Source organism: Pocillopora verrucosa, chromosome 4 (genome assembly GCF_036669915.1).
Source record: "Pocillopora verrucosa isolate sample1 chromosome 4, ASM3666991v2, whole genome shotgun sequence".
NCBI lineage: Eukaryota > Metazoa > Cnidaria > Anthozoa > Scleractinia > Pocilloporidae > Pocillopora > Pocillopora verrucosa.
The window spans coordinates 6359672-6489468 of NC_089315.1; the positions used below are offsets into that span (position 1 = coordinate 6359672).

The window sequence follows — 129797 nt, forward strand, 5'->3', positions numbered from 1 at the left end:
GTCACCAAGCTTTGAGTATAGCCACTGCACCAAAGGGTCTCCGATTCCAAATGGAAAAAGTGCCAGCGATTTAGAATTAAGACCGTTAATCTAGTTTCCTTGTGAAAAAAAGCGTATCGAGGATAGAGAAAAGTTGGTTTATCACTGGTTTTCAAATACATTTTATTGGAACAATTTTATTGAATTTTAATTTGAGTTAATTTTGTTGAACTTCAAAGAGATTGAAATCTCATAAAAATTAGTGCACCAGCAAAATATGCGAGAGGTCCTTATTTCAACCTCAGATGAGACAATCTTGACGTCTTGGACAATTTGTAACAAAGAAAGCGCCCATTTCACATGCATAATTTTTAAACCTAAAAGTTGCATGATACATTCTTTCAGCAGATGCCGTCTTCGTTCATCCTCTAACTCTTCAGTACCCTCCTTCGTCGAATATCCCACTCATTATCTCTGTTCCCTTCCCAGTGGCGCCCACCCCACCCATGGAGCCTCCCCTCCTTCATAATTAGAAAAAAAGAATGAGAAAGCTTAAATTTTTTAGATAATGGTTGTAAACAGCCAAGGCGCTTACAGAAAACAAGGATGAAACTCCACTTGGCCATTGAAGATACCATCACAATGTTGTGTGCTCTAGAAGTAAATTTCATATGCTTAATTTTTCCTTATTCACTGTAAGCTTACATCAAGCCAACAGATATTTGTAAACAAAATACATGTAGACACAATGAAATGCAATAATTGTATTCAAATAGAAAATTATGTTTATGTATGCTTTTATCTTCGACGAAATTGATTGAAATTTTCTTTTCTATAGACCATTACTTCACCTGAGTTTTGGAAATCATTGCTAGTGTGAGAGCCAACTCTAGAAAAAAGTGTATTAAAAAGAAGCCGAATCTCTTGATCGGTTCATTACGTAGTTTGGGACCAAGATTGAAAACAACAAGATCATTTATTATACAGTTTATTCTGGATAGTCCATAAATGATGAATTTTGTTTTTCTCGACACCTATTTCCTGAAAAAAACATGTTGATATGTTGAGAGAGTTAACTCTTTTTTAAATCTGAAATTGGGATAATGTACTTTGGTTACTGAGGCTGATGTCATCTAATATCAGCATAAAAAAAATATTAATTCTTGGAACCCTTATGACTGATGGATGACTTTTCTGCATTCAGAATCTAAATAGAAATTGAATTCGATTTTTTAAGCTTTCAATATTTCATGGTAAAGGAGAAAAAAGTCCCTGCCTATGGTCAGCAAAAGCCAACAAGAAAGATTAATAAACCGGTTGTAAAATCTTTTGTTGGACTAAGAATTCCAAAATAGGGACACGAAATAAAAAGAAAAAATAATTGAAAGAGCAGCTTTGTGAATATAAGTTTTTGTCTTGTTTAACGCGTGGAGTGATATATGTATCTAAGGAAGCTGTAGGATTAGGCTTTGCATTGCATGCTGGGTTAAAGGTCGGCCATCATGAATAAACCTCGTGCTAGCTTGTATTTACTCGAAGTCTCTTTTCTTCTTCGTCTGATACTACAGAAGCCATATGTGAAATAATTTAAGCGCTTGTATTCACCTTATAAGAAAGACATTTTTATATTAACTTCATCTATATAGAGTCGGCAATTTTCGAATAAAAATCGCTGTTTCCCTTTTATTTTGATCATAGACAGGTAGTAATAATAATCCTTTATTCACTGTAATTACTAAAAATATTTACAAAATAATGATAAAATCCATAAAAATCGAAAAAAACATGAAAATGTCAAATAAAAATCTAAGAACAACTAACAGATACACGCTTCGTTTACGTTTACTTCTTGAACTTTGAATAAGAAGATAATTGGAAAAAAAGTAATAATAATAATGTGAAGAATATTAAAAGTTTTAATCCTAAAAAATCTTGGTAGTTTGCTACCGATTCCAAAGCCCCTACTAATCCTAAATGTGAGGAATAGTAAAAGGTTGTAAAAGCTAGTTCCACTTTGATTCCCTATCACTATTCTTGTCTTTTTTAAAAAAATGACCTCAAATACACGTACGAAATTTTGTAGAGCGGGTAATTATTCTTCTTTTCCTTCCTTAGCCAAAATATCATGGAAGAGAGGCCATTCAAAGTATCTCGATAAGTTCATATTATCAGGTTTAAATTACGCAGTCCATCAACATGCACCCGAAATGAATCAGTCTCTCAATTCTCGCTTACAGACTACTAAACAATCCAATAAAATAGGAGGTGGAGCTACGCCATTGGTGGGAATATTGTGACGAGAAAACAGGAATAAATTAGTTGAATGAAAAGCGCTCGTTGATTCCGTGGGGATTAAGGGTGCCGACTACATAAACGACGAAGTCTGAGAAACTGTGAAAAAGGTATGGAGTTCTTGACGTGTGATGGATGTGAGGATGAATACAACAAGTAACTATGTGAATCTGTAGGTTTGTAGTAAACACTAGTACATAAGCCGTTGCCTTCAATTGAAATTTTGATGTCTAGAAAAGCCAAAGAATTGTCGGAAATTTCCCAGGTATATTTAAGAGCCGGATGAAAGGAATTGACGGCGGTTATAAATTGAGTGAGCTCCTCTTTGGTAGAGGAGGTAGCGCCAATGCAATCGTCAATGTAGCGGCCGTAGAGTTGAGGTTTTGGGCCGTGGTATTGGCTAAAAAATTGATGTTCGATAAAACCAACAAAAAGATTGGCGTAGCTGGGTCCCATTATAGTACCCATGGCCACGCCATTAGTTTGTTTGTAGTAGTTACCACCGAATGAAAAGCAATTGAGTGTGAGCACTAGTTCGGCCAGACGGAGTAGTGTTTCAGAGCTAGGTTCCTTAACAGTGCGTTGATCGAAAAAATGTTTGAGGGCCCGGAGACCTTCGTCATTGGGAATGTTGTATTCATCCTCACATCCATCACACGTCAAGAACTCCATACCTTTTTCACAGTTTCTCAGACTTCGTCGTTTATGTAGTGACGACTCTGATTTTTCCGAAAAGTCAGAGGCAATGTGCCAGTTTTTCGATAAACGCGGCTATCCTGTTTCTATCGTTCAAGCGGGCTACCACCGTGCCCAACAAATCGATCGACAGGCAGCACTACAAACGGCCGAGAAGGAGAACACGGATCGCATTCCATTTACTCTTACATTTCACCCTCACAACCACGCAGTTAAATCTATCATTCTTAAAAATTTTAAATTACTCCAAAACGATTCAGAGACTGGCACTATCTTTTCGCAACCCCCACTTATTTCATTCAAACGTGACAAAAACATAGGCAACTTTTTAGTCAGGAGTTCATTTCATACCAATGACCAATCTGGAACTTTTAAATGCGCTCGCTCACGATGCAAAACTTGTCCTTTCATTCATAACGTAGAGAAAATATCGGGACCCAAAAGATCCATTAAGATCATTGATCACTTTACGTGTACCTCCGCCAATGTTATTTACTGCATAACTTGCACTTATTGCAATAAGTTATACATCGGCGAGACAGGAAGACGACTGGGTGACCGATTCCGAGAACACCTTCGCGATGTGGAAATAAATGACAAGGACGCATCCAAGCCAGTCGCTAGACACTTTAATCTTCCTTATCATTCTAAACAGCATATGGCAGTTTGCGGCCTTTCCTTACATCTAGGCAGTTCGGAAAGCCGTAAAACACTAGAACAAAAATTTATATTTCAAATCGGCACCCTTAATCCCCACGGAATCAACGAGCGCTTTTCATTCAAGTAATTTATTCCTGTTTTCTCGTCACAATATTCCCACCAATGGCGTAGCTCCACCTTCTACATATAAATCCACACACAACCCACAATTCCTCTAATCGCTCTGACGAAGGGCTAACGCTCGAAACGTCAGCTTTTTTATTCTTTACGGTGGCTAATTTACGTTTTCAACCCAGTTGTTAACACTAAATTACCTGCTATACTCTCCCACCGACGCAGCACCACAGTTTCTTTAGAAACTTACCCCTTTATTCAATAAAATAGGAAATAGGAATTCCAATGTGATCACGGAGCTTAGTTAGAATTCAGTTAGGAGATGAATCATTGATAAACTTATTTCTAATTCATGGCGACCGATAAAAATATTCCATACTATATTTGGCGCTTTTCATCCTCTAAACATGAAATATAAAGGTGATTTTTATTCCTTTGGAAAAGCTGAACAAAATCCCGACCGTTGCCCAAAGTAAATATTATGTTCATGCATTTTTAATGTAAGGAAGAAAGAATGTACAAATTTTTTGGAATTTTCCTTCCTACAAAGAAAGTGCTTCTCTTTTCCCTTGTGGTGTTCTCCAACCACTTTGGCGAATATATTGATGACACATTTACAGTTTTGGAGGAAATAAATTGAAATTCCTCGCGCTGGGAATAGTTATCCTTTCATCCATCACTCAGCTGATAATTTTACAAGTTGCATGCTTTTTGTTTGTGCTCTGATGTCATTTGAATTTTTCATTTGATCGAGTTGATCGTTTTCCAAAATTCTCAATACTAATTTTCTTGACAATATAACGATGTTGGTAGAGGGAAATGAGATTTCGATGAATTGAATGAAGTGTTATCATGAATTGATTAAAGTTTTACTCATTTTGTCGTGTACTGGTTTTGACAGGGCGTCAAATGCACATCTAGAGCATAACTCACAGATACTATGGTTATAAAGTGAAAGGAATCGAGTTGATTTTGCAGTGGAAAAATATTTTAGACATATTAGAAACTATATTGTGGTAAAGCACGTGGCATATTCATCAACAGGATCGACATCTGTACTGACTGTGTACATGTAGTTATCTCGCAATAAAAAGGAAGGTTCGCCATCTTTAGATAAAAAGAATAAAAGAATAACTAGGCTCTTCATTGTTCTAAAACTTACCTTAAATTCTAAAACCGTTACTATTCGTTCTTTTTGGTAAGAGAACGGCTATTGCCCTTTAAACAACAGATGTTTCAATATCTATATATATATACTAGTTATATTTTGCATAATTTATGGTGCGAATGTCGCGAGAAACTATTCAAAAGTGTTTTTTAATCTTTAGATGAAGAAAAGCCACAGAAATGTTAGGTTTGCGATTTTGTGGTTTAACCGGTCTCGTTCTTATCAAAGTAAATCTGCTTAATATCATCATATATTGAAAATAGAAGGAGAAATTGCGCTTTTATCACTCTACTGCAAAAATTGCAGCACATCATCAAAGAACTGACAGGAAAAAAGATCTGTATGCGTTGCGCGCTTTCTATATCACGTAAAAGAATAATTAATTGAGCAATTTTTTCAATCTCTCATCAGGACAGATTTTTGAAAAAGTCTTCTGGAAAGACTCCACAAAATCGAAGAGTTGTAAATTTTTTTTCTAAAGATTATGTCCGATACTCTGTGAATATAACTGTTTATCGTTCACAAACTGACTTCTTCGTGTCTTTTTCCTCAGGTGCCATTTGACTTTCAAATTAACGTTTGAACAACTTACAAGGAATATGTTTCCCTTTCAGTAAAATTCGAATCTCCATTGTAAAATACCACTACAAAACATACTCTTGTTTATTATTTCGAGGATAATACTACTATTTGTGTTTTTCGAAGAATTTAGACTCTTTTCTATGTCGATCAATTAGTCGATTAATTTGTTTACCTTTTTTCATGTCCTTTGTTTCTCAAAAAAGGCGGAAACGATAACATAAAAATCACAAAATAGAGAAAACAAACTAAAATGATCGAATTACAGAACTTCAGAAGCTAGAATAGTTTAGGATAAATATTGTGGTAACAAACATAACAAAAATGATGTCATCGAAAGGATCGCCATCTGTCAACATCTAGGAAGCTTATTTCCTATCAACAAAAAAATTCTCTCTACTTTCAAATCTAACTTTTGTACCGTATAGTGAGCGAGAGAGATGAATTAAACTATTATGAAACAAGAACAGAAAGAAACGAAGCTCTTATGTTTAGTACCTGAATGTTGATTGTCCCTTTACTCTGAAAGAATCTGTTCGCGTTTATCCGCATAAGCAGAAGATAATTAATTCACACAAGGGTAAAGGGTTTTACAGCTGTTTTAACTGTTGTTTTTAATAAATTAAGTTTTAAATAGACAAAAATTTCCATCACGTAATTTTCTAAGTCCACGTCTACCTCAAAAGGGAACTGAAATAAGGTATATTTGTTTTTTTTTTCTTTTCCCTTTTCTCTTTGAGCAGTTTTAATAACTAATTTATATAATGTTACAATGAACTGAATAAACTGACTAAATTATATGATTAACGTGACTATTCATCGGTAACCAACGCTTTTATTATTTCATAACAGTATTTGACTTTCAAATCCAAATTATGCCAAATTTTTTACCCTAAATACATTTTTTTTCTTTATTTTCATGAACACTGACTTACTTTTTTGAACCGAGAATCCAAAACTACGGATCTAATCTCAAAAGCATTTTCATTTTCTTCTTTTATCAACTTCTCGAAAACGAAACTTATTTCCGCGATATAATGTCCCTGGATTGAAAATGACCCGTCAGTGGAAAGATAAATATGTTATTTACCGACTGGGAGGTTCTTAGAGTTTAAATCTCCGTTAGAGGGCAGGGTTTTCAAGTTTACCCAACAAGGACCTTCCTCAGCCGGTTGATAGTTTACTATCACTTTCTCTTTTTTTCTCAGTTCGTGAAGGGGGGGGGGGGGGGGGTATTTTACAATTTTGTTATCTGATCGGTTCTAGGAGCGAGCATTCCCGCTTTTTCCTTTCCCCCCCACCCCCCCCCCCCCCCTCCTCTCACACGCCCACACACCCACACACGCTCACAGCGGGTGATATCCGTCAGGTGATGAGTTGTGTTGTATGTAGATATCCATTTTTTGCCAGCGGGGGACAGCGTGTTTAAGGCCTTTCTCATAGATCACTACTACTAGGGTTGACCTTACAAATAACTTATGTAAAGTTTTACTCCTCAAATCATTTTCTTTGTTTGCGTAAAATTGGTTTCGAAACAAATTTGTTATCGCAAATATATCATTGATTGGGTTATAACTCTTGACACGCGGTCTAAACACCATAGGTATTTTTCACTCCTTTGCAAAATGACTTGGAAAGGTATTTATTGGCATTTTAATTAATAATCCTCACGTTCAGTCATTTAATGCCTGGATTCTCCTAATTTTTTCGGTGAACAAAATTTAAGCATAGTTATGAGTTCTTCTAAACTAAACTTTCGGTAAGTTCTTTCAATTGGGGCTTCCACATGAGAAACCGAAAGAATTCAGGGAGCGAAAGCTGAATTAAATCCCCTCGTTTCTTGTAAAGTTATCTCTTCAGTTAACCATGGGAAGAGAGATAAGATGTAGAAGCACCATTACGAGCAAACGAACAAATTCTACTAACCGTGACTTTCCATGTCATTTCGTGAATAGCATTACCTTTGAATAATCGTAAATAGAGGCGGACAATACTTTTCGATAGATCATTTGACTGGTTTTTAAGAAAATGTAGAGCAATCTTCACTGTCTAAAGTAAGTGTGAAGTGTCAAAAGCAAGCTAAGTTCGCTTTGGGTTTGCTTTACTGCGCTCTGTGATTGGTCAAGAAAACTTGCACCATCCTTTAACTCCCTGAAGTGATTACCAAGTAACTTCTCCCTCTAGTATCCATATATTATACAGCAAACAGGTAATGAGAACACTCAGACTCATCAGGTACAATTTATTTCCTTGATTGAACACCTAATTCTCGTAATCAATTAACAAGGAAATGTGTAGTAGCTAGAGGGGAGAATTGACAATCAGATCTTGGGAGTTAAAGGGTTAATTGTCACTTTTCTCAATCACTAACCGAGTTCTGGTTTCTACGCTGATTGCTCCAGAGTGGTCAACGAACTTCAAGCGTTGCGCATGGAAAGTTTCCAAAATTAGGGTATAAAATCGTGTCATAGTCAACTGATGCCGAATAAAAGGCATACTCTGATATCATTTACGAATAACCTCATTACTAAAAAGGTTCACAGTTTTATCACTTCCTTTTATTTTTCTTGCTCGACTTTGTTTCAGGCTTGCCAGATTTCTTAGATGCCTTTCTATACAGATAGTACAAAATCACTCCAGCCAGGAGCGGCCAAAATCCTATTTGCAGCAGTAACTTTGGATCGAAAAGCGACTTCCTCTTAATGGACATGAGCTCAGTGGTAAAAATAAGTACAGAGTCGGCTATGTGTGAATAAAGCAAAAATAAGAAAATGTTAGGATTTGCTTTTTATTCAGTAACGTAGAATGATATTAATATCATGATTAGCAGAAAGATTTCTTCATAACCCAATACTATTCTAAAAGAAATAAAAGTTGTAGTCCTAAAGGCAAAATATTGTTTCTGCCATTATTTTTTTTTTATCCATAAACTATCTGCATAGTGAACAATGGGGCTGCACAGAAATCTTGCTAGGAGAGCAAAAAGGAAAGGCTTCTTAACCATTCCCATTCTGTGTTATAACAAGAATTTTAAAAGAAAATTTTTCCCTATTTGGCTATTACCACATATCCAATAGATATCTTGTTCATGATTGGTTAATGACTCATGCTCAATAAAATAAGTTATAGATTGCAACACAGGATTTACATATTGCATGTGCTCAGAATTAAAGACAAACAAAAAATGCTAAGTTCTAAACATTTCAAAAAACTTTAAACTTGGTTGAAATGTCATAATTATTGTATCAAATTGCCATTACAAAGAAAATATGAGCATTTTCCAACTCGTTGGAAATTTCTTATTCTAAGTACTGTAATGTGTGACTGAGGACATACAAAGGGATTTGAAAAATGACTTAAAAATCAAAAATCATACAAACTGCTTTTGCATTTAATGATTAATGGCTGCTTGTGACGCTTTGAAATGTTTTGGTCGTCCAAGTTCAATTAACCCTTTACCTCCCAGGGGAAGGGATCAACACAAAACTTCTCCCTACAATATCCATACATTCTTCAGCAAACAGGTAATGAGAATATTCAAACTTATCAGGTGGAAGCTGCTATCTTGATCTAGCATCAAGTTCTCATAACTAATTTATAAGGAAATGTGTAGCAGCTACAGGGGAGAATTAACGATCAGATCTTGGGAGTTAAAGGGTTAAGTAAATTTCCCAAATATCACTTGTGTCATAAATCAGGACTTGCACTTCCGCTCGCGCCATTTTCTGTATTTACAGGCCCCCTTAGTTCCTCCATGGTCATTTTTACAATCAACATTTACATACAAGGAATAACATTCTGAATTCCACGAGCTCCATACCCTAGGTGAGGAGGGATGATCAATTTTCTTTTTTCACTGAAAAGAGAAAAAATAGAATCGAGGACTGTTGAAAAATATCAGCCTGAGCACTGCTTTTTTAAACTCATTTGAGGGAGCTACAAAAATGATCAACCAAAAGGGGTTTTTGAATTTACTTGTAGAGAATAAACAATGTGAAAAGAAGAATAAGAAAGGCAGTTAAGACAGTAAGGGGCTATGAAGCCCAAAGGGAGTTTTACTTAAAAGTTGCCATGTCAGTCTTGTTGTCAGTTATGTTTGCAATTAGCTTATTTCAAATTAATAGAACTTGGAAAATAGTATCAATCCATGGGCACAATTTTTTGCACCCCAACTTGTCGCTTAGAAGTAAAATTTTAAGCAGGTATTTTTTTTTCACTTGAGGAAATCCTGCTAAGCTAAGCCCCACTTTAGAAGAAGTCCCCTCCTCAATGGCACTAATTGCTAATTATGAAAATCTGCTCATGATGAAAATATTTGACCTTATTGTTGTTTTTTATCACATACTGTAGTATGTATAGCACTTGGATGGTATATTTGGACCCAACATATTGACCAGCTCTCAGTTGGTAGAGCACTGCACCGGTATCACTGAGGTCACGGGTTCAAATCCAGTACAAGCCTGAAATTTTTTTCAGGTCCTATTTTCAACTACTCATTTCAGTAGAGTTCTTAGCTGCGAGGATCCTTTAATTTCATCTCTTCGCTGGAGTGCAAATATATGAATTTCATATATCTAAAATCATTATACGCATACTGTAATATTTCTAAATCTTACCCTATGCACATTCCTTTTATACCCATCTCCCAACCTGTAAAAAAAAAATTACAGAAATAAGTGGAAAAGTTAAGGTGGCAATTACTTGTAAAGTGGTGAACTTTCTGTCACTGCAGTTCACATAAAATCACAATTTGGGAGATCTTAACATCTCTAAAAGGGCTTTAACTGAGAGCTTTTAAAAAAAGTATTACCAGCCAGGCAAAAGAAGAACTCAAAATATTGGAAGTCATTATTATTCATCACCTGGATGGTTTATTTGGACCCAACATATTGACCTGCTCCCAGATGGCTTGTTAGCTCAGTTGGTAGTGCTGCACTGGTATCGCAGGGGTCATGGGTTCAAATCCCATACAGGCCTGAATTTTTCTCAGGTCCCATTTTCAGCTACTAGTTCAGTAGTGTTCTTAGCTGCAAGGATCTCTTAAATTCGTTTCTTCACCGCAGTGCAAACATATGAATTTCATATGTCTAAAATCACTATACAGTAATTACACTTTGGTTTTTATTTTCAATGATGCTCACTACATTAGATATCACAAAAGGTAACCTCATATCATCAAATTAGCATCTCTAAAATTGTTTTAACTAGGAACTTTTAGAAAAGAGTCAGAAACCAGATAGTAAAAGAAGTCAAAATCTTGCAATTAGAACAATTTTTATTTGACTTTGTATAAGTATTGACAGTAACCATGTTTGATTTTATGGTTCAATACTTCATGTTTCTATGTGATTGGCCAAGAACACTTGCTCCATATTCTCAACATATCAGATTAAAAAATAAAACCAATTGCCAGTCAAGTGCTCACTTGAGTTTTCTCATGCTTTATGCAATTTAATTGTTGCCAAACTGTGTTCTCGTCAGCTCATGATTTTAAAATGTTTTACCTTTTTTGCTCTAGAGAGCAGTTGACTGATAACTTTGGCTTAATGGCTTTATGAATCCGAAATTAAATCATCCTGATAGTATAGCAAAATAATCAGAGGTCCTGATGCAAGTTACCTTTGATAACCTTCCCTTTGCCCAACTGGAACTCAAGTGGCTCCCTTCCTTTTGCCACGGATGAGTCGAACATTTGTCCATTCACTAGTGTACCCTATAAGACTTCATTGAAAAATTAAGGAAATTCAAACATTTGCAATAGCTACATTTTTAATAAGAATTGAGAACAGGTTTTTACTTTTTGTTGTTGTTTACTTTGTGCTATTGTTAGTTTTTTTTTTATTTTTTATTTTGACGGTTTATTTTTGTCTTTTTGTTTAGGCAGTCTAATTTAAAATGATAACAGGAAGCTAAAGGGAGAGGATGCCAAATTCTATTTACTTATAACAGCTTGGCACCCAAGTGGTTAAAACAATTTTGGTTCAAATTTCTGGCTTGAAAAATGTAAGGATGTGAGCACATCCTTTCCTTAGGAATTCACTGTAATGCTTTCAAGTAAGAAGCTGACAACATGAAAGTCATATATGTACATACTGTATAGTGAACAGACACAATGTCGCCATTATCTGCTTTGTCCTCACAGGTAGCAGGCATGTACTGAAATAGAAAGATCATATGATTTTATATAGAATACTTCATGGAAAGTCTGTCCATATGGTAATTACGCACAAGTCAGCAGTTAAAATATTCAAGGACTGAGATTTCTGATATAAAACCAACAAGTGTAGACAGATAATGATAACATATTTACTAGCTCTACTAGAAGCTTCTAAACTAGAAAAAGAATTGAAAACTCAAAATTTCATCTAGACTAATAAGTCTTCGTTTTTGCATTCTTTCCTGATTAGTGTGAAAATTTCTATAATTTAAGAAATTAAATAACTGCATTCTGTGCAAACCCTAGAGGGAATTTAAGTAATGTCCTTGGATTTGATTTTGCCCCCTCACTTAATTATATTTACAATACTCATCTAATTTAACACAATCTACTTGATTATGTCCATTGCCCACCAGTTTCCAAATTTGGCAATAAAATAGTTCATTGAAAAGAACACCAAAAGCCATCACAGATCAGAGGATATTCAGATTACTGTGCAGACCATCTCTTCTAATGCTAAAATTATAGTGGCCCAAGCTTTTTTTTGTTTACAACTATTTTGAGAATATTCTTAACAAAATTGTTGTGTCACTCATATTCTACTGAGTTTCAACACCATACTTTGAATGAAAAATCTAGTGAATGTTTTAATGAGACTGTAGGAATTTCCCCTCTCAACTCCATTTTGTTTGTCTTAATTCAACAATATATACACAGTCAGGTATTTGAACTACTCTTCAGAAATGCACAAATCATACTATTTCTCTAATACATATTACAATTAAAATCTTGTGCTTATTAGATTGGTATATGTAAGAATACAATTCATTGTTACATTGTATGAGTTACGTTGTATGAATCACATGTGAACCAGTTGAGATCTATGCTTTTAAGTCCTTACCAATTATATTTCATGTAAACTAGAAGATCAAAGCCATGATATTAACCTAATCACTGCTGCCAGGAGACGAGATTTCTAATAAATTATTAATTTCTAGCATCACTTTAGACCACCTGTCGTGACACTCCTTCTCAAATAGCCCAGAGTATTATGTCGTGTGCATGTATTTGAACAAAAAAAGCAAAAATGTTCTTAGTTATTTAATATTCCACTTTTTCTCCATGTGGAGCGCTTGAAAAAATATTATTTTAAATATCGATGAAACAAATACCGCGATAAAAGGACAAAATAAAAATATCGCGTGATATTTTAGTATCTTTCGCCTGCGAAGGACTAATCCTCTCGTTCACATTTACCACAGAAGTGTTATCAACTGGCATACACAATACATATCAACAGTTTAATCGATATTTCAACAACAACCTTTAGCTTACCCACTTTTGGCTGACCAACGAATATCGATTTTTTTTCAGTATAACATATTTTGCCATAAAGTTCACCCAAACTCCTCCCCGCGTACGTACCGTACGTATGCAAAATTAAAAACATAAGCTTCTAATTTTCTCGACAGCATAACAAAATCCGCGCGGGTAGGTTATCGCGACAAATTTCGTGAATTTTCCCTCAAATAATATCGATTTCACAGACTTAATAAATGCTCGCTTCTTTTTTCGAAGAAAGATAAAATCCAAATTCAAAATTGCAGAAATTAGCACCCGATCGATCACAAAGAAACTAATTTAAGCGCAAGAAGCTTGTCTGAGATTTCAACCTCTTCACATACCTCAACATTAGTTTATAGATCCTTCTTCTTTTTAGCTCCAGCAGCATACCCACATGAAAAAAAAAAAGTACCACAGAACAACAATCTTAAGTTGTTCTTCATTGGAGATCATCATCCAATTTACGCGATCTTTGAGTGTACTGAAATGTCGGCTGTAATCTAATCGTGGCAAGCGGAGGCAGGCGCAACTCTTCTTGCACTTCGAGAAAGCCTGGGAATGAACCTCAACTCAATATGGCGGACGAAGAGAGCCCAGAAGAATCGGAGAAAGAGATCGACTCTCTATCGCATCCAGAAGTGATGGTTCTCTTTAGTGAAAAAATTTGGGGAACATAGTGGAAGATCCACTCCATATATATATATAATTTTATATGCCTTTTAATAAACTTTCAGCTGTAGTTGTCATCCAAAATGCGACATTGCATCACTTAAAGAAGGCAATACAAAGACAAATCTCACTTAAACTCTTCAGGGAAGGAGGTCTGTATATTGTCTCTTGGTAAGTGGATAAGGAATAAAATGATGTCAAGTTTACATAGTATGGTTTTACATAGTTTTATATTTCTGATTGATGTAATCATATGGCCTCTATACACTGTACTTGCAAAATCAACATATCAGTCCACTGCATTGTGTGATTGATACATATTTATGTTTTCAGCCATGAAAATTTGATACTGAATCAAACAATATAACCAAATATTCATTTATTCGACCATTAGCCGACCATTAAGGACCTGTCTTCTTATTAGCTTTCTGCTTGAAAACTTGTCAAAATTATTCATAGTACAACACTCAAGGTGGTAGAGGGTTAGATATTAACTTTAACTGTTCAACTTATACACAAATCTAATACGTCAATAGAGATGATGGAATTGAAATGCTTACTATCAAATAGCATAACAGCTGATCAGTAACAAAGTAGACCTTTAAGGGAATAATTAATGAGTATCGAAAAACTCCAATGAATAACCCACCAATAATTACAAACCAAGGTGTTACAAATAGTGACATATCAACTTTTGACCTCAACACCTGATGAAGGTGTTGATGGATTAAATAGATGTTGATCGATCAATTAGCCTGACTCTGACATCATGAGACAAACAGTTTAATGTTTGTTTACCAATACACAAATCATAATGTAATATAATTTTGTAAATAAAAACTAATAGGAAGTACATTTGGAAAACTTATTGGTTTTCATTTGAAGGACAGAAGCTAACAGAGAATCATCAACCTCTCACATAGTAAGTCAACAGTAGATGTAGTTAATATGTAGTATTAAACAGTAATAATAGTTTGACCCTTTTACCCCTTAGACTGACCAACATCTAATTTCTCCTTACAGTATCACCCCTGAATCAAACATTAAGGTCATGAGAATTAAATAATGATCAACAAATAACAGAGCTCTTGATTGTTAAGCAAAATCTCCATGTCAGCACCATAGGAAATGTATAGAAAAGAGCACGGGGAATATGCACACTGATCTTTGGGTGTAAAGGGTTAATTATCTGGGTGAGGGGCTCCTCTGCCTTTTTACCTTCCACTTTTCTTATTTTTAAGTTACAGCCATTGAATATATGGTGGTAAGGTGGTGACAACTTTGCTTTCCATAGTTTCATGTCTTTGCACCCATTTTCTTATTAACTACCTTTGATAACTGCAAGGTGATTTTTAATGATAAATAATAGATCTTATATTCATTTGAAGGTGTTAGACTCCTTATAAAAATTAATGTACTTCTTTTCTTTGCAGAAGTCTCTAAGGAAAATGAAACTCACAAGATTCTACCTGAGGCAAAACATAGAACCCTTGGGCAGTTTATCCATATGCATTGGTATTCTCCCAGTTGGCCTTGACACAAGCAAATACAAAATTTTGATTGGCAACATTCTAGGAGAAAGTAAGTTCGGTTTTGTTTGTCTTTTAGATGCTTCTAAACAAGTATCTTTGTTTTACGAGGGGCTAATGTACGTTTCCTGAGTCCTCATTCCCCTGACCATCTGCCATGTCCATTCAGCTATTTAAGAGTGACAGTGACCCTGGTAACAAGATTGACGACACCTTGGCGACCTAATATTTTACGCATTAAAATACTCAAAGGGAGGCTTTTGGCTGTTCTCATATTTTTTCTTGTAATTGTTTTGTAGCCATGGAATTTTGTGAGGTGAAAAGTGTGTTTTCAAGTTGTGGTGAGTTACTAGTAATCCTAGAGCTCAGTTTATGTATCTAATAATTAAGACACATTATTATATCACTGGCAGTGCCCATGGGAAGTATAAAGCGAATTCTGTGTTCTTTCTGTAGAGCATTTCCTAGAAGTACTTTAAAAAACAGATGAACTGAAAAAGACTGACTGGAATCAAGATTTCTGTTTCTTGCATATCGGTATTCTCTTCCTACAGTTAAGGAGTTATGCCTATTTTGATTTTTTTGTTATTCCCTATAGCCTGGACTGTTCCCCCCTGGAAGCCAACCCCTTCTAGTACTGGTAAACTCCAAAAGTGGTGGCGGTCAGGGGGCAGACATGTTCACAGCTTTCCAGAGACTGCTCAACCCTAATCAAGTGTACAGCCTCGTAGAGGGAGGCCCATTATCAGGGTATGTTAAACTCGCTCCCCCTCCATATAGAGACGAATTCCCACCCGAATTTGTTGAGGTTACACGGAAGTTGTTTACTTAGTAAGAACTATCTCCTTAGACTCTTGTGTCCACGAGAATTGAACGAGGCCGAGCTAATCAAGCCATAGTGCAGATATGGGTGGGTGCAGAATCTTTCCAGTGCAGATTGCACCCTTTAAAGGGCGATACACATATTTACATGAGATAACCTAATGTCTCCCGCCAAGCCTCACTTTCAAGATGGAACAAGCAAGGAAGTGGTAAAGATTGATGTAAAATTTTTAGTCCAAAAAAGACATGGCGGTTAGTTTTCCTTATATGACGTCGTTCTGCAGAAGAGCGATATATAATTTGTTGTATAGGTTGCTTACCAAAGTAATCATTTACAGCTATTCTAAACTCAAAACTATAAGCCTTGTCTTCTTCTGTCAGCTTTGTCCCATCGTCTTTAAATCTCTGAATATCTAAAATATGAATCGATTTTTATCTTTGTTTCAGAGTTTATGCTTTCAGATCTATTTCTGATTTTCGTGTCTTGATCTGTGGTGGTGATGGCACAGTTGGCTGGGTGCTGTCATGTTTGGATGATGTTGTTCAAGAGATAAAGTGTAAGCTACCTGCATCAGCAGTTCTTCCTCTTGGCATTGGTAAGTGGATTTTTTCCAAAGTATTCGTGTTCCCCACGATTTAAAGAAAATTTATTTCCAGAGTCAAAAGTATCTTTGTACGTTTTGTTTTTCTGCGATATGTCATAGATTTCAAGACTCGTTCGACAAACTTGGTCAATGAGATGGAAATCTGAAACTAATCATGACTTAGTCATTCGTGTTTTCTAAGCGATAGAGACCCTGGAAAGTCATGCAGATTTTCCCTTTTTAGGCCTGAAAAGTTCGTAGTATTTGAAAATAAATCAAGTAGTATTGATTACTGAAAGTCTAGAACTCTATACGGTAATTATATGCATTTTCAAGTTACGATTAATAGCAGAGGTTTAAATTAGTAGAAATACCGTTATAGCGTATTTTGAAAAGCTGCCATTCGGGTGTTGTAGCAAAGTGAAAAGAGAACGGGTGGGAAATTGAACGAGACTCTCGTATGAATGAATCTCTCTCGTGATTTCTATAGTAACAAGAGAGTTAGTGGGAAATTGAATGAGATTCCCAGCTTATTATGTATTCATCTCTCTCGTGATTTCCATAGTAGCTAGAAAATGAGTGGGAGATGAACGAGATTCTCAACTTACAGGTAATGATCTCTCTTGTGTTCTCCATTGGAGAGGTGGTTACTCTGGTGGCGAGAGTCCTGTATCGCTTCTCATGGCCGTTGATCAGGCACACGAAGTGTTTCTTGATAGATGGTGTGTCACGTTTGATTCAGCGGACACTAACGACAGTGCGCTTGGCTCGATAGGAGGAAGAGAAGACGATCCTAGTATTTTTACTGTGAATAATTACTTTGGCATCGGAATTGGAGCTGAGCTTTGTTTAGATTTTCATCTTTAGAGGGGGGAAGAACCAGATAAATTCCATAGCAGGTGAGGATACAAAGGATTCAATTTACAGGTTACAAAATTAGTCGTAGTGCCTTTGATTGAAGAAAAAGAGTGTTGATTGCGAAAGCCATTGGATGGTAACAAAGGTTCCATAGTTTTCTGAGATGTACTGTTGTTTCATCTTTACTGCGTTTAATGTACTCAAACTCCGGATAAATTTTAACCTCCGTTGAAAGCTCTTTTGAAAAGGAATAGGTTGAGAAAACCCCGACTTTGTGTTTTGCAATTTATTGTTAGTGCGACTCTGTTGAATCTCTAATTCCCCCTTTTTTTTTGGTTTCTTTTTGTTTCAGGCTTTATAATAAAGGAGTTTACTTTAGAGCAGGTATAAAGAAAATAGTCAAAGGCTACTCGCGGACATTTACACAAGAGGTCGAAATAGAGGTGATTAATCTGTAGAACGATGGTATTGAATGGCTGATCACAATAAAAGGGGTGTACCGCTGACTATAAGACCTCTTATTGCCTTTTGTTTACCCTGCAAGCGGGCTCATGTTTGGGTTTCACCATACTGCCCCTTTTCAGCCACAGCCGCCTATTTTACCATCGACAGCTGCTTATGGAAAAAGGTTATTGAAACCCCTGTATCAGAATTAACTTTCTTAGCATCGAGTGTTGGTCCAAATCATCATCGTCTGTCAGTTGTATTCAACTCTTAATGATTGCATGCGTATCAGTTGCACAATTTTTTATTTCATGTTCCAATCACACCTGAGCGTTTTGTTTTGGCGTTTTGCGGTGCTTGTTTGCCTTTCGTCCTCTTTAACTTTCTAGGGACCAGTATCTTATTTACTTACTTTTCGCTGCAGATTGATGGCAAAAAACTTGACTTACCAACACTAGAAGGAATTGTAATTCTGAACATAGGCAGGTAAGTAAAAGCTTGAAATTGAGGTCAATCAAATTAATTCGAATTAACTTTGCAGTGGTTAGATTTTCAATTTAATTGCAAGAAAATCGCTGCACATCGGCTTCAACAAGTAATTTTAAGCTGCACAGTTTTTATGCCTGGTGAAAGTATGATTCGTGTAGGTCAACATTATTTGTTTCATATAATTATGATCTGATTCCTTTACGGGAACGAACAACCTTTTAAAATTTGTCTCACTCACATCACGTGGCTTCGCAGCAGTCCCCAAGTATTATGTGGGAGGCCCGGGTTCGATTCTAGTCAAAGTCTGAATTTTTAAGGCTTCTTTTCTGAGATTACTTTGATAGCAGCTGACCTGCGATTATCAATTCATTACTTGTAAAGTCTTTTATTCTTTTGTATAAATTTTGCGCTTTAACTTTTTTTTTTAATTTGTTTTCCGGCCACTTGGGGAGCAGGCACAGATGCATGGGGACCAGACAAAGAAGATGTATGTAGTACTTCATGAATTTAGTGGTGATATCTGCTTATATTCTTAGCACCAAACAACTGATAAAATAACCATGACATGTTGTCCCTAGAAGATGAGGTCTGGAAAAGACTCGAAGATTCAGCGCATTAGCTATAAAGAAGTCAATAAGTACGAAGAGTAGAATTGTCCAAACCGCCAATAGCGCGGGAAGTAGCAAATGACCAAACCACTGTTGGTTTTAGTTATGCACGTAATTGGTTCGGAGAGTGGCTTAAATTATTTGGACCAATCGCAAAGCGAAGTTAAACGAAATAAATGCAATCCCGGATTCCTTTTCCACACACAATTGAAATTGCTTGAATCTTTTTGCAGGGTCATTCCCCAGCTTGTCACTGTGACGGTCTTGTCGAGGTGGTTGGACTACAGGGAGTAATGCACCTAGTGAGTCAGAATCACCACCATCTTTACCCTTCACGCCCTAACATCAGTAGGCATATGCACCATACTGTTCTCTCCAATCTGCTCCGCGTATTTTTTTCTACAACTGCCACAATTTTTGTATCCTGCCTTTTCCGTTCTTCTTAAATATTTGCGTAAGAAACGTTTTTATTTAGCGATAAAAATGGTGCCTTAGTTCTTAATTGAAATGAATTCTTTATTAAAAGGGTCAGATTCAAAGTGGAATCAGGACTGGTATTCGGCTAGCACAGGGAGCCCAGGTATGGATGTTTGGTTGTAATCCAGTAAATAACATAATGAAGCCATAAGTTGATTATCCTCGTACTATTCTCTTGTAATTTCTGTTTTTCACGTTACTATGTTCCCACCAGTGGCGTAGCGTCATTTTTTTCTGCATATTTACTTTATAAAATCAGTTGATAAAAAAACTATCATGTAATACCACCCCTTCCCTTCCCCCCTCCCCCCCCCCCCCCACACACACACCGACGCAGAACCACAGTTTCTTTAGAAATTTACCCTCTTCATTCATCCGCTTCAATGTTTTTTTCCTAATTGATGAAAATTATTATTACTTCATTACAGATCAACATCAAATTAAAATCAGAGATGCCCGTACAAATAGATGGTGAACCTTGGATGCAGCCTCCTGGAAATGTGATTGTACGGCCCATACTAACACAGGTATTTACTGTGTAACGACGCTGTAAAAGATTACCGTTTGGGGAAAATGAAAGGCTTGTGATTGGACTCGCATATCTCAGTGTTAAAAATGCACCTAGAACATTTCGAAAAATCAATTTAGTTTTATCTTTTTACCTGATTATTTTTGCCAACATTAACATCCAAGAATTCAATAAAACGTTTATAACCGGACGACTTTGGTTCAGAATTAAGAATATTTTGCTAGAACCCAAACGGCCATCGAACACTTCTAGAAATTTCATCGTAAGTTCACTTATTTTTTTCTTTAGGCGCTGATGCTATCGAAGAGGAAGGTTAAAATAAAAAACAAAAGAAGACCCACAAGTTCGTCTCGCCCTCCTGCAAGCCCCAGCGCAACAAGAACTATTTTTTATGACGATTAAACACTTAACCCGGGCTTATGGCAGCTTAATTAGAAACCATACTGGATATTTTTTCCAGCTCTGATTTATACTTAACTTGGTAATCTTGTAAAGTTTCATCTAGTTAAGTATTGCTTTAGCCGAGAAAATGTAATTCGAAATTGTAAAGGAAATTACTGTCATTTGTATCGCTTTGGGTATACGCTGTATTGTAAACAGTGCAGACTAAAATTCCATCTTTATAGTGCGTTAAATTGAACCAATTGTGAAACTCTACCAGCACGAAATGCATGCTGGTTGAAACAAGGAGAGCGGCTCAGTCCTCACCATTCGAACCTCTTCAGTGTACATTACCATTCGTTCTATTGGAGTCAATTTCTAACACCGGCCATGATTTGTTTATCGAAGTGGTATATAATGATTCTGAACTAGTCTCGGCCACATTCTGTCTTTCCCCGTTCCGCCCGTAAATGCGCAAAGGCGTTGTAGTAGACGCTACGCGCTAACGAACCAAACTCGTAACCTGGTATTCCATAGTCGTATGTAGGAAAAAAAGGGTGGCGCGAGATTTCTAGACGAATCGCAGTTTATTAAAGATTTCATGCTTAAGAAAAAAGTGAGAAGAATACGATTTACTAACGCAATTTCAGATAGGAATGAAAACACTTGAGAGTCGACGATACGCGTACCCTGGTGTTCCACAATCGTATATCAAAGGTGCGAACTAAAATGTTGAAATCTCTGTCTCGAGGTGGAGTTGAAAGCTTAGCTTGTCCCGTCAATGGAGTTTTTACAGAAGACACCGGTGAATTTGAAGATAATATAAGTTCGAGTATATTTCAAAAGAATGTTGTTGTATTTGTAATTATATGTAAAAAGTGGTTTAACTGCAGAAATATTCATTAACAAGCTAATATGCATGAACGCCTTCTATTGATTTACCTTTTCTCCATTTGTTTCATTTTATAAAATGATCAGTTCATGTAGATGTGATCCGCGTGAATTAAATTTGTGAGAAAACCTCTTTTTTTCGTCGTTAAAGGCATAGCTGGTGATAGGCTCGCGGTAAGAGGAGAGAAGAGTAAAAGAGAGCGAGCAAAAATCGGCGAGGTTCTGGGAAGGTATGACACCTTCCTTCATTCTAATTAGATTTTTCTCTCACTTACCCCAAGTTTATGCTCGTCCTCACTGTGTCAGACTTCCAGAGGCAAGGTTAGCTGTGTAGCACGAGGAAGAGTGTAGAATGGAGGGGAAAATTTTCCGGTTTGCTTCTAGTGGGTTGTACAGACGTTAAGTTATTTAAGTTAAGTTAGTTTCACTCAGGTTTGTGGCTCGATTTACTCAGGTTTAACTGAAGGTCTTTGTCAAGTGTGGTCATAATTAGCTGTGTATCTCTACATGTTACACCTTCGAGTCCTTCACTGGAAATATAACTTTGGAGCGTAAATTCTAGTCCCCTAGTAAATTTAACCGCAATGGCAAATTATTGAATTTCTTAAGTTCGCTCAGCGGTTGACAAGAAGGAAATATCACAAGCAGTCACTAAGGACTATAATTCATAACGAGTCAACACCCTAAAAGGCAGAACAAAGGGTGGTGCCAGACTTCTAAACCAATCACAGTGCAGAAAAGATTTCATATCTGAGGGTTTTTTAAATGCTAACCGTCACTCCCACCCACCTTTGGTGGAAGTCTTAGGATAGAAATGTAAAGCTTAAAAATGTTTCCTAACCTCCCGGAAATATATATTTGTTACCCCTTTTTTTACATCGGGTATAACCAAAAACCTCTAAGAGAGTCGCGTCAAGAAGATACATTATGGTTTTAAAAGAAAACAGCTCAGTTTCTGGGAAAAATTCAGACTGAATAATTCATTAAAACGAAAAATTCAACATTATGAGAGATACAGAAAGCAATTTTGTATCAGTTTACTTGTCACAGGTCATTGTGGCACATAATCCACACTGTGGATGAACCCGAAGCGTGACTTAGAAACCTTGATAGGGTAAACTGAGAACGGACTCATGTGCAAGGTCATAAAGATGTTTTATTGAAGTCTTCGTTAACGATTTACAGTAGATCTGGAACCCTTCTTCGTAACTCGGTGTTACTTCCCTCAAAAAGCCACTCACACATTCAAGTTATTCTTACTGTAGAAGCCATGTTAATGATCACTTTGAACAAAGTTAAAAAAAAATACCACATACTACAATGAACTAGAATTCTCGTTGTGAGTTAAAAAAATCTAGAAATGGGCTACAAAATTAGATTTAAAAACACTACTAAATATCTAAGTTTGTGGTATTCTTAGACCTTTTTTCTTTTTTTGTCGATTTTCAGGTTAATGTTAATAATAATGTGAATTATGTAAAGAGGCAGGCTTAAGCCATGACAGAGGTCACTATTGACTATAATTCTCGCAAACGAGTTATAAAAACTCTAAGACAGGACCTATTTAAATTATTTTCATTCTATAAAAACCTCTAACAAACGAACTCTGACCTTGTCTATTTCCTCTAACAATTCTAAACGTAGTTTGCATGCAAAGTACTCGCAAGCTTGTTGTGGAAGTGAACTATCAGATTGTTGTTATACCAATTAATATCCTATATCTGACTTGTTACTTGTTACCACAACATCTTTCTAATTTCTTTTTTAAGGAATTTGCGTTCATAAAGAAAGTAGTTATATAACGAAAATAGACGTCACTCTACCTTTTAGCTATCATTATGCTCTCATACGAGTTATAAAAATTCTAGAAATGAGCTAGTTAGGTCATTCAATATATTGTTAAATCTCTAATGCATGACGTCTTATCCAGTAATTGTTTCTCTTTTTTTGGGTGACATTTTTACCTTTTTTTTTTCAGCTAGAGATACTAACGAAATTAAACAACTCGACACGTACTCTGAATACTCGCCGGACGAGTTGTAGTAATGTTCGAACTATTCAGATTGTTACTGTACCGCCTAATGTCTACTAGCTGCGGAAATCTTAACCGCAAGTCTAAGTTCTTTAATTTAATATACAACCCAAAATTAACGTCACTTTAACTCCTTATGACTTTAATGCTCGCGGATGAGAAATGAACTATTTAGATTACCAGCGTACCATCAAATATCTAGTAAGTGGACGTCCTCAACCCGTGCATTTGTCTAAGTTTTTCTTGTCAAATTTTAGATGATTTTTCGTGTTTAAACAAAACCTAGAAATGAATTATCTAAATAGTTGTTGTGCAGATTAATATCTGATAATTCTTTTTAAAGCTCGTTAGTTTTCTATTTTTATCACATTATTAACCTTCTATGCTCTTTTCTATATTAGGAACTCTACAAGAAAGTTCTTCTGGGACATCGAATCCCCTCTAAACTATGAGTAAACTCCGAATAAACTTAACATTTTCCATGGAAATGAGCTTAAACATTACTTTTAAAACCAGTGAGGCATTCCTAATCAAAACAGTTACTCAGCTATATTTTATTTAATGATGGAAAGATCAGCATGCAGAATAGAATATCTTATCACATCAGGACTATAGCCAGCTTTTCGACTTGTCGTGGGCTTATACCCTGAGAAAGTTCAATTTTTGTTTCAAAATTTGCAAGAGCGATATGATAAAATTTAATGGTACAGGACTCTAGGCTGGCTACACCCCTGATATTGTTGTACTCCGTTTTGAGCCATCCGACTTAACTGCGGTGTAGCAATCATGGTCTTTAGAAATACGCTAAAACTAACAGACTTAAAGTGTCAGGTAGATGTACATGTTACAAAAACAAACCAAAAACGGGAAAAAAAAAAACAAAAGTAAGATGAACTACCACTACACGCCTACGCTAAAACTAACAGACTTAAAGTGTCAGGTAGATGTACATGTTACAAAAACAAACCAAAAACGGGAAAAAAAAAACAAAAGAAAGATGAACTACCACTACACGCCTACTCAGATAGAGCACAATATGTTCCACTCCAACTATACTTAATTACCATAATATACCATAATTACCATAACTATACTTAATTACTAATTATTGTTAAAATTAAATTTAAAAAAAAGGGATTAAAAAGCAGATTTTTTTTTAATAAGATGTTACCACACGACCATACGTATTGATTACTAGAATTATTTTTTCCCTTTTCTTTGAACTTTTTCTAGTTTTTCTCCAGTACTCGCAGTCTCCATACTGATGGCAATGTTTTTGGCTCTTGTAGACTGTCAGACGCAAAAGAAAAAAGCATGCTAGTCAATGAATGCAAAAGTTAGTAATCGATTAGTTGTTTGTTTGATCTACTGACCCGACAATCAGTCAGTCAAGCATTTAATTTTTTACATGTCAGCATTGAAGTGTATTGCAGCCATAATTTAATCCAGTTAGTAATAACCATGCCCACTGGCCAGGTGGAGAGTCCGGAAAACAGTCAGGCAGATAATCAGCCTTTCTGTCAGTCAGCCAGTAATCATAGCTCAGGTAGTCAATTCAATTTGACGGCTTACCGGCCAGTTAGTCAGAAAGTCAAGTGACCAGACTGTCAGTGAGTAAGCTGGTCAGTGCTTTAAGGACAGAAGGCAGATATGAATATACAAGCATATACAGAGAGAGCACTCACCAGTGCGGCGTACTTGCCACCCAGAAGTTTTTTTTTTATTATAATTTTTCAAATCATACATCAACAAAAGCAGAGAAAAAAATTGATCAATTTGAAAATGTTTTGGTACCCTTACTGCCAACAATGAAGGGGATAGCTGAAAAAAATTCGCAAGTGACTTTGAAAAAAGACAAACAGCATATTATAGCAATAAAAAAAAAACAGACTTCCTTCTTCATCTCCAATAACTTCAATCAATACAATTGCGTTGAAAGCTCAAATTTGAAATTGGTTTGAATAAGCCAAGGATTTTAAAAATTTAGCATAGAGTTCACCCTACATCTCAAATATTACACGTATTCTATAAGATTAGAAAGATGCATGCAACAAAAAAAAAACAATTTCTTTAGAGGGATTTGTTTTCCACAACCCTTTAGTCCGCGGTATTCAGTATTAAAGCAGACGTAATAAGCATTTACCTTGGTTCGAAAACAAAGAACTAAAGTCTGGTATCAAACACCTCTTCTTCCCCTGGATGGAATACGAAAAGAGATTGAAATACAATGCACTCATTTTCTTTTAAGCTATAGAATACTAATTTTCACAAACACAGAAAAGAGGGCTGCCACTTATCAAAGCTCATTAAATTTTTGCATGTCTGTGTTGAGGCGTTTTGAAAACTGAGGTACACAACATCAAAGTAACCATGTCCATTCAATGAGCTGGGGTAAGAGGCGGCTATGTTTTCTGTATCTGGGAAAATTATTTCTGTATCCATAAAAAACCCAAACAAACAAAGTAGTAAAACGGCTTCATAAATTCATAAATGTTTGATTTTAGCATTGTATAAAAAGGAATGGCTCTTCGTTACGAGGAGGTATAATAATGCCCAAGTGGTGTCGTTTTTTTGTTTTTTCTCAATGAAGTCGCCTCCCGATATGAACCACGACCTTTGGACTAAGCACTTCAAGTGATCTTTAGCCAATTGAGTGGACTGATTATGCATCACCTAATAAGGCATGTGTGGACCAATTTGAATTTATCTCTTCTGATTTATAAAAATGTTACCTTCCTTTGCGACATCCATGTCAGGCTCAGGCGCCTTCTCTTCTTCTTCAGCTATTTTAGCTCCTTTAGAAGATGATTTTTTTGGTACGAAAAAATTTAGTATACAGTCATTAAATTTTGTCTTTGTACTTAGGAGTTAAAATCATTAATGGTTCACCAATTTCCACACTACAATTGTTCCAGTGACTACCAAGGTAAAAGAGATGTTTTCATTACTCATAAAATGCCTTAATCCCTTTAGTGACCAATCAAAAACCATTATCTCCTTTACCTTTGTTACTGGGCACTGAAATCTCTTCAACCTCCACCTGCTCCTCAGATTTACCAGCTGTGTGAAATCAGATTTATTATTAAAAATTACGTTAGTTACATTTAAGTGTTAAGTATTTGACGACAACAAACTTTCCAATAAGGCTTTTTTAAATTCATCTACCCATTAGGTTTAGTAACTGAGAAAGGGTTTTGTACCTTACCGGAAATAGAGACCGACAAGCTGCTCTCGTAAATTTTTTCATGTGACAGACTTAGAATCGTGATTTGATTGGTGATTAAACGTTGACATCATAACCCCAATCTTATTGGTGTGACATAGAAAACCATGCAATCAAGTATACCAAGTGCGCCAGCTTGATAGCACCAGCCACCATTCGCTGTTTTTTTTTAGAGTTACGAAATTTCCGAAAAAAAAATGAAATGAAAATGGAAAAGGTGTTTACCTTCCACAGTCTTTGTAGTGGGTGGTCTGATGTCAAAATCCTCCTGATAATCTGTTTTAAGGAACAAGTAGAGTAAAATGTTTCATGATACTTATGGTTCATGTTTTATTCTGCAATAAATATCTCTACAAATTTTATTTTAGGTACGTCAGAATTTCAGATGTATTCAATTATTTATTTATTTATGAAATAACACTGAGTTACAAAGCTCACATTTAAATCTGCAAGTTAATTTGGGCGAATGAAAATAGTTGCTGAAATAATACCTCTGCCAAATACAGCTGTTAAGACGCATTACCTTTTTTCATTTTGGCGATTCCTATGACCGTTTGTAAAAAGTAATTTGCAGTTGAAGTCACATTGGGCAACTGTGACTTTTGCAGTACTAGTACTTCTCTTAAACGCCTTCTTTTTATATTTCTTTCATAAATGAATTTTTACCTGAGGAAGATGGATTCGCATCCCCTCCACAGGCTTGTTCAATTGCTGTCAACAGAGCAAAGAATTATCTTTAAGTTATTCTTCATACAATATAACTGAAAACTGGAAACAATGAAAGATCATTGTCAATATATATGTATCATTTATTAACTACAACCGTGTCATATGGGAGACGATGGTATCTTCCGTCCATAATACACTGTACAGGTTACCAATGTAAAGGAATGGGGATCTCTTGAGTGGAGGTCTTAAAAAGTGCATATGGAAATTTATCACCAGAATGTCTGGAGGTAACTTATCAACCAAAAGTAATATAACCTAATTTCGTCCCATTATTGTCACATGGGAAACCATTCCTTAATCTATCCTTTCTCAAAATGCACCTACAGAAATTATCAGATCAGAAAAGGAATGCTACAGTTTCTATAGGTATTTCAATTTGAGAGAACTAATATTTGTTAGGTTAATTGATTAAACTATACATACCTGCCAAGAGAGTTGGATTGTAAAGTCAAATACAGCTTTATCGTTAGCATCAAAACTCTTATATTTATTAACTGACCTGGTTGCGGTGCAGGCAATTCAGGGACTTCCACTTCTGGGATTTCGTTGTGTTCCAATACCTGCATTTCAATTTGCTCTCCTACGGGAAAGAAAATGAAAAAAAGGAATTAAGTATCTATCCTTTCTTAAAATGCACCTACAGAAATTATCAGAGCAGAAAAGGAATGCTATGGTTTCTATAGGTATTTCAATTTGAGAGAGCTAATATTTGCTAGCCTAATTGATTAAACTATAGATAATTGCCAAGAGTTTTGGATGGAAAAATCAATTAAAGCTTTATTGTTTGCATCAAAACTCGTATATTTGTTAACTGACCTGGTTGTGGTGCAGGCAATTCAGGGGCCTCCACTCCTGGGGTTTCGTTGTGTTCCAATACCCGCATTTCAATTTTCTCTCCTACGGGAAAAAAAATGAAAAACAGAAATTAAGTATCTATACTTTCTTAAAATGCACAAACAGAAATTATCAGAGCAGAAAAGGAATGTTATGGTTTCTATAGGTATTTCAATTTGAGAGAACTTATATTTGCTAGGTTAATTGATTAAACTATACATACCTCCCAAGAGAGTTGGATTGCAAAGTCAATTACAGCTTTATCGTTAGCGTCAAAACTCGTATATTTATTAACTGACCTGGTTGCGGTGCAGGCAATTCAGGGGCTTCCACTCCTGGGATTTCGTTGTGTTCCAATACCTGCATTTCAATTTGCTCTCCTACGAGAAAGAAAATTAAAAAAAGGAATTAAGTATAGAAAAGAGAAAGGAAAGAAAAGTATCATACAGAGAACCCTACAAAGGCGTGGAGAAGATATTTCGTATGTGACTACACTAAGAAGCATTCTATTTTTACCCTCTTGGACGTTAGCATGCTCATCTCCATTTCCAATCTGTCCCTGCTGATCATTATCTGCTTCTTTTAGATAAAAAAAGTAACACCAGTAAAAAATTAATGACCATCGTCAGGTTTATATATATATAAAAAAAGCATTCTACAATTCAGAATCTCGACTTTATGATTTAGAACAGAAGTATAGCAATTCATACTTTGAATTTGTCATACCATTTGTCTCAATGTTCTCTAATATATAATTTTAGAGAGACTAACCCTCAAAAATCAAACTGAAAGCATGATTTCAATCATTAAAATTGATGATTTAATACATTGATCCCCTCTCTATTTAGAATCACTCCTGTTTCCTCTTTTACGTCTGCTACAACTTTACCTATTATCAGTTGTACCTTTGTGGTTTCAATAATTTGCTCAGTTTCTTATTCGAAAAAATTAAAAAATACGTGTGTTTTCCACGATTTCATACCAGTTCTACTCTCTTCCCCCCCCCCCCCCCCCACCTCCCTTGAAAGCCTTGGGATTAAAAATTACATATTAATTAATTAAAGAAAACTGGGTTGCTCATACTCAATTCGATGAAAGTTAAAGTTTGTTTATTTCAAGGTTTGGAATATAGTTATTGTTATCATGGTACTTTTCAATGGAGCTTAAAACTGTACCTTCTTGATTTTGTGCTCTGCTGAAAATAGATCGAAAATTGGACCACAGCTTACTCAGTTTTGCTTTCAACACAGGCTGAACCTAGACATTCAAAATATATTGAATAGCTTACGTATAAAAGACTTTCAAGTAACGTATTTAGAAGTCACGCTGGTCTCTATGGTTAAAGTCGACGGTGGAGATGCTAAAAAATCTGTCCGATCATTTACTTTTCATGCTTGTTTTGTATGTCAATCGTTACAATTACAAAATTAGGTTGCCAGCTTCCTCTGACACGAAACCAAATTTGAACATAACGGTAGGTGCTATTCCAAAGAAACAAAAAAAAACATGTTACCTGCGGAGTAGAAAGCGTATACAGCAATGGGTTGATAGCTGAATTGATCGGCAGAGCAAACACTGCAATCCACACTGCCAGATCACCAGGAGGATCAAATGTTTTCTCGACGTGGGACCGGATGCCGATAGCAATGATTGGCATCCAACACAAGAAATCGGTCAGAATAATGAAGAAGACTCTTTTGGCAAGTGCTCTTTCTCTTTTAGCTTGTGCACTTTGTGCTCTTGCTCGTATTTCACGAACAGTTCCATGTGCACCAAGCCGTCTGCTTGACGACCATGATTTCCACAAGATGGCAACATAGGCAACCATGATGAAGATGAATAGGGAAAAATTCAAAGCGATAAAGATGGAAGTGGAGTATTCCCAGCCTTCTTGTAATTCAGGGGAAAGCTGCAGGGGCAGGCACACTACATTATTGCCATAATACCTCTCACTGAAATAGTGCATTCCGGACAAGGGAAGGAATGCCATAACGCCTCCCACCAGCCAGATAACCACACACATTATACGGGTCTGCCATGGGGTAATTTTTGCAAAGGTGTAAGGAAACACGATGTTCTTGAGTCTGTCCAATGCGATCAGAGAAATCATCATCACTGACACTTCACTTGAAAAGACAGACATGGCACCATTGAAATGGCAAAACCAACCGGTGCGCCACTCATAGTCATGCAGGTAGTATTCCCCTGACCATTGCAGGTCTTTTATACCTATAATGATAAGGTATATACCCATGATGCCGTCAGATACACCCAGATTCACCAACATGATAGACTGGACCACATTGTTATCAGGGTAGAAATACTGCCACCCAACTACGAATAAAGACCCTAGCAACGAGAGAAGACAGACAATCCAAAGAGTTCTCCTTGGAGCATGGTGGCGGAACATGGAGTGGCAGCTTGCGAAATTGTCATTGAAGGAGTATTCGCAATCAGCATCCTGCCTGAAAAGATCGAGATGGCAGCACATCAGGTTGGTGTCCAAAGTTCTGGAATTCGAAAAAAGAAGAAAAAAAAAGAAGAAATAACACTATCATTGCATCATTGAAATCCCTTAATAATCATTAATTGATTAATAACATAGACTATTATTAAAATAATTGTTTGAAGGGCTGAGTGAAGGAAAGGATCGTCATGGAATCTTACACTCTGATGATGTGCGTCAAATGCTTGAAAAAGCCTTTGGGGAGCTCGGCCATCAGGTTGTAATGCATGAACCTGTGATTTAAAATAATCATAATGTGAATTTTAAGTTGGTTTATAACATAAATAACCTAAAAAATTGAATTTCAATAATAAGATTCATTAAGTTAATGTTAATGTTCAAATTGACTGTCCAAAAAGACAAAATCAGGAACCTAGCTAAGGATCTTAGTTTGATGTTTTCTCAAAGATTCTTTCAAAAGTAGTCATTTAGCCTAAGATAAGTCTCGTCTTGCTTTTTTGGAAATTTTTGATGGCTACTGATTTTATGGACGTGGCAGCCCATTCGGTTGAGGTCGTTCGCTGTACAAAAGCCTCTTTCCGGACTCTTCCAGGGAAAAATTCCTTTAGTATATATTTGTTATTTTCCAAAATTACTTTGCACGAGTCTTTTCCTTGACAAAACGAAATCAAAAGAATGTCATCTGATTTCAATATATGCAACTAAGTTTAGTTGCCTAGATAAACATCTGTCATTTGCAGTAAACTTACAACATTCGCAATTCGTGGGCATAGTTGAAAGTCGTGCTGGTAACGTTTTGTATCCTATTGCCGAAGATATTCCTGAAACGAAGAACGTAACTATTTACAACTAACACCAAAACGGGGACTTGCAGCAGTCACATTCCTCATTCTAATAAATTCTCATGGAATTTCAGTTAAGACTACATAGATCTCCACAATAATTGTTTCCGCTTTTTCATAATATCCACCTAGGTGCACCAAAAGTATGTTATATAAAGGCACATTTTTAGTGCAATATAAATTAAAAAAACATTGCTTTGTTGAGGAAGATAACTGGCACCACCCCTGTTCTACATCGTGGTAAATTTTAGGCAAAAATCTCAGATTTTGAACGCTGATATCATATTCATTCTATCACTTCAAATATTCTGGAATGTTTTGTATGTGATTAACTGTACTTACAGAGATCTGAGCTTTTTAACGCCCTTGAAAATTTTATCAGGCAGAGCCTCGATTTTGTTCTCCGAGAGATATCTTAAACAAAGGAAACGGATAAGGAGATATTAAAGTGCAGTAACATAATATGATTGGGTAAGGCAAATTTTATTTGAGCAATGACGGAGGTAACAGTAAAAAATACGGTTTGAGATTCAGGTCATTATGGAAAATGGTTTAAACTCTAAATGCACTTACAAATCTAATAGCTCCACCAAGCCCTGGAACTGATCTTCATGAAGCTTCTTAATTTTGTTGTACTCCATTTTCCTGAAGAAAGCATTATGTGCACTTTAGAATGAAATGTGTAGTGATATCTTTAGCTCTACTTTTTTTTTGTAAGATTTGCGGTTAAGGCAGGGAATGGCAACGTTTTCCAGTAAAATAGCTCCCAGTCTTTATATCTTAATCTTCAAAGAACACATTAGAGTTATCTATAATGATCTCAAGATTAAGCTCGAAAACTCTCAAGTTCACTCTCTGTTACAAATTACAAAATTAGTGCCAGGGATGTGGCAATACAACAAATTCTTAGATATTGTCAACTCGGATAAAAAGGAAACAAAACAACCTTTGCCTTCCAGAAGTTATTACAATGTAAGTTGTCATTCACTGAGAAGCTTTTATAGTCACCAAGTGCTGTTATTTTCAAGAAAATCTTTTAAAACAATTCTTAATATTTTGGGACGATATCAATCTTACTTACAGAAATTTTACCGCTCTTATGTTTTTGAAAGCATACGCTGGCAGATTTTCAAGTTCATTGTTTGATAAATCCCTGAAAACAATTATTACACAGTTACTAAAATTTCGCTTATGTTAGAGCTACCAACTGAAATCTGGGAATTGTTAAGGTTGCTATTTAATCAGAAGCTATTAAATTCTTACACCACAAAGTGACTTAACATTACTAACCGAAGCACAAGAAATACATAAGATAGCATCGTCTACTTCAATTAAGATTTGCAGATACGAGCTGGAAAACGTCATGATGTTTCAACTATGATGGCTGCGCTTTTAAAAAAATATTTTAAGAATGATCATTTGTTTCTGTCCAATTATCTCTTTGGTTAAATAACTAACTCACTTACAAATATGTCAGCTTGGAAAGGCTGTTAAAAAGTCCGTCTGGTAGACTCTTCAACTTGTTATTTGACAGATAGCTGATAGGAATGACGAAACAAGAAAATGCATTTTCATTAAGTCTGCAAACTGAAATTTACAGGTAAAAATACATAAAGATTCTGGTCATCAGAAACAACCAAAGAACAAAGAGAAGTACGTAGTGATACACATGCAATGTTTTGTCTTACAGTAGAGAGAATATTCAAGAGTCACTTCATTCATTTAGTTTGGTCAATATTTATGAAAAAAAGCAATTGAAGGCCGCTGAAAACTTGAAATCTGCGTGCATACTGAACTCTTTTCCCCAACACTGGCAATAGCTTCCTCTTGGATCAATAATGAAATCATTAAGCTCGTGATCTAAGAAAATATGCCAACATGGTTCAAAACAGAGAAAGATAACCCATAAAAACAACTCTGATATTCATAACATGCGTGAATTTCATTGTTGTATGTATGTTCGTTGTCACTGAAATGTTAGTTCAGCAACAAACACAAAATTCTAGATGGTTCAATTTTAAAACGTGTTATAAGTGCAGATGGAAAGATTTTATAATCTGCAACTGGAAAAGATTTTCTTTCTATATGCTCTAATTAGAGAAAGGGACGAAAAGTATGATACTACCAGAATCTGTGTTAAAATACACTAGCAGTGATTTAACAAAAGAAAGGAAAATTTTACTAAGTGTTGGAACACTTTATGTAGTCATTGAGTTAAAACAAGGTAAAGCTTGGAATGAAATAACTTACAGTTCTTTCAAGCTTTTTAGATCTTGGAATAAATTAGGAGGCAATTCAGTGAAGTTGTTGTCTTGCAACCATCTGTGTTGAAATTAAAAAAAAAAATATGTGACCTGTATGTAAAATATGTTTATTTTCATTAAAACAGTTATTTACCGAATCGTCTTTTGATCACTGAGTGGAAGGGAAGAAAAGAGAAAGGAAAAAAGTTAATTTGAAAAACAAGTATAGACAAGGCGGTAAGAGAGGGGGATGCTGCTGCGTTACAAAAACAGTTTTCCCTCCCTCCCTTGATATATTAACTTACAGTTCCTCTAGCATTGTCAAGTTTTTGAAGGCACTTCCATTCAACCCTTTCATGTCGTTGTCATTCAGGCGTCTGCGTTATTTACCATATAAAACTGACAATTAGTTTAAAGATCCACCAGAAGTTTATCTGCTTAGATAGGGGTACTACTGAAACCTTTCAGGGCTGTTGTCGAAGACAGTTACGGTTGTTTTGACTTGTAAGCAAAAGTTGGCTTCACTGTCATTGAGCGAAGAGTTGTTTGTGCTAACTTCACCGTTTACTCATTTTACAACATAACATTATAATTAAATTTGACATAGATATGGAAATTTGTAAATGATGCCAATTGGAATGATCTTTTTATTTAATGAAGGCACTTCTTGATGCCTTTTATACAGAGAACAGAATCTCATAAACGGTTAGTCCTAGGCAAAGATCCAGAATGGAACAGTCGATATGTGATCTTCATGATATTTGATATTAATTCTTGATTTACAAAGCGAAACGAATAATCTGATAAATTTAATAAAACAACGACAACAACAAAAAGCAGTTGGAGGGCTGTAGAACTGTTGTGCAGCTGGTATGAGATTAGAGTTCTTATTCTGCAGGTGCGAAAGTTTACTAGTAGTGTTAATTAAAGATGAATTTATTTTGTACTTAAATAGCTACATATTATGAATGAAATATTTGCAAATTTTGTCAATCTTATTAACACTAACATTGCATCACTAAGAATCTAGGAGCGCGGATCAGACAGAAAAAAATGAGGTTACTTACAGAAACCTTAACCGTGTATTCTTGTCAAAGATTCCTGGAGGTAGGGTGTGCAATTGTATTTCAGACAAGTACCTATGAATTTGACGAAAATTTAGCACACTAAATAAAGGCCAGAGCTGGGATGCATATAAAGTAATAAACCAGATGACTAGTGGAATAAACTCAGTTTTGAAATGCAGCTTGAGGATTGTGTAGACAACTCAAAATGATTATTATTGAGATTTTACCGTGAAATCAAAATGGTGCAGCCATGTACATGTCAAGACGAGCAACGTTTTGTCTGTCGTGCTTATCCTAACTCAGTTATATACCCTTTGACGGAGAAACAAGCTACTCATAAGGCCTCGAAACAATCCTCCAGCTACATCAGTCTCTGGCCACCTTTCGGGCCTTTTCCCACGATAGATGAACTGGAGCAGGCTTTCTTTTTTTTTTGGCGGTTCATACGATAATTTGTGGTTCCCCGTTTCCTTTCCGAATCTGTTGCTCCGAAAACATATAGAAAGGTTATCTTTCTGATTCTCGAATACACCATCGTATTTTCCTCCTCACATGATTCCGAAAGTTCTTGCGATATCTTGTCTTGTATTTTGATCCTATTTTCTTAAGAAATAAGTTTCACTTTGACCTGCAGATGAAAATCAAGTACAAAACTAATCTTTGCAGACGCGGTTGTGCAATTGCACCTTACCTACAGGGATCATTGCTTTGCTTGATTTTCATCCACAAAATTTATTTCATCAAAAAATATGATAACATTCCTCTACGGGAAAGAAGAACCCTCCAAAATGTGCCCTGATCTCAACGAATGGCGTCTTAGCTCAGTTGGTTGAGGCACCCCACTTGGTTTGGGGAGGCACGGGTTTGAATCTTGTTGAAGCCTGAATTTTTCTTCGGGCTTCTCAGTTTTTGCAGTTGTATGAAATACAGGTCAACTACGAGGGTCATTGTCCAATTTATTTTATTTTATACTCTTTTCTTAAAGCCTTTCTAATGTCGTCATATGATCTGTAAGTCTCAGCGTATAATCATAATATCAGAGTGAAACTTTTCTTGTTTTTCAAACTAAAAGTGGTACCCAAACATTTATAAACACGTAATAGTGGGTTAATGTGTTTTAAAATACAAAGACAAACATTGTTTGATGTCCCTTAATAGAGGAAAAATTAACTTACAGCCAAGTAAATTTAGTATTTGTAGCGAAAATCTCAGATGGCAAACTCTTCAACGGGTTATCAGACAAGATTCTGAAAGATAAGAAACAAAAAAAATTAGAAATGCAATTTGAAATTGTTAATAGTGGCCTTCTTTAAGCTGTCAGTTTGGCATTGTCAAGTAAAACATCGATATGCATAAGAAATTTGTTATACTGATATAAAGAATAAAGAAAATAAATGGTTATCCGATAAAACGCTCTTAACATAAATCGCCTCCTTTACATGTCAGAATGTGTTACTTAATTTACGTGAAAGACCTTTACGTTAACTCACGGTCAATCCTCGTGGAATTACAAGATTATGATTATAAATATAGACACTGACACGGAGTCTACCAAGTAAAAACGTCATACTTCTACCTTCTGTACTTCTAAAAGATTAAAATATAGAAGGTCATAATACAGATTTGCATGGATGCCGTGCTACAGATATAATGAAAGGAGAACTGACTAAAAAATTGGGACGGTTTATTAAAGTTTAAATTCTGTCAGCGATGACGCTTGACGCAAGTGGCGACCTAAGCTATTTCACAACACTGCATTGCCGTAACTAGAGCTTCACTTCAAATATTCTGAGAGGAGAAGTGCAATTATGATCCCAGTATTTCTCAGATTATAAGAAGTAAGTCGTTTCTTTCAATGAAATTGGACTTTAAATATTCTAAAGGCTTGCTTTTTCCTTTTTTCAGTTGTTTTTAAGTGGCTTTGTAATATGTCAATTTGCTTTCCATCTCCACCAGTTTAAGTTCGAGAACCCCTCGATTATGTCCATCTAAATGAATTGGTTGGTTCATGATCAGTTGATTCTCGATGAGATTGGTTTCCGACCGGAAATTTTGGACCTCAGAAATAATTCCACTTTTCGACGAAGCTTTCGGTTGCCCGGTGCCACGCACAAATTTCTCGTGGTCCTTGTTCGCACTTTTAGATCCCATCTGAGCGTTTTCAACTGTCGTCGTATTTCTTAAAGTCCAGTAGACTTATTGCGTACAGAATCTATGGGCGATTTCTTGAAAATTGTCAGGTGTTACAGAGAGAGACTGGGCCTTACTTGGTATTGCCACATGTGGGTTTGTCTAGCTGTTTAGTCTAACTTTTGCAACAAGGAAGCCTTCCGAGATTGTGTTTTTCAAGCTCTGAAGCGCTGAGGGACAAGTCGTCTCTCTCTCTGTCTGGATGTCCTTGAATTAGTTGTCTGGAAGGTAGTGATAGGTATGTGGGCGTTCGACCTCTACTTCTGGGGGGGGGACGCTCACAGTCCTTTATGTAACCTCTTGACAAAGTGTTGACTGTCAGCATACCTTTCCTAGGCTTGTAGCGTATCTTGTAGTCATACTGCTGAAGTCGCGACAAAAGCAGTCCGCAGGATGAATTTCTTACCGAACACATATTGGTGGTTACGCTGTATACCAAGGACCGGGGCAAAAAAATTCCTTCTCGATCTTTGAGCACTTCCTCACTGCCAACGGGAGTGCCCCACTTCTAGATGTCACTGGTTGACCATGCTCCATCAGTAAAAAGCTAAGCTTATCCTTGGACGCATCTCCTTAGTGCTCTTTTGGGTCACTCTCGCTGAAGTACTTGACTATTGGTGCTTTGAATCTCTTGAGTTCAGATCCACTCGCATTCTTGTGTGTCAGGCGGCGTAATGGTCTCACATTTCTGAAAGGTTTTGAAGGAATTTAGGAAGGTGCCTCACTAGCCCTATAAATCTCTGCACTGCTGATACATGTGCTGTTCGCTCCATCTTAACTGTTGCATCCGATTTCCTATGCTCTGCCTTCGAATTCAATCCATTCTTTGTCATCACATGTCCAATGAATGGCACTTTGCTTTATTTGAATTCGAACTTCTCCTTTTTCAGCTTGATGAATTTTGCTCAGCAATGGTCTTACCCTATTATGACTGAAATTTGTTTAGCGCTCGTAACTTGTGTTCGTCTTGCCTACGCGGTAATTAGTCCACGACTCTAAGACTTTATCGATCCTACCTTTCTCTTCCCTGGAGGCAAATGGTGAACCAGAGTTAATATTGACGGCTTCTGACCTGATGCATGTGATGAAAGACGCTACTCGGTACTGCGAGTGTAAATTGAGGGTAAATTCCATGTTTGAAGCCAATTTTTCCAATTCTTTTCCAGATCCACAAAAAGATCTAGCCTCAGAAGAACTGGTAAACAGATGTGAAGATTTGCTGCGGTGTTTGAGGCTTAGAACTAATGCGCCGCAGCTGCTATCTGCTTGGGACGTCATATTTGTCTGGGTTCTGTCGCCGTGTCTCGGTTCAAAGTCAGCTTAAATTCGACTAAAACACAAGTTAAAAGTTGCTATATGTCTTGCTGAGAATTTGCCACGCCACCATTAGCGTTAGCAGCCCGTCATATCAGAAAAGACAGGGTAAACAGAACTTTAAAAAAGAGTTGATGGCCTACCATCTCAAAACACATGGTTCTATCAAGTCACGATAGGACTCTTAGAGAGCCTTACTGAGAGACTCGAATAAATATTATGAGTTTTCTTGTTGTTCTCGAGGCCTTGTAAATTCATAGAAAATAGACACCTTTCATGCGCTTTACTTTGTACGCGAACTAATACAGGTCTAACTGGTAAGTAGTTTTGACCTCTAGAGGCTTCAGTTAAAAACCGGTCACATTGAGAACATTTTTTACGCTATTATCAATGGTATCCAGTTACCTCGCCACCAAGCAGACTCGCCACCAGCGAACTCGCCACCAAGGAACGATCTCGCCACCAACGTACTCGCCACCAAGCGAAGTCTTCTCGCCACCAACCACCAATAAAGAGATTAGTCGAGGAGAGTAGGATGTTCGGCTGATAAGTTTGTTCGCTTGTCTGTAATCAAACTTTATAAACGTATGTTGTCGAAAGCACGTTCGAAACCGATAAGTTTGTTCGCTTGTCTGTACTCAAACTTTATAAACGTATGTTGTCGAAAGCACGTTCGAAACCGATAAGTTTGTTCGCTTGTCTGTACTCAAACTTTATAAACGTATGTTGTCGATAGCACGTTCAAAACTGCAGGTGTTGTGCAACAACATTTCGTTCGTATCTCGTAGTGTAAAGGCAAACTATTTCATCCAAACACAAGTCGAAATGTTGGAAATGTAATGATCATTTTCCTCACCATTTAATCCCAAGGCGATGTGCGATTATCAATTAGTAACCTGCGTACTTAAAATGTGACCAGACTTTGCTTTGATTTGCCACATAGCAGCCTTGAGACTTTGTCATGTTGCTGCATTGATGTTTTTTGTTTATCTTCCGGCTTAAGTAACGAACTTTTCCTTGTCAGCACATTCAAAATCAAACTCGATTGAACGAGACAACGAGGCGCCCTTCCCCTTAAGTAGCAAAAGTTGGCCTCTAGTGGCCATTCACTACCCCCTTTTCCCAACTCGACGGTCTAAAGGGAATCAGGCTGAGAAGTGCTTGAATGAATTACTATATATTAATCATTAATGATAAATCAGATTTTATTAGGGTAAATAATCACCAACTAATTAAAAACTATCTTACTCCTTCAAATAAGATACATTACAAGCTTAGCATTTTTTCTTCGGAGCTGAAGAGTCATTAAGACTGATGTATCATACATTAATATAAATCGGTGACTTTGGGGACAAAGTCTATATATTTTAATGCCTTAAACGTCACTAACTGTCTCTGAAATTATCTGTTCATGTACTCTTCTTCCTTTTAAAAAATTAGTAGGATTAAATCTGGGAAGAATGGTCTTCACTTTTGACCAAGAAATATTTTAGTTCGTTATTTGGGACGTATGAAACAGCTCTATAAAACGTTCGTCGACAAAATATGAGCGTCCAATTATTGAAGTTAAACAACACATGTCCAACTTGGAAACTCATTGCGATGGCTTAAACCTATATAACTTCGAACATCGAATTCCTATAGAAACTACATGCCAAATATGAACGAATGACTAATGACTACGTCTCGTGTTTCTCCCTACACTTCTTTCGTGCTCTAGCCGCTTCCTGCGTGCTTTATTACAGAACAGAGCACAGTCAAGGCTTCTCTATTTGTTAACTAAACGAACTAGATACTTATTAATATTTTGAAGTCTCTTCTTGTGCACGTTAAACACCATAAGTGTCACTAGCAAGTACTTATGACTCTCATATCACAAAGATAAAGAAATAGGTAAATTAAGGAATGCTCCACTGAACATTGACCTGACCCTGCTTCGATTTGTTGCATGGAGTTTAGAGATCGACGCTGTGTAATGATGCTTCATTTAATAGATTTCTTTCTCTGGTCTACTTGGTTGTCTTTAAAATGAGCTTGTAAAAGGCGAAACTTAGAATTGTAGTATTTGACAACGAGATTGTGTAAAAAAATAAAATAAAATAAAAATTTTCAAAAAAACCCAGGGATAGAAAGGAATTTTCGTTCAGAGCACTAACTTCAGAACATAATAACTTTGAAATAGACGTCATAAGTTTTCTTTGATAATTTGCAGAACGAGCAAAATTAAAAGATCCAAAAAATTTAAAGATTCGTTAAGTAGTGTTCAGCAGAAGTGAGGACAGGGATGTAACACGGGGGTAGGAGGGTGGTGTCTGAGGATGCACTTGACCCACACCCATACCCCATTTTACTTGCAGAGGAAATAAATAACATGTTTACGAAAATTAAACATTCCTACTTTGTAGCTAATATTTATTTGGAGCCAAGACAAGGCTGCTCGTATCTGCTGGTTTTTTTTTCATCAATGCGCAATGGATTTGACGCGTTCCTTAGACAAAAATAAAACAGAGTCCAAACTTACAAATAATCAAGCTCGGTGTTGCTACTGAAAATGCCTGATGGTAATTTCCTCAACTGGTTGCTGTCCAACAACCTACCAAAAGTAATAGAAAGAGGGTGTCGGGTGTTGAAAATGTCGTATTTTTCTTAATTTTCTTATCTTCTAACAAAATCACATGTCCAAGAACCGATGTCTTCTTTTCAGAAATAGATAAGGAGACCTAGGGTAGCGTTATGAATTACAATCTGGCTCAAAACCAATTGAGACTTCTTTTTTTTTTTTTTTAAGCACTAAAAACAACTGAATGCCTTACATATGCCTTTTCTCCCTCCTTTCATTGCGCAGCGATGCAATACGTAAGGCTTGTATTTCAGAATAGTCTTCATCATGAACCAGGCGACATCGATTGCAGGGAGGGGAGGGTAATATACCGCGACACAAATTATCTGAATAGTTTTGTTTTAGTTTACATACACAGTGTCTTCAGCACAAGTGATAACGCCATGTTCAAACTTATTTCAAATTGTTAAAAATTTCAAATTGTTTTCCACTGAGACTCTTACAAACTTTTCTTAGATAATAACAGTTTACAATCTTTATCCACGTGATACCACGTGAGGAAGCCCGTGAAGAGAGTGGTGTTCAAGGTTAGCAACCAACATTTTAAGCATATTAATGGAAGCGCAAAAATTATGCCTCAGAGAAAGATTGAATAATGTATGTTACGAGTGACGAAGGACTGTTGTCGGTCGCGGCGGACTGTTGCAGAAAAGAGAAATGGAGAAATCTTTGTCAGTCACCCAAAGCCAAATGTTTGTCATCTCACCTATTAATCGACCGAACGCCGACAGATCGCAGCACCGTTATTTGTATCGAAATATCTGTTTCAGTAAAAATTGTTTTGTTTTAGGTGTTGATAAAACTTTCTTAGGTACTGTCCGGTCATATCTGTTTTGATATAATCCTACGTGTCGCAAAAACATTTGAACAGCATCACATAAGAGGCTTCATGAGGTTTGAAGATACGCTCGTTTTGTACCCCAAAATTAAGCCATTTCACCATATTAGGGCACTGGAAAGCAAAAGTGTAAATAAGCACTAGAAATATTGCATTCTCCAGTGGCTCTAATAGATCCTGGATGTCGAGCAGTGTTCTTAGAAAGTAAGTCCAGCGATGTTCAAGCCGAAGGTGAAAGGCGAGGCATGCCTTTGGTTATATCTGAGGAAACTCTACGAATTGAACTATTTCACTGACCAAATCAGACACCTTCTCATTGACGAATTCCTCTCGTGAGCCGATCCCCGCTCTTTAATGGTTCTTCCCTTCCATTGTCATATTAATGTCTGTGTCCTTAGATATTTCGTTCACACTTTCTTTCTTGTCCCGCTTTGCGATAATGCAGCACTTCTTGGCGTTTAAGAAGTAGCCAAAATCTGGACCCAGGGTACTCAACATGTTCTGCCATCTCTTGATTTCTGTAGTGGAGCCTGCCCCACCCGCATCATTGGCGAACCAGCACTGCTTTGCTGTGGACCTCATCTGTAGACTTGTGGATAGAGGCTGGATGCTAAGAGCACAAAGGGCCGTAGCGATCGGATCTCCCTTTGTTTTCCCTTCTTCTCAGTGGCGGGATCTCTTAACCGCCAGCGATAAGTTAGTAATTGTCACTACGTATTAGTCTCGAACGTACTTATAATGTTTACTTATGTTTTTGTTGATTTTGTAATGGGTCCTTTGAGCATCACCATGCGTATGTAAAAGCTGAATTAGCATCCTTTTAGAGAAGTTTTCTTTTTGATTTCGAGTGGCCTTTTTTGAGTGACGTTTTTTGACTCTTAACCCTTGGCCCACCTTCGTTATTTTGTTGAGGTTACGTTTGATAGTTATGGGCAAAAAATACAAGAGAACATATATTTTCCCATGTTCTACCTGAGGTCCTGGAACCAACCCGCTGACAAAGTTTTTGTGCTAATGTTACTTTTAAAAGAGTGGGATAATTTAAAATAATAACACAAAATGTCTCAACAGTTTTATTTGAAATAATGCCCGTAAGACACAGCGACAAAATGACTGCGCATGCTTCATTACTCGTGCCTTTTGAGCGTTTAGGGCTACCATTCTTATTTCTTTGCAAACAAAGCTGATGCTGGTTTTCCACCAAAAAAACAAACTTTTTCGCCAGGGATTTAACCACCGAGGAGGCGATGACGTAAAGAAGCGCTAAAGCCGGTGACACACCTGGCGATTTTATACGCCGATCACGGTGATCGGCGAAAATCGCCAATTGTGCTCGGTGCGGCGATTGCGATATTCGCCAATCCCCGCGATCGGGGTATAAAATCGCCGATATCTGGCATGTCAGATATCGGCGATTTAATTCGCCGGGATTCGCTAAGTCTGCCCGTTCCCGCGATTTTCTCACCTTTTTACTCTGGGAGTCGGTAGTAAAATTAACCAATCAAGTTGGGCGATATTATCACATGATTTTTCAAAATGGAGAAAGGCATCGAAAATTGTTTCTGAACCGAAGAAAAAGAGGTAAATTTGACCACACTGTGTTCAGAAAAGCCATGCTTATTTGGTGTAACTTCGAGCGACTACGGTAATCGTCTCAAGAAAGACTCTACGTTTCAATAAATCCATGTCTTTGACCATACTTTTCCATTGTCCCACTTTTAAGAACGCTTCCTGGAGCGCTTTGGGTGCAAAATTATGGCGGCAGCCAACAATTTTTTCGCTTCGCTGTCGCCATTCTGTTTTTTTATATTGGTTCGCGCAATTTTTAAACGTCACCCTATGGAACCTGGGATGAAGTGCCACATTGTCGCGATCGGCAAAAAAAATCGCCAAGTATGTCCGCAGCTATCTGTGGCGATCAAATTGGCTGCAATTGGCGCATAAAATCCCAAGGTGTGTCGCCGGCTTTAGGCAAAAGGTGCTACGAACTTTGTAGCCATATTAAGGATGCTCTACTTCTGTTGATAAATCCACACCTGCTTCTGCAACATATTTTTATTTTGTGACGTAGAAGGTTTTAAGGGTTTAGAAGGTTTTGGTGACGCAGACGAAATTTTTCCTGAAAACGTTAGTCTTGTCTGTGTTGGTTTGGGTTTCTCCTCGTAAAATGAAAACAGACAATGGGAATTTAAAAAATGCCGCCATTTTGCCTTGATAGTTATACTATGTAAATATTGTCGTTCCTATTCCTTTACGCGCGTAAAATTTCTCGTGTGTTACAAGTATGTACACTCATTTATCCGCTTTGTCTACACCGCGTGTTCATTTGAGCATGCGCAAATGAAAACGCTATGCTTTGGTTTAACAGGTAATTTGGTGTTATCAACTGACTTCAAAACATAAGCCGGCCCCCGTAGAGGGTAAAGCCTTTACACTCTTTACGGTGGCCAATTTACGCGTTCAACTCAGTTGTTAACACTAAATTACCCTGTTATACTTTCCCACCAACGCAGCACCACAGTTTCTTTAGAAACTTACCCCCTTTATTTGTGTTTAGGTTTATATTGCCAGCTATTGTCATGATAATTATAAAATATGTATCCTGTTTAAAAAAAATTGTCTGAGACTTTAAAAGAGGTGATTAAAAGGGAACCGGCATGTTATCCTTCCTTTCAGGCTTTATGAAGCATAATTTGCATGCTTTATAGTCAGTGATATATACTCTATGGTTTTGAACTCTCGAGTGATGGATAGGTGAGGACTAGGCACATTATTTCCTCTTGATGACGAATAACGTCAAAGATAGTGGTCCACAGTTAAGAAACCATGTTGAATATAGCTGGTTCTATATTATTTTTCAAAATATTTGAAATGAAAATACCCGAGGTTGGTTAACCACAAAATATCCATTAAAAATTCTCTCGGTATCAATTTTTTTACACCTTTCTAATCCTGTTTATAGCCAAGAAGCCCTCGCATATTGAAGAAACTTCTCGGAAAAAAAGCTCAGTAGAAGGACGTATGGCATCTTATTTTTCATTAAGTGTGGTCGCTTCGTAGGTTTAAAGCTGCCCGTATCCCAAAGTGTACTTGATCAGAAATACAATTGGTAGTGGGCCTGAACCTTCAAAGGAAACAGGACTTTACGTGCAAACACTGTCGTGATGAGTGTATATAGGCATTATTACTACTTAGCCCTAAGCCCTCGGAAAAGAAGGCGCTTTAACCCTTTAACTCCCATGAATGACCAAGACAGAATTTCTCTTCAAAATATCCTTACAATATCAAGTGCACATGTGATGAGAATAGAGAAAAAGATTATTTAGTAGATTATCAGTCGATCCAATGCCAAATTCTCCGCACTAACATCTTAAGGATTTATGGCAGACAGTAGAGAGAGTTAATGATGAGATCTTGCGAGCGAAAGGGATAAAAACACTTGAAAGCTAGGGATTGTTGATAAGATCTTCATAATTATGATTGATTGGTTATGGGCCGCTTACATAATCTATCATTGACGGAAAAATACTATGGGCTTTCTCATATTTCAAGGAGACGTCGAATACGAGAACTTAAACATAGTTTGAATTCTGTTGAACGGTAAATAATATCAGGGTCATTATGCCATTAGTTAAAGTATGATGGTCGTTTCAATTTAAATTTCATCTCAGGAAACTAACGAATAAAAACGTTTCGCGCCTCAACCAGCACGAGAGGCTCCCAGAATCTCTGTGTGCTGATAGTATGTGCTGTGAGAGCTCTTCTAGTGCCCCTTGATGTAACGTCACGGAATCTTCGTCTCGGTGTGAAAATTTCGTAGGGAAAATAATGAAATATATTAGCAATGTAAGCAGTCCAAAATATCAGAGGGGACATGGTAAACACGGCTTTGATCAGGTTTCCTGGCCTGCCAGTTCAAACCAATTGGGTCTACTAGGCCACGTGACCTCACACCACAGGCGTACTATTACATCCACCTTCTCACAGAAAATGGTAAAAATACACAATTTTAACACTTTTGAAGAAGCTTAAATTAAAAAAAGAAAACTTACTGTGAATCTTTTTTAAGAGTAAAGTCAGGCTCTATGTGTTCAATGTTTCCCTTTTTTTAAATTTTGGGTGGTCTGCAGTCAGCCATTCGAATATCCTTATGCATAGTTCTGCAAGTAACTTGATGGCTTTTACAACCGTCGAGATCTGGTGTCTCCGGCTTCCACTACTTGGGGCTTTCCAGGTGTTGCAGCTTAGTAGAAGCCTAATTTCCCACGGTCACAGCAGGATAAAATAGTCGCAAGTAGTGTGTCATTTTATTATATTGGAACCGCAATGAATATCATTGTATCACTATTACCGATGAAGAACAACTGTAGCTGCAGTTTAAGCTGTCTCCAGCATAAGTACCGTTATCACAAACACAACTTTAGCTTACAGAGGATCTTACTGGAAGGGTTAATAATCTTTCGGAACATATCAAACAGCTCTATAAAAATATAAATAATATTCTTTGCAGTGGCCCTCTCATTTCTAAAAAGTTTTAAAGAAATATAGAAAGATACCTCCTAGCCCTATAAATCTTTGCGCTGCTGATGCATCTGCTGGTCGCTCCATTTTGACTGTTGCCTCCGATCCATTGTTCTTCATCACATGTCCAATGAATGGCACTTCGTTTCATTTTAATTCGGACCTCTCCTTTTTCAGCAAGATCAATTTTGCTCCACAACACTCCTGTTCTATTATGACTGAAATTTGTGTAGCGGTAGAAAATTGTGTTCTTCTTGCCTACGCAGTAATTATTCTACATCTCTACGACTTTCCATGGCGGAAAAGGGTAAACCAGAGTGGATGTCGATGGCTTCTGTCCCGATACATGTGATCTCCTGGAAGACCTGGCCTAGAAATGGAACAGTAGAAGTGAAGATTTGCCGCGGTGTTTGAGGCTTAGAACTGATGCGCTACTGCTGCTATCTGGTTGGCACGTCATATTTTTCACTGTCATATTTGTCACCATTTCTCTGTCCAAAGTCAGCTTAAATTCGGCTCAAACACAGTTTAAAAGGTGCTTTATGTCTTGGTGAGAACTTCCCATGCCCTCAAATGATGTCACGCCTAACTTTTCTTGTAGTCCCCCAGGTCGCATGCATCCATCGAAAATAGGCACCTTTCATGGGCTTCCCGTACGTAGGTCTCACTGATAATGACCTTTGCGTCCTTAAAAACCGGTCAGATTGAGCTAAGTACTTAAAATTTGACCTGAAGTTGCTTTGATTTGTCACATAATGGCTTGAGATTTTGTAATCTCGCTGCATTGATGGTCTTTTGTTTATCTTCCGGCGTAACTAACGAACTCATCCTTGTCAGAGTATGTAAAATCAAGCACGAATGAGCGAGACAACGAGACGCCCTTTCCTTTGGAAAGCAAAAATAGGCCTGTAGTGGCCCATCCATGCTTCAAGGCCGAGAAGTGCTCAATGGATTACTATAAAAATCATTAATGATTGATCAGATTTCATTTAGGTGAATAATCACCAAGTAATCAAAACTACAGACTTCCTGCATATGAGATAAGTTCCAAATCTTACCATTTATATTAGGGGCTGGCGGGTGTATTAAGACAATGATACAAATCTGTGACTTTGGTGGCAAAGCCTTATTATTCTGATGTCATAAATGTCGCTATCTGTCCCTAAAACTATCTGATTATGTCCTCTTCTCTTGCTTTTTAACAGTAAGTAGGATGAAAACTACAAAGAAGAGCCTCAACTCTTTGACTTACAGATATTTTAGTTAGTTATTTAGTACGTATGAAACAGCTCTATGACAAGTTATTAGAAAAACTATGCGCTTCCACTTATGGAAGTTAAACAACACATGTTCAACTTGGAAACTCGTCACGATGGTTTAAACCTTCGGACTTCGAATTCCTATAGTAAATACATGCCGAATATGAACGAATGTCTAAATCGTAATAAACAAACTAACTACTTGATAACATTTGAACGCCCCTCCCTGTGCAAATGAAACACTCTAAATGTCACTACCGGTATTTTTTACTTTCATTTCACAAAGATAAAGCAATAGGTAAATTAAGGAGTGTCCTAGTGATTATTGACCTGACTCTGTTTCGATTTGTTGCCTGGAGATCGACGCTGTATGATGTTCCTTCACTGTATAGATTTCTTTCTCTGATTTACTAGATTTTCTTTTCGACGAGCTATGCCACTGTTTGACCAAAGAAGCTTATCATGGGAAAACTATTAAAAGGCGAAACTTGGGAGTGCAGTCTTTAATTACCATATAATAAACTACGATTAGAAAGGAAATTGTTTTTGAAAACACTAACTTCAGAACACATTAACTTCGGAATACACTTGACAAGTTTTCTTTGATAATTTATAAAGCGAGCAAAATATGAAGATATATAAATGGAAATGGTATGTAGTGTTCGGCAGAAGTGAGGGGAGAGTGTAGCACAGGGGGCAGGTGGGTGGAGTCGATGGGTGCATTTGACCTACACCACTACTCCATTGTACGTGCAGGGTAAAAAAATTCCATGTTTACAAAAATAAAACATTCCTGCTTCGTAGCTGATTTCTTTTGGAGCTAAGACAACGCTACTCGTATCTGTTGTTATTTTTATCAATGCGCGATGGATTTAACGTGTTCCTTACATAAATAAGACAGACTACAAACTTACAGTGTTGTCAGCTTGGTGTTGTTACTGAAAATACCTGATGGTAATTTCTTCAACTGGTTGTCGTTCAACCATCTACCAAAAGTAACATAAAGGGGTTTTAATTACGTTGTGCTTATCAACATGGTGCGGGCACCGTGTATGCTCGAAACTGACGTATAATTTAGAGTTATAATCTGCTAACAAAGGCATATTGTCTGATGACCCGATGTCTTCTGTCCGGTTTTACATATAGAGACCTAACATTGCACATTGTCATTTAGAGCAGTCCTCATTATAATCCAGGCGACATTGATTGCAGGGAGGGGGAGTTTAAGAAACACCAAGACACAAATTGTCTGAATAGTTTTTTCAACTTTACATACACATTGTATTCACTTGTACCAGCACAAATGATAACGCCATGTTTAAACTTATTTCGCTAATCAAACTCTAGATTGACGCGGTGTGATGTTCCTTCTTGTACAGATTTCTTTCTCTGGTTTATTAGATTTTCTTTTCGACAAGCTACGCCACTGTTTGACCAAAGAAGCTTACCATGGGAAAACTTTTAAAAGGCGACACTTGGGAGTGCAGTCTTTCACAAAGAGATTATACAATATAATAAACTACGATTAAAAAGGAAATTGTTTTTGAAAACACTAACTTCAGAACACATTTGGAACTTTGGAATACACTTCACAAGTTTTCTTTGATAATTTAAAAAGGGAGCAAAATATGAAGATATATAAATGAGAATGGTATGTAGATCTCAGATGGGTGTTGTTGCTGAAAATGCCTGATGGTAATTTCTTCAACTGGTTGTTGCCCAACAGCCTACCAAAAGCAATAGGGAGGGGTTTTGATTACATTGTACTTGTAAACATGGTGCAGGCCCCGTGTTTGCTCGAAAATGACAGTTTTTTAGAATTATAATCTGCTGAAAAAGTCACATTGTCTAAAAACCGATGTCATCTGCCCAGTTTTACATATTGAGACCTAAGATTACACACTGTCATTACTGTCATTTAGAGCAGTCTTTATTACAATCCAGGTGATGTTGGTTGTAGGGGGGAGTTTAACATACCAAGACACAAATTGTCTGAATAATTTTTTTTTTTAACTTTACATACAGTGTCCTCCCTGTGATTTTTATCTCTCAAAGGATGGATTTGTTATTGAGAGACTCCAAAAAATGATGTTTAACTTAGTTTTGTTCTTCTCTCACCAGGCCTTGTACAGTTATCGAAAATAAGCACCTTTCTTCACCTTACATTGAACGTTAAGTTCTACACTTTTCACTGGTGAGTACTTGTGACTCTTAGATCCTCATAAACTTGTTAGATTGAATCAACTCTTGGACGCAACAAGGTTTAACTGGGATGCTAGGATAAATTAGTAACCTGCCTACTATAAATATGACAGGACTTTGTTTTGATATGTCACATAGAGGTTAAAGACTTTGTGATGTCACTCCATTGATGGTCTATCGTTTATCTATGGAGTAACTAACAAACTCATCCTTTTTAGCAGATTCAAAACCATGCACAATTGAACGACACAACAAAGCGCCCTTCTCTTCGGGTGACAAAAAAATCGGCCTCTGGTAGTGGCCATCTCCCCCCCCCCCCTCCTCCCCCCTTTTCATAGAATGTTCTTTAACACTTTTTCTTTCTCTTTTTCTTTCCCTGACGTTGCATCTTATCTTTTCTTGCCTTAATAAATCCTATCAAATCGAAATTTATCGAATTTCAGTGAGAAGGCAGCCGGTGTAGAGTCTGAGTGTTGAGGTTACCAAACAAGGGCCCATTTTGTGGAAAAAAAAAGCAACCATAGCAATAATAACAATGATAATGATGACAAAGATACAATTATGATACTACTTTCGAGTACTATCATATTTTAATTTATCGAAGTCACTCTTCCTGCCGGTGGTGGTAAATTTTTTTTTGTGTTTAAGGCGAACGGCCAGGCTCCCGTGAGGGTAGTGCAATGCCTGCCGATCTAAAAGTCTAATCCAACCCATGGCTGAAAGTGCAATGCCTTAGGGTTGGGTCCACCCGGTGGTGGTAAATATGAGGGATGTTAATGTTTCGTGTTAAGTGTCGAGAACTGTCCTTGATTAGTGGTGCTTCTTCTTATTCTCATGCATATCTGTGGGTTTTTTGTGACTCTAGGCTCTTATAGGACTCCGCATTTGGGTGGCAAACCCTGACATCAAAGAATGCCGATAATTGGTGCTCGCAGAGTCCACGTGCATGAATGACCAGCCTTGTACTTTCTTAGATGCTCTGTTCAGTTGTAATATCATCCACTGGCCAGTGATATTGTACAGCAGCACGGAACTCCTGTTTAATCAGGTTGGCGCCCAATTCTCGGAAAGGAAGTTATGTCAGCTTTTTCCAGCTACTTGGTTAAGCACTCGCCTGATCTTTTGTGGTTGTCCTGGTCTTTCGAAAGTGACTACGTTCTGTGCCGACTTACTAAGAGACTCACCTGTTAGCTGTTGTGTTTGAAATGTTTGAGATACTTAACGAGATGCGTTGACACTTTGACTGATGAAGCGTACTTCCGGCTTGGATTTGCAAGGCACAGGCGCCTCCAAGGCGAACATTAGAGCTAGCATGGTCGTAGCCAGCTGATTACACTTGCGCTTCGATATTCCAGGAATAAGTCTCAGAGTTGTTGCTTTCTCCAGTGGCTCTAGTAGATCCTGATGCCTCGAGCAGTGTTGCCAGAAAGTGCGTCCACCGATGTTTTAAGCCCGAGATGGAAATGGCATAGCATGCCTGTGTCTGTGTCTGAGCGAACTCCACCAATTACCCTACTTCACTGACCCAATCAGACACCTTCTCACTGACGAATTCCTCTTGCTACTCTCGTAAGCCTATGGCCGCGCCTCGTTGTGCCTTCCATTCTATAATGTTGTTTTGATGTCCTTTTCTTTAAATACTTCCTTCACACTTTCCGTCTTGTTTGGCTTTTCGATAATCCATCACTTCTTTTTGTTTGGGAAGAAGCCAAAATCTGGACCCAGAGTACTCCGCATGCCCTACTATCTCATTTCTGTAGTATAACCTGTCCCACCAGCATCATTGGGGAACTACGTCTGCTTTGCCGCGGACGCCACCTGTAGACACGTGATCATAGGCTGGACGGTAAGAACAAAAAGAGCCACAGCGATCGGATCTCCCTGCGTGGTCCCTTCTACTCAGTGAAAGGATCTTTTTACCGCCAATAATAATTTAATAATTGTCTTCACGTCTTAGCCTTTTTTTTTGTTTTTGTTTTTGTCATCGGTCCTTTGAGCATCATCACGCGCATATAGAAGTTGAGTCAGCATCCCTTTCAAGTAGTTTTCCCTTTGATTTCGAGTGGCCTTGACAACCAGGACCTCTTGATGTTTTTTTGACTCTTGACCCTTGGCTCAAGCGAGACTGATATGTAAGTACCTTTGTAAGTTTGTTTTTAGGTCTTTCCTACAGTTATGAGCAAACATTACAAAGGATCATATCTCTTTCATGTTCTAAATGAGGCCCTGAAACACACCCACTAACAGACTCGTTTGTTTAAGATGCGATGTTTTCTTTTCGTGTTTCATATTAATGCCTTAAATAGATTATGAAGCTGCCCAAAAATGCATGCAACGGTAAGATTATGTTCGGTCACGTAGTGTTGTCTTCATAATGTGCCAGAAAACATTGATTGCAGGGGAGGCTAGGGGTTGATTACCGATAAAGGAAAAGAGTGGGTAATTTTAAAATAACGACACAAAATGTCTCAATTGTTCCATTTAAGATTATATGAAGCGTGTTCAATCCAGCAGGTGCAAAGGAGAACGCTACGTTCAGGTTTATACTGCCAGGTATAGTCATGACCTAAAATCAAATTTATGCGCAAATTAATCTAGTTTTTTTTAAGAGTTCAAAAGAGTTAATTAAAAGAGAACCGGTGTGTTAGTCTCCTGATCAGGCTTTATGAAGCATAATTTGCATGCGTTATAGTCATTGATCAGATCTAGTGGTCCGGCGTCCACTACTTAGGGCTTGTCCGGTGTTACAGACAGAGACTGGGCTTTGCTGGTATTACTACTATGACTTTGCCTAGTTGTGAAAATAATATTTGAGCGTCAGTCAGCAGAGGTACTTGAGGCTTGTCTGGAGCGCCTGGGATGGATTGCCGTAAGGCGATCATCTTCTGCAGCAAAGAAGCCGTCCATATTGGTGGATACGCTCAATGCCAAGGACCGACGCCAAAAATTACTTCTCGACCTGTGAATACTTCCTGTCTGCCACCGAGAGCGCCCCACTTCTTTGTCACTGGTTGACCATGCTGCATCAGTAAAAAGCCAAACCCATCCTTGGACGCATCGTCTTGTCCCCCTGTTTGGTCGTTCTTACTAAAGTAATTGAGTACTGGTGCTTTAGAGACAGCGTCTTTGAATTCTTTGAAAGCATCTTTCTGGTAATGAGTCCATTTCCACTCAGCATTCTTGCGTAACAGGCGGCGTAGTGACTCTTACATTCTTGAAAGGTTTTATAGGAATTTAAAAAGGTACCTCACTAGCCCTCATAATCTCTTCACTGCTGATTGTGTTCGTCTTACTTAGCAGTAATTAATCCACATCTCTAAGACTTAGGAACATGTTCTACATGAGGCCCTAAAACACACCCGCTAACAGACTCGTTTGTTTAAGATGCGATGTTTTCTCTTCGTGTTTCTTATTAATGCCTTAAATAGATTATAAAGCTGCCCAAAAATTAGTGTTACGGGTAAGATTATGTTCGGTCATGTAGTGTTGTCTTCATGTGCCCGAAAACATTTAAAATTATATGAAGCATGTTCAGTCCAACAGGTGCGAAGAAGAACGCTATGTTCAGGTTTATACTGCCAGTTATAGTCATGACCTAAAATCAAAATTTTGTGCAAAATAATCCAGTTTTTTTTTTAAGAGTTCAAAAGAGCTGATTAAAAGAGAACCGGTGTGTTAGTCTCCTGATCAGGCTTTATGAAGCATAATTTGCATGCCCTATGGTCATTGATCAGATCTAGTGGTCTGAAGTCCACAACTTAGGGCTTGTCTCGTGTTACAGACAGAGACTGGGCCTTGCTGGTATTGCCACAATAACTTTGCTTAATTGTGAAAATAATATATGAGCGTCTGCTAGCAGAAGTACTTGAGGCTCGTCTAGAGCGCCTGGGATGGATTGCCGCAAGGAGATCATCTTCTGCAGCAAAGAAGCGGTCCATATTGGTGGATACGCTTAATGCCAAGGACCGACGCCAAAAATTACTTGTGAATACTTTCTATCTGCCAACGAGAGCGCCCCACATATATATGTCACTGGTTGACAATGCTGCAACAGTAAAAAGCCAAACCCATCCTTGGACGCATCTTCTTGTCTCCTTGTTGGGTCACTTTTACTAAAGTAATTGAGTCCTGGTGCTTTAGAAATAGAGTCTTTGAATTCTTTGAAGGCATCTTTCTACTCGTGAGTCTAGATCCACTAAGCATTCTTGCGTAAAAGGCGGCGTAGTGGCTGTTTCATTCTTGAAAGGTCTTATACGAATTCGAAAAAGTATCTCATTAGCCCTAATAATATCTGCACTTTTGATCGTGTTCGTCTTAGCAGTAATTAATCCACATCTCTAAGACTTTATCGATCCTGCCTTTCTCCTCCTTAGGGGTAAAGGGTAAACCAGGGTGGATATGGAGGGCCTCTGACCCGATACATGTGATGAAAGACGTTACTCGATAGCCGTTCAGCTTCAAGTGTAAATGGAGGATAAATTCTGTTTCAAGTTATTTATTTCAATATTTTTCTAGATCTCCACGAATTTCTAGCCTCGAAAGAACTTGAACATTAGAAGTGAAGATTTGCTCCGATGTTTGTTGCTTGGAACTGATGCATTGCTGCTGCTATCTGCTAGCCACATCATATTTGTCTAGATTCTGTCGCTGTGTTTAGGTCCAAAGTGAGCTTAAATTCGACTGAAACACAGGTTAAAAGCTGCTTCCATGTAGCGTTAGCGGCCCGAATTGTTAGAAAAAACAAGGTAAACAGGACTTTGAACCGGTTTGATGGCCTACCAGCTCAAAAACACTTAAGGTCACTAGCTCGCGATATCTCGCACTACAGTCTTACCATTGTAAGACCCTCTTACAATTTTGGAGGGAAAACGACATAACATGCATAGTTTTAAGCAATTCGAGGTTCTTACTCTGCATTGGATGTTTTTTCGTGATTAGTATATCAAAAACCTCTTTCAGATTTTCTTTAATTGAGAAATTGTAACTTTCGACCAATGTCCTCTCCTGATTATAAACAATTATATTGTAAATGAAGAGAATTTGACTAGTGGGTATACCACTCAACAGCTTCGCATAGTTATTATTCCAACACAAATAACTCATACCTTGTTTAAAATAGATTGTCTTTTTATATTACAATTCAACCTTGCAACCCGCATTCAAAAGCGATAATCACATCCTCTGGAGTAAAGTAAATGTACAGTCAATAGGACTCTTAGAGAGTCTTATCGAAAGACTTGAATAAATGATATCGTGCCTGAGTTTTCTTGTTGTCTCTCCAGGCTCATTCCTTGTAAACAAGCACATTTCATGCGCTTTACGTCGTACGCTTAGTACTACAGGTTTCACTGGTAAGTACTTTTGACCAAAATCGGTCTGGAGATAAATTTTTCACGCAATAAATTGCAACTTGGCTGCTGGGATAAATTAATGGTCTGCGCACTTAGAATGTGACCATAATTTATAACCTTGGCTACAAGGTTTAATCATTGTTATACCTTAAATGTTTCAACTGTCCCTCAAATTATCTGTTTATGTCCTCTTGTCTTCCTTTTACAAATTCAGTAGGCCTGGAGTGAAACTACTGAAAATACTCTCTACTCTTTTACTTACAGCTCTAGCAGGTTGATATTGTTACTGAATATGTCTTTTGACAAGTCCTCCAACTGGTTGTTTTCCAAGTACCTTTCAGCAAAAGACAACAGTTAGTGTTTGTAAGAAGTATTCAGCTGCTTTATCAATCTAAACGCATTATCATTATCATCAATATTTTGACCAGCTAGAGTTTTTTTGAGTAAGCACCAAACAAATCCATTTCTAAATCTTGCTCTTCGTTTGCTGATGCCTATAGCAAAATTCATCTACGATTTCTTCAACTACATCCTTCCTAGGAGGAACCCCGATAAACTTTATTGACTCCCTTTTTACCATTTGCCACTAATTTGTGGTAGGACTGCCAAGGAAAAGGCTAATTTCCAATGGTCACGGCAGAATAAAAAAGCCGCAAATAGTGTGTAATTTTACAACATTAGAACAGCAGCCATCTTTGAAAATAGGCTTCTGAGCTCTGAAGCTGATAAAGTTTCACAGAAATATCAATTTATTGTTAAGACCGATAAGGAACAATCGTAACTGCAGTTTAAGTTGTCTACAGCATTAGTACCATTATTGCAAACACAGAACTTTGGCTTACGAAGGATGTTACTTGAAGCGTTAATAATCTTTAGGGACGCATGAAACAGCTCTATAAAAATCTAAAGAACATTTCTGGACTCAAACCGAGTACTTCCACTTTGTGCTAAAGCATTTTCGTATTTTGCCTAATGGTCGTATTGAGACTTGGTTCATAATCCACCGACAGCTCGTAAGCGCAAAGCGGTAAACTCTTATAATTGATTATCTGATAGCGGTGCACATAGAATGTTCTTTAACTCTTTTTCTTTCCCTGACGTTGCATTTTATCTGTTCTTGCCTTATGAAATCCCATCAAATCGAATATTGATCGCATTTCAAGGTCAGGAGGCTAGTGAATATTCTGAGTGTTAAGGATACCTACCAAACAACCAATTTGATTGAAAAAAAAATTTTAAATCAAAGTGTCAAATAAATGATACAACCACAGCTATGACAACAGTGGTAATGATAACAATGGTATTCATAATAGCAGTTATGATACTACTTTCAAGTACAATCATATTTTATTCTTATCGAAGTCACTCATTCTGCCGGTTGTGGTAAATATTAGGGATGTTAACGTTCCGCGTTCAATGTCGGGAACTCTCAGCTCATTATGTCGTTGTATGACAAGTCCGCCTCGTTTACAAATCATGGCGTTGTCCAACGTACAGCCTTGTCCGCATACACTCGTGGATACGTGGAGGGAATATCATCGACCAGCCAGCCATATTGTAGTTTGACAGCATTAAAGAACTCCTGTTTAATAAAATTGGAGTCCATTTCTCGGAGAGGAAGTACTGTCAGCCACACCGATGACCCTTTTTCAGCTGCCAGGTCAAGCATTAGCTTAATCCTTGGTGGTGCCCTTACCCTGGTGTCTTTGAGTTTTCCTGGTCTTTCGCAACTGATTACGTTGTGTGCCGACTTACTAAGAGACTCGTCTGGTAGCTGGTGTGTTTAAGATGTTTGAGATGCTAAACGAGGTGCGTTGTCACTTTGACTGATGAAGTGTGCTCCCAACTTGGATTTGAAAGGCACAGACGCCTCTCAGGCAAATAGGAGCGCTGGATGTCCATATCTAGCTGATTACACTTGCGTTTCGTTACCCAGTAATAAGTCCCAGATATATTACATTCTCCAGTGGCTCTAGTAGACCCTAGTACCTGAGCAGTGTTGCCAGAAAGTGAGTCCACCGATGTTTTAAGCCTAAGGTGGAAACTGCATGGTATTCCTGTGACTGTGTCAGAGCGAACGTTGCCAATAAACCTATTTCACCAACCCAATCAGGCACCTTCTCATTGACGAATTCCTCTTGATGCTCTCGTGAGCCTATCACTGCGCCCCGTTGTGCCTTCCAGTCTATACAATTATGTCAATGTCCGTTTCTTTAAATACTTCATTCACACTTTCTGTCTTGTTCGGCTTTGCGATACGCCATCACTTCTTTTTGTTTGGAAAGAAGCGAAAATCTGGACCCAGGGTACTCCGCATACCCTACTATCTCATTTCTGTAGTATGACCTGTCCCACCAGTATCATTGGAGAACCGGCACTGCTTTGCTCTGGACGCCACCTGTAGACACGTGATCATAGGCTGGACGCTAAGAACAAAAAGAGCCATAGCGACCGGATCTCCCTGTGTGATCCCTTCTGCTCAGTGACAGGATCTTTTTACCGCCAGTGATAAGTTAATAATTGTCTCCACATCTTAGCGACGAACGTACCTATAACGTTTACTTTTATGTTGCTTGATGCTTGGATAAATTAGTAACCTGCGTACTTAAAATTTGACAGAGCATTGCTTTGATTTATCACGTTGTGGCTAGAAACTTTGTGATGTTGCTTCATTGATGGTCTTTTCAGTGTTTATCCTCGACGTAACTAGCAAACTCATCCTTGTCAGCAGATTCAAAAATCATGCACGATTGAACGACACAACGAAGCACCCTTTTCTTCGGGTTGCAAAAAAAAAGACCTTTAGTGGCCAGATCTCTCTTTCTCAACCTCCCTTTGTTTTTCTTACCTCGACGTTCTAAAGAGAATTAGGCCGAGAATTGCTTGAATGGATTACTATATCTAAATTGTTGATGAATAATCAGGATAAATTATCGCCGAGTAATTAAAAACTATATTTTCCCTTTAGGCGTGATGAATTGCATGCTTCGCTATTTATATTGGGGGCTGAAGGGTCTATTAAGACTGATGTATCAAACAATAAGACAAATCTGGGACTTAAGCGACAAAGTATAATTATTGTAATGCGTTAAATCCCACAAACTATCCTTAAAAGTATCTGTTTATGTCCTCTTGTCTTACTTTTAAAAAGTAAGTAGGATTAAAATCGCTTGATATTTCTATAGAATATGTCTTTTGGCAAGTCCTCCAATCGGATGTTGTGCAAACTCCTGTCAGCAAATGACGATAGTTAGTTTGTGTAATAAGTATTCAGCTGCTTTATCAATCGAAATGCATCATCATTATCATCAATACTTTTAGGTAGCTAAATGATGTTTTGGGTAAGAACCAATCAAATCCAATTCTGAATTTCGCTCTTCATGGATGTCGATTAGAACATCCATTTATAATTTCTTCAATCAAATAGTTATGGGGATAACGATAAATTTATTAGATTCCCTTTTTACCATTTACGACTTATTCGTTTGATTCCTTTTTACCATTTATGACTAATTCAAGTAAGATCGTTTGTCTCACAGAGGAACTTGCTTGGAGGGTTAAAAACCTTTGGGGACATTCGAAACAGCTCTATAAAAATGTAAAGAACATTTCTGGACTCAAAACCGAGTGCTTCCATTTTGTTCTACAGCATTTTCTCGACTTTTGCCTAATGGTTTCATTGAAACTTGGTTCATCATCCACTGACACCTCACAAGAGTAGGGTGGCAAATTCTCATAGCTGTTTATTTGATGTCGGTGCGTAAATAATGCTCTTTAACTCTTTTTCTTTCCCTGACGTTGCTTTTTATTTTTTCTTGCTTCATTAAATCCTTCCAAATCGAACATTGCTTGCATTTCAATGACAGGACAACCAGTGAAGAGTCTGAGTGTTTTGGATACGAAACAAGGGCCCATTTTGATTCAAAGAAAAAAAAAATTTCAATCACTGCAATAACAACAATGGTTGTGATAGCAACGGTATTTCTAATAACAATTATTTATTTTATTTATTAACATCGCCATACAACACCAATAAAAATAAATAGATTAAAAAAAAAAAAAAAAAAAAAAGAAAATGACAAAAAACGACAAAAAATTATTTTTATTATCATTATCCGGATCGTAATAAATAGATAAACTGGCCAATAGTTGTTTAACATTACGATTTTGAATGAGTTCAGAGTTCAGAGTTTGGGTTTCAATGTGAGGTGTTCCAAATCCGACAAGTTCTGATGAAAAAGGACTTTTGATAATTAGTTGGTTTGCAATTTTTAGGAACAAATTTGATGACGGTGTTAGTGTAGCGCGTGGTTCATGCAACACGCTTTACAGGTAATATAGAACAGTTCAAAGAGACAAGATTTTGCATAGCCTTGTAGAAGACTATCATGTCCAAACATTTGTGCCAATACGTGATGGGTACAAGTTTCAGAGATTAGAGTAGTGTCCTATAATCTATAGATGTTGAGAACGATAAACGTAATATAAGATGAACTTTGTGGCACGTCTTTGGATGGACTGTAATTTGGATATTAGTTCAATGGACTGAGGAGCCCACACTGGGGTGGCATAATTGATATGGGGGCGTACCAGGCCGACATAGAGAGCGCGCCTCACAGGTGTGTGTATGGTGAATTTAGTGTTCTTTTAGATGTATCCCAAGAGCTTGTTTGCATGGGCAGGTCACTCGTTACAGACACACCCGGATCACGCTCTGACGCTGTAGAGTTACTGACGCAGCCAGTAATCTGGTAGCTTGCGGAGGTTGGACGTCGTTTCCTTGTAATGGTTTGGACGTTGTATTTGGTCGCGTTGAAAGAAAGTCCGGTGTCAGCAGACCACGCGGAAAGGCTATCAAGGTCCTCCTGGAGAGAGGCACAATCGTCACTGGACTTTATCTCTTTATAAATTTTTGTACCGTCCGCAAACATCATTACCTTGCTGTTTCTTACGGCGCTCAGGAGACTGTTCACATAAATAAGGAATAAGGCTGGTCTCAATATGGACCTAGTGGAACCCCGGAAGTAACTGGTAGGTCACGTGAGAATGCACCAAGTACGGTGACACTTTACCGTCGGTCTATGAGGTAGGAACTAAACCATCTTGGTAAGTTTCCGCCAAAAGCCGCTTCTTGGAGCTTGTGCAATAAAAGGTCGTGTCTGACTTTGTCGAACGCCTTAGACATGTCGAGGTTGACGGGGTCTATCTGACCTCCCTTATCCCAAAGTAGGCCGATGGTGTCCAGCGATTCGAGCAAATTGGTTATACATGATTTGCCACTCCGGAATATATGTTGCCCGGCAGATGTAAGCCCGGACAGTTGTTCCTTGATATTATTAAGAACACAACGTTCCATAACTTTGGAAACGATACCGAGTAAGGAGATAGGGCAGTAGTTTTCGACGTATGCCTTATCATTCTTCTTGTGAAGAGGTACTATGTATGCCAGCTTCCACTCACTTGGAATGTTATCCTCACGTAGAGATCTATTGAACAACACGGTTGAAGACGGAGCGATGATAGGAGCGGTCTCTTTGAGGATTCTGTTAGGAATCTCATCGGGACCGGTAGCTTTTTCAGGTTTTAACGCCTTAAAAAATTGATTGAACTTCTTGAACAGCCAGAGAAATGTCCGAAATGACGGAGTTGGACGTAGAGTCCTCTGTAAGCAGGATTGAGTTTGTATTTGTATTGTCTACAAATGCCGGTGTGAAGTATTAATTAAACATCCCTGATATATCTCTAGGGGTGTCATCAGTTGATCTTGTATTGCCTGTTTCCATGGAGACCTGCTCTGGGATGCTACGTGTCTTGGAGTTTATGTTAAGAACTGACCGTAGGCTTCCAGGATTGGATTTTAAGTCAATGTTCACAGACTCAAAGAATGTTTCTTTTGTTTTCCTTGAGCATACGCTTGATCTGAGCTCGTAAGCTACGAAATTTCTCCCTCCACTTGACGGATGGATGCTAATTGAGCTTCCTACGTACAGAATCCTTTTTCTTGATCAGGTCGAGAATTGCACTTGACAGCCAAGGAACAGGGCAACGACCTTTCACGCGTTTTTTAGGAATATTGTCGTCTACAGCAGCTAAAAATGGTCTTTCCAAGCTTCATATATCCAGCAGGTATGTACTGTGATTTAATACTAATCTTTATGAAAAAAATTAATAAAATAAAACAATATGTGGCTAGAAATTGAATCCATGTTTAAATAACTACGCTTAAAATATCGATCAAAAGCTGATGAAATCTAAAATTTCAAATTCGAAATCCTTCTCTCCGTTGTCTTAACGTCAAACTCAGCATTCTTTGCATCGCAAGGCACTCTTCGCGTTAGAACCCCTCGGAAAGATGAAGGCGCATTTTATTAGGGAAAAAGATGTTTTTGCCCTACTTTGCATATTGCTCTCTCGTCGTTAAAACTATCATTTTCGCGAGACGACTGTATTATTTTAAGTTGAGCATTCTTAGCCCATTCCACCGGTTGTGGTAAATGTTCCATGTTCAATATTTTGTGGCTCTAGGCTCTCGTAGGACATGGTATTTGGTTGGAAAAGCCTGACATCAAAGAATGCCGATCGTTGGTGTTCGCAGAATCCAGGTGCAAGAATGAGCAGCCTCGTGCTTTGTTAGCTCCTCTGTTCAGTTCTTCTCTGCTGATGTCTTGAGGGATGGGTTCGCCTTTCACATTGTTGCATACCGCACTTAAGAGTTCAGGGTCCAGGTCTCTCAGCTCATTATGTCGTTGTGTGAAATCATGGCGTGGTCTAACGTAAAGAATTCCCCGCCTGCACACGTGGACTTGTGGAGGGAATATCACCGACTGTAGTTTGACAGCATTACAGAAATCCCGTTTAGCCTGGCTGGTTACAATTGTGTTCCGTTATTGCAACAACAAGTAGTAGGGATTTTGCATTCTCCAGTGGCTCTAGCAGATCCTGGTTCTTAGGAGGTAAGTCGACGGATATTTTAAGCCGAAGGTGAAAGCAGCATAGCATGCCTGTGCCTCTTGTCTGAGCAAACTTTGCCAATTGAACTACCTCACTCACCCAATCAGACGCCTTCTCACTGATGTAATCCTCCTGATACTCCCGTGAGCTTATCGTCGCGACCAGATGTATCTTCGCTTTCACTGTTTATGTTGATGCCGTTTCCTTAAATACTTCTTTCACGCTGTCTTTCTTGTTTCGGCTTTGCGATAATCCAGCGCTCCTTACCGTTTGAGAAGTAGCCAAAGTCTGGACCCAGGGTACTCCACATGTCTCACTATCTCTTCATCTCTGTAGTAGAGCCTGTCCCACCTGCATCATCGGCGAACGAGCACTGCTTTGCTGTGGACGTTACCTGTAGACTCGTGATAAGAGGTTGGATGCTTAAAGCACAAAAAGCATAGCGATCCGATCTCCCTGTGTGGTACTTTCTGCTCAATGACAGGATCTCTTTACCGCTAGTGATAAGTTAATAATTGTCTCTACGTCTTAGTCACGAAAGTACTTACAATGTTTACCTCTGTTTTTATGATTTTGTAATCGTTCCTTTGAACATCAACAACGCGCATATAAAAGCTAAGTTAGCATTCCTTTAAAGTAGTTTTCCCATTGATTTCGAGTGGTCTTGTCAATTCTGTAGATGATTACCGATAAAGGACAAGAGTGGGAAATTTAAAAAAATGACACAAAACGTCTTAATAGTTATATAAAAAACTATAAACAGCGTATTAAATTGAGCAGGTGCGAACTAGAACGCTATGTTCAGGTTTATAATTCCAGTTATAGTCATGATTTAATATAAAAACTTCGTTTAAAATAATTTGCTTCGGACTTCAAAGGAGATGATTAAAAGAAAACCGGCATGTTCGTCTCCTGATTAGGCTTCGTGAAGCAACATTTGCATGCCTTATAGTCAGTGATATGTACTCTGTGGCTATGAACTCTCAAGCGGTAGATGGGTGGGGTTGGTGTTCTATAATCAGCCATTCCATTATAGTTATGCATAGTCCTGAAAGTAACTTGACGGCTTTGACAACCGTCCAGATCTAATGGTCTGGTCTCCACTGCGTGGAGCTTGTCAGGTGTTACAGAAAGTGACTGGCCAGTTCTTGGTTTTGCCGCTGAGGCTTTGTCTAGTTGTTAGGTCATATTGTAGCGTCTGCTAACGGAGGTGCTTGAGGCTCGTCTAGAGCGGCTCGGATGGATGACTGCTGGAAGATCATCTTTTGTATCAGGGAAGCCATCCAAGGTTGTGTTTTTTAGCCTCTGTAGAGTTAGCTCACAAATTTCTCTCTCTGGGTTTCACTGAGTTGGTGATCCGGAACGGAAAGGAAATGGTTGGTATGAATGCGATCAAACACTTGCTCTGCGCGGGTAAGCTCCCAGTCCTTCATGAAAGCTCTCGATAGATAGCCGGCCGGCAACATCCTTTTCCTACGCCTGTAGCTTATCTCGTAGTCATACTGCTGAAGTGGTAACAAGGCACTCTAGCTTCTTGGGTGCTGATGCTAAGGGCTTCTGCACAATAAAGACCAGGGCTTTTTGATCAGTCTGCAGGATGACTTTCTTAACGAACACATATTGGTGGTTATGCTCCGTGCCAAGGCCGGGAACAAAAATTACTTCTCGATCTTAGAGTACTTCCTCTCTGCCAACGGGAGTGACACTGGTTCACCATGCCGCATTAGTAAAAAGTAAAGTCTATTCTTGGACGTTCTCTTTGGCCCTCAGTTGGGTCACCCTTTCTGAAGTACTTGAGTTCTGCCGCTTTTTTTAACAGCGTCTTTGATCTCTTCGAAGGCATCTCTCTGGTCAGGAGTCCAGATCCACTTACATTCTTACATGTCAGTCCGCTCTACTAAGGCTGAAATTTGTTTAGCGCTCGAAAATTGTGTTCGTCTTGCCAAGCAGTAATTATTCCACATCTCGAAGACTGTATCGATCCTACCTTTCTCTTCCTTGGAGGTAAAGGTTAAACCAGAGTATATATATCGAGGGCTTCTGACGCGATGTATGTGATGGGAGACACTACTCGATAGATGTCCAGCTTCGAGTGTAAATCTAGGGTAAATTCCATGTCTGACAGGTTTGATGGCCTACTAGCCTAAAAACACATGGTTGTACAAGGTCACGATATCTTGCACCATAGTCCTATCATTACAAGACCTTCCTACAATTTGGGAGGAACAACAACAAAACATGCATAATTTTATGCAAGTCGAGGTTCATACATTGGATGTTTTTCGATCATAGCATATTATAAAAATCCTATTCGGATTTTCTTTACCTGAGAAATTGAAACTTGCGACCGCTATGTACACTTGATTACAAGCAGATGTATTGAAAATGAAGAAGATGCGACTAATGGGTACATCTCTCGACAGCGTCGCATAATCAGCATTTCAGCATAAGTAAAGTTTACCTTGTTTTATACAGATTGTCTTTTTATTGCAGAATTGAAACTTGCAACCCGCATTCAGAAGTGATGGTCACATCCTCTGGACCAAAATTAATGCACAATGAATAAGACTCTTAGAGAGCCTTAATGAGAGACTCGAATAAATGATATTGTGCCTGAGTTTTTTTTTCATCCATCGAAATCAAGGACGATTGAACGACAGAACGAGACGCACTTCCCTTTGGGTAGTAAAAATAGGCCTCTAAGGGCTATTCCCCCACTTCCCTCTTTTCCCAACTCAACGCTCCAAAGAAAATAAGGCTGAGAAGTGCTTGAATGGATGACTGTATAAATTATTAAAGATTAATTTGATTTTATTGGGGTGAATAATCACCAAGTAATTAAAAACTACATCCTCCCTGCATGTAAGATAGATTCCGAGCTCAGCTTTTTATAGCGGGGGCTGACGAGTCTATCAAGACTAATGTATCAAGCAATAATACAAATCTGTGACTTTAGCGATACAGTCTAATTATTATAAAGCCTTGAATGCCACTAATTGTCCCTGAAATTATCTGTTTACGTGCTATTGTCTTCCCTTTAAAATGTCAGCAGGATTAAAACTAAGAAGAATAGTCCTTACTTTTTACTTTACATATATTTTAGTTTAATATTGGGGACGTATGAAACAGGTCTATAAAAAGTCAGAAGACAAACTATGTGCCTCCACTTATGAAAGTTAAGTGCAGGAACTGTGTATGCTAGAAATTTCTTATTTTTAATGTTCTAATATCCTAACAAAGTCACATTCTACAAGAACCGATGTCTTCTTTTCCGTTTTTTACATGAAGAAACCTAAGGTAGCATTACGAATTATAATATGGCTCAAAACTAATTGTAACTTGTTGGTTTTTTTAATTTTTAAGCACTGAGAACAACTAAGTGCTTTACACATTGTAAAGCTGGAAAAGTGAGATAACATCTCTTCGCAAGAAGGTTCAACTTGAATGTTAGAATAAATTTGTGACTTGCATAAGTTAAATTCGACCTGACCAGTTGTCTTATTTTGTGTTGCTTCATTGATGGTCTATTGTTTATTTTTCTTTACCTAACAAACGTATACTTTATAGCAGATTGAAAATCAAGCGCAACAAGAAGAAACTTTCTCCTCTGAAGGCATTCTTTACAAACAGAAGAAAGAGTCCGAACTTACAGGTAGTACAGCTTGGTATTGTTACTGAATATGCCTGATGGTAATTCCTTCAACTGGTTGTTGCTTATATCCCTGCCAAGAATTGATAGAGGGTTACGATGTATTCAACAATTACGTTGAATTGAAGGGTGTATCCGGTAATGCTGTATTTCCTTGCATGCTTTGATATGATATCTATCTTGCCCTGTGCGAGATGGATCTTAGGCATTCTTTACAAAAAGAAGAAAGGGTCCTAACTTACAGGGTGGACAGCTTGGTATTGTTACTGAATATGCCTGATGGTAATTCCTTCAACTGGTTGTTGCTAATATCCCTGCCAAGAATTCATAGAGCGTGGTGTTCATTACCATGTATTCGATAATTACATTAAATCAAAGGGTGCATCCGGTAATGCTGTACTTTCGTGTGAGCTTTGATAGGGGGGCTCAAACAAATCTATGTAATCATTTCTTTTCTATCAGCTATGAATATAGCCTATTTTGTGCTTAACCAGAACTGTAAGTGAGCTCGTTCCAATTTCACGTTAAGTATTTTTTCTTTATTTTTGGAGACTGTGCCTTAATTCTTAGATTTGAGAGCTCTATGTAAACCCAGAGCCTGAAGGAGGGGGAGAGGGCATTGGTTAAACACCCATTAACACTAAAAAAGCAGGGGTGGGGGGATTTCGCAATCTCTAGCGGGGAGGCTCCCCAAATTAAGAAGAATTTATCGGGTAATTATTATTGTGCGGCTGAAAGTGGTGCTTCGAAGGATTGTGTTCGGAACCAATTCCAACGTTTCGATAAGTGCAGTGGAGGTTATCCTAAGGGTTGAGTAAATAAATATTGTCTGTCGACAACAATCCTTCGCAGGACTACCCCCATCCGGACGATCAGGCCACAAGATCACACGTCAGTCCGTGTCACTGACACAGTGACTGAAGTAATGAGTTCAGGTACACTTCAGGTGTTCATGTAAAGGTTGGGCGAAGCTAGTCATGATTTTTGGGAGCTAGAAAGACTCAACATTAAAACCGCAGATTACTCGGTGAGGAGTCCTTTAGTTCACTGTTACTCAAATTCCTATCAAGAATCATTACAAATGTGTCTGACACAAATAACAAATAGTCCTGGCTTACAGCCACTCCAGCTGGGTATAATTACTGAAGATTCCTTGCGGCAAGTCCCTCAGCTTGTTGTTTCTTAAGTGCCTATCAAGATAACGTTAGAACGTGTAAAGTACATGCTGAGCACAACCGTTACGATAAGAATGACACCTGAACGTCTAATCTCTTCAGTGTCAAAACTATAAGGAAATTTATAAAGAAAACAACTAATAAATGACTAATATCTTATCTTGAATCATAGGTTACTCTTGTCAGCCGAATGATCCATCACCGCCTGAAATTTTGTCACTTTCTGAAGAGTAGGGATATTGTTTCTTAGTTTCACTGTATCTATTTTTGATCTCTGGCTAGAGAGAATGTCTTTCCCCAAAACAAAATACATTGATCTGGCCAGGGCTTAAATCCGAACCTGTCAATCTGGAGTCAAACACTCTCACCAGTTGGTCAGTGAACCTTGCAATGTTAAGAGCAGTGTTAGCAATTGGCTCATGCGGTGCTTCTTATTATTGGCGTTCTTTTACTTCCTTTGGTATTAAGCAACTCTTTTATGGTTCAAATCTCATTGATCGAATAATTTATTCCTTATCTTTAGCCTTGGCATCAAGATAGTTACATTGATTCCTGGTCAGTTATTACACCAGTGAAAGTGAAAAAGTAGCGCAAACTAAATTTGTCACAACGTCAACAGATAAACCAAACTGAACTGATAAGTTTTTTTATTATAGAACGTTTACAGCTCTGTGTGCTGCAACCTTTGTTGAAATTGAGAGTTAAAACTTAAAATGAGTTTAGATTCTTCGTTAGCGTGGCTTGAGAACGAATTGCACTCTTTGATCAACCCGATAAAGGAAATCCTTCATTTCCCAATTTTTTATTAAACTACACGCTGAGTGTTAAATTCGCACGGTTCAGGACGTACGCGTTACTAGTTTTAAGAGAGGATCAAGTAAAGAGACTGAATCCCACATGTAAGCCTTATTCTTGAACTTATCTCTGTTAAATTATTTTAGGATCAAACCCTTCCTTGTAGATCCTTGGAGGATATAGCCAATCCAGCGTAGAAAATTGTGCACATTAAGAATTCCCACGACTCGACTACCTGTTATGGTACATTTTACGTTTTCCTGGGGTTATCCTAATCGATTTGAGTCTTGCCATAACATGAAAGTAATTCCTTTGAGAATAAGGTCCAAGATAGCATGAGAGGAATTCCTCTAAGAATAGGGCTTTGGTGGAGAAGCAGTCCTCTGGGTCAACCTTTTCTTGGTGTTTATAACTGTTTAATTACACTCACAATTTTGATATGGCAAGCGGAAATTTCCATGCAATTGAGTCAAAGCTTTTTCCACTACAATTCACACTAACAATAGTTTGGTGGAAGACGCCACATTCGCAAGGGTCTGGGCACTCTAAAATGAGGCAAGAAATGATTGGCCGTTAAAATTCGTCAACAAAGGCTTCAAATTTGAAAGAGTTAAGTCAGTTGTTCTGGCAACGAAGAATATTTTATTTTGATAGAACATTACTGTAAAATCACAATTACCAATATTACATGAACACTTCAGAGTTACGATGTAAATTAACTGATCATGAATCAAAGATGAAAACTGGATTGAAAACACGAACTTCAGGTACACTGTATGCAGGCGCCAAAATCGACAAACTGTGGCATAGTAACTTCACTTGGAATAGAAACAAGTCTAAGCGTACAAATGTGAATTTCCTTTGGTTATCATCACATACGCCTTTCCCTTCACCAGATAACTATCATACCAATAATTAAAATTCAAACCTAAAAACAAAATACAAGTTAAATTAAAGGGATATAGAAAAATTAATTTTGAAAGGTTAAATAAGATCCAACTACCAAAGTAGTTTAAACTTTTTTCCGGGTGGTTAGAATTTTGAGCAAATGAAAAAGTACAGGTTTAGATAATCCAATTATGTAAAGTACTGATATACTTCAACAAAACAATTATACCTCACCTTCAATTCTGAGGCTGATGTCTCTTCTTAATACCTCTCCATCTCTTCTTACCTCGCAGCTGTAATTCACGTTGTTTTCTGAAGTTACTTTAAGCTGAAATGTTATGCTGGTACTATTTTGAACAGCGACACCATCTCTTCTCCATACAATGTATGGAGCCGGCGCGCCTTTCACTGGGCACCACAGGTAAGAGGTTCTGTTCAAAAATAGATAATGCGTCTTTGGAGCTTGATCCAACGTAGGATTGACTATATTAGATTTCAAAGAAAAAAGGAAAGTAATTGTTGGAATTATTATGGTGCATGTATGCAGAAAATCTCAGAGACAGTTCGGGAGAATAACTCATACATGCACGTCAAAAAATATTCTGATTCTGACACAATTCAGTGTTCAGGCCAAAGTAACATACGGATTCTATTTGTATCCTTCCCCTTCCTCTGTCTCCGCCTGTCTGTTTGTGGATTTAAGGATATGATAGACCTTCGAGTGCCAACTTTTTATTTTGTTATGTTTTAAATTTTTTTTCATGTCAAACTAAGCATTATTGATTTCACTATAATTTCCAAGAACATTATGGTGAAATACTGGAATGCGGGCGAAAATCTCTATTATCGGTCTGCGTTTAAAACTAGCATGTGAATGGAGAAAGTTTAAAAAGGAAAAGAGTCCATAGGTGAAAGTAAAAAAGAAGCCTGGCTTTCAGCAAAAGACGTAAAGAAATTCGTTGAGAAATGGCGAAATAATCCACCAAAATGGATAAAGCCTTGTAGTTTTGGCAATTTTCGCTGCTCGCACTCGATCAGCAACCATTCATTTTTGCTGCGGCGTGCTTAGGCCGCTTTTTAAGTTGAAAAAAAAAGAAAAAAAAAATGAAATCAAAATTGCCGTTCAGCAGAATTGAACTTAAGGCCTGTAACGGGTTACTGTTAAGTAGTTACCGCAAATCCTGTTTTTGCTAGGAACTTCCTGAGACTCTGCAGGACGTTTCTATGATTTTATAAGGGGTTGGCATTTTAAGTTTTTCCGAGTTTTGACATAACTTGACATGTAGTCATCCAATGGCGTGAATTGCTGTATAAACCTGAAAAGCATAAATCAATCTACTTCGTTTGCACGTGAAGGTGCATTTTTTTGAAGAGTCAGTAGGGTATTTAAACTGTACTCATTGCCTTGTAATTTGGTATGAAGAGTCCCAAGATATCAACCTAAACGACCGTGTGTGGGAATTGCGTCTTTCAAAATGGATCTCCGCGATGGCCTCTGACGTAATGTAGATCGATGAAGTTTTGATCGGTAAACTTGACAGTAATAGACCGCGGAGGTCTACTGTATCATTAACTTGGTAGTTATTAGGCGAGGTAACAATTGCTCAATACAATTTGATCCACAATTTGACCTACAAACATGACGCTATCGACGTTGTTCATCCTAGCAGTATGCAAGACGCGTGTCATATGAACTTTATAATAGACCTCGCTCACGGTAGAGTCTCTGTGGCTCAGTGGTAGAGCATCGAAGCCGAGGGTCTGAGGTTTGATTCCTCATGGAGACTCAGAGTTTTTTCTTCGTCCTACGCTCGAGACCAGACAAAAAACGTATTTTTCTACCTCTTTTCCAAACTCAAAACTTACCAACTCTCTTACTCTATTAACGAAAAATCTAGTTGTTTCTGGAATTTACAATTAGTAATATATATATATATATATATATACATAGGTATATATTGATTTATTTAAAGAAACATCATGCCTGTTTCATTGATGGATCTGGCGGTATAGAATATGTCGAAGTCATAGAGATCTGTTCGGATAAATTTCAACCACATGTATCGTCCACTGGATCGCAATACTCCAGTTCCGTAATCTCCACAGAATTCACCGAGAAGATTGGTTGACTGATTACTGCCATCACGAATTTCAAGATTAAATCCCCATGTGCATAGTCCGGTAAGGGTGGTGCGTATTGTAAAGTTTAGTTCCACATAATTTCCCCGTGGAACTGAGAGGAATTTTTTTTCGTCAAACTCGTGGACTCGTTGCCAATCTTGTGCTCGTGCTTGCTTGTCATACTTAAACAAACCTGCAATAACTGCAACGAGTCAATTAGTCTGGTTGCAACAAAAACAATTGATAGTTATTGTGAAGAAATTTTAAATGGTACATTAAGACCAAGAAAAAGACAGTGGCTTGCAAAAAAACTGACCTCTGTCTTGCAAGCACAATTACTCTATATATTAGATTTTAAAACATTCAAAAAATCCTAAATAAAAATATACTTTTATACTCCGCACAGGAGAGAGTGAAGTAGTACCGAAAAGTCGACCTCTGCTCCAGCTGGGACGAAACGAATGACAGTTTTAAACATTCGAGTTAAATTAAATCTTAAAAAATCCATATATTGCCCCGCAGAGGTTATCCTAGCTTGACAGAAACAAAAACTAAATGAAGAAATAAGCACAGACGTTCTATGAAGTAACTAGCTCAATAACACAACATAAATTGTCAGTCGGGGCTAGGGCTCACCAAGTTTGAAAGATTTTTTATAGCCACTGCACCAAAGAGTATCCGATTCCAAATGAAATTCCAAATGCTGGCGATTTAGAATTAAGACTGTAATTCTAGTTTCCTTGTGAAAAAAAGTGTATCGAGGATAGAGAAAAGTTGGTTCATTACTGGTTTTGAAATACATTTCATTGCAATTATTTTATTGAATTTTAACATGAGATAATTTTATCGAGCTTGAAGAAATTGAAATCTCATAAAAATTAGTGCACCAGCAGAATATGCAGGATATCCTTATTTCAACTTGAGATGGGACAATCTTGGATAATTTGTAACAAAGAATGCGCCCCATTTCGCGTGATTAGTTTTTAAACTTAAAAGTTGCATGATATACTCATATTCAAGCGATAAGGATCTCTTGCTCATCTTTCACCAGATGCCATCTTCGTTCATCCTCTAACTCTTCAGTACCCTCCTTCGACGAATATCCCACTCATTACCTCTATTCCCTTCCCAGTGGCGCCCATCCCACCCATGGGGCCCCTCCCTCTGAATTAGAAAAAAAAATTAAAAAGCTTAAAATTTTTAGATAATGGTTGTAAACAGCTAGGGCGCTTACAGAAAACAAGGATGAAACTCCACTTGGCCATTGAAGATACCATCACAATGTTGTGTGCTCTAGAAGTAAAGTTAATATGCTTAATTTTTCCTTATTCACTGAGTAAGCCAACATAGATTTAATAAAGTAAATGGTTTGAACCCAAGAGTATCAGTAGTTCGTATAGTGTGATCGTCTGGGTGAGTGTAGTTCTGAAAAGAACTGTTGTTGGTTCACCAACAACAGTTCTTTTCAGAACTACACTCACCCAGACGATCACACTATACGACCTACAACATAGTTTTTTAAACAAAATCCATGTAGACGCAGTGAAAAGCAATAATTGTTTTCAAATAGAAAATTATGTTTATGTATGCTTTTATCTTCGACAAAATTGATTGACAATTTTTTCAAAAACCATTATTTCACCTGAGTTTTGGAAATCATTTCTAGTTTTAGAACCAACTCTGGAAAAAAAGTTTACTGAAAAGAAGCCGAATCTCTCGTTCGGTTCATTACGTAGTTTGGGACCAAGATTGAAAACAACAGTTTATTCTAGATAGTCCATAAACGATGAATCTTGTTTTTCTCGACATCTGTTTTCTGAAAAAAGTATGTTGATATGGTGAGAGAATTAACTCTTCTTTAAATCTGAAATTGGGATAATGTACTTTAGTTACCGAGGCCGATGTCATCTAGTATCAGCATCAAAATAAATATTAATTCTTGAAACCCTTACGACTGATGGATGACTTTTTCTGCATTCAGAATCTAAATAGAAATTGAATTCGAATCCTGTCTTTTATTAAGATTTCAATATTTTATGGTAAAGGAGGAAAAAGCCACTGTCCATGGTCAGCAAAAGCCAACAAGAAAGATTAATAAAGCGGTTCTAAAATATTTTGTTGGACTAAGAATTCAAAAATAGGAACACCAAATAAAAAGAAAAAATAATTGAAGGAGCAGCTTTGTGAATGTAATTTTTTGTCTTGTTTTAACATGTGGAGTAATATATGTACCAAAGAAAGCCATATGTGAAATAATTTAAGCGCTTTTATTCACCTTATAATAAAGCAATTTTTGTATTAACTTCATCTACATAGAGTCGGCAATTTTCGAATAAAAATCGTTCTTTCCCCTTTATTTTGATCACAGGTAGTAATAATAATCCTTTATTCACCATTACTACTGAAAATATTTACAAAATAATGATAAAATTCTTAAAAATAAAAAACTACGTTAAATGTCTTATAAAAATCAATGGGAGACATTATGGTTAAAAAATATGGTTAAAAACTGAAAGGAATCGAGTTGATTTTACAGTAGAAAATACTTTAAACATATTAGAAACTATATTGCGGCAAAGCTCGCCGCCTCTAGATAGAAAGTGTTCGTAGGATAACTAGGTTTTTCCATTGTTTTAAAATTTATCTGTAATTCAAAAACCGTAACTATTCGTTCTTTTTGGCAAGAGAACGGCCATCGCTTTTTAAACAACGGATGTTTCAATATCTATATAAATATACTAATTATCTTTTATATAATTCATGGTGCGAAAGTCACGAAAAACTATTTAAAAGCGTTTTTCAATCTTTTGATGAAGAAAAGCCAGAGAAATGTTAGGTTTGCAATTTTTTGGTCTAACCGGCCTCGTTCTTCTCGAAAGCAATCTCCTTAAGTATCCACATAAATTGGAGATAGAAGGAGAAATTGCGCTTTTATAACTCTACTGCTATAATTGTTACACGGCACATCGTCGGAGAACTCACAGAGAAAAAAGATTATTTATATCACGTAAAAAGAATAATTAATTCCGCTAATATTTTCGTTTTCCTTTGTTGTTTTTCATTTTCTTATCGAAACATAGATTTTTGAACAAAGCTTTTAAGACGACTCGGCAAAGTCGAAGAGTAACTCTGTGAATGTAACTGTTGATCGTTTACAAACTGACTGCTTCGAGTCTTTACTCTCAGATGGCATTTGACTTTCAAATTTACGTTTTAACATCTGACAAGGAATATGTTTTCCTTTCGATAAAATTCACGTCTGCATTGTAAAATACCATTACAAAACATAACACTCCTGTTTATTATTCCGAGGATAATACTACTATTCGTGTCCGTCAAAGAATTTGGACTCTTTTTGCTGTCGATCAATTTTCCTAAACTCTAAACATCGTTCTTCTTGAAAATGTACCGTTAATGGTGAGGAGAAACTTGATTCTGAGAAATTATATGAAGTGCTGTGAAAAAACAATTATGTTTCACTTTTTCGTGTGCTTTGTTTCTCAGAAAACGCAGGAAATGCACCGATAACGATAACATAAAAATCACAAAAATAGAGAAAGAAACTAAAATGATCGAATTAAAGAACTATAGGTCCGGGAGCTAGTTTAGAATAAATATTGTGGTAACAAACAGAACAAAAATAATTTCATCGAAAAGATCGTCACCTGTCGACGTCTCGGAAGTTAATATCCTAGTTAAAAAAACTGCTCTCTACTTTCAAATCTAACTTTTGTACCGTATAGCGAGCTAGACAGATGAATTAAAATTTTATGAGGTAAGAACAGAAAGAAACGAAGCGAAACGAAGCTCTCATGTTTAGGACGTGAATGTTGATTGTCCCTTTACTCTGTAAGAATCTGATCGCATTTATCCGCATAAGCAGATAATTAATTCACACAAAGATAAAGGTTTTTAAAGCTGTTTTAATTTTTGTTTTCAATAACTTGAGAGTTTTAACAGACAAAAATTTCTATCACGTAATTTTCCAAGTCCACGTTCACCTCAAAAGAGAAATTCAAATAAGGTCTACTTGGCTCTCTTTTTTTTTCTCCCTTTTTTCTTTGAGCAGTTTTAATAACTAATTCATTTAATATTGCCATGAACTGAACGAACCGACTTAATTATGACTATTCATCGGCGACCAACGCTTTTTTTCCTTCTTCAGCCAAAATATCTCGGAAAAGAGGCCATTTAAAGTATCTCGATAAGTTCATATTTTCAGGTTTGATTACGTGGTTCATCGACATGCATCCAAACTGAATCAGATCAGTCTCTCAATTCTCGCTTACAGACGACTTAACAACCCAATCAAATAAGAAATGGGAATTATAATGTGATCACTGAGCTTAGTTAGAATTCAGTTACGAGATGAATCGTTGATAAACTCATTGCTAATTCATGGCGACTGATAACAATATTCCATACTATATTTGGCGCTTTTGATCCTCTAAACAAGAAATATAAAGGTGATTTTTATTCCTTTGGAAAAGCTGAACAAAATCCCGACCGTTGCGCAAAGTAAATATTATGTTCATGCATTTTTAATGTAAAGAAGAAAGAGAGTAGAAATTTTTAAATTTTCCTTCCTACAAAGAAAGTGCTTTTTTTTCCCCTTGTGGAGTTCTCCAACCTCTTCAGCAAGAATGTTGATGATACATTTAAAGTTTTGGAGGAAATAAATTGAAATCCTCGCGCTGTGAATAGTTATCCTTTTATCCATCACTCAGCTGATAATTTTACAAGCTTCCTGCTTCTTGTTTGTGCTCTGATGTCATTTGAATTTTTCATTTGATCGAGTCGATTGTTTTCCAAAATTCTAAACACCATTTTTCTTGACAATATTACGATGTTGGTAGAGGGAAATGAGATTTCGATGAATTGAATGAAGTGTTATCATAAATTTTTAGATGAGTTTTACTCATTTTGTCGTGTACTGGTTTTGACAGGGCGTAAAATGCACATCTAAAGCATAACTCAGAGATACTATGGTTATAAACTGAAAGGAATCGAGTTGATTTTGCAATGGAAAAATATTTTAGACATATTAGAAACTATATTGTAGTAAAGGACGTAGCATATTCATCAACAGGATCGACATCTGTACTGACTGTGTACATGTAGTTATCTTGCAATAAAAAGGAAGGTTCGCCACCTTTAGATAAAAAGAGCTCGTAATAGAATAACTAGGTTCTTCATTGTTCTAAAATTTACCTTAAATTCTAAAACCGTTATTATTCGTTCTTTTTGGCAAGAGAACGGCTATTGCCCTTTAAACAACAGATGTTTCAATATCTATATAAATATACTAGTTATATTTTGCATAATTTATGGTGCGAATGTCGCGAGAAACTATTCAAAAGTGTTTTTTAATCTTTAGATGAAGAAAAGCCACAGAAATGTTAGGTTTTCGATTTTATGGTTTAACCGGTCTCGTTCTTATCAAAGTAAATCTGTTCAATATCAACATATATTGACGATAGAAGGAGAAATTGCGCTTTTATCACTCTACTGCAAAAATTGCTAGACAGCACATCATCAAAGAACTGACAGGAAAAAAGATCTGTATGCGTTGCGCGCTTTCTATATCAAGTAAAAGAATAATTAATTCAGCAATTTTTTTCAATCTCTCATCAGGACAGATTTTTGAACAAGGCTTCTGGAAAGATTCCACAAAATCGACGAGTTGTAAATTTTTTTTTCTAAAGATTATGTCCGTTACTCTGTGAATATAATTGTTCATCGTTCACAAACTGACTTCTTCGTGTCTTTTTCCTCAGGTGCCATTTGACTTTCAAATTAACGTTTGAACAACTTACAAGGAATATGTTTCCCTTTCAGTAAAATTCGAATCTCCATTGTAAAATACCATTACAAAACATACACTCTTGTTTATTATTTCGAGGATAATACTACTATTTGTGTTTTTCGAAGAATTTAGACTCTTTTCTATGTCGATCAACTACTCGATTAATTTGTTTAACTTTTTTCGTGTCCTTTGTTTCTCAAAAAAGGCGGAAATGCACCTAACGATAACATAAAAATTAAAAATAGAGAAAACAAACTAAAATGATCGAATTACATGACTTCAGAAGCTAGAATAGTTTAGGATAAATATTGTGGTAACAAACATAACAAAAATGATGTCATCGAAAGGATCGCCATCTGTCAACATCTAGGAAGCTTATTTCCTATCAACAAAAAAATTCTCTCTACTTTCAAATCTAACTTTTGTACCGTTTAGTGAGCGAGAGAGATGAATTAAACTATTATGAAATAAGAACAGAAAGAAACGAAACTCTTATGTTTAGTACCTGAATGTTGATTGTCCTTTTACTCTGTAAGAATCTGATCGCATTTGTCCGCATAAGCAGAAGACAATTAATTCACACAGGGGTAAAGGGTTTTACAGCTGTTTAACTGTTGTTTTTAATAAATTGAGAGTTTTAGATAGACAAAATTTCCATCACGTAATTTCCTAAGTCCACGTCTACCTCAAAAGAATATTTTTTATTTCTTTTTGTTTTTTTTTCTTCTCCCTTTTCTCTTTGAGCAGTTTTAATAACTAATTTATATAATATTGCAATGAACTGAATAAACTGACTAAATTATATGACTAACGTGACTATTCATCGGCAACCAACGCTTTTTTTATTTCAGTCATAACAGTATTTGACTTTCAAATCCAAATTATGCCGAATTTTCTTTACCCTAAATACATTTTTTTTATCTTCCTGAACACTGACTTACTTTTTTGAGCCGAGAATCCAAAACTACGGATCTCACCTCAAAAGCATTTTCATTTTCTTCTTTTATCAACTTCTCGAAAACGAAAACTTATTTCCGCGATATAATGTCCCTGTATTGAAAATGGCCTGTCAGTGGAAAGATTAATATGTTATTTACCGACTGGCAGGTCCTTAGGGTTTAAATCTCCGCTAGAGGGCAGGATTTTCAAGTTTTCACCACACGGACCTTCCTCAGCCGGTTGATAGTTTACCATCACTTTCTCTTGTTTTCTCAGTTCGTGAACGAGCGGTATTTTAAAATTTTGTGATCTGATTGGGTCTACGAACGGGCAATCCCGCTTCTTCTCTTACCACCCAACCACCCACCCCCCCCCCCCCTTTCCGCACACCCACACACCCACACTCGCTCACAGCGGGTGATATCCGTCGGGTGATGAGTTGCGTTATATGTAAATATCCATTTTTTGCCAGTGGGGGACAGCGTGTTTAAAGCCTTGATCATGGATCGCTACTACTAGGGCCGACCTTAAGCAGGCAAATGACTTAGGTAAATTTTTACTCCTCAAATCATTTTCGTTGTTTGCGTAAAATTGGTTTCCAAACAAATTTGTTATCGCAAATGTATCATTGATTGGGTTATAACATTTGACACGCCGTCTAAACACCATGGGTATTGTTTACTCCTTTGCGAAATGACTTGGAGAGGTGTTTATTAGCATTTTAATTAATAATTCTCACGTTCAGTTATTTAAAGTCTGGATTCTCCTAATTTTTTCGGTGAACAAAATTTAAGCATAGTTATGAGTTCTTCTAAACTAAACTTTCGGTAAGTTCTTTCAATTCGGGCTTCCACATCAGAAACCGAAAGAATTCAGTGAGCGAAAGCTGAATTAAATCCCCTCGTTTCTTGTAAAGTTATCTTTTCAGTTAACCATGGGAAGGAAATAAGATGTAGAAGCGCCATTACAAGCAAACGAATAAATTCTACTAACCGTGACTTTCCATGTCATTTAGTGAGTAGCATTACCATTGCATATTATAATAAAGTTCGGATATAACGCGCGCTGTCATTGGTTGAAAGAGCGTGCTTTATGAGAGTACAGAGCATAGAACTGAGCTAAAGCTGTCACGCCATCTGCCAAATTGTATTATGTTCGACCTTTTCCGGGACTTCTTTTTAGCTTTTTTTCCGATAATTGAAAGTGAAATTTCGGAACAAGCGAGCCGGCAAGTAGCAACAGAAGAACCAAAGAAAGGTTTTGTAAACATACCAGGCGCCGTAATTTACGTTATTAAAACGTGAGCAGATACGAAAATCCTCAAAGGAAAAACAAAATAGACATTCCGATAAAGATTCTCACGCTCAGTTAGATTGCAAGCTTACGTACGGTAATAAAAATCAAACACATCCAACACTCGTATAGTATATAAAGTTCAGAGTTCAAAAACAAAACAGAAATGATGAAAAATATAATCAAACTGGCATAACTGTTAAAATTCATACTAATCATGACGGTGTCTGAGTAAAAATGATCATGCTGAAGTCCATCGCGGTTCGCTTATCATGGCGATCTCCGGTCATCACAGTAAAGCAAGAAGTGGGACTACGTCTCGTGTTTCTCCCTACACTTTTTTCGTGCTCTAGCCGCTTCCTGCGTGCTTTATAACAGAACAGAGCACAGTCAAGGCTTCTCTATTTGTTAAATCGTTAATAGAGGCGGATAATACTTTCCGATAGATTATTTGACTGGTTCTTAAGAAAATATCGATGTAGAGTAATCTTTCGGTGTCTAAAGTAAGTGTGAAGTGTCAAAAGCAAGCCAAGTTCGTTTTGGGTTTGCTTTACTGCGCTCTGTGATTGGTCCAGAAAACTTGCACCATCCTCTCAACCAATCAAATCTAAATTAAAAGCTAGTCGCGAATTGGTCAGTCGCGTTTGCCCGCGCTTCAGGCAATGTACTTTAACCCTTTAACTCCCTGAAGTGATTACCATGTAACTTCTCCCTCTAGTATCCATATATTATACAGCAAACAGGTAATGAGAACACTCAGACTCATCAGGTACAATTTATTACCTTGATTGAACACCTAATTCTCGTAATCAATTAACAAGGAAATGTGTAGTAGCTAGTGGGGAGAATTGACAATCAGATCTTGGGAGTTAAAAGGTTAATTGTCACCTTTATCAATCACTAACCGAGTTCTGGTTTCTACGCTGATTGCTCCAGAGTGGTCAACGAATTTCAAGCGTTGCGCATGGAAAGTTTCCAAAATTAGGGTACAAAATCGTGTCGTAGTCAACTGATGCCGAGTAAGAGGAATACTGTGATATCATTTACGAATAACCTCATAAATAAAAAGGTTCACAGTTTTGTTACTTCCTTTTATTTTTCTTGCTCGACTTTGTTTCAGGCTTTCCAGATTTCTTACATGTCTTTCTATACAGATAGTACAAAATCACTCCAGCCAGGAACGGCCAAAATCCTATTTGCAGCAGTAACTTTGGATCGAAAAGCGACTTCCTCTTAATGGACATGAGCTCGGTGGTAAAAATAAGTACAGAGTCGGCTATGTGTGAATAAAGCAAAAATAAGAAAATGTTAGGATTTGCTGCTTATTCAGTAACGTAGAATGATATTAATATCCCGATTAGCAGAAAGATTTCTTTATAGCCCCATACTATTCTAAAACAAATCAAAGTTGTAGTCCTAAAGGCAAAATATTGTTTCTGCCATTATTTTCTTTATCCATAAACTATCTGCATAAGGAAAAATGGGGCTGTGTAGAAATCTTGCAAAGGGAGCGAAAAGGAAAGGCTTCTTGACCATTCCCATTCCGTGTTATAACAAGAAATTTAAAAGAAATTTTTTCCCTATTTGGCTATACCACATATCCAACAGATATCTCAATCATGACTGGTCAATGACTCATGCTCAATAAAATAAGTTATAGATTGCAACACAGGATTTACATATTGCATGTGCTCAGAATTAAAGACAAACAAGAAATGCTAAGTTCTAAATATTTCAAAAAACTTTAAACTTGGTTGAAATGTCATAATTATTTTATCAAATTGCCATTACAAAGAAAATATTTTAGCATTTTCCAACTCGTTGGAAATTTCTTATTCTAAGTAACGTGTGACTGAGGACATACAAAGAGATTTGGAAAATGACTTAAAAATCAAAAATCATACAAACTGCTTTTGCATTTAATGATTAATGGCTGCTTGTGACGTTCTGAAATGTTATGATCGTCCAAGTTCAATTAACCCTTTAACTCCCAGAAGGGATCAACACAAAACTTCTCCCTACAATATCCATACATTCTTCAGCAAACAGGTAATGAGAATATTTAAACTTATCAGGTAGAAGCTGCTATCTTGATCTAGCATCAAGTTCTCATAACTAATTTATAAGGAAATGTGTAGCAGCTACAGGGGAGAATTAACGATCAGATCTTGGGAGTTAAAGGGTTAAGTAAATTTCCCAAATATCACTTGTGTAATAAATCAGGACTTGCTCTTCCGCTCGTGCCATTTTCTGTATTTACAGGCCCCCTTTGTTCTTCCATGATCATTTTTACAATCAACATTTACTTACGAGGAATAACATTCTGAATTCCATGAGCTCCGTACCCTAGGTGAGGAGGGATGATCAATTTTCTTTTTTCACTGAAAAGAGAAAAAATAGAATCGAGGACTGTTGAAAAATATCAGCCTGAGAACTGCTTCTTTAAACTCATTTGAGGGAGCTACAAAAATGATCAACCAAAAGGGGTTTTTGAATTTACTTGTAGAGAATAAACAATGTGAAAAGAAGAATAAGAAAGGCAGTTAAGACAGTAAGGGGCTATGAAGCCCAAAGGGAGTTTTACTTAAAAGTTGCCATGTCAGTCTTGTTGTCAGTTATGTTTGCAATTAGCTTATTTCAAATTAATAGAACTTGGAAAATAGTATCAATCCATGGGCACAATTTTTTGCACCCCAACTTGTCGCTTAGAAGTAAAATTTTAAGTAGGTATTTTTTTTTCACTTGAGGAAATCCTGCTAAGCTAAGACCCACTTTAGAAGAAGTCCCTTCCTCAATGGCACTAATTGCTAATGACAAAAACCTGCTCATGATGAAAATATTTGATCTTATTGTTGTTTTTTATCACATACTGTAGTATGTATAGCACTTGGATGGTATATTTGGACCCAACATATTGACCAGCTCTCAGTTGGTAGAGCACTGCACCGGTATCACAGAGGTCATGGGTTCAAATCCAGTACGAGCCTGAAATTTTTTCCAGGTCCTATTTTCAACTACTCATTTCAGTAGAGTTCTTAGCTGCGAGGATCCTTTAATTTCATCTCTTCGCTGCAGTGCAAATATATGAATTTCATATATCTAAAATCATTATACGCATACTGTAATATTTCTAAATCTTACCCTATGCACATTCCTTTTATACCCATCTCCCAACCTGTAAAAAAAAAAATTACAGAAATAAGTGAAAAAATTAAGGTGGCAATTACTTGTAAAGTGGTGAACTTTCTGTCACTGCAGTTCACATAAAATCACAATTTGGCAAATCTTAACATCTCTAAAAGGGCTTTAACTGAGAGCTTTTAAAAAAAGTATTACCAGCCAGGCAAAAGAAGAACTCAAAATATTGGAAGTCATTATTATTCATCACCTGGATGGTTTATTTGGACCCAACATATTGACCTGCTCCCAGATGGCTTGTTAGCTCAGTTGGTAGAGTGCTGCACTGGTATCGCAGAGGTCATGGGTTCAAAACCCATACAGGCCTGAATTTTTCTCAGGTCCCATTTTCAACTACTAGTTCAGTAGTGTTCTTAGCTGCAAGGATCTCCTAAATTCGTTTCTTCACCGCAGTGCAAACATATGAATTTCATATGTCTAAAATCACTATACAGTAATTACACTTTGGTTTTTATTTTCAATGTTTCTCACTACATTAGATATCACAAAAGGTAACCTCATAAGATCAAATTCACTAGCACACTTGACTGAGGACACAGTGGTTCCTTTCTAGTCTAGCTTTTAATGTTTCCTCCTTATAATTTTTATACCTCACTATGTATGTATACATGACCAACAAAATGTCACATAGTTGTAAGCAAAACTATAGTACCTAAATAATTCCCAAATCATAAGTCAAGAGAATACTTCATTCACATGAAATGAAGAATTGGGATATCTTAGCATCTCTAAAATTGTTTTAACCCTTTAACTCCCAAGATTTCTTTAGCAATTCTCCTTACAGTCTGCCAAATGATTCTCATTATGCCAGTTTGGAGAATTTGGTATTGGATCAATTAGTAATCCCATAATTGATATTTTTCTTAATTCTCATCACTTGTATGGTACAGATATAGTAAGGAGAAATTCTGTCTTGGTCACTCATGGGAGTGAAAAGGTTAACTAGGAACTTTTAGAAAAGAGTCAGAAACCAGATAGTAAAAGAAGTCAAAATCTTGCAATTAGAACAATTTTTATTTGACTTTGTATAAGTATTGACAGTAACCATGTTTGATTTTATGGTTCAATACTTCATGTTTCTATGTGATTGGCCAAGAACACTTGCTCCATATTCTCAACATATCAGATTAAAAAATAAAACCAATTGCCAGTCAAGTGCTCACTTGAGTTTTCTCATGCTTTATGCAATTTAATTGTTGCCAAACTGTGTTCTCGTCAGCTCATGATTTTAAAATGTTTTACCTTTTTTGCTCTAGAGAGCAGTTGACTGATAACTTTGGCTTAATGGCTTTATGAATCCGAAATTAAATCATCCTGATAGTATAGCAAAATAATCAGAGGTCCTGATGCAAGTTACCTTTGATAACCTTCCCTTTGCCCAACTGGAACTCAAGTGGCTCCCTTCCTTTTACCAGGGATGAGTCGAACATTTGTCCATTCACCAGTGTACCCTATAAGACTTCATTGAAAAATTAAGGAAATTCAAACATTTGCAATAGCTACATTTTTAATAAGAATTGAGAACAGGTTTTTACTTTTTGTTGTTGTTTACTTTGTGCTATTGTTAGTTTTTTTTTTATTTTTTATTTTGACAGTTTATTTTTGTCTTTTTGTTTAGGCAGTCTAATTTAAAATGATAACAGAAAGCTAAAGGGAGAGGATGCCAAATTCTATTTACTTATAACAGCTTGGCACCCAAGTGGTTAAAACAATTTTGGTTCAAATTTCTGGCTTGAAAAATGTAAGGATGTGAGCACATCCTTTCCTTAAGAATTCACTGTAATGCTTTCAAGTAAGAAGCTGACAACATGAAAGTCATATATGTACATACTGTATAGTGAACAGACACAATGTCGCCATTATCTGCTTTGTCCTCACAGGTAGCAGGCATGTACTGAAATAGAAAGATCATATGATTTTATATAGAATACTTCATGGAAAGTCTGTCCATATGGTAATTACGCACAAGTCAGCAGTTAAAATATTCAAGGACTGAGATTTCTGATATAAAACCAACAAGTGTAGACAGATAATGATAACATATTTACTAGCTCTACTAGAAGCTTCTAAACTAGAAAAAGAATTGAAAACTCAAAATTTCATCTAGACTAATAAGTCTTCGTTTTTGCATTCTTTCCTGATTAGTGTGAAAATTTCTATAATTTAAGAAATTAAATAACTGCATTCTGTGCAAACCCTAGAGGGAATTTAAGTAATGTCCTTGGATTTGATTTTGCCCCCTCACTTAATTATATTTACAATACTCATCTAATTTAACACAATCTACTTGATTATGTCCATTGCCCACCAGTTTCCAAATTTGGCAATAAAATAGTTCATTGAAAAGAACACCAAAAGCCATCACACAAGTCAGCAGTTAAAATATTCAAGGACTGAGATTTCTGATATAAAACCAACAAGTGTGCAGACCATCTCTTCTAATGCTAAAATTATAGTGGCCCAAGCTTTTTTTTGTTTACAACTATTTTGAGAATATTCTTAACAAAATTGTTGTGTCACTCATATTCTACTGAGTTTCAACACCATACTTTGAATGAAAAATCTAGTGAATGTTTTAATGAGACTGTAGGAATTTCCCCTCTCAACTCCATTCTGTTTGTCTTAATTCAACAATACATACTGTACACAGTCAGGTATTTGAACTAGTCTCTTCAGAAATGCACAAATCATACTATTTCTCTGATACATATTACAATTAAAATCTTGTGCTTATTAGATTGGTATATGTATGAATACAATTCATTGTTACATTGTATGAGTTACGTTGTATGAATCACATGTGAACCAGTTGAGATCTATGCTTTTAAGTCCTTACAAATTATATTTCATGTAAACTAGAAGATCAAAGCCATGATATTAACCTAATCACTGCTGCCAGGAGACGAGATTTGTAATAAATTATTAATTTCTAGCATCAATTTAGACCACCTGTCGTGACACTCCTTCTCGAATAGCCCAGACTATTATGTAGTGTGCATGTATTTGAACAAAAAAAGCAAAAATGTTCTTAGTCATTTAACTTTCCACTTTTTCTCCATGTGGAGCGCTTGAAAAAATATTAGGCAAAATTTCCGCACAGCCCCATACATCATTATACATCCATATATGGGGCTTTATTATTCAGTGTATCACCAGTAAGATGTACATGCATAATTAAGTATGGGGCTGTGCGGAAATTTTTCCAAATATTATTTTAAATATCGATGAAACAAATACCGTGATAAAAGGACAAAAAATATCGCGTGATATTTTAGTATCTTTCGCCTGCGAAGGACTAATCCTCTCGATCACATTTACCACAGAAGTGTTATCAACTGGCATACACAATACATATCAACAGTTTAATCGATATTTCAACAACAACCTTTAGCTTACCCACTTTTGGCTGACAAACGAATATCGATTTTTTTTCAGTATAACATATTTTGCCATAAAGTTCACCCAAACTCCTCCCGTACGTACCGTACGTATGCAAAATTAAAAAGCTTCTAATTTTCTCGACTGCATAACAAAATCCGCGCGGGTAGGTTATCGCGACAAATTTCGTGAATTTTCCCTCAAATAATATCGATTTCACAGACTTAATAAATGCTCGCTTTTTTTTCGAAGAAAGATAAAATCCAAATTCAAAATTGCAGAAATTAGCACCCGATCGATCACAAAGAAATACTACCAGTAATTTAAGCGCAAGAAGCTTGTCTGAGATTTCATTCTCTTCACATACCTCAACATTAGTTTATAGATCCTTCTTCTTTTTAGCTCCAGCAGCATACCCACATGAAAAAAAAAAGTACCACAGAACAACAATCTTAAGTTGTTCTTCATTGGAGATCATCATCCAATTTACGCGATCTTTGAGTATACTGAAATGTCGGCTGTAATCTAATCGTGGCAAGCGGAGGCAGGCGCAACTCCTCTTGCACTTCGAGAAAGCCTGGGAATGAACCTCAACTCAATATGGCGGACGAAGAGAGCCCAGAAGAATCGGAGAAAAAGATTGACTCTCTATCGCATCCAGAAGTGATGGTTCTCTTTGGTGAAAAAATTTGGGGAACATAGTGGAAGGTCCACTCCTTATATATATATAATTTTATATGCCTTTTAATACACTTTCAGCTGTAGTTGTCATCCAAAATGCGACAGTGCATCACTTAAAGAAGGCAATACAAAGACAAATCTCACTTAAACTCTTCAGGGAAGGAGGTCTGCATATTGTCTCTTGGTAAGTGGATAAGGAATCAAATGATGTCAAGTTGGCTAAACTTCAGAATACCCCGCAACTCATTTACATGTGTCGGGAGGCTTTGAAGATCGAGGCATAACACAATAGACGCTATTCTTATTCAATGACATGTAAATAAGTTGCGGGGTATTCTGAAGTTGCTCCGTCAAGTTTACATAGTATGGTTTTACATAGTTTTATATTTCTGATTGATGTAATCAGATGGCCCCTATACACTGTACTTGCAAAATCAACATATCAGTCCACTGCATTGTGTGATTGATACATATTTATGTTTTCAGCCATGAAAATTTGATACTGAATCAAACAATATAACCTAATATTCATTTATTCGACCATTAGCCGACCATTAAGGACCTGTCTTCTTATTAGCTTTATGCTTGAAAACTTGTCAATATTCATAGTACAACACTCAAGGTGGTAGAGGGTTAGATATTAACTTTAACTGTTCAACTTATACACAAATCTAATACGTCAATAAAGATGATGGAATTGAAATGCTTACTATCAAATAGCATAACAGCTGATCAGTAACAAAGTAGACCTTTAAAGGAACAATATCGAAACTTGGAATAATTAATGAGTATCGAAATACTCCAATGACAGCAAGCTATAACCCACCAATAATTACAAACCAAGGTGCTACAAGTAGTGACATAACAACTTTCAACCTCATCACCTGATGAAGATGTTGATGGATTAAATAGATGTTGATCGATCAATTAGCCTGACTCTGACATCATGATATAAACAGTTTAATGTTTGTTTACCAATACACAAATCATAATGTAATATAATTTTGTAAATAAAAACTAATAGGAAGTACATTTGGAAAACCTATTGGTTGTCATTTGAAGGACAGAAGCTAACAGAGAATCATCAACCTCTCACATAGTAAGTCAACAGTAGATGTAGTTATGTAGTATTAAACAGTATAATAGTTTGACCCTTTTACCCCTTAGACTGACCAACATCTAATTTCTCCTAACAGTATCACCCCTGAATCAAACATTAAGGTCATGAGAATTAAATAATGATCAAAAAATATCAGAGCTCTTGATTGTTAAGCAAAATCTCCATGTCAGCACCGTAGGAAATGTATAGAAAAGAGCACGGAGAATATGCACACTGATCTTTGGGTGTAAAAGGTTAATTATCTGGGTGAGGGGCTCCTCTGCTTTTTTACCTTCCACTTTTCTTATTTTTAAGCTACAGCCATTGAATATATGGTGGTAAGGTGGTGACAACTTTGCTTTCCATAGTTTCATGTAGTTCGTGTAGTGTGATCGTCCGGGTGTGTGTAGCTCTGAAAAGAACTGTTGTTGGTGACTGACGTTTCGACTATCTGTGCGATAGTCATCTTCAGAGTCAAGTGAGGAGTAGTTGTCAGTCGATGATGTTATAAAGTCTGGTCTGTTGAACGTGATTGGTCTGTTTAGCCGTGATGTGATTGGCTGGAAGACTCGTGTAGAGTTTGTTAACAGTCATTGGTCGGTTTCGATCCGTCTGTTGTTTGTCGGTCTGTTTGTCGGTTTGTTCACGTCGTTAATGAGTCGTTTGTAAGGTGCTGGTAATTGTTGACATCTGTTGAGAGGCTTCTGCTCTAAGTTAGTGAACCAGCTTTCCAGAGTCAGTCGTTGAAAATAGTTTGTACTGTAGGTTAAGCATTTAGCAGAGTCCCAGTCGATTCTGTGATTAGTTTGTCGGTGATGTTCAGAAATGTGATTGTTTGCATCGCCATTTCTAGTTGCTCGTTTGTGTTCAGTTAGTCGCGTGTTAAGGTTTCTACCAGTCTCACCAATGTAGGAGGCCTGGCAGTCGGAGCATTCGATCTTATAAATCGCTCCCTGTCTGTTGTTGGGTTCGTCTTTGTCTTTAACGTTGGTCAGTAAATGTCGTAAAGTAGTAATAGGCCTGTGAGCTACGCGAATGTTGTAAGGTTGTAGGATCCGCGCGATAGCCTCAGGAGTGCATTTGATGTAGGGTATAGCAGCTGTAGTCGTGATAGATGTGGAGTCCCTGTTAGTTTCTGTAGTGTCGGTAACTCTGTGAGTGTTTCGTCTAATGAAATCAGTGTTGTAGTTGTTTTTGTCAAAAACGCGGTCCAGGTACTTGTTTTCGTCAGATAAACTGTCCGGTGTGTTGCAAACAAGTTGCGCTCGTCTTGTCAATGTCTTGATAGTCGTAGCTTTGTGGGAAGTCGGGTTGTAGGATGATTCGTCAAGAAGTCTGTCGGTATGCGTCGGTTTTCTGTATATTGTTGTTCGTAGTTCGTTGTTGTTTCGGCTTACCAAACAGTCGAGAAAAGGAAGCTTGCCGTCTTCTTCGATCTCCCTGGTAAACTGAATGTCGGTGTTTTGTTCGTTAAGGTGATTGTGAAAAGCGTCAATTTCGTCTTTGTGTACGGCGGTAAATGTGTCGTCAACGTAGCGTAACCAAAGCGGTATGGTTTGTCGGCAAGTTGCAAGGGCGCGTTCCTCGATGTTTTGCATCACAATTTCTGCGACAACAACGGAGACCGGCGACCCCATAGCTGTTCCGTGCAACTGCTTGTAGTGTTTCCCGTTGTACTGAAAGTAAGTCGATGTAAGGCAGAGGTTAAGTAGGTCCATAATGTCTTTTGTCGGTAATGGTAGTGCATCAGTAGACTGTTGGATGGCGGTTTCAGTACACTGTAGAGCCAATTGAAGTGGAATACTGGTGAACAGTGATTTCACATCAAAAGACACAAGTTTGTAGTCGTCAGGTATCTGTACGTCTTTGATAGCGTCAATAAAGTTCTCAGTTGATTGTAGTTTACGTCTCGATTTGTCAGTCAGTGGTTGCAGTATCGTCGTAAGGTATTTCGACAGTTGGTACGTCGGGGACCCACAGAATGAGACTATAGGTCGCATAGGTATCCCAGGTTTGTGTAGTTTCGGTAGTCCGTAAAGTTTAGGTGGTTGTGATACAGAGCACCTCAGCCGGTAGTAGCGTTGAGTGTCAAAGGCTTTAGTCTTTTTGAGCGTAAGTAGTTTGTTGTTGAGTTTGCGTTGTAGTGCTGGCGTCGGGTCACGTTTAAGTAATTCGTAAGTTTGTTTGTCGTTAACAAGTGCGTCCATTTTGTCATAGTAGTCAGTCTTGTCCATAACAACAGTAACACGTCCTTTGTCGGCTGGTAGTATAACAATGTTCTTGTCGTTTTTCAGTCGTTTCAGTGCTTGTTGTTCGTCTTTGGTTAAGTTGCTATCAGTTATAGAGGCTGATTGTATCGTGGAAGCAATTCTACTTCTGATGTTGTCCTTGGCAGGTTCTGATAAGTCTCGTTGACGAGAAAGAGCCGCCTCAACACTAGATACAATAGACTCGGTCGGTATACGTTTAGGCGTCACTGAGTGTTTCAGTCCGTAAGATAGTACTTGAGTCTCAGTCTTGTCTAAGGGACGGGAAGAGATGTTCCTGACCCAGTTGTCGTCGGTTCTTTGTCGTCTTTTGTCTTTGTTATGTTGAAGTCGCGTCAGTTTTTGTTGATGTTTGTCACGAGCTTGGTAACTCGTTTTGTCGGCTCTTCTGTCGGCAATAGCTGTGACTGTGTCGAGTAAGGTAGTCGGTAACTGCTGTTGCAGTTTGTCAAGTAGTTGTTGTAATTTGTTATTGTAGTGGTTGAGTCTTCTGTGACAGTCGTTAATCCGTGCTTTGACCAGTCGTCGGCAGGTGGATTTGACGATCTGGATGGCCTCTTGTGTGTTCAACGGGGACCTAAGTCGAAGTCCGGCCGGAACGAGACCAAGGTCTTTGCAGCGGTGGTTGAACCAGAGTTGTTGTCGTATTCGTCTGACAATCATTGCGTAACTGATGTAGTTGTTCGCAAGTCGTTCGCTCTGTCTGAATTTTTTAATGCTTCTTTTCTGAGATTACTTTGATAGCAGCTGACCTGCGATTATCAATTCACTACTTGTAAAGTCTTTTATTCTTTTGTATAAATTTTGCGCTTTAACTTTTTTTTTAAATTTGTTTCCCGGCCAGTTGGGGAGCAAGCACAGATACATGGGGACCAGACAAAGAAGATGTATGTAGTACTTCATGAATTTAGTGGTGATATCTGCTCATATTCTCAGAACCAAACAACTGATAAAATAACCATGACATGAAAAGACTCAAAGATTCAGCGCATTAGCTATAAAGAAGCCAATAAGTGCGAAGAGTAGAATTGTCCAAACCGCCAATAGCGCGGGAAGTAGCAAATGACCAAATCACCGTTGGTTTTAGTTTTGCCCGTGATTGGCTCAGAGAGTGGCTTGAATTATCTGGACCAATCGCAAAGCGAAGTTAAACGAAATAAAGGCAATCCTGGATTCCTTTTCCAAACACAATTGAAAATGCTTGAATCTTTTCGCAGGGTCATTCCCCAGCTTGTCACTGTGACGGTCTTGTCGAGGTGGTTGGACTTCAGGGAGTAATGCACCTAGTGAGTCAGAATCACCACCATCTTTACCCTTCACACCCTAACATCAGCAGGCATATGCACCATACTGTTCTCTCCAATCTGCTCCGCGTATTTTTTTCTACTAACTGTCACAATTTTTGTATCCTGCCTTTTCCTTTCTTCTTAAGTATTTGCAAAGGAAACGTTTTTATTTAGCAATAAAAATGGTGCCTTAGTTCTTAATTGAAATGAATTCTTTATTAAAAGGGTCAGATTCAAAGTGGAATCAGGACTGGTATTCGGCTAGCACAGGGAGCCCAGGTATAGATGTCTGGTTGTAATCCAGTAAATAACATAATGAAGCCATAAGTTGATTATCCTCGTGCTATTCTCTTGTTACTGGGATACCTGTGGTAGCCCAGTCATAAAATGCCTTTGTTTTTTTGTCGTCTTTTTTTTTCGTTTTTTCCTCCGCCACAAAATGGAAAAATTGCGCAATAATACCCAGTGCTCATTGGGCCCTCAACACCTTGACAACTAACTGTGATCCAATTAGGGTGAAGGTGTTCACATGCTGATCACGTGTTATCTAGATGATGATTGACATTGTCATGCACGGACAGGTCCGGGTCACATGACGAGCACGAGATTTTTGCTTAGAAAACTCTTGTCGATCGTTTTGTATTTCAACGTGTTTGGATTAAGATCACCTGAAGCATTATAGCGCAAACGCTCGAAATACTTACAGACGCATACACAAGTCGTATTATTCGCGGCCAATCCACACTAAAAGATGTTATTGAGCGGTAATTTTGGACCGGATTGAGTCGCGAACTGTGTATCCGTTGTCGTTTCTAGTGATTTCTGCCGTTTTAAGCTTGCTTTACCATCACTATTATTCACCTCATCTACTTTTATTACGTTGGTAAAATCTGTACAGACATCACACAAACCAACTCGCGCACAAAGTAAGAAGAGTATATTGAAGGCTTGAAATTATGTTACGATCGATTTTCATCAAGAAATGGGCCAGGAATTTTCCACAATAGTGCAAATAATCGTGAAGGCTGATCGAGGAAAAGCGATTGCGTGACGCTCGGTAAGCTGTAAGATGACATGTTATTATTTACCAGACGTAAAAACTCTTCAGATTCTCAGTCTGCATTTTGTACCCACTCTGCAGTCTCCAGTCTATATTTTGTATCCGGTCTGCTGTCTGCATTTTGTACTAACAGGTATCTGTGGCACCAATACAGTTTATTTTTGGTTACATTTATTCGCATAACACATAATCTACCACAAAATACCTGTGAGTGAGGTAATTCGACATTTTCGTTCTTTTCCACGTTAATACTCTTCTTTCCTTTTGTAAGAATGTAGACCACAAGTAATCCACCCACCCTACAAAAAATAACTCTTGCATGCATAGCATGCCTATGTTTTAAAATAGGTGTATGCCCTTAGCCAGACTTGAGCTCACTATTTCATTATACTAATCCGACACCCGTAGTATCACTACACTTGATTCCAAGGATCCAGTACCATCCAGGTATTCCAGTTACCCTGCTCACAGGGTCTAGTTATTTCTGTTTTTCACGTTAATATGTTCCCACCAGTGGCGTAGCGTCATTTTTTCTGCATATTTACTGGGATGCCTGTGGTAGCCCAGTCATAAAATGCCTTTGTTTTTTTGTCGTCTTTTTTACTGGGATACCTGTGGTAGCCCAGTCATAAAATGCCTTTGTTTTTTTGTCTTTTTTTTTTTTTTTTTCCTCCGCCACAAAATGGAAAAATTGCGCAATAGTACCCAGAGGTCATTGGGCCCTCAATACCATGACAACTAACTGTGATCCAATGAGGTGTTCACATACTGATCACGCGTGTTATCCCTCAACTCCATGACAACTAACTGTGATCCAATGAGGTGTTCACATGCTGATCACGCGTGTTATCTTGATGATGATTGACGTTGTCATGCACAGACAGGGCCGGGTCACATGACAAACACGAGATTTTGCTTATAAAACTCTTAGGTCAGTTGTTTTGTGTTTCAACGTATTTGGATTGCGATCTCCTGGAGCATTATAGCGCAAACGCGCAAAATACTTACAGACGCATATACAAGTCGTATTAATCGCGGCTAATCCACACTGAAAGATGTTATTGAGCGGTAATTTTGGAACGGATTGAGTCGCGAACGCTTGAAAGCCATGAAAGCCTTGAATGCCTTGTATGCTAAGTATGCCAATGTCTTAGTTGAAAAATGTTCACTTGTTGTAAAAAGCAAAATCTGAAATCTGAAACCAAACTGCATATACTCTATGCAATTTAATGGACAACGCTAATACCGTGAGACTGAAGAACATAGCTATAAGGGATGCAAACTGCTTGTGAAGAAAGACGACATGTTGGATTCACTTGATGGCAAGGAACGTAGCTACGATAACAGTACGAATTGTATTAATTTGACGATGAGAAAGGTGAATCTTACGTTTGTTTTCATTGTAGTTGTATGGATATTCTTTTTTAATAAATACGTGATCCAAAACCCTGTGTTTTTTTGGTGTATAATTTTGTTATGTTAAATATTGTTTACGCAATTGTCTTGTCACAAGCGGCCCAAGCTCACGTCTCGAGAAAAAGCCAACGATTAATTTATGAACGCGTCACGCGTTGTGTGACTCGGTGTTAAGTTACGAGAGGAACTGCACGTTATAAGGAATAGTACAGGGAACGAAGTATGGTCGATTTACAACGATACATATTTCGAAATATGAACATTTTTTCTCGTAAAGTCAATAAAAATTACTCATACCCTGTGTATCCGTTGTATTTTCTGGCGATTTCTGCCGTTTTAAGCTTGCTTTACCATCACTGTTGTTCACATCATCTACTTTTATTACGTTGATAAAATCTGTACAGACATCACACCAACCAACTCGCGCGCAAAGTAATAAGACTATATTGAAGGCTTGAAATAATATTGCGATCGATTTTCATCAAGAAATGGGCCAGGAATATTCCTCAATACTGCAAATAATCGTGAAGGCGGATTGCAGAAAAGCGATTGCGTGACGCTCGGTAAGCTGTAAGATGACATGTTATTATATACCTGACGTAAAAACTCTTCAGATTCTTAGTCTGCATTTTGTACCCACTCTGCAGTCTGCAGTCTATATTTTGTATCCGGTCTGCAGTCTGCTGTCTGCATTTTGTACTAACAGGTATCTGTGACACTAATACAGTTTATTTTTGGTTACATTTATTCGCAAAACACACGTAATCTACCACAAAATACCTGTGAGTGAGGTAATTTGACATTTTCGTTCTTTCCCACACTAATATTCTTCTCTCCTTTTGTAAGAATGTAGACATCACTCACAATGTTTCAAGTAATCCACCCACCCTACAAAAAAGTAACTCTTGCATGCATAGCATGCCTATGTTTTGAAATACGTCTATGCCCTTGGCCAGACTTGAGCGCACTATTTCATTATACTAGTCCGACACCCGTAGTATCACTACACTTGATTCCAAGGATCCTGTACCATCCAGGTATCCCAGTTACCCTGCTCACAGGGTCTAGTTTTTTTTTTTTTTTTTTTTTTCCTCCGCCACAAAATGGAAAAATTGCGCAATTGCTGGTTTTCACGTGACGTCACTAAATTTCAGACTTCAGAACTATTGATCCTCCTGAGATTTTACTTTCATGATGTATTAGAGCAGCTAAAAACTAATATTCAGACAAATTTTCACTCCAAATGGGTTCTTGGTTTAGTGATAGACTACTCTTGAATTTCTAAGCTTTTGCGTGACGTGGCCTTTACATGACGAGCGAGAGAGCTGTTATGTTGGTTTAAAAGGTGACTTATTTAGGGAAATTCAGCTATCTGAACAGTTCTTGTATTAGAATAAAGTATTATTGTTACGTTTATGAGTTCTTAGAGAGATAAATTCACGCTTTTGTAGCAAAACTTAGTGACAGATGTTTCTGCTGGTTTCCGGCCGCCATGTTGGTGCCCATCTAGGTGGGCACCAGCATGGCGGCTCCATACAAATCTCTATAAATTTGGGAAAAACGTTTCTCCTCATATCTTCCGTAAGAAAAATTGCTGTGACCTGAATCTTGGCGAGAGTCTTTACATATCTAGCCTCTTTCTATTTCCAGATTCTAGACTAAATCGATTGAACGGTTTTTATTTTTTATTTTGATCTATTTTGAATGGCGTGACACTGAAAACCAGCAATAGTACCCAGAGGTCATTGGGCCCTCAACACCATGACAACTAACTGTGATCCAATGAGGTGTTCACATGCTGATCACGCGTGCTATCTTGATGATGATTGACGTTGTCATGCACGGACAGGGCCGGGTCACATGACGAACACAAGATTTTTGCCCATAAAACTATTTTGTCAGTCGTTTTGTATTTCAACGTAATTGGATTACGATCATCTGGAGCATTATGGGGCAAACGCTCAAAATACTTATAGACGCATACACAAGTCGTATTGTTCGCGGCCAATCCACACAAAAAGATGTTATTGAGCGGTAATTTTGGATCGGACAGAATCGCGAACGCTTGAAAGCCATGAAAGCATTGAATGCCTTGTATGTCTTGTATGCCAAGTATGCCAATGTCTTAGTTGAAAACGTAAACTCGTTGTAAAAAGCAAAATCTGAAATCTGAAACCAAACTGCATATACTCTATGCAATCTATTGAACAACACTACTACCGTGAGACTGAAGAACAAAATTCAAATGGATGCAAACTGCTAGTGAAGAAAGATGCCATGTTGGATTCACTTGATGCCAGGGAACGTAGCTACGATAACAGTGCGAATGGTATTAATTTCACGATCAGAAAGGTGAATCTTATGTTTGTTTTCATTGTAGTTGTATGGATATTCTATTTTAATAAATACATGATCCAAAATCCCGTGTTTTTTGTGTATAATGTTATTATGTCAAGTATTGTTTACGCAATTGTCTTGTCACAGGCAACCCAAGGTCACGTTTCGAGAAAGAGCCAACGATTAATTCACGAACGCGTCACGCGTTGTGTGACTCAGAGTAAGGAACCGTTGAAAATTTGAACACGTTATAAGGAATAGTATAGGGAACGAAATATGGTCGATTTACAACGATAAATATTTCGAAATATGAAGATTTTTCTCGAAAAATCAATAAAACTTACTCATACCCTGTGTATCCGTTTTAGTTTCTGGCGATTGTTGCCGTTTTAAGCTTGCTTTACCATTATTACCACTATTATTCATGTCATCTACTTTTATTACGTTGGTAAAATCTGTACAGACATCACACAAACCAACTCGCGCGCAAAGTAAGAAGATTATTTTGAAGGCTTGAAATTATATTACGATCGATTGTCATCAAGAAATGGGCCAGGAATTTTCCACAATAGTGCAAATAATCGTGAAGGCTGATCGCGGAAAAACGATTGCGTGACGCTCGGTAAGCTGTAAGATGACATGTTATTATATACCAGACGTAAAAACTCTTCAGATTCTCAGTCTGTATTTTTTACCCACTCTGCAGTCTATATTTTGTATCCGGTCTGCAGTCTGCTGTCTACATTTTGTACTAACAGGTATCCGTGGCACAAATACAGTTTATTTCTGGTTACATTTATTCGCACAACACACATAATCTACCACAAAATACCTGTGTGTGAGGTAATTCGACATTTTCATTCTTTCCCGCGTTATTAATCTTCTTTCCTTTTGTAAGAATGTAGACCGCTTACAATGTTTCAAGTAATCCACCCACCCTAGAAAAAAATAACTCTTGCATGCATAGCATGCCTATGTTTTGAGACAGGTGTATGCCCTTGGCCAGACTTGAGCTCACTATTTCAGTATACTAGTCCGACACGCGTAGTATCACTACACTTGATTCCACGGATCCAGTACCATCCAGGTATCCCAGTTACCCTGCTCACAGGGTCTAGTTACTTTATAAAATCAGTTGATAAAAAAAACTATTATGTAATACCACCCCTTCCCTTCCCCCCTCCCCTCCCCCCCACACCGACGCAGAACCACAATTTCTTCAGAAATTTACCCTCTTCGTTCATCCGCTTCAATGCTTTTTTTTTTAATTGATGACAATCATTATTACTTCATTACAGATCAAAATCAAATTTAAATCAGAGATGCCCGTACAAATAGATGATGAACCTTGGATGCAGCCTCCTGGTAATGTGATTGTACGGCCCATACTAACACAGGTATTTACAGAAAACTGTGTAACGACGCTGTAAAAGATTACCGTTTGGGGAAAATGAAAGGCTTGTGATTGGACTCGCATATCTCAGTGTTAAAAATGCACCGAGAACATTTCGAAAAATCAATTTAGTTTTATCTTTTTACCTGAGAAACTTTTTATTATTTTTTTTTGTCAACATTTACATCCAAGAATTCAATAAAACGTTTATAACCGGACGACTTTGGTTCAGAATTCTTTGGAGAATTAAGAAAATTTCGCTAGAACCCAAACAGCCATCGAACACTTCTAGAAATTTCATCGTAAGTTCACTTATTTTTTTCTTTAGGCGCTGATGCTATCGAAGAGGAAGGTTAAAGTAAAAAACAAAAGAAGACCCGCAAGTTCGTCTCGCCCTTCTGCAAGCCCCAGCGCAACAAGAACTATTTTTTATGATGATTAAACACTTACCCCAGGCTCATGGCAGCTTAATTAGAAACCATACTGGAAATTTTTTTTCTATCTCTGATTTATTCTTAACTTGGTGATCTTGTAAAGTTTCATCCAGTTAAGTATTGCTTTAGCCGAGAAAATGTAATTCGAAATTGTAAAGGAAATTACTGTCATTTGCATCGCTTTGGGTATACGCTGTATTGTAAACAGTGTTGACTAAAAAATTCCATCTTTATTGTGCGTTAAATTGAACCAATTGTGAAACTCTAATGCACACGAAATGCATGCTGGTTGAGAAATCACACGAACATCACGTGCTCGTCATATAGGCTGAAACAAGGAGAGCGGCTCAGTCCTCACCATTCGAACCTCTTCAGTGTACATTACCATTCGTGCTATTGGAGTCAATTTCTATCACCGGCCATGATTTGTTTATTGAAGTGGTATATAATGATTCTGAACTAGTCTCGGCCACATTCTGTCTTTCCCCGTTCCGCCCGTAAATGCGCAAAGGCGTTGTAGTAGACGCTACGTGCTAACGAACCAAACTCGTAACCTGGTATTCCATAGTCGTATGTAGGAAAAAAAGGGTGGCGCGAGATTTCTAGACGAATCACAGTTTATTAAAGATTTCATGCTTAAGAAAAAAGTGAGAAAAATACGATTTACTAACGCAATTTCAGATAGGAATGAAAACACTTGAGAGTCGACGATACGCGTACCCTGGTGTTCCACAATCGTATATCACAGGTGCGAACTAAAATGTTGAAATCTCTGTCTCAAGGTGGAGTTGAAAACTTAGCTTGTCCCGTCAATGGAGTTTTTACAGAAGACACCGGTGAATTTGAAGATAATATAAGTTGGAGTATATTTCAAAAGAATGTTGTATTTGTAATTATATGTAAAAAGTGGTTTAACTGCAGAAATATTCATTAACAAGCTAATATGCATGAACGCCTTCTATTGATTTACCTTTTCTCCATATGTTTCATTTTATAAAATGATCAGTTCATGTAGATGTGATCCGCGTGAATTAAATTTGTGAGAAAACCTCTTTTTTCGTCGTTAAAGGCATAGCTGGTGATAGGCTCGCGGTAAGAGGAGAGAAGAGTAAAAGAGAGCGAGCAAAAATTGGCGAGGTTCTGGGAAGGTATGACACCTTCCTTCATTCTAATTCGATTTTACTCTCACTTACCCCAAGTTTATGCTCGTCCTCACTGTGTCAGGCTTCCAGAGGCAAGGTTAGCTGTGTAGCACGAGGAAGAGCGTAGAATGGAAGGGAAGATTTTCCGGTTTGCTTCTAGTGGGTTGTACAGACGTTAAGTTATTTAAGTTAAGTTAGTTTCACTGAGGTTTGTGGCTCGATTTACTCAGGTTTAACTGAAGGTCTCTTTCAAGTGTGGTCATAATTAGCTGTGTATCTCTATATGTTACACCTTCGAGTCCTTCACTGGAAATATAACTTTGGAGCGTAAATTCTAGTCCCCCAGTAAATTTAACCGCAATGGCAAATTATTGAATTTCTTAAGTTCGCTCAGCAGTTGACAAGAAGGAAATATCACAAGCAGTCACTAAGGACTATAATTCATGACGAGTCAACACCCTAAAAGGCAGAACAAAGGGTGGTGCCAGACTTCTAAACCAATCACAGTGCAGTAAAGATTTCATATCTGAGGGTTTTTTAAATGTTAACCGTCACTCTCATCCACCTTTGGTGGAGGTCTTAGGATAGAAATGTAAAGCTTAAAAATGTTTCCTAACCTCCCGGAAATATATATATTTGTTACCCCTTTTTTTACATCGGGTGTAACCAAAAACCTCTAAGAGAGTCGCGTCAAGAAGATACATTATGGTTTTAAAAGAAAACAGCTCAGTTTCTGGGAAAAATTCAGACTGAATAATTCATTAAAACGAAAAGTTCAACATTATGAGAGATACAGAAAGCAATTTTGTATCAGTTTACTTGTCACAGGTCATTGTGGCACATAATCCACACTGCGGACGAACCCGAAGCGTGACTTAGAAACCTTGACAGGGTAAACTGAGAACGGACTCATGTGTAAGGTCATAAAGATGTTTTATTGAAGTCTTCGTTAACGTTTTACAGTAGATCTGGTACCCTTCTTCGTAACTCGGTGTTACTTCCCTCAAAAAGCCACTCACACATTCAAGTTATTCTTACTGTAGAAGCCATGTTAATGATCACGTTTGAACAAAGTTAAAAAAAATACCACATACTACAATGAACTAGAATTCTCGTTGTGAGTTAAAAAAATCTAGAAATGGGCTACAAAATTAGATTTAAAAACACTACTAAATATCTAAGTTTGTGGTATTCTTAGACCTTTTTTCTTTTTTTGTCGATTTTCAGGTTAATGTTAATAATAATGTAAATTATGTAAAGAGGCAGGCTTCAGCCATGACAGAGGTCACTAATGAGTATAATTCTCGCAAACGAGTTATAAAAACTCTAAGACAGGACCTATTTAAATTATTTTCATTCTATAAAACCCTTTTCTTTGAACTTTTTTTAGTGTTTCTCTCGCACTCGCGGTCTCCATACTAATGGCAATGTTTCTGGCTCTTGTAGACTGTCAGACGCAAAAGAAAAAAGCATGCTAATCAATGAATGCAAAAGTTAATTATCGATTAGTTGTTTGTTTGATAAACTGACACGAAAATCAGTCAGTCTAGCATTAAATGTTTACATGTCTGCATTGAAGTGTATTGCAGCCATAATATAATCTAGTTAGTAATAACCATGCCCACTGGCCAGGTGGAGAGTCCGGAAAACAGTCAGGCAGATAATCAGCCCATCTGTCAGTCAGCCAGTAGTCATAGCTCAGGTAGTCAATTCAATTTGACGGCTTACCGGCCAGTTAGTCAGAAAGTCAAGTGACCAGACTGTCAGTAGGTAAGCTGGTCAGTGCTTTAAGGACAGAAGGCAGATATGAATATACAAGCATATACAGAGAGAGCACTCATCAGTGCGGCATACTCGCCACCCAGAAGTTTTTTTTTATTATAATTTTTCAAATCATACATCAACAAAAGCAGAGAAAAAAATTGATCAATTTGAAAATGTTTTGGTACCCTTACTGCCAACAATGAAGGGGATAGCTGAAAAAAATTCGCAAGTGACTTTGAAAAAAGACAAACAGCATATTATAGCAATAAAAAAAACAGACTTCCTTCTTCATCTCCAATAACTCCAATCATTACAGTTGCGGTGAAATCTCAAATTTGAAATTGGTTTGAATTAGCCAAGGATTTTAAAAATTTAGCATAGAGTTCACCCTACATCTCAAATATTACACGTATTCTATAAGATTAGAAAGATGCATCTAACAAAAAAAAACATTTAGAGGGATTTGTTTTCTACAACCCTTTAGTCAGCGGTATTCAGTATTAAAGCAGACGTAATAAGCATTTGCCCTGGTTCGAAAACAGAGAACTAAAGTCTGGTATCAAACACCTCTTCTTCCCCTGGATGGAATAGGAAAAGAGATTGAAAGACAATGCGCTCATTTTCTTTTAAGCGATAGAATAATAATTTTCACAAACACAGAAAAGAGGGCTGCCACTTATCAAAGCTCATTAAATTTTTGCATGTCTGTGTTCAGGTGTTTTGAAAACTGAGGTACACAACATCAAAGTAACCATGTCCTTTCAATGAGCTGAGGTAAGAGGCGGCTATGTTTTCTGTATCTGGGCAAATTATTACTGTATCCATAAAAAACCCAAACAAACAAACTAGTAAAACGGCTTCATAAATTCATAAATGTTTGATTTTAGCATTGTATAAAAAGTAATGGCTCTTCGTTACGAGGAGGTATAATAATGCCCAGGTGGTGTGGTTTTTTTGTTTTTTCTCAATGAAGTCACCTCCCAATATGAATCACGACCTTTCGACTAAGCACTTCAAGTGATCTTCAGCCAATTGAGTAGACTGATTATGCATCACCTTATAAAGCATGTGTGGACCAATTTGAATTTATCTCTTCTGATTTATAAAAAAATGTTACCTTCCTCTGCGACATCCATGTCAGGCTCAGGCGCCTTCACTTCTTCTTCACCTTTTTTAGCTCCTTTAGAAAATGATTTATTTGATACGAAAAAAGTTAGTATACAGTCATTAAATTTTGTGTTTGTACTTAGAAGTTAAAATCATTAATGGTTAGTGACCAATCAAAACCCATTATCTCCTTTACCTTTGTTACTGGGCACCGAAATCTCTTCAACCTCCACCTGCTCCTCAGATTTACCAGCTGTGTGAAATCAGATTTATTATTAAAAGTTACGTTAGTTACATTTACAACGCAACTAAGTCTTAAGTCTTTGAAGACAACAAACTTTCCAATAAGAGTTTTTTAAATTCATCTACCCATTAGGTTTAGTAACTGAGAAAGGGTTTTGTACCTTACCGGAAATAGAGACCGACAAGCTGCTCTCGTAAAAATTTTCATGTGACAGACTTAGAATCGTGATTTGATTGGTGATTAAGCGTTAACATGATAACCCCAGTCTTATTGGTGTGACATACAAAACCAAGCAATCAAGTATACCAAGTGCGCCAGCTTGATAGCACCAGCCACCATTCGCTGTTTTTTTTAGAGCTATGAAATTTCCGAAAAAAAATGAAATGAAAATTGAAAAGGTGTTTACCTTCCACAGTCTTTGTAGTGGCTGGTCTGACGTCAAAATCCTCCAGATAATCTGTTTTAAGGAACAAGTAGAGTAAAATGTTTCATGATACTTATGGTTCATGCGTTATTCTGCAATAAATATCTCTACAAATTTTATTTTAGGTACGTCAGAATTTCAGATGTATTCAATTATTTATTGATTTATGAAATAACACCGAGTTACAAAGCTCACATTAAATCTGAAAGTTAATTTGGGCGCATGAAAATAGTTGCTGAAATAATATCTCTGCCAAATATAGTTGTTAAGACGCATTACCTTTCTTCATTTTAGCGATTCCTATGACCGTTTGTAAAAAGCAATTTGCAGTTGAAGTCACATTGGGCAACTGTGACTTTTGCAGTACTAGTACTTCTCTTAAATCAAGCAGTTGTCTACGCCTTCTTTATATATTTCTTTCATAAATAAATTTTTAAATTTTTTCGCATCTCCTCCACAGGCTTGTTCAATTGCTGTCAACAGAGCAAAGAATTATCATTAAGTTATTTTTCATACAATGTAAGTGAAAACTGGAAACAATGAAAGATCATTTTCAATATATATGTATTAGTTATTAACTACAACCGTGTCATATGGGAGACGATGGTATCTTCCGTCCATAATACACTGTACAGGTTACCAATGTAAAGGAATGGGGATCTCATGAGTGGAGGTCTTAAAAAGTGCATATGGCAATTTAACAGCAGAATGTCTGGAGGTAACTTATCAACCAAAAGTAATATAACCTAATTTCGTCTCATTATTGTCATATGGGAAACCATTCAGTTAATCTATCCTTTCTCAAAATGCACCTACAGAAATTATCAGAGCAGAAAAGGAATGCTATGGTTTCTATAGGTATTTCAATTTGAGAGGACTAATATTTGTTAGGTTAATTGATTAAACTATACATACCTGCCAAGAGAGTTGGATTGCAAAGTCAATTACAGCTTTATCGTTAGCATCAAAACTCTTATATTTCTTAACTGACCTGGTTGCGGTGCAGGCAATTCAGGGGCTTCCACTTCTGGGGTTTCGTTGTATTCCGATACCTGCATTTCAATTTGCTCTCCTACGGGAAAGAAAATAAAAAACGGGAATTAAGTATCTATCCTTTCTTAAAATGCACCTACAGAAATTATCAGAGCAGAAAATGAATGCTATGGTTTCTATAGGTATTTCAATTTGAGAGAACTAATATTTGTTAGGTTAATTGATTAAACTATACATACCTGCCAAGAGTTTTGGATTGCAAAGTCAATTAAAGCTTTATCGTTAGCATCAAAACTCTCATATTTCTTAACTGACCTGGTTGCGGTGCAGACAATTCAGGGGCTTCCACTTCTGGGATTTCGTTGTGTTCCAATACCTGCATTTCAATTTGCTCTCCTACGGGAAAGGAAATGAAAAAAGGAATCAAGTATAGAAAAGAGAAAGGAAAGAAAAGTATCATACAGAGAACCCTACAAATGCGTGGAGAATATATTTCGTATGTGACTACACTAAGAAGCACTCTATTTTTATCCTCTTCGACGTTAGCATGTTCATCTCCATTTCCAATCTGTCCCTGCTGATCATTATCTGCTTCTTTCATATGAAAAAGTAACACCAATTTAAAACTTAATAGCCATTGTCAGGTTTATATAAAAAAAGCATTCTACAATTCAGAATCTTAACCTTATGATTTAAGACAGAAGTATAGCAATTCATACTTTGAGAATTGTTTGCAGAATGAGTTTTGACTGGCATGCTATTTTAAAAATCTATCGAAAATGGCATCCATTTGTCTCAATGTTCCCTAATAGTTTAGTTTTAGAGATACTAACCTTCAAAAATCGAACTGAAAGCATGATTTCCACCATCAAAATTGATGATTTAATACATTGATGCCCTCTCTATTTAGGATCACTCTTGCTTTCTCTTTTACGTATGCTACAACTTTATATATTGTAAGTTGTACATTTGTGGTTTCAATAATTTGCTCAGTTTCTTTTTCGAAAAAAAAATACATGTGTTTTCTACGATTTCATGCCAGTTCTATCCTATTCCCCCTCGAAAGCCTTGGAGTAAAAATCACATAAGTTACTTAAAGAAAACTGGGTTGCTCATACTCAATTTGATAAAAGTTAAAGTTTCTTCATTTCAAGGTTTGAAATATAATTATTGTTATCGTGTTATTTTTCAATGGAACTTAAAACTGTACCTTCTTGATTTTGTCCTCTGCTGAAAACAGATCGAACATTGGACCACAGCTTCCTCAATTTTGCTTTCAACACAGGCTGAACCTAGACATTCAAAATATATTGAATAGTTTACGTTAAGACTTTCAAGTAACGTATTTAGAAGTCACGTTGGTCTCTATGACTAAAGTCAACGGCGGAGAAGCTAAAAAAATCTGTCCGATCATTTAATTTTTCATGCTCGTTTTGTATGTCAATCGTTACAATTACAAAATTGAGTTGCCAGCCTGCTCTGACACGAAACCAAATTTGAACATAACGGTAGGTGCTATTCCAAAGTAACAAAAAAGAGAAACATGTTACCTGTGGAGTAGAAAGCGTATACAGCAATGGGTTGATGGCTGAATTTATCGGCAGAGCGAACACTGCAATCCACACTGCCAGATCACCAGGTGGATCAAATGTTTTCTCGACGTGGGAACGGATGCCGATAGCAATGATTGGCATCCAACACACGAAATCGGTCAGAATAATGAAGAAGACTCTTTTGGCAAGTGCTCTTTCTCTTTTGGCCTGAGCACTTTGTGCTCTTGCTCGTATTTCACGAACAGTTCCATGTGCACCAAGCTGTCTCCTTGACGACCATGATTTCCACAAGATGGCAATATAAGCAACCATGATGAAGATGAATAGGGAAAAATTCAAAACGATAAAGATGGAAGTGGAGTATTCCCAGCCTTCTTGTAATTCAGGGGAAAGCTGCAGGGGCAGGCACACTACATTATTGCCGTAATACCTCTCACTGAAATAGTGCATTCCGGACAAGGGAAAGAATGCCATAAAGCCTCCCACCAGCCAGATAACTACGCACATTATACGGGTCTGCCTTGGGGTAATTTTTGTAAAGGTGTAAGGAAACACGATGTTCTTGAGTCTGTCCAATGCGATCAGAGAAATCATCATCACTGACACTTCACTTGAAAAGACAGACATAGCACCATTGAAATGGCAAAACCACCCGGTGCGCCACTCATAGTCATGCAGGTAGTATTCCCCTGACCATTGCAGGTCTTTTATACCTATAACGATAAGGTATATCCCCATGATGCCGTCAGATACACCCAGATTCACCAACATGATAGACTGGACCACATTGTTACCAGGGTAGAAATACTGCCACCCAACTACGAATAAAGACCCTAACAACGAGAGCAGACCGACAATCCAAAGAGTTCTCCTTGGAGCATGGTGGCGGAACATGGAGTGGCAGCTTGCGAAGTTATCATTGAATACATATTCGCAATCAGCATCCTGCCTGAAAAGATCGAGATGGCAACACATCAAGTTGGTGTCCAAGGTTCTAAAATTCGAAAAAAGAAGAAGAAAAAGAAGAAATATCATTTCATTATGGCATCTTTGAAAGACATTAATAATCATTAATTAATTAATAACATAGACTATTGTTAAAATGATTTTTTTGAAGGGGTGAGTGAAGGAAAGGATCGTTATGGGGTCTTACACTCTGATAATGTGCGTCAAATGCCTGAAAAAGCCTTTGGGGAGCTCAGCCATCAGGTTGTAATGCATGAACCTGTAATTTCAAATAATCATGATGTGAACATTAATTTGGTTTATATCATAATTAACCGAACAAAATGATTCACCCCAAAAAATGAATTTTCAAGAATAAAATTCATCAAGCTAATGTTAATGTTAACTGTACAAAAAGGAAAAATCAAGAACCCTAGCTGAGGATCTTTAATACGGACCCTGGCATGATATTTTCTCAAAGATTTTTCAAGTCTGATCATCTAGCCTAAGATAAGTCTCATCTTGCTTTCTTGGAAACTTTTGATGGCTACTGATTTTATGAACGTGGCAGCCCCTTCGGTTGAGTTTGTTCGGTGTATAAAATTTTCTTTCCGGACTCATCCAGGGAAATATTGCTTTGGTATATCAAAGTTATTTTCAAAAATTACAATTCACGAGTCTTTTCTTTGACTACAACAAAATCAAAAGAATACTTGCCCACAAGCTAACCGATTTCAAAATATGAACATCTTTCATTTGCAGTGAACTTACAAAAATCGCAATTCATGGGCATAGTTAAAAGTCGTGCTGGTAACGTTTTGTATCCTATTGCCGAAGATATTGCTGAAACGAAGAACGTAAACATTTACAATTACGTCCTAAACGGAGACTTGCAGTTGTCATATTTCTTATCCTATAGATTTAAAAGGACTTTTCGTTTAAACTACACAGATCTCCAAAATATTTCTTTTTGTTTCTTTAATATCCACCTATGGTAATGTAAATAGGCACATTTTTAGTGCAACATGAACTCGAACAAAATTGTTTCGTTGAGCAAGGTAACTTGCATCATGTCTGTCCTACATCATGTTAAATTTTTGGACTAAAATGTCAGATTTTGAACGCTTGGATCATGTTCATTCCATCACCTTAAATATTGTTTAATTTTTTTTGTACGTTATTAACTGTACTCACAGAGCTTTGAGGTTTTTGAGGCCCTTGAAAATTTTGTCAGGCAGAGCCTCGATTTTGTTCTCTGAGAGATATCTTGAACAGGTGAAATGGATAATGAAATAAATATTAAAATACAGTTAGTAACATAATATGATTGGGTAAGGCAACTTTTTTTTGAGCGATATGGAGTTAACATTAAAATAATATTACTGTACGCGGTGTGCGATTCAGATCATCATAGTAAAAGTTTTCAGCTCCAAATGTACTCACAAATCGAACAGCTCCACCAAGCCCTGAAACTGATCTTCATGAAGCTTCTCAATTTTGTTGTAGTCCATTTTCCTGAAGAGAGCATCATGGGCAGTTTAGACTGAAATAAGCTGATGTGGGAGTGATATTTTTAAAACCTGCTTTTTTAAAGGTAACTTCTGTAGTTAAGGCAGGGAATGGCGATGTTTTCCAGTAAAATAACTCCCAATTTTTATATCTTAATCTTCAAAGAACACACTAGACATATCTCTAATGATCTCAAGATTAAGCACAAAAACTCTCAAGTTTATTCCCATGGGCCTCAAACGAGGACTGTTGTTTAATGCTGAATTTGAAAAAAATCATTATTGGTTCACTTCCTATTACAAATTACAACATTAGTGCTGGGGTAGTTTGATCTTGCAATACGACAAATGCTTAGATATTGACAACTCGGATAACAAGGAAACAAAAAAATGTTTGCCTCAAGAAGTAAATTATAATGTAAGTTGTCATTAACTAGGATGCTATTTTAGTCACCGAGTCTGTTATATGCAAGAAAATCCCTTAAGAGTAATTTATAATCTTTTGTGCCGATATAAATCTTACTTACAGAAATTCTACCGCTGTAATGGTCCTGAAAATGTACGGCGGCAGATTTCCAAGTTCATTGTTTGATAAATCCCTGAAAATAATCGTTATCACAGCTACAAAGATTTTACCCATGATAGAACTACCAAACTCTCAGAAAATGTCGGGTACTTTACTGTGCGGTTGCTTTCCCTCTTCAGTTTATATATTTATACATATTCCCAGGGAAAAAGGATAATGTTTTAAATTCCAGCTCAAGAAGATCCTAGCACATTATGCTTGCTAAGAACACTAGGATAAAAAAATAAGTTTACTTTTTTTCGGGAAAACATGAAATGAAACATGCTCCTTTTATACAAAATCGAAAAACAGGTCCATCAAGGAAATATCCATCCCCGGCTTTTTTGGGGAGAAAAACTAAAACTGCAATAAAACAAAAAACAGAAAACAAAGAAGCCCCAAAAAAAGAAAAAAAACTGGTACAAAAAAAAAACAAATTGCAACCCTACCTGCAGCAGAAAGATGAAATCCAAATGCAAAACAATTTTTCCATTGCAACTATTATTATTGTTTTTATTATTATTATCATTAGCATCATCATTATTACTATTATCATCATTGCTATTATTATCATCATCAGCCGATCGTCAATAGTTTATCATATTTTGAAAGCAAGTGCTTTATCCTGCGAAAAACAAATCTGGGAGTTGTTAAGTGTTATAATATTGTAATTTTCACGCCCTGTGTTGAATTTCATTTGCACGTGCTGCTAGACTCATTATATATTCAGTTTCGTTTGTACCTTGAAGGCACTTGATAGAGATTAAATGTCTGTTCAGTAACCGCTTGAACGTGTGGATCGCTGTGTTATTACATTAAGGTTCCTATTTAAACAAAAGCTTTTAAACTTTTACACCTTCAAATACCTTAACTTTACTAACCAAAGCACAACAACTACATAAAATAGCATCCTCTACTTCAACTAATCAAATACAAGCTGTAAAACGTCATGATGATTACGATCATTAATTTTAGTTCTTCACAATTATCTCCTAGGTTAAATAACTATTTCCCTTACAGATGAGTCAGATTGGAAAGATTGTTAAAAAGTCCGTCTGGTAGACTCTTCAACTTGTTATTTGACAGAAGGCTGATAGGAATGACGAGACAAAAGAAAATGCATATTTATAAAGTCTGCCATCTGAAATTTCTAAGTAAAAATACATAAAGATAGAGAAAGATGTTTTTCGTCTAGTCACGAGCGTGGAATAAAGAAAAAAAAGGACGGGAAGGACGCGTGTAATAGACCACGCTCACCGTAGAGCCTTTGTGGCTCAGTGGTGCAGCATCAGAGCGCGGAATCCGAAGGTTTGAGGTTCGATTCCTCATGGGAACTCAGACGTTTTTCTTTGTCCTACGCTTGTGACGAGACGAAAAACATCTTTCTCTATTTCTTTACTGAAGTCAAACTTACCATCTCTCTTATTCTATTTACCATGCAAAAAGATGCCGATTACCAGAACCAACCAAAGAGCAGTACTTAGTCATATACATGCAATGTTTTGTTTTATGGTACAGAGAATATTCAAGAGTCACTTCATTCATTTAGTCTAGTCAATATATATAACAAAAAAGAAATTATGGGCTCCTAACAACTTGAAATTTGCCTATACACTGAACTTTTTCCCCCAACATAGACAATGGCTGCCTCTCATGTATCAATAAAGAGATCATTAAGCTCGTGATCTAAAAAAATATTCCAACATGGTTCAAAACAGAGAAAGATGTCCAATGAAAACAACTCTGAAATTCATAACATGCATGAATTTCTTTAATGTATGTACGATCGTTGTAACTAAAACTGTCAAATCAGCAACATAAACATAATATAGGATGATTCAATTTTAATTTCTGTGTTATCGGTGCAGACGGGAAGATTTTAAATCATTTTCTTGTTATATGGTTTAATTCGTGAAAGGAAAGAAAATTATAATACTGGCTGGATCTATGTAAAAATATACAAGCAATCACGAGCTGTAATTTTACAAAAGAGAAGAAAATTTTAATTAGTGTTGGAACACTATATGCAATTTTGAGTTAAAACAAGGGGAAAACTTGAATTAACTTACAGCCTTCTCAAGGTTTTTAGATCTTGGAATAAATCAGGAGGCAATTCAGTGAAGTTGTTGTCTTGCAACCATCTGTGTTGAAATTTGAAAAAAAGATGATCTGTATGGCAAAATCGATTCAGTTTTATTATAACAGTTATAACCGCCTTGTCCTATGATCACTGAGGGGAAGGGAAGAAAAGAGAAAAGAAAAAATGAATTGGAGAAACAAGTATAGACAAGGCGGTAGGAAAGGGTAATGCTGCTGCGTTATGAAAACAGTTTTTCTTCGATAGCTGCATAATTTGATGCACAACAAAGAAAATAACCACACATTACCTCTGACTATACAATAAAACGAATGGAATGCGATGCAGTACGAAGAAATACGATTCAGCATATTACCATATCAATAAAAATTAAAACTTAACCAAACGACGACTGTTCCCAAACTCGATGCAGTGCTATAAAATCAAAACAGTTTTTCTCAGCTCTGAAATTTTAATACGTGCAAAGTACTTTGCGTCAGAAGAGAAAGCCTTGAATGTCTCGTGTGACTTTGGTCAGAATTGAGACCCTTTGGCAAATTCACAGTTTGAATAATTATTTTCAAAACTTTTTTTTAGTGTTGTTTGTTTATCTGTCTCTGTTATATTTTCACAATATGATTCAGCAGATCACGATATGTCCTGATCCAGCCAAGGTAATTCATAAATTTTATCATCCATAATTTTGTTTTTAGGATAAGGAATTCCTTACACAACAGTATTGATACATTAACTTACAGTTCCTTCAGCATTGCCAATTTTTGGAAGGCACCTCCATTCAATGCTTTCATATCGTTGTCATTCAGGCGTCTGTGTTATTTACCATATAAACTGATCAATATTTTCCTATTTAAGTGGCGATATTATTGAAACCTTTTAAGGATGTTGTCGAAGACAGTTAAGGATGTTTTGAAATGTGAGCAAAAGTCGGCATCGGTGTCATTGAGTGAATAGTTGTATGTGCTAACTTCATACGTAATACTCATCTTACAACATCAGCATATAATTACATTTGACTTAGATATCGAAATTTTTTAATGATGGAAATTGAAATGATGTTTTTATTTAATGAAGGCACCTCGTGATGCCTGTTATACAGAGATTGAAATATCACAAACGGTCAGTCGTGGAAAAGATCCAGAACGCAACAGTCGATGTATAATCTTCATGATGTTTGATATTAATTTTTAATTTGCGAAGCAAAACGAATGATCTGATAAATTTAATAAAACAACGACAACAACAAAATGCAGTTGGAGGCCTTTACAACTGTTATGCAACTGATCTGAGATCAGAGTTTTCAGTCCGCTGGTGCGAAAGTTGACCAGTTGTATTAATTGTAGGTTAATTTCTTTTGTTCTTAAATAGCTTCATATTATGAATACAAGATTTGCACATTTTTTAATGTTATTAATACTTGCATTGCATGACTCAGACTCGATCTTGGATTGTCTTTTCACAAAGATTAGATAAAAGTATAGGAGACACTGTTTGCACGGAAAAAAAAAGTGTTACTTACAGTTGGGTTAGCCGTGTGTTCTTGTCGAAGATTCCTGGAGGTAGGCGGTGCAATTTTATTTCAGCCATGAGCCTGTAGATTAAACGAAAATTTAGTACAGCATAGTACAGAGCTTAGATGCTTATAAAGTAATAAACCAGATGACCAGTAGAATAAACTCAGTTTTGAAATGTAGCCTGAGGATTGTATAGATAATTCAAACTGGTAACTATTGATATCTTTTTACCGTGAGACAATTTCTTTCAAAATCAAAATGCTGCAGCTATGCACATGTGTTTTAATATTCTCACTTATCAATACGAGCAAGTTTATTTTTTCTTTCATACGTATCTGTATATATTTATGTGCCCTTTGGCGGAGGAACAAACCACTCATGAGGCCTCTATCACAATTCGCTAGCTACACCGGTCTCGCTGCCATCTTTGGAACCTTATCCCTTGATAGATGAAATGAAGCGGGCTTCCTTTATTTTTTCGGAGGCTCTTCGATAATACGATAACTCGTAGTTTCCCCGTTCCTTTCGGAATCTGTTGCTTCGAAAAAATATATAAAAGCTTATCTTTCCTAATTCTCGAATACATCATCGAAGTTTCCTCCTCAAAAGATTCCAAAAGTTCTTACGATATCCTGTCTACACTGTTGTGTATTTTGTTCTTATTTTCTCAAGAAATAAGTTTTATTTTGACCTGCAGATGAAAATCAAGTACAAAACTAATCTTCGAAGGCGCAATTGTGCAATTGCACCTTGCCTGCAAGGATCATTGCTTTGCTCGATTTTCATGAACAAAATTTATTTCCTTACAAATTATAATAAGATTCTTCCATGGAAAAGAAGAGCCCTCTAAAATGTGCCTGGTCTCAACGAGTAGCCTCTAAGCTCAGTTGATAGAAGCACCCTACCAATTTCGGGGAGGCATGGGTTCGAATCCCGTTGAAGCCTGAATTTTTCTACAGGCTTCTCAATTTCTGAATTGTGTAAATTCCACTTCAACTAGGAGGATCTTTGTTCAATTACTTTATTGCATACTTTTTCTCAAAGGCTTCCTAATGTCACCACATGATCTGGTAGTCTCAGCGTATAATGATAATATCAGAGAGAATTTTTGTTTTTCAGGCTAAAAATGGAACCCAAACACGTCACGTAATAGTGAGTGAGTGAGTTTTAAACTATAAAGACAAATATTTTGTGATGTCGCTAATAGAGGAAAAATCTACTTACAGCACATCCAATTTAGTATTTGTGGCGAAAATGTCAGATGGCAAATTCTTCAATGGGTTATTAGACAAGTCTCTAAAAAATAAAAACAAGAATTATTAGAAATGCAACTAGGAACCTTTAAAATATTGAACTTTTTTATGCCGTCAGTTTGGGATTGTCAAGTAAAATATCTCTATGGATAAAGGTTTGTCATATTCAAACCATACTCAATAAATGAATTAATAGAGGGATACAGAAATGAATGTTTATCCTATTAAACGCTTGTCGCAAAATTTCACTCAATTTACGTGAAAGACCTACGCTTTACGTTTACCCACAGTTAATCCCTTAGGAATTACAGGATTATAATTACAAATATAAATATTGACTCTGAGTCTACCAAATAAAACGTCGTACTTCTGCCTATTCTAAAAGATTAAATATATAGTAAGTAATGATACAGATTAACATGGATTCCGTGTCACAAATATAATAAAAGCAAAATGGATTGCAAAATTGTGGCGGTTTTTTAGACTGAGTTATCGAGAGTTAAAACTCTGTCGGCGATGACGCTTGAGGCAAGTGGCAAGGCAGGCAGCAAATACAAAGAGCCACAATGGTCTATAAGTCTCGGCATGGTTTAGCTCCAGATTATTTATGATTTAAATTTGAAAGGCGAGAAACTGTGCATAACCTAAGAGACTAAGAATAAACTAAATGTTCCTTTGTAGCGCACAAACTACTACAAATTAAAATAGCTTTAGCTATAGTGGCGCCACTCTTTGGAATAGACTTCCTCGTGACATAAGATAAGCAGAGTCCCTTGGTTTATATATGTATCTATCTTACCTAACTATCTGTCTCTCTCTCTATCTCTCTCAAGTTTCGAGAAACCCTGATTAACTCTCCATCTAGATGAGTTAGTTGGTTCGTGATCAGTTGAATCTTGATGAGATTGATTCCGCTCGAACTTTTTGGACCAAAAATGATTTCGCTTTCGACGAACCTGTCGGTTTCCTGGTGCGACGCACAGATTTCTCGCAGTCCTCATTCACAGTTTTAGATACCACCTGAGCGTTGTCAACTGTTGTTTGTACTTCCTGAAGTTCGGTAGACTTGTTGCGTACAGAATCTATAAGCTATTTCTTGAAATCAGCACTTAAACGGCCTCCAAATTGTGCCACCTAAGTGCTTTGATAAAAATTCATCGCGAACATCTCTGCTGATATTCGGATGTCCTGATAAAAATACATGTAGACGGTCGCTATCGAGGGGCCATTTACGTAGTTTGTGTCTGGCATAAATAACGTTTACCTTGTTTAAACAGATAGTCGTTTTATCGACTTGCAACCTGCATTCAAAAGCGATGATCACATCCTCTGGATCAAATGCACAGTGAATAGGACTCTTAGAGAGCCTAATTGAGAGACTCGAATAAATAATATCGTGTCTTGTTGTCCCTCCTCTTCTTTTCCCTTACGTACGTACGCTACATGTAAGTAATACAGGCCTCACCGGTAAGTACTTTTGACCTTTAGAGCTTAGAATACAGTCACATTGCGACAACTTTGACGCGACAAGGTGCAACTCGGATGCTAGGATAAATTAGTAACCTGCTTACTTAAAATTTGACCAGACTTTGCTTGATTTGTCACATAGTGGGTAGAGAATTTGTAATGTTACTTCATCGATGGTGTTTTTTTTATCTTCGGCGTAACTTACGAACTCATCCTTGTCAGCAGATTCAAAATCAAGCACGATTGAACGAGACAACGAGACGCCCTTCCCTTTGGGTAACAAAAATAGGCCTCTAGTGGCCATTTGTCTTCCCCCTCTCCTCCTCTCTTTCTTATCTCGATATTTCAAAGAAAAATTACACTGATAAATACTTGAATGGATTACTAAATCTTAATTATTAATGATTAATCTGATTTTTTGGGGTAAATAATCACCAAATAATTAAAAATTATATTTCTCCAGCTTAGCTTTTTACATTGGGGGCTGACGGGTCTACTAAGGCCAATATATCAAACAAAAATTCAAATCTGTGACTTTGGCAACAAAGTCTAATTATTGCAATGTTTTAAATCCCACTGTCCGTGAAGTTATCTGTTTATGTCCGCTTGTATTCCCTTTTAAAGGTCAGTAGATTTAATAATATAAAAAATAGTCTTTACTTTTTGACCTACAGATATTTTGGTTTGATATTGGGAAGGTATTGAACAGCTCTAAAAGAGGTTAGTGGACAAACTGTGCCCGTCCAAAGTTAGACAACACACGTTCAACTTGGAATCTCATCTCGTTGGCTTAAAACGAGATAACTTTGGACTTCGAATTCCTATAGTAACTACATGCCTAATATGAACGAATGACTAAACGGTGCGGAACAAACTAAATACTCCAAAACGTTTTTGATTCCCTTCCTTTGAAAGGTAAACATCGTGTGTGACGAGCGAGTACTTCTGCCTATCATACCACAAAGATACAGCAATAACCAAATTAAAGAGTGTCCCACTGATTATTGACCTGACCCTGTTTCAATGTGTTGCATGGAGTTTAGAGATCGACGCTGTGTAATGTTTCTTCATTGTATAGATATCTTTATCTGATTTAGTGGATTTTCTTTAAAATGAACTATGCCAGTTTGTGACCAAGGAAGCTTATCATGAGAAAACTTGTAAAAGGCCAAAGATAGGAGTGTAGGATTTGACTAGGATATTATCTAATAAAATAAATAAATAAACAAATAAAACGAATAGAAAGGAAATTCTAGTTCATATCAGTATCTTCAGAACACACCAACTTCGGAATACACTTCACAAGTTTTCTTAGATAATTTGTATTCCGAGAAAAATTTAAAGATTTTATAAATGGGAATAGCATGTAGTGTTCTGCAGAAGTGAGGACAGGAAGCTATCACAGGGGTAGGCGGGTGGAGTCCATGGGTGCATTTGCCCTACATTCTTACCTCGTTGTACTTTCAGGAGAAATAAAGTCTAAGTTTACGAAAATAGGACATTCCTATTTCGTGGCTGATTTCATTTGGAGCCAAGACATCGCTGTTCGTATCTCCTTGTATTTTTTACCGACGCGCGATGGATTTGTGACACGTTCCTTACACAGAAATAAGACTGAGTTCATACTTACAGATTTGTCAGCTGGATGTTGTTACTGAAAATGCCTGATAGTAAATTCTTCAACTGGTTGTTGTCCAACGTCCTACCAAAAGTAATAGAAAAAGGTGTTGATCACAATAGGAAGAAACTATGTATTCTTGAAAATGTCGTATTTTTTTCACGCTCTGATCTGCTAACAAAGTCATATTGTCCACGAAGCATTGCCTTCTTTTCAGTTATAGATAAGAAGACCTAAGGTAGCATTACGAATTATAACCTAGTTCAAAACTAATTGAGACTTCTTAGTTTCTTTTTGTCAAGCACTGAAAACAACTGAATTCTCTACAAATGCATTTTCTCCCTCCTTTCATCACCCATTGTTGTAGTACAAAAGGCTTGACATTACACACTGTCATTCAGAATAGTCTTCATCATAAGCCAGGCGACATTGATTGCAGGGAGGGAAAGGGTAAGATACCAAGACAAAAAATATCTGGATAGTTCTATTTAGGTTTACATACACAGTGTCTTTACTTGTACCAGCACAAATGATAACCCCATGTTCAAACTTATTTTGCTAGTCAAAGTATAGATGTAAAGTCCATTTCTGTTTAAAGTAGCTTGTTTAAAGTTTCAAATTCCTGTAGGTAAATCCCTTAGATTGTTGTGGTTTAGACCTCTAATACAAGAAAACAAATCAATGCATTGATTAAGTGAAAGCGTCAACATGTAAATGAATAATGTGTGTTACGATTGAAGAAGGATTGTTGTCGGTCTGAGCGCACTGTTGTAGAAAAGAGAGATAGAGAAATCTTTGTCAATCACTCAGAGCCAAATATTTGTCACTTCACCTATTTGTCGACCGAACACCGACAGATCGTAGCGCTGCTGATTTACCGGAATATCTGTTTTGGTGGAAATTGTTTTGTTTTAGGTGTTGATAAAACTTTCTTCAGTACTGTCCGGTCACATTTGTTTTGATACAATCCTGCGCGCAGCAAAAAACATTTGCACGGCATAACAAAACATGCATCATAAGGTTTGAAGATACGCTCGTTTTGTATTCCAAAATTAATTTGTCCCCATTTTAGGGCAATGGAAAGCAAAAATGTGAATAGGTACATGGGATGGACACCTCATTGACGAATTCCTCTCGTGAGCTGATCGCCGCTCTTTAATGGTTCTTCCCTTCCATTGTCATATTAATGTCTGTGTCCTTAAATATTTCTTTCACACTTTCTTTCTTGTCCCGCTTTGCGATAATCCAGCACTTCTTGGCGTTTAAGAAGTAGCCAAAATCTGGACCCAGGGTACTCAACATGTCCCACCATCTCTTGATTTCTGTAGTGGAGCCTGCTCCACCCGCATCATTGGCGAACCAGCACTGCTTTGCTGTGGACCTCACCTGTAGACCCGTGCATAGAGGCTGGATACTAAGAGCACAAAGGACCGTAGCGATGGGATCTCCCTTTCTGGTCCCTTCTTCTCAATGGCGGGATCTCTTTACCGCCAGAAAAAAGTTAGCAATTGTCACTACGTATTAGTCTCGAACATACTTATAATGTTTACTTATGTTTTTATTGATTTTGTAATGGGTCCTTTGAGCATCACCATGCGTATATAAAAGCTGAGTTAGCATCCTTTTAGAGAAGTTTTCCTTTTGATGTCGAGTGGCGTACCACTCTTATTCCTTTGCAAACAAAGCTGACGCTGGTTTTCCGATGAGGCTTCATGAAGCCATAGTGGCTTCCACTACTTGGGGCTTGCCAGGTGTTGCAGCTTAGGAGAAGCCTAATTTCCCACGGTCACAGCAGAATAAAATAGCCGCAAGTAGTGTGTCATTTTATTATATTGGAACGGCAATGAATATCATTGTATCAGTATTACCGATGAAGAACAACTGTAGCTGCAGTTTAAGCTGTCTCCAGCATAAGTACCGTTATCACAAACACACAACTTTAGCTTACAGAGGATCTTACTTGAAAGGTTAATAATCTTTCGGAACATATAAAACAGCTCTATAAAAACATAAATAACATTCTTTACAGTGGCCCTCTCATTTCTAAAAATTTTTAAAGAAATATAGAAAGATACCTCCTAGCCCTTTAAATCTTTGCGCTGCTGATGCATCTGCTGGTCGCTCCATTTTGACTGTTGCCTCCGATCCATTGTTCTTCATCACATGTCCAATGAATGGCACTTCGTTTCATTTTAATTCCAACCTCTCCTTTTTCAGCTAGATGAATTTTGCTCCACAACACTCCTGTTCTACTATAACTGAAATTTGTGTAGCGGTAGAAAATTGTGTTCTTCTTGCCTACGCAGTAATTATTCTACATCTCTACGACTTTCCATGGCGGAAAAGGGTAAACCAGAGTGGATATCGATGGCTTCTGTCCCAATACATGTGAGCTCCTGGAAGACCTGGCCTAAAAATGGAACAGTAGAAGTGAAGATTTGCCGCGGTGTTTGAGGCTTAGAACTGATGCGCTACTGCTGCTATCTGGTTGGAACGTCATATTTTTCACTGTCATATTCGTCACCATTTCTCTGTCCAAAGTCAGCTTAAATTCGGCTCAAACACAGTTTAAAAGGTGCTTTATGTCTTGCTGGGAACTTCCCAAGCCCTCAAATGATGTCACGCCTAACTTTTCTTGTTGTCTCCCAGGTATCATGCATCCATCGAAAATAAGCACCTTTCATGGGCTTCCCGTACGTAGGTCTCACCGGTTAGCACTATTGACCTTTGCGTCCTTAAAAACCGGTCACATTGAGCTAAGTACTTAAAATTTGACCTGAAGTTGCTTTGATTTGTCACATAATGGCTTGAGATTTTGTAATCTCGCTGCATTGATGGTCTTTTGTTTATCTTGCTGCGTAACTAACGAACTCATCTTTGTCAGAGTATGTAAAATCAAGCACGAATGAACGAGACAACGAGACGCCCTTTCCTTTGGAAAGCAAAAATAGGCCTGTAGTGGCCCATCCATGCTTCAAGGCCGAGAAGTGCTCAATGAATTACTATAAATTAATCATTAATGATTGATCAGATTTCATTTAGGTGAATAATCACCAAGTAATCAAAACTACAGACTTCCTGCATATGAGATAAGTTCCAAGCTTACCATTTATATTAGGGGCTGGCGGGTGTATTAAGACAATGATACAAATCTGTGACTTTGGTGGCAAAGCCTTATTATTCTGATGTCATAATGAATCTAAAATGATCTGATTATGTCCTCTTCTCTTGCTTTTTAACAGTAAGTAGGATGAAAACTACAAAGAAGAGCCTCAACTCTTTGACTTACAGATATTTTAGTTAGTTATTTAGTACGTATGAAACAGCTCTATGACAAGTTATTAGACAAACTATGCGCTTCCACTTATGGAAGTTAAACAACACATGTTCAACTTGGAAACTCGTCACGATGGTTTAAACCTTCGGACTTCGAATTCCTATAGTAAATACATGCCGAATATGAACGAATGTCTAAATCGTAATAAACACACTAACTACTTGATAACATTTGAACGCCCCTCCCTGTGCAAATGAAACACTATAAATGTCACTACCGGTATTTTTGACTTTCATTTCACAAAGATAAAGCAATAGGTAAATTAAGGAGTGTCCTAGTGATTATTGACCTGACTCTGTTTCGATTTGTTGCCTGGAGATCGACGCTGTATGATGTTCCTTCACTGTATAGATTTCTTTCTCTGGTTTACTAAATTTTCTTTTCGACGAGCTATGCCACTGTTTGAGCAAAGAAGCTTATCATGGGAAAACTTTTAAAAGGCGACACTTGGGAGTGCAGTCTTTGACCAAGAGATTATACAATATAATAAACTACGATTAAAAAGGAAATTGTTTTTGAAAACACTAACTTCAGAACACATTAACTTCGGAATACACTTCACAAGTTTTCTTTGATAATTTATAAAGCGAGCAAAATATGAAGATATATAAATGGAAATGGTATGTAGTGTTCGGCAGAAGTGAGGGGAGAGTGTAGCACAGGGGGCAGGAGGGTGGAGTCGATGGGTGCATTTGACCTACACCACTACTCCATTGTACGTGCAGGGTAAAAAAATTCCATGTTTACAAAAATAAAACATTCCTGCTTCGTGGCTGATTTCTTTTGGAGCTAAGACAACGCTGCTCGTATCTGTTGTTATTTTTATCAATGCGCGATGGATTTAACGCGTTCCTTACATAAATAAGACGGACTCCAAACTTACAGCGCCCCCAGCTTGGTGTTGTTACTGAAAATACCTGATGGTAATTTCTTCAACTGGTTGTTGTTCAAGTACCTACCAAAAGAAACATAAAGGGGTTTTAATTACGTTGTGCTTATCAACATGGTGCGGGCACCGTGTATGCTCAAAACTGACGTATAATTTAGAGTTATAATCTGCTAACAAAGTCATATTGTCAGATGACCGATGTCTTCTGTCCGGTTTTATATATGGAGACCTAACATTGCACACTGTCATCTAGAGCAGTCCGGGTTTTGGTCACATTGTGCTTGTAAACTTGGTGCAGGCCCCGTGTTTGCTCGAAAATGACATTTTTTTAGAATTATAATCTGCTGACAAAGTCACATTGTCTAAAAACCGATGTCATCTGCCCAGTTTTACATATTGAGATCTGAGATTACACACTGTCATTACTGTCATTTAGAGTAGTCTTTATTACAAGCCAGGTGACGTTGATTGTTGGGGGGGGGAGGGGGGAGTTTAACATACCAAGACACAAACTGTCTGAATAATTTTTTTTTTAACTGTACATACACAGTGTCCTCCCTGTGATTTTTATCTCTCAAAGGATGGATTTGTTATTGAGAGACTCCAAAAAATGATGTTATGCCTTAGTTTTGTTATTGTCTCACCAGGCCTCGTACAGTTATCGAAAATAAGCACCTTTCTTCACCTTACATTGAACGTTAAGTTCTACACTTTTCACCGGTGAGTACTTGTGTCTCTTAGATCCTCATAAACTTGTCAGATTGAATCAACTCTTGGACACAACAAGGTTTAACTGGGATGCTAGGATAAATTAGTAACCTGCCTACTTTAAATATGACAGGACTTTGTTTTAATATGTCACATAGAGGTTAAAGACTTTGTGATGTCACTCCATTGATGGTCTATCGTTTATCTATGGAATAACTAACAAACTCATCCTTTTTAGCAGATTCAAAACCAAGCACAATTGAACGACACAACGAAGCGCCCTTCTCTTCGGGTGGCAAAAAAATAGGCCTCTAGTAGTGGCCATCTCCCACCCCCCCTCCCCCCTTTTCATAGAATGTTCTTTAACTCTCTTTCTTTCCCTGACGTTGCATCTTATCTTTTCTTGCCTTATTTAATCCTATCAAATCGAAATTTATCGCATCTCAGTGAGAAGGCAGCCGGTGTAGAGTCTGAGTGTTAAGGTTACCAAACAAGGGCCCATTTTGTGGAAAAAAAGCAACCATAGCAATAATAACAATGACAATGATGACAAAGATACAATTATGATACTACTTTCAAGTACTATCATATTTTATTTTATCGAAGTCACTCTTCCTGCCGGTGGTGATAAATACGAGGGATGTTAATGTTTCGTGTTAAGTGTCGAGAACTGTCCTTGATTAGGGGTACTTCTTCTTATTCTCATGCATATCTGTGGGTTTTTTTGAGGCTCTAGGCTCTTATAGGACTCCGCATTTGGGTGACAAACCCTGACATCAAAGAATGCCGATAATTGGTGCTCGCAGAGTCCACGTGCATGAATGACCAGCCTTGTGATTGCTTAGATGCTCTGTTCAGCTGTAATATCATCCACTGGCCAGTGATACTGTAGTTTGACGGAACTCCTGTTTAATCAGGTTGGCGCCCAATTCTCGGAAAGGAAGTATTGTCAGCCTTTTCCAGCTACTTGGTCAAACAGCTACTTGATCTTTTGTGGTCCTCCTGGTCTTTCGAAAGTGACTACGTTCTGTGCCGACTTACTAAGAGACTCACCTGTTAGCTGTTGTGTTTGAAATGTTTGAGATACTTAACGAGGTGCGTTGACACTTTGACTGATGAAGCGTACTTCCGGCTTAGATTTGCAAGGCACAGGCGCCTCCAAGGCGAACATTAGAGCTAGCATGGTCGTTGCCAGCTGATTACACTTGCGTTTCGATATTCCAGGAATAAGTCTCAGAGTTTTTGCTTTCTCAAGTGGCTCTAGTAGATCCTGATGCCTCGGGCAGTGTTGCCAGAAAGTGCGTCCACCGATGTTTTAAGCCTGAGATGGAAATGGCATAGCATGCCTGTGTCTGTGTCTGAGTGAACTCCACCAATTACCCTACTTCACTGACCCAATCAGACACCTAACTGACGAATTCCTCATCTCTCGTAAGCCTATGGCCGCACCTCGTTGTGCCTTCTATTCTATACTGTTGTTTTGACGTCCTTTTCTTTTTAAAATACTTCCTTCACACTTTCCGTCTTGTTGGCTTTTCGATAATCCATCACTTCTTTTTGTTTGGGAAGAAGCCAAAATCTGGACCCAGAGTACTCTGCGTACCTTACTATCTCATTTCTGTTGTATAACCTGTCCCACCAGCATCATTGGGGAACTACGTCTGCTTTGCCGCCGACGCCACCTGTAGACACGTGATCATAGGCTGGACGGTAAGAACAAAAAGAGCCACAGCGATCGGATCTCCCTGCGTGGTCCCTTCTACTCAGTGACAGGATCTTTTTACTGCCAATAATAATTTAATAATTGTCTTCACGTCTTAGCCACGAACGTACCTCTAACGTTTAATTCTAGTTTTTTTTTGTTTTTGTTTTTGTCATCGGTCCTTTGAGCATCATCACGCGCATATAAAAGTTGAGTCAGCATCCCTTTCAAGTAATTTTCCCTTTGATTTCGAGTGGCCTTGACAACCAGGACCTCTTGATGTTTTTTTGACTCTTGACCCTTGGCTCAAGCGAGACCGATATGTAAGTACCTTTGTAAGTTTGTTTTTAGGTCTTTTCTACAGTTATGAGCAAACATTACAAAGGATCATATCTTTTTTATGTTCTACATGAGGCCCTGAAACACACCCGCTAACTGACTCGTTTGTTTAAGATGCGATGTTTTCTCTTCGTGTTTCATATTAATGCCTTAAATAGATTATGAAGCTGCCCAAAAATGCATGTAACGGTAAGATTATGTTCGGTCACGTAGCGTTGTCTTCATAATGTGCCAGAAAACATTGATTGCAGGGGGGGGGGCTAGGGGTTAATTACCGATAAAGGGAAAGAGTGGGGAATTTTAAAATAACGGCACAAAATGTCTCAATTGTTCCATTTAAGATTATATGAAGCGTGTTCAATCCAGCAGGTGCAAAGGAGAACGCTACGTTCAGGTTTATACTGCCAGGTATAGTCATGACCTAAAATCAAAATTATGCGCAAAATAATCTAGTTTTTTTTTAAGAGTTCAAAAGAGTTAATTAAAAGAGAATCGGTATGTTAGTTTCCTGATCAGGCTTTATGAAGCATAATTTGCATGCGTTATAGTCACTGATCAGATCTAGTGGTCCGGCGTCCACTACTTAGGGCTTGTCCGGTGTTACAGACAGAGACTGGGCTTTGCTGGTATTGCCACTATGACTTTGCCTAGTTGTGAAAATAATATTTGAGCGTCAATCAGCAGAGGTACTTGAGGCTTGTCTGGAGCGCCTGGGATGGATTGCCGTAAGGCGATCATCTTCTGCAGCAAAGAAGCCGTCCATATTGGTGGATACGCTCAATACCAAGGACCGACGCCAAAAATTACGTCTCGACCTGTGAATACTTCCTGTCTGCCACCGAGAGCGCCCCACTTCTATACGTCACTGGTTGACCATGCTGCATCAGTAAAAAGCCAAACCCATCCTTGGACGCATCGTTTTGTCCCCCTGTTTGGTCGCTCTTACTAAAGTAATTGAGTACTGGTGCTTTAGAGACAGCGTCTTTGAATTCTTTGAAGGCATCGTTCTGGTAATGAGTCCATTTCCACTCAGCATTCTTGCGTAACAGGCGGCGTAGTGGCTCTTACATTCTTGAAAGGTTTTATAGGAATTCAAAAAGGTACCTCACTAGCCCTTATAATCTCTTCACTGCTGATTGTGTTCGTCTTACTTAGCAGTAATTAATCCACATCTCTAAGACTTTATCGATCCTGCCTTTCTCCTCCTTAGGGGTAAAGGGTAAACCAGGATGGATATGGAGGGCTTCTGACCCGATAAATGTGATGAAAGACGTTACTCGATAATCTTCCAGCTCCAAGTGTAAATGGAGGATAAATTCCGTGTTTCAAGTTATTTATTTCAATATTTTTCTTGATCTCCACGAAGTTCTAGCCTCGAAAGAACTTGACCATTAGAAGTGAAGATTGGCTGCGATGTTTGTGGCTTGGAACTGATGTATTGCTGCCGCTATCTGCTCACATTTGTCTAGATTCTGTTGCTGTGTCTAGGACCAAGGTCAGCTTAAATTCGACTAAAGCACAAGTTCAAAGCTGCTACATGTCTTGCTGAGAATTTCCAAAGTCACCATGTAGCAGTAGCGGCCCGAATTAGAAAAAACAAGTTAAACAGGACTTTGAACTGGTTTGATGACCTGCCAGCTCAAAAACACATAAGGTCACTAGGTCACGATATCTTGCACTACAGTCTTACCATTGTAAGACCCTCTTACAATTTTGGAGGGAAAACGACATAACATGCATAGTTTCAAGCAAGTCGAGGTTCTTACTCTACGTTGGATGTTTTTCCGTGATGGTATATCAAAAACCTTTTTCAGATTTTCTTTAATTGAGGAATTGTAACTTTCGACCGACAATAAACAATTATATTGTAAATGAAGAGAATATGACTAGTAGGTATACTACTCGACAGCTTGGCATAGTTAGATTGTCGTTTACTATAGATTGTCGTTTTATCGTACAATTCAACCTTGCAACCCGCATTCAAAAGCGATAATCATCATCTGGAGTAAATGCACAGTGAATAGGAGTCTAAGAGAGCCTCTGGCCAAAAATCATTTTTGGCTTGTGGCGACGCAAAAAAAGAGAATTGCAGAACAACTAAACTATTTTTGAAACATGTGCTCTAAACCCTTTTCATGGGCAAAAAATAAAAGAAGACTTTTTTCCGACGGGAAGTTGAGAGGACCGTTCTTAGGGAGAGTGGCACTTAATACCGATAAGTAACAATCGTTACTGCGATTTAAGTTGTCTCCAGCATTAGTACCATTATCGCAAAGACAGAACTTTTGCTTACAGAGGATCTTTATTGAAGGGTTAATAATCGTTTGGGACGTATGAAACAGCTCTATAAAAATCTAAAGAACATTTCTGGACTCAAACCGAGTACTTCCACTTTGTTCTAAAGCATTTTCGTATTTTGCCTAATGCTCGTATTGAGACTTGGTTCATAATCCACCGACAGCTCGTAAGCGTACAGCGGTAAACTCTTATAGTTGATTGTTTGATAGCGGTACACATATAATGTTCTTTAACTCTTTTTCTTTCCCTGACGTTGCATTTTGTCTTTTCTTGCCTTATGAAATCCCATCAAATCGAACATTGGTCGCTTTTAAATGACAGGAAGCTGGTGAATATTCTGAGCGGTAAAGATACCTAGCAAAGGCCCATTTTGATAATAAACAAAAAAAAATTTAAAATCAATGTCAAATAAATGATACAACCACAGCTATGACAACAGTGGTAATGATAACAATGATATTCATAATAGCAGTTATGATACTACTTTCGAGTACAATCATATTTTATTCTAATCGAAGTCACTCATTCTGCCGGTTGTGGTAAATATTGGGGGTGTTAAGGTTCCGTGTTCAATGTCGAGAACTCTCAGCTAATTTGTCGTTGTATGACAAATCCGCCTCGTTTACAAATCATGGTGTTGTTTAACGTACAGACTTGTCTGCGTACACTCTTGGATACGTGGAGGAAATATCATCGACTGGCCAGCCACATTGTAGTTTGACAGCATTATAGAACTCCTGTTTAATCAAATTGGAGCCCATTTCTCGGGGAGGAAGTACTGTCAGCCACACCGATGACCCTTTTTCAGCTGTCAGGTCAAGCACTAGCTTAATCTTTGGTTGTGCCCTTACCCTGGTATCTTTGAGTTTTCCTGGTTTTCGGGAACTGATTACGTTGTGTGCCGACTTACTAAGAGACTCGTCGGGTAGCTAGTGTGTTAAAGATGTTTGAGATGCTTAACGAGGTGCGTTATCACTTTGACTGATGAAGCGTACTCCCGCCTTGGATTTGCAAGGCACAGGCGCCTCCCAGGCAAATAGGAGCGCTGGATGTCCGTATCTAACTGATTACACTTGCGTTTCGTTATCCCAGTAATTAGTCATCATTGGGGAACCGGCACTGCTTTGCTGTAGACACGTGATCATAGGCTGGACGTTAAGAATAAAAAGAGCCATAGTGACCAGATCTCCCTGTGTGACCCCTTCTGCTTAGTGACAAGATCGTTTTACCGCCAGTGATAAGTTAATAATTGTCTCCATGTCTTAGCCACGAACGTACCTATAACGTTTACTTTTGTGTTGTTGGTTTTTTTTTTGTTTTTGTAATCGGTCCTTTGAGTATTACCACACTTTGATTTCGAGTGGCCTGGTCAACCTGTACTCTTCATGATTTTTTAATCTTGACCCTTGGCTCAAGCGGGACTGATTTTTGAGTTCCTTTGTAATTTTTTTTTAGATTACTTTTTATCGTTATGGGCAAACAATACAAAACAACATATCTCTTTCATGTTCTGAATGAAGCCTAAAAACACATCCGCTAAGAAACTAAGATTCTTATCGATCCTACCTTTCTCTTCTTTAGAGGCAAAGCAGAAGCCCCTGATATCCTGGTTTACCGGGTAAACCAGAATATCGAGGGCTTCTGACCCGATACATGTGATGAACGTCGCTACTCGTAGTCTTCCAGCTTCGAGTGTAAATGGAGGGTAAATTCTATGTTTGAAGTCAATTTTTTCAATTGTTTTCTAAATCTCCGCAAAGATCTAGCCTCGGAGGAACTGGCACAAAGAAGTGAAGATTTGCTTCGCTGTTTGTGGCTGAGTACTGATGCGCTGCTGCTGCTATCTGCTTGCGACGTCATATTTGTTAAGGTTTGATGGCTTACCAGTTTGGTCTTTGAACCGGTTTGATGGCCTACCAGCTCTATAGCACATAATTCTTCTAGGTCACGATATCTAGCAACACACTCCTACCATTACAAAAGCCTCTTACAATTTGGAGGGGAAACAACGTAAGAGGCATAATTTTATCTTTATTTTTATTTTAAATTTAAAGTCAAGGTTCATATTCTGCATTGGATGTCTTACCTTGATAGTATATCACAAATACCTTTTTCAGGTTTTCTGCCTGCCTGAGTTTTCTTGTTGTCTCTCCTCCTTTCTTGTACATTCATCGAAAATAAGTACTTTTAATGGGCTTTAATTCATACGCTAAGTAGTACAAGTTTCACCGGTGATTACTTTTGTCCTTTAGAGTCTTAAAAAACCATTCACAATGAGATAACTTTTCGACTTTTTTTTGATGCTGGGATAAATTAGTAACCTGCGTACCTAAAATGTGACCGAACGTTGCTTTGATTTGTCTCGCAGTGGCTAAAAACTTTGTGATGTTGCTTCATTGCTGGTCTTTTCCAGTCAGTGTCTATCTTCGGCGTAACTAACAAACTCAGCTCAAACTCAGAGGTCTTTCCAAGCTATATATATCCAGCTGGTATGTACTGTGATTTAATACTGATCTTTATTTAAAAAAAATTAATAAAATAAAGCAATATTTGGCTAGAAATTGAATCCATGTTCAAAATAACTACGGTTAAAAAAATCGATCAAAAGCTGATGAAATCTAAAATTTCGGAGTCGACTTCCTTCTCTCTGTTGTCTGGACGTCAAAATCAGCTTTCTTTGCATCGCAAGCGACTCTTCTCGTTAATCTTGACCCCTCGAGTAGATGAAGGCGCATCTTATTAGGAAAAAACAGGTTTTTGCCCTACTTTGCATATTGCTTTTCGCTAAAACTATCATTTTCGCGAGACGACTGTGTTATCTGAAGTCAAGCATTCTTAGCCAATTCCGCCGGTTGTGGTAAATATTATGGGTGTAAATGTTCCATGTTCAGTGTCGAGAACTGTCCTTGATTACTGTCGCTTCCTCTCATTCTCATACTTACCATAGATATTTTGTGGCTTTAGGCTCTTCCAGGACATGGTATTTGGTTGGAAAAACCCTGACGTCAAAGAATGCCCATCGTTGGTGCTCGCAGAATCCATGTGCAAGAATGACCAGCCTTGAGCTTTGTTAGCTCCTCTGTTCAGTTGTTCTCAGCTGATGTCTTGAAGGACGGGTTCGCCTTTAACATCGTTGCATACCGCACTTAAGAGATCAGGCTCCGGGTCTCTCAGCTCATGATGTCGTTGTACGAAATCATGGCGTGGTCTAACGTAAAGACTTTACCGCATACACACGTGGACATGAGGAGGGAATATCATGGACTGGCCAGTCATATTGTAGTTTGACAGCATTACGGAACTCCCGTTTAATCTGGCTGATTACAATTGCGATACGTTATTGCAACAATAAGTAGTAGAGATATTGCATTCTCCAGTGGCTTTAGTAGATCCTGGTTCTGAGGAGGTAAGTCGACGGATATTTTAAGGCGAAGGTGAAAGCAGCATAGCATGACTGTACCTCTTTTCTGAGCGAACTTTGCCAATTTAACTACTTCGCTCACCCAATCAGACACCTCAGTGATGTAATCCTCCTGATACTCCCGTGAGCTTATCGCCGCGACCAGATGTATCTTCGCTTTCACTCTTATGTTAATGACCGTTTCCTTAAATACTTCTTTCACACTCTCTTACTTGTTCGGCTTTGCGATAATCCAGCGCTCTTTGCTGTTTGAGAAGTAGCCAAAGTCTGGACCCAGGGTACTCAACATGTCTCACTATCTCTTCATCTCTGTAGTAGAGCCTGTCCCACCTGCATCATCGGCGAACGAGTACTGCTTTGCTGTGGACGTTACCTGTAGACTCGTGATAAGAGGTTGGATGCTTAAAGCACAAAAAGCCATAGCGATCCGATCTCCCTGTGTGGTACTTTCTGCTCAATTACAGGATCTCTTTACCGCTAATGATAAGTTGATAATTGTCTCTACGTCTTAGTCACCAAAGTACTTACAATGTTTACCTCTGTTTTTATGATTTTGTAATCGTTCCTTTGAGCATCAACAACGTTAGCATTCCTTTAAAGTAGTTTTCCCATTGATTTCGAGTGGTCTTGTCAACCCTGACCTCTTGAAGTTCTGTAGATGGTTACCGATAAAGGACAAGAGTGGAAAATTTAAAAAAAATGACACAAAACGTCTCAATAGTTATATCAAAAATTATAAACAGCGTGTTAAATTGAGCAGGTGCGAACTAGAACGCTATGTCCAGGTTTATAATGCCAGGTATAGTCATGATTTAAAATAAAAACTACGTTTAAAATAATTTGCTTCAAAAGAGATGATTAAAAGAAAACCGGCATGTTCGTCTCCTGATTAGGCTTCGAGAAGCAAAATTTGCATGCCTTACAGTCAGTGATATGTACTCTGTGGCTATGAACTCTTAAGCGGTAGATGGGTGGGGTTGGTAGTCTATAGTCAGCATAGTCCTGCAAGTAACTTGACGGCTTTGACAACCGTCTAGATCTAATGGTCTGGTCTCCATTGCTTGGAGCTTGTCAGGTGTTACAGAAAGTGACTTGCCAGTTCTTGGTTTTGCCGCTGTTGCTTTGTCTATTTGTTAGGTCGTATTGTAGCGTCTGTTAACGGAGGTGCTTGAGGCTCGTCTAGAGCGGCTCGGATGGATGACTGCTGGAAGATCATCTTTTGTATCAGGAAAGCCATCCAAGGCTGGCTCACAAATTTCTCTCTCTGAGTATCATTGAGTTGGTGATCCGGAACGGAAAGGAAATGGTTGGTATGAATGCGATCGACCACTTGTTCTGCGCGGGTAAGCTCCCAGTCCTTCATGAAAGCTCTCGATAGATAGCCGGCCGGCAGCATCCTTTTCCTACGCTTGTAGCTTATGTCGTAGTCATACTGCTGAAGTGGTAACAAGGCACTCTAGCTTCTTGGGTGCTGATGCTAAGCGCTTCTGCATAATAAAGACCAGGGCTTTTTCATCAGTCCGCAGGATGACTTTCTTAACGAACACATATTGGTGGTTATGCTCCGTGCCAAGGCCAGGAACAAAAATACTTCTCGATCTTAGAGTACTTCCTCTCTGCCAACGGGAGTATCACTGGTTCACCATGCCGCATTAGTAAAAAGTCAAGTCTATTCTTGGACGTATCTCCTTGGCCCTCTGCAGGGTCACCCTTTCTGAAGTACTTGAGTTCTGCCACTTTTTT

At 37.6% G+C, this 129797-nt stretch overlaps 7 protein-coding genes and 1 long non-coding RNA gene across 14 annotated transcripts; 1 reads left to right on the plus strand and 7 right to left on the minus strand.

The window, feature by feature from the left end:
• Nucleotides 1-8024: 8024 nt before the first annotated feature.
• On the minus strand, nucleotides 8025-13488 carry LOC131770448 (uncharacterized). Its single transcript, XM_066165685.1, has 6 exons — nucleotides 13331-13488; nucleotides 11582-11644; nucleotides 11108-11209; nucleotides 10105-10138; nucleotides 9274-9344; nucleotides 8025-8230 (listed from the first exon to the last, which is right to left on the minus strand). Exons 3-6 carry the CDS (start codon nucleotides 11178-11180, stop codon nucleotides 8037-8039), a joined length of 372 nt encoding a protein of 123 aa, XP_066021782.1. The 5' UTR covers nucleotides 11181-11209; nucleotides 11582-11644; nucleotides 13331-13488; the 3' UTR covers nucleotides 8025-8036.
• Nucleotides 13489-13583: 95 nt separating this feature from the next.
• On the plus strand, nucleotides 13584-18382 carry LOC136280623 (diacylglycerol kinase theta-like). 5 transcript variants are annotated; one of them, XM_066166188.1, is made up of 9 exons: nucleotides 13584-13829; nucleotides 14506-14580; nucleotides 15092-15239; nucleotides 15487-15528; nucleotides 15786-15937; nucleotides 16457-16605; nucleotides 17204-17492; nucleotides 17804-17894; nucleotides 18320-18382. In XM_066166188.1, the coding sequence occupies exons 5-7, from the start codon at nucleotides 15864-15866 to the stop codon at nucleotides 17458-17460; spliced, it is 480 nt and encodes a 159-aa protein (XP_066022285.1). In that variant the 5' UTR covers nucleotides 13584-13829; nucleotides 14506-14580; nucleotides 15092-15239; nucleotides 15487-15528; nucleotides 15786-15863; the 3' UTR covers nucleotides 17461-17492; nucleotides 17804-17894; nucleotides 18320-18382. The 5 variants fall into 5 exon arrangements, with proteins under 5 accessions (XP_066022285.1, XP_066022284.1, XP_066022288.1 ...); XM_066166187.1 differs by having other exon boundaries at nucleotides 14544-14580; XM_066166191.1 differs by having other exon boundaries at nucleotides 14544-14580; nucleotides 17369-17492.
• A 6094-nt stretch (nucleotides 18383-24476) lies between these two features.
• LOC136280086 (uncharacterized) lies at nucleotides 24477-26101 on the minus strand. Its single transcript, XR_010717123.1, has 3 exons — nucleotides 26035-26101; nucleotides 25446-25497; nucleotides 24477-24592 (listed from the first exon to the last, which is right to left on the minus strand). It is a non-coding gene; the product is annotated as an uncharacterized lncRNA (long non-coding RNA).
• Nucleotides 26102-26282: 181 nt separating this feature from the next.
• LOC136280271 (G-protein coupled receptor GRL101-like) lies at nucleotides 26283-30808 on the minus strand. Its single transcript, XM_066165257.1, has 10 exons — nucleotides 30756-30808; nucleotides 29602-30598; nucleotides 29264-29345; nucleotides 28605-28667; nucleotides 28388-28468; nucleotides 28071-28151; nucleotides 27754-27834; nucleotides 27192-27236; nucleotides 26751-26801; nucleotides 26283-26362 (listed from the first exon to the last, which is right to left on the minus strand). Exons 1-10 carry the CDS (start codon nucleotides 30806-30808, stop codon nucleotides 26283-26285), a joined length of 1614 nt encoding a protein of 537 aa, XP_066021354.1.
• A 34791-nt stretch (nucleotides 30809-65599) lies between these two features.
• Nucleotides 65600-77581, minus strand: LOC131771203 (uncharacterized). Its single transcript, XM_066165258.1, has 5 exons — nucleotides 77485-77581; nucleotides 68695-68943; nucleotides 68003-68117; nucleotides 65845-65916; nucleotides 65600-65675 (listed from the first exon to the last, which is right to left on the minus strand). Exons 1-5 carry the CDS (start codon nucleotides 77579-77581, stop codon nucleotides 65600-65602), a joined length of 609 nt encoding a protein of 202 aa, XP_066021355.1.
• A 1236-nt stretch (nucleotides 77582-78817) lies between these two features.
• On the minus strand, nucleotides 78818-85716 carry LOC131774751 (uncharacterized). 3 transcript variants are annotated; one of them, XM_066165714.1, is made up of 6 exons: nucleotides 85563-85716; nucleotides 83649-83711; nucleotides 83175-83268; nucleotides 81761-81794; nucleotides 80930-81000; nucleotides 78818-79895 (listed from the first exon to the last, which is right to left on the minus strand). In XM_066165714.1, exons 2-6 carry the CDS (start codon nucleotides 83706-83708, stop codon nucleotides 79702-79704), a joined length of 453 nt encoding a protein of 150 aa, XP_066021811.1. In that variant the 5' UTR covers nucleotides 83709-83711; nucleotides 85563-85716; the 3' UTR covers nucleotides 78818-79701. The 3 variants fall into 3 exon arrangements, with proteins under 3 accessions (XP_066021811.1, XP_066021812.1, XP_066021813.1); XM_066165715.1 differs by having other exon boundaries at nucleotides 83175-83276; XM_066165716.1 differs by lacking the exon at nucleotides 83649-83711.
• Nucleotides 85717-87055: 1339 nt separating this feature from the next.
• On the minus strand, nucleotides 87056-89905 carry LOC131785985 (uncharacterized). Its single transcript, XM_066165259.1, has 2 exons — nucleotides 88518-89905; nucleotides 87056-87080 (listed from the first exon to the last, which is right to left on the minus strand). The coding sequence occupies exons 1-2, from the start codon at nucleotides 89903-89905 to the stop codon at nucleotides 87056-87058; spliced, it is 1413 nt and encodes a 470-aa protein (XP_066021356.1).
• Nucleotides 89906-100620: 10715 nt separating this feature from the next.
• Nucleotides 100621-106851, minus strand: LOC136280272 (G-protein coupled receptor GRL101-like). Its single transcript, XM_066165260.1, has 12 exons — nucleotides 106784-106851; nucleotides 106535-106606; nucleotides 106112-106183; nucleotides 105549-105620; nucleotides 104393-105344; nucleotides 104053-104134; nucleotides 103158-103238; nucleotides 102841-102921; nucleotides 101832-101882; nucleotides 101378-101434; nucleotides 101192-101254; nucleotides 100621-100652 (listed from the first exon to the last, which is right to left on the minus strand). The coding sequence occupies exons 1-12, from the start codon at nucleotides 106849-106851 to the stop codon at nucleotides 100621-100623; spliced, it is 1683 nt and encodes a 560-aa protein (XP_066021357.1).
• Between the last annotated feature and the right edge of the window lie 22946 nt (nucleotides 106852-129797).

What these genes read in the sequence shown, in the direction of transcription:
- LOC131771203 (XM_066165258.1), bottom strand. Translation starts at nt 77,581, where the DNA reads ATGGTAAACTATCAACCGGCTGAGGAAGGTCCGTGTGGTGAAAACTTG. An exon ending in CATCAGCCTCAGAATTGAAG is followed by an intron (nt 68,118 to 68,694) that starts GTGAGGTATAAT and finishes GCCTCATTTTAG; the next exon opens with AGTGCCCAGACCCTTGCGAA. An exon ending in CCGCTTGCCATATCAAAATT is followed by an intron (nt 65,917 to 68,002) that starts GTGAGTGTAATT and finishes AATTCTTGGCAG; the next exon opens with GGATATTAGCAACAACCAGT.
- LOC131770448 (XM_066165685.1), bottom strand. Translation starts at nt 11,180, where the DNA reads ATGTTCGACTCATCCGTGGCAAAAGGAAGGGAGCCACTTGAGTTCCAG. An exon ending in CAAAGGGAAGGTTATCAAAG is followed by an intron (nt 10,139 to 11,107) that starts GTAACTTGCATC and finishes TTTTTTTTACAG; the next exon opens with GTTGGGAGATGGGTATAAAA. An exon ending in ATAAAAGGAATGTGCATAGG is followed by an intron (nt 9,345 to 10,104) that starts GTAAGATTTAGA and finishes TTCTCTTTTCAG; the next exon opens with TGAAAAAAGAAAATTGATCA.
- LOC136280272 (XM_066165260.1), bottom strand. Translation starts at nt 106,851, where the DNA reads ATGGACTACAACAAAATTGAGAAGCTTCATGAAGATCAGTTTCAGGGC. An exon ending in TTGGTGGAGCTGTTCGATTT is followed by an intron (nt 106,607 to 106,783) that starts GTGAGTACATTT and finishes CACCTGTTCAAG; the next exon opens with ATATCTCTCAGAGAACAAAA. An exon ending in CTCAAAAACCTCAAAGCTCT is followed by an intron (nt 106,184 to 106,534) that starts GTGAGTACAGTT and finishes TCTTCGTTTCAG; the next exon opens with CAATATCTTCGGCAATAGGA.
- LOC131785985 (XM_066165259.1), bottom strand. Translation starts at nt 89,905, where the DNA reads ATGATTGTCAGACGAATACGACAACAACTCTGGTTCAACCACCGCTGC. An exon ending in CGACAAACCATACCGCTTTG is followed by an intron (nt 87,081 to 88,517) that starts GTTACGCTACGT and finishes TGTTTGATTCAG; the next exon opens with GGGTGATACTGTTAGGAGAA.
- LOC136280623 (XM_066166188.1), top strand. Translation starts at nt 15,864, where the DNA reads ATGTTCACAGCTTTCCAGAGACTGCTCAACCCTAATCAAGTGTACAGC. An exon ending in GAGGGAGGCCCATTATCAGG is followed by an intron (nt 15,938 to 16,456) that starts GTATGTTAAACT and finishes TCTTTGTTTCAG; the next exon opens with AGTTTATGCTTTCAGATCTA. An exon ending in AGTTCTTCCTCTTGGCATTG is followed by an intron (nt 16,606 to 17,203) that starts GTAAGTGGATTT and finishes CTCAACTTACAG; the next exon opens with GTAATGATCTCTCTTGTGTT.
- LOC131774751 (XM_066165714.1), bottom strand. Translation starts at nt 83,708, where the DNA reads ATGCCTGCTACCTGTGAGGACAAAGCAGATAATGGCGACATTGTGTCT. An exon ending in CAAAGGGAAGGTTATCAAAG is followed by an intron (nt 81,795 to 83,174) that starts GTAACTTGCATC and finishes TTTTTTTTACAG; the next exon opens with GTTGGGAGATGGGTATAAAA. An exon ending in ATAAAAGGAATGTGCATAGG is followed by an intron (nt 81,001 to 81,760) that starts GTAAGATTTAGA and finishes TTCTCTTTTCAG; the next exon opens with TGAAAAAAGAAAATTGATCA.
- LOC136280271 (XM_066165257.1), bottom strand. Translation starts at nt 30,808, where the DNA reads ATGGCCGAGCTCCCCAAAGGCTTTTTCAAGCATTTGACGCACATCATC. An exon ending in ATTGCCTGCACCACAACCAG is followed by an intron (nt 27,835 to 28,070) that starts GTCAGTTAACAA and finishes TCTTTCCCGTAG; the next exon opens with GAGAGCAAATTGAAATGCAG. An exon ending in CACTACAAAGACTGTGGAAG is followed by an intron (nt 26,363 to 26,750) that starts GTAAACACCTTT and finishes GATTTCACACAG; the next exon opens with CTGGTAAATCTGAGGAGCAG.